Source organism: Rhinolophus hipposideros, assembly GCF_964194185.1.
Source record: "Rhinolophus hipposideros genome assembly, chromosome: 25".
NCBI classification, from domain to species: domain Eukaryota; kingdom Metazoa; phylum Chordata; class Mammalia; order Chiroptera; family Rhinolophidae; genus Rhinolophus; species Rhinolophus hipposideros.
The window spans coordinates 22829203-22970623 of record NC_138071.1 but is presented as its reverse complement, the minus strand read 5'-3'; the positions used below and the strand labels follow the sequence as shown (position 1 = coordinate 22970623).

The 141421-nt window shown below is 47.0% G+C and overlaps 6 protein-coding genes across 14 annotated transcripts; 4 read left to right on the top strand and 2 right to left on the bottom strand.

Moving 5' to 3' along the window:
- Nucleotides 1–8238: 8238 nt before the first annotated feature.
- OR9A2 (olfactory receptor family 9 subfamily A member 2) lies at nt 8239–9183 on the top strand (the record flags this gene model as incomplete). The annotated part of the gene is made up of 1 exon (XM_081038386.1): nt 8239–9183. The coding sequence occupies one exon, from the start codon at nt 8239–8241 to the stop codon at nt 9181–9183; it is 945 nt and encodes a 314-aa protein (XP_080894512.1).
- Nucleotides 9184–40427: 31244 nt separating this feature from the next.
- KEL (Kell metallo-endopeptidase (Kell blood group)) lies at nt 40428–57687 on the top strand (the record flags this gene model as incomplete). Its single annotated transcript, XM_081038377.1, has 18 exons — nt 40428–40451; nt 40713–40854; nt 41149–41307; nt 42973–43097; nt 43399–43545; nt 46427–46489; nt 46584–46772; nt 46998–47146; nt 48248–48377; nt 53200–53310; nt 54409–54507; nt 54752–54829; nt 55282–55382; nt 55536–55646; nt 55788–55855; nt 56058–56218; nt 56579–56674; nt 57410–57687. 18 exons carry the CDS (start codon nt 40428–40430, stop codon nt 57569–57571), a joined length of 2115 nt encoding a protein of 704 aa, XP_080894503.1. The 3' UTR covers nt 57572–57687.
- A 693-nt stretch (nt 57688–58380) lies between these two features.
- On the bottom strand, nt 58381–59227 carry LLCFC1 (LLLL and CFNLAS motif containing 1; the record flags this gene model as incomplete). The annotated part of the gene is made up of 2 exons (XM_081038513.1): nt 58381–58556; nt 59086–59227. The coding sequence occupies 2 exons, from the start codon at nt 59225–59227 to the stop codon at nt 58381–58383; spliced, it is 318 nt and encodes a 105-aa protein (XP_080894639.1).
- A 3962-nt stretch (nt 59228–63189) lies between these two features.
- LOC308492809 (transient receptor potential cation channel subfamily V member 5-like) lies at nt 63190–88740 on the top strand. 2 transcript variants are annotated; one of them, XM_081038258.1, is made up of 16 exons: nt 63247–63564; nt 65792–65889; nt 66018–66140; nt 66574–66711; nt 66996–67094; nt 67214–67389; nt 67767–67913; nt 69819–70031; nt 76763–76840; nt 79125–79211; nt 79310–79386; nt 79644–79809; nt 80004–80070; nt 82899–83167; nt 86075–86181; nt 86905–88740. In XM_081038258.1, the coding sequence occupies exons 1-16, from the start codon at nt 63437–63439 to the stop codon at nt 87200–87202; spliced, it is 2271 nt and encodes a 756-aa protein (XP_080894384.1). In that variant the 5' UTR covers nt 63247–63436; the 3' UTR covers nt 87203–88740. The 2 variants fall into 2 exon arrangements, with proteins under 2 accessions (XP_080894385.1, XP_080894384.1); XM_081038259.1 differs by lacking the exon at nt 76763–76840 and having other exon boundaries at nt 63190–63564.
- Nucleotides 88741–94993: 6253 nt separating this feature from the next.
- Nucleotides 94994–118227, top strand: LOC308493026 (transient receptor potential cation channel subfamily V member 6-like). Of its 6 annotated transcripts, XR_013992599.1 has the most exons (18): nt 102389–102497; nt 102598–102752; nt 110631–110728; nt 110892–111014; nt 111368–111505; nt 111790–111888; nt 112008–112183; nt 112643–112789; nt 112874–113086; nt 113397–113483; nt 113570–113646; nt 113894–114059; nt 114393–114459; nt 114775–115043; nt 116145–116251; nt 116406–116936; nt 117609–117703; nt 117862–118227. XR_013992599.1 is itself a non-coding variant. In XM_081038647.1 (16 exons), exons 2-16 carry the CDS (start codon nt 97085–97087, stop codon nt 116680–116682), a joined length of 2049 nt encoding a protein of 682 aa, XP_080894773.1. In that variant the 5' UTR covers nt 94994–95207; nt 96974–97084; the 3' UTR covers nt 116683–117153. The 6 variants fall into 6 exon arrangements, 4 of the variants coding, with proteins under 4 accessions (XP_080894773.1, XP_080894770.1, XP_080894771.1 ...); XR_013992598.1 differs by having other exon boundaries at nt 102352–102752; XM_081038647.1 differs by lacking the exons at nt 102389–102497; nt 102598–102752; nt 117609–117703; nt 117862–118227 and adding exons at nt 94994–95207; nt 96974–97089 and having other exon boundaries at nt 116406–117153.
- EPHB6 (EPH receptor B6) lies at nt 117204–131704 on the bottom strand. 3 transcript variants are annotated; one of them, XM_081038641.1, is made up of 18 exons: nt 131526–131704; nt 131071–131259; nt 124098–124295; nt 123750–123814; nt 122724–123480; nt 121877–122032; nt 121273–121623; nt 121044–121168; nt 120701–120863; nt 120368–120482; nt 120067–120119; nt 119751–119870; nt 119387–119634; nt 118976–119149; nt 118339–118488; nt 117884–118077; nt 117604–117759; nt 117204–117524 (listed from the first exon to the last, which is right to left on the bottom strand). In XM_081038641.1, exons 3-18 carry the CDS (start codon nt 124195–124197, stop codon nt 117416–117418), a joined length of 3036 nt encoding a protein of 1011 aa, XP_080894767.1. In that variant the 5' UTR covers nt 124198–124295; nt 131071–131259; nt 131526–131704; the 3' UTR covers nt 117204–117415. The 3 variants fall into 3 exon arrangements, with proteins under 3 accessions (XP_080894767.1, XP_080894768.1, XP_080894769.1); XM_081038642.1 differs by lacking the exon at nt 131071–131259 and having other exon boundaries at nt 131526–131648; XM_081038643.1 differs by lacking the exons at nt 131071–131259; nt 131526–131704 and adding an exon at nt 126050–126150.
- Nucleotides 131705–141421: the final 9717 nt, after the last annotated feature.

The following is a 141421-nucleotide window of genomic DNA, read 5'->3' as shown; positions in this document are numbered from 1 at the left end:
GCACAGCGTCTCGTCTTCTGGAGCTGCTCACATTAGGAAATTTATGTCTAGAGATACCTGCCTAACGGTTCCACTCTGTGACACGAATGACATCAGATAGGTGGTCCATTGCCCCTGGTTTATGTACAACAGCTGGCAGAGGTGGACAGGGGCTTCTGCAAGCTGGAGTGGGGTGGCTCTGCTGGGGGAGTGGCTGCACAAGCCACAGCGTCTTCAAGCCTTACGCTGACATCTTAAAGGTTTACCCGGGGTCACCCCAAAGCCCAGGACAGCAACGCTAATGTGGGGCTGGAATGTGGGAAAGAGGCCCTTCTAGAGACGAGAGGGGGAGACCAGCGGTGTCTGTCTGTTGTCTCCCAAGGATGAGCGTTCTTGGTTCTCTCTGTCACCAGGTCTCCAAGCCCTCAGTTTCTTGATGTGGTTTAGAGCTGAGCTTATGCTGCAGGCGAAACTTAGATTGCAGCAGAGTGATCTCTGTGGGAATGATGGGAAAGCAAAGGGCCCCTCAAGGCAGTGTGACACTAGTGTTACTCCTTAGATTAATGAGAAGTCACCTTTCTGAGGAAGTAACATTTGAGGAAAAGATCTGAATGAAGGAAGGGATAGCGACCTAGGTACACAGGCAACCGATGGCTTCTGATCGGTTCCATGGCAGTACCTGCCTCCTGGCCCTTTCTTTCCTCCTAAGATTGTTGAAGAAAAATGAGATGAACAAAGCACAGAGGAGTTTCCCAACTGGACTAAGATTACGGCAGCCTGGATACATGGCCAGGGTTACATGTAGAGTTTCCTAATTAAAACACAGGCTGGGTATTTGCCCTTCTGCACCAACAGGCCATTGGGTTTGACTGAGGGCAGTTTCTGTGGCCAACCTCAGAATTAGGCCTGGGGAAGGAAGGCTTGGATCTGAAGGCTGTCTGGGCAGTGCAGACAGCAACTAGTACAAGGGAGTGTGGAGAGCACCTGGCAGGGAGCCTGAATATGTCTGCACAGGTTAAGGAAAGCCTCTCCGTGAGAGTGACCTATAACTGACACCTGGCACTCACTGGATAGAGTCGGGAGGGAAATGGCATGAGCACTCTAAGAAGTGGAGCAGCATGCACGAACGCCCCTGAAAACACTGGAAAGACAGCAGTGTTTCTGGACAGCTTGGTGTGAAGCATGAGTAACACAAGGTGATGTTACGGAAAAGCATTTGTATTATAGAAGTCATGCAGACCTTCCAGGACGTGGGGCTTCATTCAAAGGGCAGTGAGAAGCTTTCATCAGGGAAGAGACCTGACGTCATCCGTGTTTGAAGATCACTCAGGCTGCGATGGGGAGAACAGAGTAGGAAGAGGGAAGAAGGGCAGACATAAGCGTCAGTCAGGAGGCTTGGTGGCAGGCAAGCTCGGATTATTCCCTCGCTTGTGGATAGGGACTCAAAACTTGAGGTAGTAACCCTACTGTCTACTAGGTCATCAAAATGGCTGCGTCTTTCTCTGGGCCATGATGACTTTTCCTCTCACCTGTGTCCCCAGTGTGCTTATATGGGAACGTCAGACATAGACATGAAATGGATTCTAACTACTCACGATGTGATCTGGAAAGAGTTGATGCTGACAAAAAAGTTGGCTTTGCAGAGGGGTTCCATGACAAAGTAAGGAGCGGAGAGCCTCAGCGAGAGGCTCAGAGGCTCACTGCCCCATTAAGACTTAAGGCCTAGCTGCATTTCCGCTCCTTTCTCCCTCATGCTGGGCGAGGTAGAGATGAAAACAAATGAGACAGCGTGCACATCAGTGCCCCAATACTGCAGATGAGAAAAGCAAAGGCAGAGGGTGAAATCTCACACTGAATATCACACGGCTAAGAAGAAGGAAAAGGACTGAGCCTTCAGGTTCCCAATTCCAGTGTCGATGGCTCGTCTTACACTCTCTTGAGTTCCTTTCACTTTCCCCCAAGATGGACACTTTAAAACTACTCTCTAACGTTATAAGCTCTACTGGTCGGTGGTATGTGTCTTCCTTTTTAAAAGAAAAGTTTCTAGTTCCTTAAGAGGTGTTCGCAGAAAATTACTCAAACAATTGATAAGACTTGGCCAAAGAGACATCTGGGGAAAGGTCTGGGAGTTACTTGTCGCAATCTGACACCCTTTAGGGTACTTAAGCCCTCTTCTCCTGTGTTCTTTTTAGTTCCCTATCCCTATAACCATCCCAAGCCAGATTCTGCTTATCTCACTTTGTCTACTTCTTCTAATACCTTCTGATCCAGTTCACAGGACTTGACCTCACTTCCCTTTTTATCTAGCCCCCAATGATGGACTATATTCTGTTACATATTTAGAATTTATATTTTTTTAATTTTTAACTTTATTAAGATTAATTTACATATAATAAATGCAGTCATTTTAAGTATAAGTTGCAATGTGTTTTAACAAATTTATACACACACCTAATCACTACTACAACCAAATTATAAAACATGTTCATCCCCCAAAAGGTTTGTTTGTGTTCCTTCAGGTCAATCTCCATCCCCAACTCCAGCCCTGGGCTACTTTCTGTTCCAGTAGAATAGATTTTTCATTTCTTGAGTTTATTAATGGAATTAACAAAGTATTGACCTCATGTCTGGGTTCTTTTGCTTAATATAGCCCTGTAGAGACCTATTCATGGTGATGCTTTCATCAATACTTCATTTCTTTTTCATGGCTGAGTAGTATTCCACTCTATGGCTATTCTACCATTTATTTATCCATTCACCTATTGATTGTTATTTGGGTTGTTGTAGTTTATTGTGAATAAAACTGCATCAACATTCATAAACATGTCTTTGTGTGGATATATGTTTTCATTTATCTTGGGAAAATACCTAACAGTGGAATTAAATTGCAGGTTTGTAAGTTAAGTGTATGTATAACTATTGTTTATACCATTGTATATTCCTACCAGCAATGTATGAGGATTCCAGTTACTCCACATCTTTACCAAACTTAATGTGGTTAAAATCAATTGAAGATATACGTTTGGGTCTGTATTTGAATTTTCTGTTCTATTTCATTGGTCTATAGGTGCATTGATCTGCATGATAATACATCAATAACTGTATCTGTTGTGATTACTGTATCTGTCATGCAGGGTGTCAGGTGGGGTCTCTGGTCCCGCTCCCCACATAAGAACACAGGACACGGTAAGGCCAAACAGGAACACCCACGGAGCCATACATAGGGGAGTCAAACCAATATATTCTCGCTGGCGGCTGGGCTGGAGACACAGGAAGCAGGATCTACATAATCTGCAACCCGCCGTCCTAACAGCAGTCCACGCTTGCCAGCCACCCATCTTCTTGCCAGCCCCCATTTTTTGCTAGTGTAGCCACGGCAGTTTTATTAGTGGCCAATGGCTCACTGGTTACAGCTGCTGGCCATCCAATCACAGTTGATGGCCATTGACTACCTGAGCCAGCACCTTTCTATGTGAGGCCGCGAGCCTGAAAACTGCTTTTTGGGGCTTTGTCCCCACAATATCTTTATAGTAAGTCTTTAAATGGGTATTGTGAGTTTCCCAGCTTTGTTCTTTTTAAAAATTATTTTGGCTATTCTCAGTTTTTCGCATTTGCATAGAAATCTTAGAGTCCGCTTTTAAAGTTAACAAAAACTTCCAGGGATTTTGATTGAATTCGTATTGAATCTATAGGATAATTTGGAAAGAATTGACATTCTAACAAAATTGAGTCATGATTAATGAAAATATAATATTTCTTCATCTATGTAGGTCTTTAGATTCTCTCGGCAATGTTTTGTAGTTTCAAGCGTATAAGCCTTGCACATAGTTTGTTAAATATATCCCTTAGCTTTTCGTGTTTTTGAATTTTATTATAAATTATTTATTTTATTTCTATTTCCAATGTTCATTGCTAGCATATAGCAATACAATACATTTTTGTATATTGAGGTTTTGTCCTGTGACCTTGAAAATCACTTAGTTCTGGTAGCTTTTTATGTGGACTTCTTAGTATTTTCTATACGTCGGATTGTGTATCTGCAAAGGAATATTGTAGTTTTTATTTCCTGACTGGATGCTTTTAATTTTATTTCCTTTATTGCATTAGCTAGGACAATGTTGAATAGAAGTGGTGAGAACTGCTATCCTTGCCTTGTTCCCTGTCTTAGAGGGAAAGATTGCATCTTTCAGATTAGATTTTTAGCACTAGGATTTTTGGTAGATGTTATTTATCAGTTTGAGGAAGGTCACTTTAGTTCCTGGTTTGATCAGAGGTTTGAATCAACAGATGTTGATTTTTGTCAAATGCGTTTTCTTCCTTTGTTGGAGTGATGATGTGATTTTTCTCTTTAAATCTGTTAACATAGTGGATTGTATTGATTCATCTCCTGATGTTAAACCAACTTTGCACTTCTGGAATAAAATTCTTACTTGTAATGGCATATTATTCTCTTTATATACTGCTGGATTTGATTATTACTTGATCAAAGATTTCTGGGTCTATGTTCATGAGGAATATTCGTTCTTAGGTTTATTTTCTAGTGATATCTTTGGTCTTAAAATAATTCTGAACTTTTAACGTCAATTAGACACTGTTCCAATGTTCTAGAAGATTTTGGGTAGGATTGATACTATTTCTTCCTTATATATTTGATAGAATGCCCCAGTAAAGCCATCTGAACCTGTAGTTTCCTGCGTGGGAAGGTTTTTAATTATGGATCAATTTATTTGACATATTTAGGATTTCAGTTCAATTTTTTTTAAAGTTAGTTTTGGTAATTTTTATTTTTAAAAAGATTTTCCATTTTGTCAGGTGTTTCGATTGATTTTTAAGGTATCTTATTTTTGTTCTCTTCAATTTAAAATTAAAATACAATATTGATTATATCTTTGGTGGTGGATCAGGAAATCAATGGTGCTCTAGTCATATAGTTTTACAGGTTGTGTAGATCAATCCAAAATCTTTGGAGTATAAAATAGTTCCAATAAAAAGTTATAGCTACAATATATCTACCTTTCGACCTAGAAATTCTAACTCTAAGGATTTATTTCAGAAATATATATGTGTATGGACGTATAAATTTCTAAGAATCTTTATAGCGTTATTTTTCACAACAAAAATGGAAACAACAAAAATTGATCAATAGAGGACTGGCTAATAAAAAGTGGGGCATCCACTATACAACGAAAGAAGTAGGGCAATATGTATTGACACGGGACTATCTTTTATATATTGTTAAGTGAGAGAGAAAAGTTTGTAAAACTGATTTTCACAGTATTTTACCGAAAAAAAAATTGCAGATACATGCTTAGGAAATTCCTCTATGATTTTATGGCAATCTGATTGGGTTTAGGTAATTTGAGGAAGAGGAAGGAAGACTATTCCTAATTTATACCCTTCAACACCAATTGACAGTCAGATTTAACAGGTCTACTTGAAATCCAAAATCCAGGTCAATGTTTCGCAACACACCTTTTCTGTTTCCATCCAAGTACCAAGCCGATTTCCAGTGTACATTTTGTCAGTTGTTCCAGGTTGTGAATATAACTGCCTACGTTAGGCTGTCCTTACGCATTCCCCACTTTGAAGCGCCCAGCTGCTAATCAGGGAGACGCCATAGAAATAAATGGTGGGAAGAATCTTGCTTGAATGCATGCAAATGCACGTATGTTCAGAAGAGTGAGCATACCAGCAAGTGGAGTTGGATTTCGGGGTAGAACCGCTCCACAGGGTTAGGAGCAGGAGGAACCTCTGTAAAATGAAGGAAGGACAAATCAGGCTTTGCAGGGGTTTTTGGTGAAGTTAAAGCTTTGACAGAGACCAATATGCAGGCTTTTTGGATATCAGTGTATTCTAGAGGTCAACTGTGGTGTCTTTTATTGGGAGGAGGGGCTGATTTTTGACTCGGAATAACTAAGTGAATCCAGGGAGCGCCTTGGATGAAGGGGAGGAGGGCTGATCTGCTTAGCGTTTGAGACACCTTCCAGAAACTTAGACTTGGGGCCTTTGGAGAAGGCAACCCTGTCAAGGAGAAGCCTCTGATTGGTGAAGTTTCGTGTTTTCCCATTAAACAAAAACTTGAAGAAGTTCTGAAACTTAATTGGTCAAAAATAGGAACAACTAAATATTTGTTCTGCTCTCCCCAGACTGATTGCTTGGGGATGCCATTAACCTGGGCTAATTAAGAACAGGTATCTCAGTGACGAAGTCCCCTTGGGAAGGAGGGAAGCAAGAGGGAAGGAGAGAGAGAGAGAGAGAGAGACAGACCCTCGGCTCTCCACAACACTGTTATTTTGGGGCTTTTCCCTCCGCTCTCCCTGAGGACAGTTTCCTGTTTCCTCCTGAGTGGAGACAGCAGCAAGTTGCACGGGCTTCTGTGCATGGCTCAGCAGGAGCCAGACATGAGTTAGCTTTGGCCGTGCCCCGGAGAGCATTGGAAGGGTGGTGAAACGCTTCCGTAGGGTGAGTGTCTTCTCAGATTTCTCCTCTATGAAGGGAAGAGTAAAGAGAGCATGAGGATGGGAGGTTCTGGGCCTGGCTGCCGTCTAGAAAAAGGCTACCTGGAGCCTGAAGAGTGGGCCAGGGGAGCTGCAGAGCAGACGGGTTCATCTCCACGTCCCTCCTGCTCAGCACAGAGCAGATCCAGTTCTTCTCGGACCCGATGCCTGGGACAGACATAGCTCCTGACGTCAGTCACGCTCCTTCTCTCTCGCTTTTCTTCATCTGATGCTGGTTATGCAGACATTGTGCAAAAGCAGACCACTGAGCTCACCTAGGAGTTCTGTTCTTGAAGCCTGTTTGCCCAATCAGTAAAGGAGCCACCGAGATACGAGGGAGCTTGCATCAGGAAGGGACGGGAGGAATGGAAAATGGTAATGTGAGGCAGGACGGGACACCAAGAAGGGAGGGACTAAGGAGATATGGCCTCGTTAGCCCTGGCCAGGACCAAGTACTATTTAGTCATATGTCTTTTGTCCAGATGCTCATCATCTACAAAAAATTTTCAGCATTACTTATTTGGCTCAAGAATAGCTATCTGTCTATCTCACATATTGTGATGTATTTGGCTCAAGAATATCACATATGTATATACTATATATAACATATAGCATTATACTATATATATAGGACTTGCTCTTGCCCTCATGGAATTGTATTCTAATGTCATAGATGAACAATGAATAAATTAAATTTTCTGTCCCTCTTCCTTGCCTTATTTTTTCTATGGCATGATTAATAAACTAACATCTTATGTATTTTACTTACTTGTTTTGTTCTCGTGTAGCCTCTACTCCCTACATGTATGTAAGTTCCACAGGGCAAAGACTTTTTATTTCTCTGTTCACTGCTGCATTTGTTTCATGTTAAATGAAAGAATGAAACAAACAATTAAATATATAATGTCATATCAGGTAATAACAATTGCTACGAAGAAAACTGGAGTCCGAGATTGATCACGTCCTTCCTATTTTGGGGAGGGGAATTGGAAAGAGTCCTCTGAGGAGGTGACGTTTGAGGAATGGGATGGATGAAGCGAGGGATACAGATCCTGGCATCCTAAGAAGCTGACGCCTTTGGATCTATTTTTGTCAGTGCCAGGTGCCATCTTTCATTCCTCCCAAGACTTTGGAAAGAAAATGGAACTAGAGAAGAATGAATCAGCTCTGGGAAGTTATCCCAAGTTCCAGAGTTCCCATTTGGAAATCTTGATGCTCTGTAATATGGAAGTTTTAAGATCTGGGGAAAAGCACAGATATTGCTCTGAGACGCACTGCCTCTTTTCTGCTGGCCCCAAGGTGGATCCATGCGGTACCAGTAGGGATGAGGGCTGGGGTTCAAAGTTCTGTGCTTTGAACATCATCTGGAATGATGCCATTAGGTCATCTGATACAGTTAACCTAAGAGGAAGTAGGACAGTCCCAGCACCCTTAGGGGCTGATTGACTCAGCTTCAAAACTAAGCAGTTTAAAACATCTAGCCTCTGTCCCCTGGGAGAAGGCACATCCAGTGGGGGAAAATAGACAAGGAAGGATTTCTTCCCTCCAATAGAGAAGAAGGTGTGTTCACCCATTGTAGCCAGGTAGCTTTGAGGTTTGGCTTTGTAGGCGCATTATAGTAGGGCCTCTCACCTGATCGTCAGGTAGAAAATCATTTCTCATCCTAATCTGTCTTCCTTCTGTCTTGAGAGCAGGACCACGTGGAGCAGTGTGGCCTCTTTTTTGATATCTATGTTGCACAAGGAGCAGAAACGAGGACTAAATGATGAGCAATCACTCGAGTGCCACTGAGTTCTGCCTTTTAGGCTTTGCTGGGTCCCAAGAACTACATCATATTCTTTTTGCAATCTTCTTCTTCTTCTACTCGGTGACATTAATGGGAAACTCGGTCATCATTGTGATTGTCTGTGTCGATAAACAGCTACAGTCGCCCATGTATTTCTTCCTCGGTCATCTCTCTGCCTTGGAGATCCTGGTCACATCCATTATCATCCCCGTCATGCTTGGGGGCTTGCTGCTCCCAGGGATACAGACAATATCTCTGGCGGCATGTGTCATCCAGCTCTTCCTGTACCTCGCTGTGGGGACCACAGAGTTTGCATTACTAGGAGTGATGGCCGTGGACCGTTATGTGGCAGTCTGTAACCCTCTGAGGTACAATGTCATTATGAACAGCCGCACCTGCAACGTTGTGGTAATTGTGTCCTGGGTGTTTGGGTTCCTTTCTGAAATCTGGCCAGTCTACGCCACATTTCAGCTTACCTTCTGCAAATCAAATGTGTTAGACCATTTTTATTGTGACCGAGGGCAACTGTTGAAACTATCCTGTGATGACACTCTTTTCACAGAGTTTGTTCTTTTTCTAATGGCCATTTTCATAATCTTGGGTTCTCTGGCACCAACAGTGGTCTCCTACACCTACATCATCTCCACCATCCTCAAGATTCCCTCAGCCTCTGGCCGGAGGAAAGCCTTCTCTACCTGCGCTTCCCACTTCACCTTTGTCGTGATTGGCTATGGTACCTGCTTGTTCCTCTATGTGAAACCCAAGCAAACGCAGGCAGCTGAGTACAATAAGGTAGTTTCCCTGCTGATTTCCGTGTTAACCCCTTTGCTGAACCCTTTCATCTTCACTCTCCGGAATGACAAAGTCAAAGAGGCCCTCCGAGATAGTGTGAATCGCTGCTGTCAATTCCTGGGGGATTAACTCTTCTCTGGGTCAGTTTTAGGTGGTATGACCCCTACTGCGGATTATTCAGTTACCTAGGAAACCCTAACTACTCTGTCACGATTATCATCCTTACAAAAGTCACATCGTGGGTACCACGCTGGGTCATGCCACAGAAGTAGACAAGGCAGGTAAAATGAAACCCACCCTCTGCCCGCTAGCATCTCATACCCTCAGTTGCTGCTTACTTCCACCGATGAGCTCAAGGAAGCATATTGTTGGGGTGTGGGGGGAGCTGGAGAAAGGAGATGCAGCCTTTTTTGTAAAGTTCTATTAGCGCAATGAAGTCGCTTAGAATCCATTTCTGAAAATGTATTTTCTGGGGGAGGTAGGAAGTGGGGGTGGAGGTGAGGTGAGCTAGTTGGCATAATCAGATTGCAAAGGGAGAGATGCTCACTTTGTTTCTTCAGCAACTGTTGCTAGGTCTTTTTCTCTAGTTTTGTGCGATTTCTTGACAAGACGGCTATGTACATTTTAAATATCCCAGGGTTCTCTTTTCCTCTGGTTGTGTATCATGTTAGGGTGGCCCCACTGCTATTGCAAAGTAAAAATAGTGTTTATACTTTGCCACAGAACCAATCTACAGTAGTGATATGGAGATTGGAATGCTTCCCATTCTGCAAATGTCGGTGACATAAAAAAGACGACAATATTTGGGAATAGTAATGGGAAAAAAGTTATTTTGCTAAACTTCAGGGTATTTCTTAAACCTCTTCCTTTGGTGGCATGTATGGGCAAGAGAAAATAAATGACTAATTCTAGAGAGAGCATTCTGTGTTTTACAGCTGTTTAAAGCAACTGTTTCTGTTCAGACTGCTCCCAGACCCAGACTTCAGCCTTCGTGTTGCCTTTGGATTCTTCATCTCCCAAATCCAAGTGTCTCAGTACCTTTCCTTAGATCTACTCTGTGAGGAGAATTAAAAAAACCAGAGGCTGTCTATCCTCTCAACTCCCAAGTCCATGGCCATTGGGCAGTGCACTTGTAGGAATCTCACATAATGTGTGAGGGAAGGCTTTGAAGAAAGGTGTCTACTTAAATGATAGCACTCAGTACAGCCTGCCAGCGTGGAAATGGGTATGTAATTGAGCTGCCCAGCAGGGGGTCGATGGGGCCACTTAGGGTTCCAAAGAGGACTGTGTGAGGATGGCTTCCCATCTGGTGAGGAGAGGCAAGACCACCACATATGATTGAGTGGCTTGCACCACGTACAGGCACCAGATGAGGGGGGTAAGTCCTGCCTAGGGCCTTAAGTCCCACCCAGGCTCTGCTAGCTGACCAACAAGCCTTCGCGGGACTCTGTTGGCCTGAGAAAGGGTCCAGGACTGACCAAAAGGACCCCCTGCTCCCAAAGCTCATTCCACGAGGTCTTTTCTCACTAGAGGAATACCATTTTTGTAATCCTAACCCAGAGAGGATGCCTTTTTTGAATTTTCACAAAGGCTGTGTAGGACCCAAGTTGTCACTGGGCAGGTGAAGGTAAATTAGGAGGACGGAGGAGAGAGGCCCACTGGCTTCATGGACAGTTTCTTCAGTTCTTCAGCCTGTTGTCACCCAGGCCTCTTGCTCCCTGCCTGCCTTGCCCTTTGTTCATCTACCAATTTTCTTGTTTCGCTTTCCTCTCTCCCATTGTTCTCCGGTTCTCATGTGTTTCTCTTTTTCTTCCCCTTCACCCCACTTGACCATGAATCGAGGCTGTGGTCTCCCACTGCTAATGCATCCCTGTTCCTCCTCTTTTCCATTTTCCTCCCATACCTCCAGGGATGCAGTATTCCAGACTGCCTCTCTGAAGGTCCTAGTCATTTTGCTTATTTCCTCAGATGAGTCGAAAGAGAGAGTAGGAAGTTCCTTTACGCTGAGACTAGGATATGAGAGGAAAAGGAGAGTTCCTGGTCAAGGGACTAGTGATGGGACATCACACATCGTTTGTGTTTCAAAGCCCAGGTTTTTCTGTTTGGCCTTTGATTCTGAATGAAGGAAGGTTACTGTATTAGTAACCTGTATTCGTCTGCTTGGGCTGCCATAACAAAACACAGTAGACTGGAGGGTTTAAACAACAGAAATTTACTTCTCACAGTTACGAGAAGTTCAAGATCAAGAGAAGTTACGAGAAGTCACGGGCAGTTCAAGATCAAGTTTATGGTCAACTGAGTTTCTGATGAGGGTTCTCTTTGTGGCTTGTAGGGGGCCACCTTCTCTCTGTTATCTCACATGGCCTGTCCTTGGTCTGTGTATATTGAGAGAGAGAGAGAGAGAGAGAGAGAGAGAGAGAGAGAGAGAGAGACAGCTCTGGTGTCTCTTCTAACAAGGACACCAATCTTATCCAACCAGGGCCCCACCTGTATGACCTCATTTAAACTTAATTACTTCCATAGGGACCCCATCTCCAAATATAGCTGCAATGGGGTTCAGGGCTCAACATCTGAATTTTAAGGGGATAGAAACATTCAGTCCATAACACTGTCCATCTGCCCCCGCCCTGCAACTAGAACGCCCACTTTGTCTTCACACGGGGAGCTGGAAGACAGACTGGGGGCTCTAATTTCCCAGGCTGCAGGTGTCTCCCACACAACTGAAGTGAGATTCTTACACACACACCCTGTAATATACAGTACCGTAAAGCCTCGTAGCTTCTTGCTCTCTCTTTCTCTCTGCTCCTCAAAACTGAGCGTAGAAATAACCAATACAGATATCTAAAAAAACCAACTAATTATAGACCTTTATTTGAACTTCTTATTCACATGTAATTACCACACTGAAAGATAAGTCTTATGTATACTTTTAGATATGCCGATTGAATGTGTTGCAGTTTTTACTTAAACATTGGCCTCTGTTAACATATGCTTTGTATTCTTAGTCATATGCTCATAGTAAAAACAAAAACAAAACGAGAGAGAATACTACTTCCAAGCAGGAAAGTTTTTAGTGGTCTTTTTCTGGAAAAGTTCCCTGGTAAAAGTAAAAGGCTTACCCAGATAGTATCTGTTACATATCCCCGACAAGACATCCACTTTTTCTGTGTATTTTCTACTGGGGAGGAAGGGCGTTGAAGAAAGGAGGTTACTTTTTTCCTCTATATCCATACTTAATGACACATAAATATGGAGGTATATGGTGCAAATTAAAATGTTAAATGTTGTTTTATGCTGTGTTTTATTAGGAGATAAGGAATAAGAAGGGAGTGGTATATAATTAAAACTCCGATGCCTTCTGGATATCACCATATATATTTATTTCTTTGTGCCTAATTGAAGTATTACAATGTATTATTAATATGGATAATAATTCTCAAAAACGGAACAGAAATATAATGTGAGAGAGCGCACAGTGGAGGGGCGGGTAGGTGAGCAGTGTGTTGTCATTGGGTGCCCCACAGCGTGACCTGGCAGCCCAGAGGGGAGCCTCCGACTCAGCCAGGAGAGGGTGAAATAAAGGAAAGCGTCTCAGAATCAATTGTGTTTGATTTCGTGTTCAAAAGAAGTGAGCATGGTCAGCTGGAAAGTAGGGGATCCCCTGAGTTCTTCAGCTCATTTATAGCTGGGACCTGGCTTCCTTCAAGGTTAATCTCTTGGCATGTATTACTCGTCATGTTAAATAGACATTTCATAGAAGATGCAGCTTCTGTGAAACTTAACCAACCATGAGAACATTCAGGAAGCTGTCTTATAAGCAGGAACTTCCCCCTCAGGACTTTGGGTTCTAGAAATAACTGGCTTCTGCCAGATTATTTTATTTCTTTCTCACAGATGAAACACCTTCCTGAAGGTTCTCAGAATACTCAAAGATTTGAACAGAAAACTACTCTGGTTAGAGGAGCTGCAAGTACAGAAGAATAGCTTTCTCAGCAGCCCAGTTCTTTCCCCTGAATTCCATCTTACCTTTGCAAGATGATTAGTGGGAAAACGTGAGATATATAACCAGACTTAGGCTCAAGTCTCTGCTGTACAGCTCTGAGTTGTGACCCAAGGCCCGATATCCAAAATTTCTGAGTATTTTAGGGTTGACCTTTTAGGAAGCTGGAGAAAATTAAAGGTACAGTCTTTAAAGGAGCAGGTAGACACCAGATTCTCAATAAATGTCAGAGGTAGAACCGCTGTCTGAGATCATTTACACTTTCCTTTGACCTAAATCTTCATCTAAATTCACGTGGTTCCTCAGTGTCCATGCTAAAAATTAAACTTGGGTGTGTTGAATTAAAGCAAAGGTGAACTGGGGAGCAAAAAGTACAAGGGAAAGAACATATATACTTACTAGGCAAGTTCCTGGAAATAAACGCTGTAAAGAGATTAGGTTGCTTAGGGGACCAGTAGAAATTGGGAAAGATTTATGGTCAAATTCTGGAAAGAATATTCCAGGGAGCAGAAGTGTAGCTATTATAAAAATGGAAGAGAGGAAAACACCGATGAATGATCATAGATGGAGGGGTCTGTTGATTAGTCTGTGGACAGGACTGTAGACTCATAGTAAGATGGGCGTACTCTTGGTGCAGGCCAGACACGATGGGCGCAAGGGGCTGGGGAAGGATGGGGCCCGCAGCTCAGAGACAGGTCTGCCTGACAAGTGTGGTGATAGTTGTTCTGTTTCTTCATGAGCAGGAAGCTCAAAGGCCATGTTAAGAGAACAGAGAACCAGGTGAAAGGAGTTGCTGCCGTGATTTGGGGCCTCTTAAGGGAAGGAAGTGGTTTGATGGTGGGTGATGCTTCCAGAATATTGCGTGTGAGAGAGGGAGACAAAGGGTAAGCTGTCTGGATAGACCTCGTTGACTTATAGTATAAATTATCCAAGTAAATACATTGGAAGAAGTTGACATGCAAGAGTAAGGTGTTAGAAGTTCAGAAAGATCAAACGAAAATTAGAAAAAAATGTGGCTGTGTCTAGTGATACGATACATTGGCCAATCTCCTATTTCTACGTGGATTGTAATTATCATTCTTTCCCTTGAGTTAAAATGCAACTATTAAGTGTTGGTGTAAAATTTGAATAGGAAACTGGAGAAAGGAGACCAATGGAGAGAGACTAGGGGACACATACCAACATAACTTAACGACCGTGAAATGCATACAGGCAGAGAGAGAAGAACTTGATGGACAAGTAAAGAGGAAGTACTTAATATTAGAAGAGATGATTCTGGTTAGAACAGAACTAGAGTACAGTTGAAGAAGCCAAGGGAAAACTCATGGAGGCAGGCTTGGGAGAGAGGAGCAAAGGCTGGAGCTCATGAAGATGTAGAGTCTGTGCAGACACAGTCCAGGGATGAGTAGCTCAGCTGCCTGACAATAAGACAGAAAACCCGAGGTCCAGTAGGAAATAATAAAGATGTCTCTAACTATCAGATACAGCAAACCTTCTTAAGAGTGAAACTTGCCTTTGAACAATAAATACCACCCTTACTCACCGCATACCTCCAGCCTTCACGCTGCTGACACGGCATACATTCTTTCTCAGCTCACGATCACCTTGCTAACACCTCTCCATTTGACAGAAGACGGGTAGGAGGCCCACAGAGGTTAAGAAACACAGATTGGAAAGGACAGAGTTATATGTGAACTTGCGTCTGTCTGATGCCAAAGCACCACCCGGTACCCCCGCCCCATTGCGATGGCGAGGGACTCAACCAGTGCATGGGCCTACCAAGCATTGCCATTCACTGCGTGGACAAAGGCCTGTGTTGAAATGTGTATGGTTGATAAATGAAATGCCCATCCACGGAAAAACATTGCTGGCGTTGCATTGCATGAATTTTCTCAACCAAAATGATCCATTTTATAACTTTTAGTGTCAGTAGGGGGTTTTCATAATTTGTTCCCATTTCATGGGAATCCTGCCACTGAAGGCTGGTAGCCACCGCACGCCGCCTCTCCCAAGCCAGCCATGTCCCGTGTCATAGTTGCCCAGGTTGTGTGTAACCTGCAGACCAAGGACACACACACAGCGTGCACCCCCAATCCCTCCCTCACGCGGTGTGTCTTATACATGTGTGTGAACATGAGGTGCAATGAATGAGACAAGGGCAGGCAAATGGCCTGAGCCTGGAGCCCTTAGCTAGAATCTGACTGCTGGTAACCCCTGCGAGTGGAGGCGAGATTAGAAAGCTTTTCCTTGAGCTAGTTCCTGCTTGATTATAAGCATTCTCATTATGTGTATCTCATTTTCCCAACATAATTAATAAACAGTTGTTGTTACCGCCTAGCCTCGAAGGTTAAGAACCAGAACCATCAGAGACCACGATTTCCAAGTCCCGCAGGTGTGTGACCTTCTCAGAAGTGTGTATGTACCCCCACCTAGTGGCGGTTCTGAATAAGGTAGCTGTGATAGCTGGGGGCACTCACGCAGCAAACTGCAAGGCATGATCCAGGGATGTCACCCGGAAAAGGGAAGCAGAGCATCTGCTCATTTGCAGGAGTGGGGAAGGGAGTTTAAAAACATCAGAAAATTTAGGGGTCCGTTTTTGTTTTTTGAAAACTTGAGAATAGTAGACATTCTGAAGCACATTGGATTTTCAAAAGTAGTTTGAGGGAGATCCACAGAAAGACTCAGTACCTGAGCATAACAGAGTTTATTTCCATGAATAGGAAATCAGTTGAATAGCTTGTTAAAAGCTGGATTGAACTATGGCCTGAAGAAAGTAGACTAACAGAAAGGAATTCAGTCCCATATTGATTCCCTTTGGAAGAGCTGAGGAACTGGAGCAAAGGTTGGTGAAATGGTTAGAACTGTAACACACAGATTAGATTGTCATGTTTGGGGAGAATCAAGTTCTCATATGCATATTTAACTGGGTTTATTACAAACATGTTTATTGTCTCTGTGGGGATCATGGGTGGTCTACATTAAACTGTTCTTACTAAATATATTGAATGCTATTAATAATATAACCAGAGTCGGTGGAGTCCAGGCCATGGACCAGGTCTGTCATAGGGATTTATTTTTACTGCCTTGTCTTCAACACAACCAGGTACATGAAGTATTCTGACCCACATTAAAGATAAGGAAAATGGAGATACAGAGATTCTGAGAAAACTTGCCCACACTCTCATAAGTACTCAAAGGCCAAAATGGGATTTCAATTCAGGATTTCAAAATGGATCTATAATTCCAGATCTTTTCTTTCCACTACATCGTGTTGCTTTGCTTTGCACCACATGCATTTCAAATTTAATTTTCACATTTCTTTTAAATTATATTTCTTTGTTGAGTTGTTAATAAATTCACATGGCACAATGTTCAAAAAGTACAAAAGGGTAAGAGCGAGTGAAAATCAAATGGAAACAAAAAGAGCAAGTGAAAAGCAGTCTGCCTCCTACCGTAGCCACCCGTTTCCCTTCCTTAAGCCATCCCTGTCATGCACGTATCTTGTATATCTTCCCAGAGTATATTATCCGTGTGTGATTCAGAAACGTCAACATCAAACTGGTGGAGTCTCCAACATTATAAGAAATTTTACTTTTATGACTAATGCAGAAAGTCACAAGAGGTTAATTAATTTAAACATCAATATCAAAACTACCTTCCTTGCTCCAATACAATTTTACATTCAACCAAATGTTAAGTACAGAGGATGTTCAAAATAAAATATGCATTAATTCACCATTCAGTCATCTGAATAGTTTTCAATGACTACTAATGTAAGGCTTTAAAACGGTTGCTTAAATTTTCTCCAAAGCTTACATGCATTCCCAAAACCCTCTTGAAAAGCTCCCAAATTACCCAGAGTCTGTCTCCCTTCCCTTTCTTTTATTAAAAATATTGTTCTTATTCCCAGGTCCTTTTTTTGGTTATTAGATTGACCCTAAGCCCATCAAATTAATGTTGGCTACAGTCTCATCAAAAGAGTCTGAGCCAAAAAGACCAGTCTGAATTCATTTGTGGATAGATTGTGGGCAAGCTGGTTGGTCATTTCTCTAACCAAATGCCTTAAAGTTTCCAAAATGCTCTATAACTCTCTTCCCACACGTTGTTTTGTCAGTATGAGTCCACCTTTCCCATGCAAAATGAATGAGATCCACCACTCTCAGTTTTGCAGTAATTTTTTACAAGAGATCCCATTTTTAGCTATGTCACAGCTGAGCTTTCCTTTCAGCTAATTAGTACTTGTTCTCAAATTGGGCAGTTTTAACCCAAACTAGGAGACGAGATGCAATTTACTTCCTCTCTACTCTCCTAAAATTAACTAAGCTGTAAATTGTGTGTTCCCATGTTTTTCCCTTAGTTGACCCCAGGGTTTGGTTCCATCATAAAGAATTCAACAGAACTCAGAATGCTTCAACAGATCTTGCTGTTCTGATTGGAACAGTACTGGAGTGATTCCTTTCAAAATCGCAGCTCTTTGGTTGCCAAGCAACCATCAATTTATTGTGACTCTCTAATATTTAAAATTATACGTGATGATTAAATAGAACAGTATGCATTGCCTATTCCTGAATGTACACAGCATTGGCCACACCAGAATGAGTATGGTTGGTCTTGCAGTACCAACAACAAATGACAAAGAACGCTTCTTGAGATTAAGAGGGACTTGGCCTGCTCCCTGTATGAGCCCCAGAAGAGTGGGTGTAGAAAATACAGTGGTCTGTGGGGGTCATACAAGCTCATTGCAGGAGGCCCAGGTACTGGAAGACCCTTGTTCCTAAGGGACAATGATGTGAACGAGGAATGAGATATAGGGCTCCCTTGAAGTGCCCTAAGAACACTCTCATTAACTTGGTTAGGCTGGGCCTTTGAATTAATGCCTTTTTATGGAAAGACATTCTAAATTGTCTGTAGCCAATTAATTAAATGAGCTACATTTAATGGAATAGAAATAGGAAATGACTGTATTTTTCTATCAAACTATGCTTCTAACGTGCTTCATCAGCTCTCCTCTTCCCTTCCTCTGTGTGACATTTAGGGCAGATCCTGTCATGTTCTAGCCACTTTGCGGATAAAAACAGCTTCACATTGTTCATGAAGACCTGTGATCAGGTGTTTAAAACTGTACATACCAGTCTGTATTAGAACTTCAGTGCTGCATCTCATTTGAAGGGTTTCTTCTCCTCTGGTCACGTCTGACCTGTAATGTGGAGCCCTGCAGGTGGAATACGGGAATGTTTGCTCTTTCAGTCCTCTTTGCTGGTCTGCTCTAATCCTCAATCTCAGTCAGAGTCTTCCAGTGTCAGGACAGGGAAGAGGACGTTTGGGGGGAAAGGAGCTGACATCTTTTTACTTGTCTAGAGCTGTTTATCCTTTCCTTAGCTCCTGATGTCCTTTGCGGGGGAGAGGTCAGATGGTATCTTTCACGTTGGGCCCATTTGTGGATTCTTTAGATACCCTGACAGGACATCTGCATTTCACATTGCTTAGTACTCATCGTCCAGTTTCTGCTCTGCTTATTCACCTTACAGCCTCTGAAAGTGCAGGATCTCTTCATCTGAGAAGAAGATGGTCCTCTTCAACCAGGAACCTTCAAATGGCTCATACCATCCATGGTATCCACTTAGCCCCTTTTGCCTTATCAGAGATAGGAGTTCAGGCTTACTCTCATCCCTGGCTTTGATGAGGCAAGAGCTCTCCCTGCTCTCTCAAATTCTGAGGATAGCTGGTGTTCATTTCTTCCTAGAACTCTGTCACCATGCTGCTCCTCTGCTGGCACCAGGGTGGATCCCTGGGGTTTTGCATGCAACCAGGGAGTGGGATAAGTAACCGACCACTCCTGCATCTCTGATGTGTGTGGAGGTTTTATCTTGGAGATGCCTTTTCTTGCTTTGTTGGAGAGGGGACCACAGAACTCTGAATTTCTTCTCTCTGGTAACTATAGTCTTTTATCTTTATAGCCTGGATGGGTGGTGAAATTCAGGTCAACGGACTATCTTTCCATTTTTAAGAAGCCTTGCAGAGTTGTGTCCTTTAGAATTTGTGGTAGTTAACACCTATTTCCTGAGCTTTTGCCTTTGAAATTCTACGACAGTGAAAATGTCTATTTCAATATGTCATTATATAGGCAATCAGAAAGTGAGCAAATTTTCCACAATGGAAACAAAACCATAGAAAGGTATGCTAGCTTGGAGTCCACTGATTTTGCCTTTGGTTTACTTAGGTTGACAAGCTACATGGGAAGGTCAGAGTTGGGACGAAGTCAGGGATAACATCAGGAGAATGAAGAAAATGAGAGGAAAGCTGTGATGAGACAACAGGACATGTGGCTGGCAGACAGATAAAAATGAGACAGTTTGGAAAGGAATCTATAAGAGAGAAGATGGGAAATAACGTATTCTCCTTCCACTCCTGCTCTTACCCTTCAAACATGCTCAAGGCTCTTCCACTCTGTTACACTGGGTCCTTCAAGACATAACGCGTAGATACCTAGTGGGATCAGAATTCCAGGAAATTTCTTAGGGAAAATGCTTATTAGGTAGAAAGAGGAGGAACCCTGGGGTCAGGAGGTAATGTTGCCATGCCAGTGTTAAGTGCTGTGAAGGAGGAAGAGAGAGCAGATGAGAAGTTTGGGGATGGAGTCTTACACTGCAACTCAGTTCTAACAGAGGGCAGCACGGCCATCGAGTTGCTCTTGAGCCTAAGTTGCCATCTGAACTGTCTCGAATCTCCAGAGAACAGGTCTGCTATTGTGTCCCTGCCACCCACAGTCATCAAGCTGGGGCCGCCGAAGGGAAGCATGGCCCCCAATGAAGACAAGGGTAGGATTTCAGAGCACAGCAGTGGGGACTGCCCATCAATGACTCTCTGCCATTAGAGAATGAGAGGTGTAGTTGCTTGATCACTGCACACCCTAAACGATGAATGAGTGAATGAATGAATAAATTTTTCTTATTCTTACTTAACCATTAAGTTACTATCCAATCTTCTCTTTCCTTCCTTGCCAAGTTTCCTGAAATAGAAGTACACACCTACTATTATTATTCCCATACTTTCCATTCATTTCTTCACCCTCAGAAAGGTGGGTTCTCTTCCCCATTGGCCATGGAAACTGTTCCAGCCAGGGCAATCACTGACTTCCCAATTGCCATATTCCAAGGAATTACACGAGTTTGGAGCTTAGTCAGGGATGACAGTTGTGGATACAGGGATGTGGCAACAGCCAAAACTCTGAGAAAGGAAAGGGTGGTAGGGATAAAGATTTGGAAGTTTTATAAAAGAGAAGGAAGAAAAGAAAGGCAGAGAGGTTAAAGAAAACTATGGAACTTAAAGAGTAACTTTCACAATATTGAAAAATCTTTTCAGGCAGGCAGCCCAGGAAGATCCAGAGGCTTCTTTGGAAATAAAAAAAATCAAAGGTGCCATGTTCTGGCTGATTTTAGATTTGCCAGAAGAGGTCAGTAAAGACATTCATATCAGTCTTTACCCTCCCTAACGGCAAAGTGGTTGGTTAGGAAGGGATTTTTTGCCTCTGCTTAGAGCTTATTACAGGGTTTCCATTTTCCAGACTTCTGTCTTTCTCAGGCCTTCTTCCCAGAGTTTTGCAGCTGCCTGTGCTCCTGATGAAGGGGTGGATCACAGATTATGTGTCTCATGAAATGGTAGACCTTCGGTTTAAATATATATACTTCCCCTCTAAGTCTGAGTAAATTAATCAAAACTTCTGAGGTGTTAGCCAATGCAATTAGACAAGAGAAAAAATGCAGGTGCAAACGATTAGAAAGGAGAAGACAAAATTAACCTTAATTTCAAATAATTTGATCATATATCTGGGAAACTCAAGAAGATAAACTAAAAAACAGTAAAATAATATGGCCGAGTACAAAATTTATATTCAGAAATCAAAAGTCTTCACATATATGAAAAAATCCATAGAGGGCATAATGGAGGAAAAGGATCCTGTTTACAAAAGTAACAACAAAGAAGTAAAACGTTGCTGGGGATAGACTTAAGAAGTGAAGTTCAAGATTTACATAAAGAAAACTTCAAAATGCTCCTGAAACACACCAAAGAAATTGTGAACAAATGGAGAGGTGAACTCAACAATACGAAGATATCAATTCTCCCCTAAGTTTACCCATTTGAAATTATACAATCGCAATTAGAAATATCAAGGTTTTTTTTTTTTCAAGCCGGACAAACTGATTAAAATTTTTGTATGAAAATATAAGCAAGTGAAAAATAGCCTAAAAATATGAAATAAAAGAGTAATGAGCAGGAACTATACCTCTAAAACAAATTATAGAGCTATAATTAAAACACTCTAATGCTATCATTTGGGGCAAAAATGAGTTATTCCATAAATGGTGAGACAACTTGGCAGCAATCTAAAGGAAAAAATCATATTAAGAATTAAAAAAAAAAATCTGTCTGGTTAATGCCACCTAACACAGAGTAAATAGACAAATGGCAAACTGAGAAACATATTTGCAACCCATATCCTAAAACATTGATTTGCCCAATATATCAAGAGCTCCTAAAAAATCAATAAGAAAAAGGGTAACAACCCAGTAGAAAAGATGGGCAAAAAGATAAGAATATATGAGAATGTCCTCAGCTTCACTCATAAGGAGATCAATGCAAATTAAAACTACACTGTGATACCATTTCCACTTAGTGACAAATATAAAAAGTTTTATAACATACTGTGGGAAAATTAGTAGTGTAAAATAAAATAACCTGCATTACAGGCAATTTCATAAAATCTTTCAAAGTTACAAATGCTTATACTCTTTGACCTAGCAATTCCTCTTCTAAGGAATTGTCATTCAGATATTCTGGCACAGGGACATTGATGTATGTATTTGATTATTAAATGAATCACTGGCTGTAAAAGCAACAGATTGAAAACAACTTAAATACTGATCAGTGAGGAAACAGTAAAATAAACAATCTCACATCCATATGGTAAGATAATCTGTAACCATTGAAGAAGAAAAAGGGAAAGAAGGGACCCTTATGTATGGATGTGATCTGCAAGGTATTTTGCCAGGTGTAGGATGTGTACTGCCAATTGTGCAAAAAAGAAAAATGTGTTTGTGTGCATTTGCTCATATATGCTTAAAATACCTCCAAAAACATACACTGGAACATCGATAACATTGCTTTCCTGTGGCGGAGGGGATTCAGATGTTGGGGGACAGATGGAGAGAAAAATGTTTCAAAGCATTGTTTGAATTTTGAACCATGTAAATATTTTATACTTCGACACTAATATTTGAGTATGGCTGTATCTTCCTTTGATAGTCTGTATTTGGAGTACTCTATAGTCCCAATTCTCTAAGTATGCTCATTAATGTTTAGAGTAAGATCTCATCCATCTGAAATTCAATGACAGAACTCCCTGCTGCACAGACACACATACACACACACACACACACACACACACACACCCTTTTCTAGAAACTGGATAAGTTAAGGAAATGGCAAAATAGATTTCCAAAGTCCACGTACAAAATAAAGCTTAGGTAGCTCACAGACAGGAAGTCTATTGGACTTCATTTGATCTATTTATTGGAGACAATTATATCAAGCTTGATAAAATGATTTACTCACAGACAGTTGGTAAGAAGGGGCAGGGCTGACTGAAAGCACTGAGCAGTGTGTTAGCTGAGATGCTGGAGAAAAAACAAAGCCAGACGAAGGGCTCACGAGAGCAGCATGTGAGTTTGTGCAGAGCAGGAGTGAACCTTCTCAGAGATCAGATCTGTAAGACTGTGATCCTACTTTAGTCTTGAAGGACTCAGACCACGTTCAGGTACGCTCAGTAGGATCTGTGTAGGTTGATTTTCATCCCTACTGGTTAAATGGCATAAAAAAAAAAACTTTTGATAATAAACAATATAAAACTTGGGCTCTCTGGAAAATAGAACAATATGTTTCAGATAGGTGGTGTTTTGAAATATGGTTTTAAAAAAGCTTAACTGGAGATATCATCAAAAACGGCAGAATCATTGGTCAGCGATTCCTTTCTCTAGGGAACACAGTATAATTTCAATATTAAGACTCAACAAATAAAAACATCAATATCTAAATTTGACAGGAGATGGGCAAAAATGAGGCAAGTAAAAATTCTAACACAATAAAGCAATTTTATAATGCATAAGAGCCCACGAGCAATTTTTAACTTTTCTGTAACTCCAAAACACGATCAAAGTATAAATAATGAGAAATATCTATTAGAAAAGAAATGAGAGGAATCATAACAGCCATTAATCTAAGGCAGATTAGAATAAAAGAGACTAACATAAAGATTAACTGCATTAGCCTGCATCTGTGAAAACCTGTGGGCAGCACTGCTTTCTCTTGGGAAATACTTCTTTCCCCTTTGCAAACCTTTGGTTTTAAGTGCATGCAGTTTTCCTTCCCAGTCTATGGTCCTGACAACAAATGACAGGCTAAAGGCAAGCACGTAGCCCATACTGAGCTGCCCATCTAATCACTACCGCTTCACTACAGTTGCAGCAGAAGATGTATCTACCTGACGTGGGCAAGATGAGTCACAGCTCTTTCTTGGCGTTTTTGAAACTGGACTTGGAGGAGGAGAGTCATTCCTTCTTTAGTGGCAGGAATTAAGGAACCTGCACCCCTGGAGCTCTCACCACCCACGTGGAGGAAGCCAGGTTGCAGAAGAGGGCGGAGCCAGTATTAGGAAGAGGCTGGGATGAGACAGGGGAGAGCAAAACAGCCACGCTACTGCCTGCTTCCCATCTTGGGGTTCCATGGGGATGCAGTGCTCCCTTTGGCCTAAATTAGTTCAGGTTGGGTTTCTGTCCTTCACAACGCGAAACATACTGTCTAATAACAGAGAAAGAAAGAGAGACAGAGCAAGCTAACACATTTATTTGCTTCCATCTTCATTTCAATGGCTGTGTAATGATGACACATGATTCTAAAGAGGAACTGATAATATTCTAAAGATGACAAAGTAGAATGACGACAGCTTTTAGAACATAAATCATAAAATCCTGGAATAGGGAAGTATTTTTAAGTCCTTAAGAATCTATTCCCCCAAAGACCATTTTTCTGGTTGAGTGATCAATTACTTGGAAGAAAAAATAGAATGATTTTTCACAGGTTCAAAGGCCAGAGAGAGATTTGCTGACCACATATTTCATCTGTAAATAACATTTAAAATTATTTTTAGGTGCTTACTATGTAGAAAAATCATGTTGAAAAGATTTCATTAAACACTCTGAAAGCTACTAGGTGGATATCATGATTAGTACAATGCTGGACTCAAAACCATGTACGAGACTCAAAAAGAGAATGACTGAAACACACGCACATTTAGATGTGGAACAATTAGTACAAAACTTCATGTCAGAGAAAGGCGTTCAAAATTTTTCAGTGTTTAATGTAAATTGAGATAAGAATGTTTTTGTTAGTTACCTTTGTAGAATTGATTTAAATAAAGCTGTTTAAACTCATTTTAGAAAATAGTCTGTGTAAATGCAGTCTACGTATGGAAAAGCATTAATTGTTAAAACAAAACAGAAAAACGAGTACAGGAGGGAGAACAATTCAGTACAGTGAATTTCAGCCATACCTATTTCTCAGAAGATAAAATTCACCTCTCTAGAGAAGTCTCATTCTATACGGAAAAGCAGAGCCAAAATATAAAGGTTTAAAATAGAAGATAACTAGGACACTACTACCAAATTACAGGGAAAGTGTAGATGATATTCCCTGTACTAGGTGTCAATGCATAAACTGTTAATCGTAGTAGCCACTATATAAGATAAGGAAAAGGCACAATACAAAGAATATGTCAACAATTTTATATTCAGTCAAGCAACTTAGCACTAAAACAATTAATGAAAGCGTGTTTAAAATGGAGGAGAGTATGGCAGCCATCAGAACTCTCCTTATAGACCTCCAAATTCATGGACTCAGTGAGGAGAGTGCCAGCTGCTGGGCTGTGAAATCCATCACCGTGGGCGGCTGTGCCACCACAGGCTGCACCCATGGGATCTAAGGCACGCCCATTCCTGGAGACAAGGGATTCCTGTGACCAGAATGTCAGCTTGAGGACTCCCGATGGCTTCCCAAGGCTCCTGGACTATATGGTAGTGCAAAATGCCTCCACCCACCTTCTCTCCCTCTTTCCTTCCCTCCAGGTCAGGCGTGCATTGTGCTTGATGACTCTCCCAGCCTCCGCTGGCTCCCTCTCCATATTCTCTCCCAGGTGTTAATCTCGTCTGGTTCTCTGATAACCCAGACCACCCTGGAGAGAGTGACAAAATAGTGCATTTGTGGTGAGAGCTGCACAATATCAGGATGTGAGCTACCTTGGCAAGTTCAGGTAGCAGGCACGCTAGAGCCTTAACGTTTCAGATGTGGCAGGAGAAGGAAGTCAGAATTAGACTTAACAGTATAGTGACTTCCCAAGGTGGGTGGGTAGAGCCCAGGGGCAAACATGGATATCTTTTTGGCAGAATTTAGCACTTTGAAAAGACCCCAAATATGGCCTCAAATGCAGGAAGCATTAGGCCCCAGGTCGTAACTGTGGTTGGCTCATCTCTTCATCTAGTGGGAAGGGTTGGAGAGTAGAATCAAGCTTCCGAGGAACAGCGATGGGTGAGGTTGAGCAGAGATCCAATCCTAGCGGGATTACAGCCAGAAAGGACACAGAAGCTCTATGGCGTGGGGAGGTCACGGTAGGAAAGCGATGACCCAGGAGGCTATCTCAGCCTCCACAAACAATCTTTAAGAAGCAACCATATTCATCACAAACTCCTCATGCAATACTGAGACCCATAGTGGAATTCTTGTTGGTCAGAATTATCTCAAAACGAGTGGTGGCAGAGACTGACATCAACAAGCTTAACTAATTAATGGAAAATATCAAAGACTTGGACAACTCAATTATCCAGGCAATTTTAACACATTGTTATGAAATTAGATGAGAAAGCTTCCTAATAGCAGAAATTCTTCCCAACACATTCTCTAAACATAATTCATTTGAAGAAGAAATTAATAAGAATATTAACAAATTCCTTCATTTCTTGGGATATTAAAATACATTTTTTATAAGTTAAAAATTGGCTTTGGAAAGAACTTAAGATTCCATAAAAACCTATTTTAAAGGATTATAAACACAGCTCTGCATATCAAAATGTGTTGGGATGTGGCCAAAACAGTGTTTAGAAGAAAATGTACTCACTTAAAGATCTTTAATAAAAAGCAATTTAAAAAAGAGACATTAATGAAAAAACAATTATCTGAAAATTATCTGTAAATTTCTAGAATAGAACGAAATATTAGTCTAAAGCAAAATAGGAGAATAATCTAAAAGCATAAATTAATAACATGGAAAATAATTGGTATAAATTATACATAAAGTTAAGAGCTAGTGATCTGAAGAGAAGGAAATTGATAAGCCTCTGATTAATATAATTTAAAAGACATAATAATAATAATAATGCATAAAGAGATTTCTATGGCTACTCATACATCTTCCATTATATCATATGGATAGCTATAGCATCTATCAACGTAGAAAAATATCAACGTACACACACGAAAAATCCTAACGTTCCCTACATTAATCTCCTTTGCTGGCCTCTTCTCTTTCTGGCCATCAAATGTTGGATGGGCCCATACTCCAACCTCTTAGATTCATCCCTAGGTGATCTCCTCTGGTCCCTTGACTTTAAAGATAATCTACTTAAATTCAAACTTCCGATTTGTTATCTCTATTCTTGACCTTTCCCTTGAGCTCTAAATGTTTATATTTAACTTCCTACTCAACATCTCTACTTCACTGTCTAGTAAGTGTCCTTTAAACACCTAAAATAAAGCCCTTTACAGGCACCCCCTCACAGCTCATTCCTCCCCCAGTTTTCTTTCCTTTAGGAAATGGTACCATGGTTCCTTCAGCAATTCAGGTATCAACCCTAGACATTATGCTCTCTCATCTCATCTCACATGGAGTCCACCAACTAGTCCTACTGACACTATCTCTGAACACATCTACATTTCAGCTGCTGTTTACCACCTCCATTGCCCACTTTAAATATCTTCATCTTCTCTTGCCTGGACTTTGCGTTGACTCTAATGGCATCCTAACCAGGCCTCCTGCTTCTACTCAACACTCACTCCCTCTGGAGACTGGGTGATCCCACAGAAACTGCCCCACCACACAGAAAGGAAAGTTCAGTCTTCCTCAGATCACATGGCTAACTCCTTTTCTCCTGCTTACATGCCAGATCACATTATCCAAAATGGTACTTCATTGCCACCACCCTCCATCTCTCCCCTTTCCTACTTTGTTTTTCCTCACCGCAATTTTCACTACCTCAGATTGCAGTATTTATATGTATGCGTGTTTCTTGTGTATTTAGCTCTCCCTCTGGGGGCCAGAACAGTGCCCCCTGCCCGTATTCACCTCTATTTCCTATTACCTTTAAAAAGAAAATCTACTCAGTATCAGCAATTCCTAAAAATATCTAGGCAAGAAGGTGGAATGGAGGCCTGGAAAAGGTAATGAATTGTTTGAGGCTATGGGAGACCCCCATATGTCACGGTCAGAGGCAGGTCCAATGAGCACGATAGTTTCAATACATGGTAGGGATTCAAGTTGTCACACAGGACTGAGAACTTATGACCTCCGCAGGAAAAGCTGTACTAATTACGACCCACTAGAAATATAGGCAAGGCCTGGCAGAGCTAGCTGTCCTTCATAAATATGCGAATGGAAGGTTACTTGACTTGGACTATCTATCTTGTTCTTGTGTGGAGCTAGAATGGAGTCTTTATTTCTCAAAGTGAATCTCAAAGTATAAACAAAGCATGTTAGCTCTAATCCAGCTCTAGTCACAGGGGAGAAATTTAAATCAAAGACAGGATTACAGAGTTAGATTACAGCTTCTCACTACTCCAGGCACAGTGTATGGGAAAGTGTTGAGAGAGAAGTTGGGGAGTCATGCTCTCAGTCCACAAAGGCTCAAGGAAACTGGCTATACTCACTTTTGGTCAGCAGAGGAACAACCCTTTTCAGTGGGTTCTAGTATGTTCAGGAGTAGTAGCCTGGACAGGGGTGCATGTCCTGAAGCTTTGGACATTCACAGCCAGCCAGCTTCTGGATGATGTCTTTTCTGGAGAACCACAAGGTGGAGTTCTGACCCTTTTCAAGAGTGTTTAGGCATTCCAGGCTCCAGTAACCCACCAGGATTTTAAATATAGATAGCACAAACCCAATAACAACACTCTTCCATTTCAAACATAGCATTGGCACCAAAACTCAAACTGCTGTACTAAATTCAAGTTACATCCTCCAGTTCTATATTTACAGACCACAGGCTTTAGAAAATTTAGAGGACAATCTGGAAAGCAAAGGAAGAAAATTTCATTCCAAAATAGGATTTGCTTGGGAGATTCCAAGTGCCCATAAGAGAATTGTCCTGGAGACCCCTACCATGACAGCCACACAAGTACACCGAGAGCAGGGATAGAGGCAAAAGACACATCTTCTTCTTGTCATATGATAAATCTAGAAATCTTATTTTGTTCCATTAAGAAGTGAAAACTTGGGAATAGATTTATGAGAAACTCGAGTTAGGTGATTTGTCCTCTTTCTATCCTCTTTGGAGAAATGTCTCTCCATGGCTATTGTACATTTACCAATTGGATTGTTTGTTTGATGTTGAATTTTGAGAGGTTTTCTTAAATATGTGTTTTAGATACTAGTTCTTTGTTCGATATGTGGTTTGCATATATTTTTCCCAGTCAGTGGCCTGTCTTTCCATCCTCTTAACATGGCTTGTGACACAGCAAAAACTTTTTAATTTTGATGAAGGTCCCATTTATTAAGTCTTTCTTTTATGGACTGTGCTTTTGGTCTGCAGGTCTAAGAACCAGCAGCACCAGTATCCAGGGCAGGAGAAGATGGATGTCCCAGTTCAAGCTGAGACAGAAAACTTGCCCTCGCCCAGCTCTTTGTTCTCGTCGGGCCTGCAACCAGATTGGTGAGGCTGATCTTGGTTTTCCCAGCTTTCCTGAGATAGAACATTGGGTAAGTTTAAGGTGTGCAATGTGAGTCTTTGATACACATACAAAAAAGCAAAATGATTACCTCAATAAGGTTAGTTAATACACCTGTTACCTCATATAACTAGTATTTGTTTTGTCGTGAGAACATTTAAGATTTACCCACTCAGCAACTTTCAAGTATATACCATGGTATTGTTAACTGCAATTACTAGCATACTAGCTCCCCCAAATTTATTCATCTTACAGCTGGAAGTTTGTAGCCTTTGACTAATATCTCCCCATTTCTCCCAAATCCACCCCTGGCAACAACCATTCTACTCTGTTTCTATGAGTTCAGCTTTTAGTAAGAATCCACATGTAAGTGATATCATACAGCATTTGTATTTTTTCTGTATGACTTATTTCACTTAGCATATCATCATTTTTATGGTGGAATAATATTGTGTGTGTGTGTGTGTGTGTGTGTATATAGAGCATATTTTCTTCATTCATCCATTGTTTCCATATTGGCTATTGTGAATGCTGCCACAGTGAACACTGGGTGTAGGTATCTCTTCCATATCCTGATTTCCTTTCGATAAATACCCAGAAGTGGGATTGCTGGGTCATATGATAGTTCTATTTTTAATTTTTTTGAGGAACCTCCATATTGTTTTCCATAGTGATTGTACCAATTTACATTCCCACTAACAGTGAACAAGGGTTCCCTTTTCTCCACATCCTCACCAGCACTTGTCTCTTGTCTTTTTGATAACAGCCATTCTAACAGTATCTCACTGTGGTTTTGGTTTGCATTTCCCTGATGATTAGTGCTGTAGAACATGTTTTCCTGTAACTGGTGCCCTTTTGTATGTTTTTGGAAAATTGTCTATTGAGTTCCTCTGCCCGTTTTTTAATCAGATTGTTTTATAATATTTATTTATTTATTTATGGTATTGAGTTGTAGGAGTTCCTTATATATTTTGGATTTAACCCCTTATCTGATGTATTGTGTGCAAATGTTTTCTCCCATGCTACTGGTTTTCTTTTCACTTTGTTGACTGTTTGCTGTGCAGAAGCATTTTAGTTTGATGTCGTCCTACTTTATTTTGGCTTTTGTTGCCTGTGCTTTTGGTGAAACATCCAAGAAATTATTGCCAATACCGATGTCAGGAAGCTTTTCCCCTATGTTTTCTTCTGGGATTTTCACAGTTTCAGGTCTTACATTGAAGTTTTTAATCCATTGTGAGTTGATTTTTGTGTATGGTATAAGATAAAGGCCCAATTTTTTCTTTCCCCTGTGGAGATCCAATTTTCCAACACCATTTGTTGAAGAGACTATTCTTGCCCCATTGTGTGTTCTTGGCTCCCTTGTCTATGATAAGTTCACTATGTATGTGTGTGTTTTTTTCTGAGCTCTCTGTTCTGTTCCATCGGTCTCTATGTCTGTCTTTATGCCAGTACCATAGGTTGTTGTGGTTTTTTTTAAGACTTTTTGTTTTTAGAATAGTTTTAGGTTCACAGCACAATTAAATGACGGTACAGAGATTTCTCGTATACTCGCCCCCACACATGTATATATAGCCTCCTCCATTTTCAACATCCCTTACCAGAGGGGTACATTTGTTACAACAGATGAGCCTACATTGACATATCACAATCACCTAAAATAGTAGTTTACGTTAGGATTCACTCTTGGTGTTGTACATTGTATGGAATTGAACAAATGTATAATGACCTATATCCATTATTCTAGTATCATGCAGAGTAGTTTCATTGCCCTAAAAGTCCTTTGTGCTCCACTTATTAATCTATCTCCCCACCCCCACAGCCCCTGGCAACCACTGGTCTTTTTACTGTCTCCATAGTTTTGCCCTTTCCAAGATGTCATGTGGTTGGAATCATACAGTATGTAGCCATTTTAGATTAGCTTCTTTTACTTAGTAATATTTATTTAAGATTCCTGTATGTCTTTTCAGGCTTGATAGCCCACTTCTTTATGGCATTGGATAATACTCCTTTGTCTGGATGTACCATAGTTTATCCATTCTCCTACTGAAGGACATCTTGGTTGCGTCCATGTTTTGGCAGTTATGAATACAGCTGTTATAAACATCTGTGTGCAGATTTTTGTGTGGGCATAAGTTTTCAACTCCTTTGGGTAAATACTAAGGTGCGTGATTGCTGGATCCTATGGTAAGAGTATGTTTAGTTTTGTAAGAAACCACCAAACTGTCTTCCAAGATGGCTGCACCATTTTGCATTCCCACCAAGCAATGAATGAGACTTCCTGTTATTTCACATCCTCATCAGCATTTGGCCATTCGAATAGGTGTATAGTGGTATCTTCTGGTTGTTTTCGTTTGCATTTCCCTGATGACATAAGATGTGGAACATCTTTTAATATGCTTATTTGTCTTCTGTATGTCTTCTTTGGTGAGGTATCTGTTAAGATCTTGGCGCCATTTTTTAATTAAGTTGTTTGTTTTCTTGTTATTGAGTTTTAAGGGGCTTTTTTTTGGTGTTTTTTCATATTTTTTGGATAACAGTCTTTTATCAGATATGTCTTTTGGAAATATTTTCTCCCAGTCTCTGGTTTTTCGCCTCATTCTTTTGACATTGTATTTCACAGAGTACAAGTTTTAATTTTAATGAAGTCCAGATTATCAATTATTTCTTTCATGGGTTGTGCCTTTGGTGTTTTAGCCAAAGAATCATCACCATACCCGAGGTCATCTAGGTTTTCTCCTATGTTACATTTTAGTTTTATGGTTTTGAGTTTTGTATTTACAGCTATGATCCAGTTTGGATTAACTTTTGTTAAGGGTATAAAGGTCTGTGTCTAGATTCTTTTTGTTTGCATGTGGCTATCCAGTTGTTCCAACACCATTTGTTGAAGGGACTAACTTTGCTCCATTATATTGCCTTTGTTTTTTTGTCAAAGATCAGTTGACCATATTTATGGGAGGCCATTTCTGGCCTCTCTGTTCTGTTCCATTCATCTTTTTATCTATGCTTTAACCAATACCACATTATTAATATATCTTTATAGTAAGTAGAGTAGTGTCAGTCCTTTGCGTTGTTCTCCTTCAATATTGTATTGGCTATTCTGAATTTTTTGCCTCCCCATGTAAAATTCAAAATCAGGTTGTCAATAGCCACAAAATAACTTGCTGGGAGGACTCTCACTGTTAAAAACTCTTATGAAAATAATGCCAAGTTGAACAGTTTGAACAAGGACATCCAGGTCTCTGGGTGAACCAGCTGGCGTTATTGGAACAGCATAGCAGTGTGACATCTACAGCATGCAGCATGTTAGGAGTAGGGTTGTCCTATGGTACAGCTTAAGATAATCATTCCAATCCTGGTCCATGTCATTGGCAATCCTTCGAGTTGTGCAGCTCACAACACGGTCCTCTGTACGGAACAGCCCTGGGTGGGTAGACATTAACCTAATTTTCCTTGGATCGTGATATCTGTTCATTAGTGAGACCAGCGTCAACCCTGAGAGGTAGAAACAAAAACTTCAGTAGCCTAATGAAAACAGTAATTTCATCACAGAAAAAATATCTGTAGGGATGCAGTTCAGAGCTGGTCTGGCCACTCATCTCCATAAAGTCCACAGCCACACAGACACTGGATTTCTTCCAGCTCTCCAGTTTGTCGGCCCTCAAGTGTGAACCTCATTTTTCATCCATGAAGCATATGTCTTCCAGGCAGCAGAATAGAGGCAGGGACAAAAAAAAAAAAAAAAAAAAAAAAAAGAGAGAGAGAGAGATAGAGAGGCGATGGGAAAATACCAAAAATCTCCTAAGAGATTTCAAATAGCTACTGCATGACATTTCTGTTTCCATCCCTTTGGCTAGAACTTTCAGGAGAAGGGATGCGAAAGCTTACGTTGTTCCTTCTCTGGTCTATGATTATTGTTAAGGGGCAAAGAGAAGCAGTTCCCATAAGTTGGTGCTGATGCTTTGGCCTTAATCTTATAGAAACTTCTGAGGTCCCCACAGAAGAAAACAATAGAGACTAAATCGGAAACCTAGAATCATAGGCTTTGATGACTAGATTTTAAAGACATGGACAATTAGGTAAAAATCATGCAGCTAGTTTATTTAAAATGTAGGATTGAAAATCATGTTTCCCAATTCCTAGGATCTCTTCGTGATATGTTGCCTCAGAGGGAAGGTAGTCCTTCTGCCTTGGCATACTAAACGTGGCTGCAAATTCTTTGCAGTTCCTCTCCTCAAATGGTGGAGTTTATATTTCTAGTCCTTGAATCTGAGCTGGACTTGAGACTTGCACTGACCAATAGAATATGGCAGGAGTGATGCACATATCTCAAGCTTAGGTCTCCAGAGCCTTGCAGCTTCCACTCTTGCTGTCTTGGAATGCAGTTGCCATGGGAACAAGTCTGAGTTAGCCTCTTGAGGGGCTCTGGGGAGGAGATCTGAGGCACCTTGGCTGACAGTTGCAGCCATGTGAGACCATCCTGGATTAGGCAGCCCTTGGCTGGCCTGCCACTTGAAACCAGACACATAAATGAGCACAGTTGACACTCCAGCTATACTTAATGTGCCAAACCATAGAATGGAGAGCCAGAAAATTATTTTTTAAGTCACAAATTTGGGGGTTGTTTATCATGGAGCAATAAATAACTGGTACACTTCCAAACACATCAGTCATATTTCTTGTGTTTTTTTTCAAAGCCTCAGAGGAAGACCACGCAATTTGTCCTGTTCTTTGGTGTCCTATTGTTCCAAGAGGGAAAGCTGTGGTTCATCAATCCTTCCTACACCACAGAATCCCTGCTGAACATTAAACAGAATCATCCAGGGCTAAATGTTTGATCACATTTGTACTAATAAGCTTGATTTAATTGAAATAATGCCTAAGTGTTATTCTCTCGTTTTCCACATGATGAAACAAGTGAAGTTCCTTGTTTCTTGGTCACGAAGTTAATATGACTGGTTTAATAATGGAGTTAGACTAGTAATGTGCAAGCAGAATTGTCTTTATTCTTTCTTACACCTATTCCTGTAAAACCTGCTCTATCAGCTGATCCACCACCTCTGAGTGAGCTCTTCGGCAAGCCCAGGGGCTTTTCCAAGTACATTCGATGATAGGTCTTCCAGGCATTCCCAGGTAAGAAAGGGCAATCTACCACCAAAACTTTGGGGCATCGACTCTTTCAATACTTCTTTCCTTCCTCAGTTGGCACTTGTCTCAGGTTTGAAAACTGCAATTGGAAATGCAGGTCATGCTCAGAATCTTCTCTCATTCTTCATATATATCATATCTCCTTTGTAACTTGCAACTGCAGCTTTGGTTCCTTCCAGGTTGATGCTTGGGAAAGGAGAAATAAGGGATGAGAAAGGTTTAATTTAGTCTGGTATTGGAGCCCTCTGGATGAGACTGGTATCCAAAGTTGTCCTTGTCTATGGGACACTTTTGTGGGTTCTTCACAGTATTCTCACTGGGACCATCTGAGTTCAAATTCGATTGTGCTTCCCCTGGCTTACCATTCTTAATTTTGCCTTAATTTTTTCTCCCAAGGGTGTGTGCCTTTTCCTTCTGGGTAGTCTCTCCTCTGGCAGGAAGCTCTGGCCAGCTCCCTCCGTGGGATCCACAGAGTGCACAGAAGGGGACATCTGTAGAAAGGTGTCCCTTGTGTCCCCCGTGTGCCCTCTTAGGGCAGGCATCCAGCCAGAGCCTCTTGTCCTTGTAACTTTCAGACATAAGGCATGTGCTACTTCCTGATATGTCAAATTCTCCAAATTATTCTCTTGAATCTCTTCAGTTGGCTCAAAGTGGGTGGTAAACACCATTCACAAGGAGGGAAAGGAAAACCACAGTAGACCCAAAGTCTCTCTAAAGAAGTTCCTGTTCTCCAGCATCTTCAACCTCTTAGCAAATTCTTAGCCTTTTCTTGTATCCCACTGAGATGTGAGACAAACCTAAAGTGGAAAAACCAGGTTCCCAGTCTCTTATCCTTCACTGTCTAGATGGTCTGATACTATTGTATTGCTCTTGGAAACTGTGAAACAGCATAAACAAACACATGCAAGTGATGATAGCTATCATTTGTTGTTGGCCTACAATATGCATTACCTTATTTAGTCCTTACACTCATCTATCAAAGAAGGTATTTTGTTTTACGCAAGAGGAAATTAAGGGTACCGATTGATGAAGAGACTTTCCCAGGATCACATGACTAGTAACTTGTGGGAACCCAGATTCAAATCAACTCTAGACTGTCTAGATCTAAAATTCCCGCTCTGCAGTAGACCACACAATTTCTGTCTGTGAAGTACACTGAGTATATTTACAGAGGCTATCTATCAGGTGAAGAATGGTATAACCAAGGCTGACACAGAGGGCTGGCGGGGGTTAGAGCGCAGGGAAGGTGTGACCCACTGAGATGTGAGTGACTCTGATTGACGTGCTGCTGGAAAGGGGAAAGGGAGCCAAGACCAGAACAATCTGTCTTAGTCTCAGGAAAAGGTAAACATTTGAAAATAAAGGGGACAGAAAATTACAATCCAGGAAGCAATATTTTCTAGGTGAGGCTGTGTGTGTGTGTGTGTGTGTGTGTGTGTGTGTGTGTGTATTTGTGTTTAAATAAGGGTAAGGGAATTAAAGAACTGAATTTGATGGCGGGGAAGGAAGAGAAGAAGTAAAGGGAATAGCTTCCCAAGTTGGAGATACGACTATGATTCTCAATTTTAATTTAGAGTAAGCTTGCCCTGTTGTGTGACAACACAATCAATCAGCAGCTAATAAATGCTATTGGTAGCAGATGTTTTAACTGAAGAATCAGAGCATCAGACCAGGCAAAGGTATAAATCTTTGGACTCCAAAGAGACCAGACACAGCTGCTATTTATGAAAATTTCTCCATGCTCTATAATTAGGTAGCTTATTTGAACCTAGTTTTTTTGCCAACCCGTGATAGCTTCATTTCACTTCTAGTTCTTGAACTCAACACATCTTGCTGATGACCTAGAATCTAAACTCAGCATTGATTTTTGAGTTTTTCTATTTATGGTGCCAAAAGGATATCCACCTCCTGTAATCCCCACTGATGGTCCATCTGGGTTATTAGCTAGCTGGTGTTGGAGGTTGAGAATAAAGGTCTGTGGGTTTGGAGCTGGATTGTAAGGCCTTACCTGAGTCTGCCAGGAATTGAAGATCCAAGGCGTGGATTTAAGCCCAAATCCTTAGAATGTATATGACGCTAAATCTGTGCGAGCAAACTCAGGCACCAACTCTGAAGGAAAAGCACTAGGCCGAAAGGAGGGGCCAGAGCCAAGAGTCAGAAGCATAACCAGAAAGAAATTAAGGGGTCGAGGTAAATGTTAAAATTATTCGTTTTGGAATTTTTTTTCTGCAAATGTCGGGTGGCGTTTCAACCATTCATAGGAGTGAAAATGCTGGTTTGAAGTTCATAGATAAGGGAGTGCCACATTACCACGTGGCCTGAGATGCCAGCAGTGCTTGAGGGCACATGAACCAAGGGCCATCATTTATGTGATGGAAGTATATGTGGGTGTTCCTCACATAGAAAGCTGAGCTAGTTGGGTGCCTGCCATTTCTTTTTTATGTAGATTTCTGCTGGTCTCACATAGGGTGCCAGTATTTCTGCTGCCACACCCCATAGGGTGGGCCAAACCCCTCACCCTAGCTAGAAAGTGTGATAGGTTTGGGTTTATTATTTAGCAACTATTCACAACCCTTCCCCTCCCACTATGAGCAAAACACTTCTGATTCATTGATGTTGGGTTTGGCCATGTGACTTACTTTGGCCAATGGAACATCACTAAATATGATGAAAATGAAACTGAGTCTTAAAATTACTTTCATGGTTTGGCTTGAATCTGGCACTCAGGTGATCCTTTGTGGGAAAAAGTGATTTGCTTAGCCTCTGCTCCTTCATTTCAGCCTGGGTCGCTGAACAAGCTCACACACCACAGACCTGCATAAATCTGTGCCCTAGATTCAAGCCCATCCAAATGCACCCTGAAGCACAAATGAACACAGCCTCTTTCAGCTGGACAGCAGTCAACACACAGATCTTTGGACACGAGAATAAGTGAGAACCACTGAGTTTTGAGCAGTTTGTTACAAAGCATTATTATGGCAGTAGTTGACTAAACCAGTGGGCTTAGCAAGACCTTATAGAAATCCTCAAAAATAGCCGTCCCCATGGCAGTCATATAACATGGTCAAGAAGCAGTGAAGGATAATTTACAGAGTTTAGATGAAAGAAGATTCTGACTAGGAAGAGACTTCCAAAAACAGAATCTTAATGACTGAGAGGCTCAATGGTTAAGGCTTTGGTTTGATTCCCAGCTCTGATAATTATTGACTCTGTATAATAATTTTGGGCAAGTCTATTGTACTTCTGTGTTTTCTCATCTGTCAAATGGGGGAAATACTAGCTCTTAGAATGACTGCGAAGACTGAATAGAGATACGAGTATATCCCGGGGGTGGCAAAAGCATGTATACAAGTGGACAGTTTGGTCAACGTTGCTCAGGCAGTAGTTCGCCATAATCAGAAGTGTCTGGACGCTGATGGGAACCACTTGGAGCACCTCTTGTTTTTGCAGAAGTCAAAGATGTCTTGTATTCAACTTTTGTTATCGGTGTATGTTGAGTATTACAATTTTAATACAGTTTTCCTTTCTTAAAATGTGTATACATTTTTTGGCACTCTCTATGTAAGCAAAGCATTTATCATAGTCCCTGGCTTATAGGAAATGCTCAGTAAAAAGGAGATACTATTGTTATTATGATTATTTTTATATTATTATGGTTTCAAACAAAAATCCTAGAATTGGAATAGCCTGGAAAGAACAATTAAAGCCACCAGGAGACAAATGTCTGCAAAAATAAATGTGTGCCTGCTGCATGAGCCAGTGGTTGGTAACTGGAGCTCTCTTTGCTGAATGATGGCTGCTCCACTGGAGGTGATGGTATGACTGGGCCTGGCTGTGGTGGTGATGAGTCACTGCAGAGTAGGACTTGGGAGATAAGGGGAGTTACGCTCCTGAGACAGCTCCCAGAACAGAGGTTACTTTGCCATCGGGAGGCAGCAGGGAAGGGAGGGGTGGACTGGCAGCCATGTTGCCATAGCTCTATGGTTGGCTCAGCTTCTCCAATAGGGAGAGAACCTAAGCTGAGGCCACAGTGGCTGTAAAGGGCTAATGTCACACAGCACAGTGCTTTACCTCACTCCCAGCTAATCAGAATTGTCCCTATTATTATTTTCCTAGAGACACATCAGCCCAGAAGATCTGACTGGTAGAAAAGGAGTGGGGAAGGGATTAGGTGTGAAGGAAACTGGAAGTTCATGGGTAGAGTATTGCACTTTCTGGAAGAGACCCCAAACCTCTAAAATCTTGAATCATTTTGCTCTCAAGATGATCCCAATTCCAACCCTTAACCAAAATTCCACTTTTTCTGTCACTGGCATCACTGCTCTCCTGGGCACCCAGAAATAAAGCCTACAGCTCACCTGTAACTCTGTTATACCGACCTTCTAATTCCGTCAGTTTCCTTGACTTTATTTTCTTCCATACAATTTTTCTTTCCAAGTGTTTTCTTCCCCTCTGCTCTCACCCTGGGCCAGGCCCTCCCTTCATTTCTGAACCCACAAACTAGCTACTGGGTCTCTTGTCTGTTACCTAATCAATCCAGATTCCATACCCTAGCCGCCTTTTGTAGATATTATTTTCATCATTTCAGAATTTTCCTCAAAAGTCTTCAACCCCTTCTTCTCTAATGTGTGAAGTCTGGACTTTTCTTCATGACTTTCTTGATTGTCTGTAATGTGGCCTCTGTCACCATAGTACCTTTATTCCATTTCTCCAGCCATCGAGCCGTTCTTCATTCTATCCCAACACATGCACCATAGCCCAGTGCTGATGTGATCAGAAAATGTTGCCAGGGCACATTAGTGTGATTATCCTGATAAATGCCATTTTGCCTGGGATGGGAAACAAGCAATATCTTCTCTCAGAGACGTGCTCACTGAGAGCCCAAGGGAGGGCTCAGTATGATGGGAAAGGGAAAGGAATTTTCTGGCTTGGCACACACTTCATCCCACCTAATATTTATGAAGCATCTTAGGTGGGTGTGAAGGAAAAAGGGACATGATCCCTGCCACTAAAGAGTTTGCAGGTGATAGGGAAGTGACAGTGCAGGCCCCTGTATAACAGGGCACAGAACAAAGGAATGAGAGGCTCAGTGATGCTTCTGTCCTCTGGAGAAGGTAGGAGACCCTGTGAGGTAGGCAGAGGCAAATATTATCCTCATTTTCATGATGACAAAACTTGTTCACCTGCCTGAGGGTTTCAGTGGCTTGTTTATTACCACAGAGCGAGTAGTGAGCAGATTAGGTTTCCTAGTTTGGTGGCCATTTTCATGCACGGTTCTACCTGCAACCAGCAGGACAGGGACACTCCCTGAGCAGCCACCAATCGTGCTTTAGAGAAATCCCGGCTAAGATGGCATTTGACCCAAGAATCAAAGAATCCAAGAGATTTCAATCATAGGTGAAAGGAGAGGAGACAGAATATTCTAAAAATAAAGAAACTCCGTCAGCAAAGGCACGGAGCCGGGCAAGCGGAGCCGCCCGAAGGCAAGATTGCTTGGGGAGCAAAGACGTTCCCTTTTGCCTCCCCTGAGAAGCTGAGATAAAGGAGGAGAGGCCTGGGTGCCTCCTGACTGATAAACAGGCCCCACCCAGAGGCCAATAGTGTGTGTTGGGGGACAGGGCACGTCCAGCGGCAGATGTTCCCCTTTTCTAGGAGGAAGGAACTGGGGTGGGGTTGGAGGGGGCCATTTCCTGAATCCTTGTTCTCAGGCCAGGTGCCTAGACCAGAACCAGGGAGAATTTGGGGAGCCAGAGCGAAGGACAGACGGACGGATAGACAGACGGCAAGTCCCCTGGAGAAAACCATTTCGTTTTGGAGTCAGATGTCTTGGGTGGAGAGTCGGGGTGGTTACTCTGTGAGAAGGCCCTGTCCCCCACTCGAGAGGAGGTTGTGAGAGGCTTGGAGAGTAGAAATGAGAGAGGAAAGAGAGGTGATGGGAGAGTGGAGAAGCAGTGGGACATCCAGCGGACAGGTTCATTCTGAAGCCCTCTGGGAACACTGCCTTAGGATGAAAATAGGTGTGTGTGGGGAGGGTGGGCAGGCGGAGGTATCACAATAAGCTGATATAACTAACTCTCTTTCATGCACCCCCCTGCCTGAACCAGCTTCTCTCTCCCTTCTGCTCACTTGGTTCAGGAGGGTAGAGGCAAGAGTGGGGAGAACCACGGGGACCGACCCGGCCAGGGCAATGGGGGCTCTCTGGAGCCAGGAGGTGAGTGACATCCTCAACCTGCCCTGGACAGACTTCTGAGAACCTCGCTGCTCTAACGTCCCACCCCTCACGCCTGCTTGGTCCTTCCCAGGACAGGCCCAGCCTCTTGTCTGCGCAGGGGTCCAAACAGGGCTGGGTTTAGGGAGAATGGCCTCTGTACAAGGGGGCCCCGGCACTAACTTACGTATTCTCTCTCCTCACCTCTCCTCTTCCCTTTCCCACCCCTCTCCCCAATCCTCTCCTCGTTCCCCCGGTACACAGAGACCTCCAGAAGAGGGGCAGCCCACTGAGCGGAGCAGATGGCAGGCCATGGCCAGGCAGCTGTTCACCACTGTCCTGTTTTTAAGCGTGCTCCTTGGTTCTTGTGTGCTTTTTATCTACATCTTCTGGAGCTGTAGACCTCGTAAGCAGGATCCTGGAACCCAGTCAGCACCCCCTCAGTCACAGGCCCCTGTCTGTCCATCATCCTGAGGCTCCATGCCCACTGCCTTCATTCATCATTCATCCTGACCGCCCCTCCCATCTACCACCTTCCCGAGTTCTTCCTCCCTGAATCCCACTCCCATGCACCAGTCAGATCATTTCCTTCTCACCAGGGTCTCTCCTTCCTCCTCGCCAGGTGTTCCCTTGCCTAGCCCCTTGGGGGAGCCCTCATCTCCCTGTCTCTTCGTTCCCAGCTCTGAGCTTTTCCCCACAGGCCCTTGTGACACTCCTGTGTGTCGGCGTCTCCTGGAACATTACCTGAAATCTGGGAACATTAGTGTGCCCCCCTGCACCGACTTCTTCAGCTTTGCCTGCGGAAAGGCCAAAGGTACTCTTGCTGAGGAGATCAAGAGACAACTTCAGAGAATACTGGGTAAGGAAAACAGGGCAAAGATTGTCTGTGCAAATGGGTGACTGAGCCTAGAAACATCATAACTATCCCAAAGCATTGGTTGATGGAACTGGTCTGCACTGCCCCCAATGGGCTCTCAGAGCACTGCCTACCTAGATTTGTTTCTCTCTCAGGTCCCTCCTCTCATCCATCTCTTTTGGTCCCTCTCTTCATCTTTTCTTTACGTACTTCCTATCCTCTTTCATTTCCTGTTTATCCACGACCGACCGCTCCATTCTCCCCAGTTAACCCTTTTACCAAGCTCAATCTTCCTTGCCATCTCCCCTAAGTTCTCAGTTTCTATCCTCTACCTGGTATCTTCCCCCACCAGCATCTTCTCAAGACCTCTTGTGCTTCAACTCTTCTCTCTATTACTCAGTCTCTAGCCTTCAAACGCTTCTTGTCTTCTGATGCCCCCTAGCCACTGTTCTCCTCTCCCTCACAATAAGTCCCCCTCTCTCACAATTACCTCCTGTTCTCCACTAAATCCTTGGACCATGGCATGCAAGTTGAACTGGAAGAAGTGGGATAATGGGGATGAATGATTGGAGATGATGGAGACAGGAAAGAAGTGGGATAGTGAAGTGAGAAGTGATAGAAAGGACTTCATATCGCTGTGTGTAAGGGAGTGGAGGTAGATAAGCACAGAAGCTATGCTGGAAGAAGAGGAGAACCAAGTTAGAAACCCCAGGGATAAAGAAAATTCCTGTAGATGGAGGCATGGAGAAAAGAACGGAGAGGACATCTATGAGGAAGGAACTGAGGCCATCTAGGAGGTTGGAAGTGGATCCCAGGAAGTTGGTGGGTTGTGGTATGGATTTGGGAATAGGAACATATGAGATAGGAATGTACTTTCAGTGTAAGGGAACCTAGAGAACATGTTGACAGTAACAGTTGGAATTTGGGAGAAATAAATGTATCCCTCTGCCCTTCTTGTGATGCAGAAATTGTAGAAGCAGGCTCTCCCTTGGTGGGGGCCATGCTTCAGTTAAGGCACAGAGATGAAAAGAAACAACAGGCTTAGGATAAATGTTGTTGCCCACAATGGAATGAAGGACTATCAGGGGGACTGAGGGAGAAGTGTTAGGTATTAGAGGGTGAGTGATTTAAATGGATATGTTTTTGGGTTATTGTCACGTGTTTGTTTGTTTCCTGTGATCAAAGAGTGAGGAAAGTCTAGACTAGGGAAGCCCGCCCTGTTTCTTCTCTTTGCTAAACCTTTATGAGTTTTCCTCTCTCCAATCCATTAAAGTTCTCTGATTTCCTGAATTTTTCTAATTCCTTCATTCATGTCCCTCCTGCCTTCCATTTTTACTCTTTCACCTTTATCCATATTCTACTTATTCCTATCCCTTCCTTTTCTTCCCTGTCTTTTCTTCCTTATTTCTTTCTCACCTTGCTGTTATTTTCTACATTGTCTTTATCACACTCACTTCCCTGCTCTTATTCTTCCATCCAGTTGATCCAGTCCAAATTGGACAGTCCTCCCATATTCCCAATTTTTCTCACCCCTCCATTTCTACCCTTCCTTCGTTTTTTTTCCCAAGAACTTTTCCTTTTTTTTCCTATAAGTGCCCTGTCTCATACCTTCTCTGCTTGTCTCTACGCTGGCATCCCTCCTTTAATTCAGCCATGCTTCTTTTCTAGAATCCTCAGGGACCTGGCACCCAGGATCTGAGGAGGAGAAAGCCTTCCAATTCTACAGCTCCTGCATGGACACAGATGCCATTGAAGCTGCAGGGGCAGGTCCCCTCAGACAAATTATTGAGGAGGTGAGGCATGGGGCATAACTTTTCTGGATACATATTGCATGGACCAATGTATGCTCAAGGCTGCCATTTTTTTTTTGAGCGGGGTCTCTTTCCTAGGGATCCCCAAGTTCTAAGAGGGAGATAGAAATGACAATGCTGTACTAGGACCTCGGGTACAGCTGGAGAAAGAAGGATAGACGTGGAGCCTTAGAGGGATCAACAAGCTCAGAGCAGAAGTCAACAAGCAGCAGCTCTCTGAGAAATGGGGTAGAGGTGTCAGAGATGACATCCCTTGTGCTGAGCCTTGTCTCTCTTCTTCCAGCTTGGAGGTTGGCAAATATCCGGTAATTGGACTTCCTTAGATTTTAACCGAACTCTGAGACTTCTGATGAGTCAATATGGTCACTTCCCATTCTTCAGAGCTTACCTGAGCCCTCATCCCAGCCCTCCACACCAGCTAGTCATCCAGGTGAGAGATGTACTGGCAAAAATGTAGTGCGACCTGGGCCTCCCTCAAATTCTAGCTTTAGAGGCAGGTCACCAGTTGGGGAGATAGGATGAATATGCAATGTAGGGGAAAGACCTATCTTTAGGGCAAATTATTGATGTGAGAGTCAGACACACTAGGTGAGATTCAGGAAAGGAGCAGCAAGGCCAGTTCTGGAAAGGCAGAAGTAATTTTGATCTTCCTTACTTGATTTGATTATTGTAGAGCCTCTTAACTAGCCCTCTATCTCCAGTATTGCCCTCCTATTATTCACTCTTCATTTTCTCCAGAGGGACCTTTCTAATTCAAGAGCTAACTATGCTATGATCTCTGCTTATGTGCCTTCGAGGACTCACCAGGGATCAGGATCTAGTTCTTAATTGTTAGCAATACCTTGCAAGTCCTCTTACAATCTGACCCCTACAAACTTCTCCAGTCTTGTATCCTGCTGCAGCCTTCTTCCCCTTAAACTCCAAGCCATGCTTACTCACTTTTAGCTCCAAGAACATTCCTTCGTTCTTTGCATATATGGCTCCCTTTGCCTGCAACATTAATTCCCAACCCCACATACTCAGCCCAGAAAACTTACATAGTATTTTTCAAATTTCGGCTTTCATCATTATCTCTTACAGGAAGTCTCCACCGACATCCTGGCTAAGAGTTAGGGAACTGCTCCATCCTCCCATTTCCCATGCTCTGGGCATCATTTAATACTGAATGCTGAAGACGCTAACCCTCTTAAAAGCAGGGCCATACCTTTTCACCTTTGTTTCTTGGGACCTAGCACAAGGCCAGGCATCTAGAGGCCCACACCAGGTGTTTGTTGAGCAAGTAAATATATAAAAACATTGGAAGCATCAGTATTGTGGTGGGCAATATGATGCTATGTATTTGGCCCCATTCTCAAAAATTTCACAAATTTGTAAGAGGATGAATATACAAGAAGAACTGATAGTCAGTATGAACTTCGTTTTTAAAGGAAACTGGTGTGGCCTTTGAGGATTCGTTATGATCTGAAATGGTTAAGGAAAGGCTCAGAGAAGGGAGACTGTGAGCTGAGCCTCGAAGCTGTTGATTCACACAGATAAAGGTGAAGCTAAAGAGTATTAAAAGGCTATGGGGAAAATCCTGAGCTAAGGGAAAGCCTGGAATGGTGTGACTTCTCAGTGGGGTCAGTGAGAAGGCGGGTCTGTTGAACAGAGAATATGGGGGTGCCAGTGGGGTACAGTCAGAGGTAAAAGTAAGGCTGAAAATATGAGGTTGGGCCTGGTTATTCCTGGCCTAAGAAGCTAGACCGGGTGATAACTTTTGATATACTAGAAGAAAAAAAATCTACTGAGGTCTTTCAAATACGACGGTTGTTCATTGAGCTTAAGTAGAGTCAGCAGTTTGCGAGGTAAGCCTGTTGGTGTTGAGGAATCCAGATGAGCAATTTTGGAGGTCTGAATGAAGATGATTATGGTAGAAATGGAAAGGACTTTATCCTTGGTCATGGTCCATGGTGGTTCCAGAAGACTTGGTAATTGACTGAATATACATAAAGAAATGGAGAAATTGGAAAATGACCCCACCATTTTGATGTGATGTGAATGGGGGACGGTGGTTACCATTATCTTGAGACTGGATGGACTCTGAGGGGAAGAATAGATAGAGAGAATGGACTGCAGAGGTAGCACCCCAACGAGTGGTGTGGGGGCAGAGAAGAGCAATACAGACAGGGAAGGGCAGTCAGACCAGCACCGAGGAGCCACAAAGGACAGGGCATGGGCCAGTTTCCTGTCTGGAGGGAGGAGTCATCTTTGTCCTAAGACTTCTGAGCTCAGAGAATAAGGAATGAGAAGACACCATTGCAAACCTCCTAGAGATAATATCAAAAACGATTATGGAAATGGCCACAGATTGTACAGGGTTTAGGAGGAAGGTAAGGAAATTGGAGCTCAAGGGTATAGATGACTTTTAGTTCTTTCAAGTTAGGATGTAAAATGTGACAAAGGAATCAAGTGAAAGTATTTTTTACAAGATGGGGGAAAGTGTATGGTTCAAAGTGGGAGTGGGAAATTGAAGTTGAAAACGAAAAAGGAAAAGTGTGGGAGAAACAATCTTCAGAATAGAATCAAGGGCACAGTGCCCGCATGAAGGTGAGTGAGGGAAGTCAGCGAGCCACTTGCCTGGGGTTGAAAATTGAAGAGGGTCCCCACAACTTAGGAATCAAGGTAAGTCCTATTTTAATGAATATTTTTGAAAACCAAAGTCAATGCAATAATCCACGATGATCCATCAAGTTTTTGTTCATTGTGTATATTTTTTTGGGGAAAAAAAGGACGATATTTTTTTTTTTTCCAAATGGCTCAAAACTCTATTATAGACTTTTTTTGAAGACATTTACAATTTAAAAAATGGATCAAAAATACACTGTGAATTTTGGGGGGAAATACCGAGCTTTATAATTTTATTCAGCATGGATTTTTAAAAATATCCATTAAGATACTGTTTATCTTGATTACTGAGTTTTCGATACCTCTAAATTGTGCACCTGAGATGGGTATCTTACTCCCTTCACCCTAGACTTGGCCCTAGCCCAGGAAATGATTCCCTTCATAACATGGATTATTATGCTTCTCTCCCTGAGCACCCCGTATACTGGTTGAAATACCCACCTTCTCTTCACAATTCCATATCTGAACTCTGTTCCCCCTTGCCCCTAACCACCAACCCCTTCCTTGCTTTGTACCCTTGTGCCCTCCCTGTGCCTGAATTATTCCATCACCCAAAGCCATCTTCCCAGGTACAGTCCCCATCTCCCCACACCTGTCCCCTCCTTCCTCCACACTACTCAGTTCTCTTCAGTCTCTCTTGTGTCCAGATAGACCAGCCAGAGTTTGACATTCCCCTCGGGCAAGAGCTGGAACAGAAGAACTATGCCCAGGTAAGGTGGTGCAGTGGACAAAAGTCCTGACCTCTGACAGTAGGAGAAAGGCAGGGGTCATTCGTGCCTGTGACTGAGGATTTTCCTCCCCCAGATCCTACGGGAATACCTGACTTACCTGAATCGCCTGGGACAGTTGCTGGGAGGAAATCTAAGCAAGGTGCAAGAACATGCCTACTTGTCCATTTCCATTACCTCGCAGCTGTCCCGGTTTCTGAGGCCCCCAGGCCAGCAGCGGACCCAGGGAAAGCTCTTCCAGATGGTCACTATTGACCAACTGCAGGTGCCTTTGACCGGGGCCTGGAGGAAGATGGGCATGAGGATCTCTCTCCCAAACTTGCTTGACTTCCTTGTATTCTTTCTCCTCATTCCCTTAATTCCTTTCCATCCCTAACATTTTTGGCTCCATCCTTTGCCCCAACCATCCCCCTCAAACCCTGAAGGAGGGGACGCTCTTCCCCTCCCGCCTCTTTTCCGTTCCCCTTAGTTTTTGTGTCCCTCTTCTAAGGAAATGGCCCCTGCCATCGACTGGTTGTCCTGCCTACAAGCGACATTCACACCGATGTCCCTGAGCCCCTCCCAGCTAGTTGTGGTCCATGACCTGGACTATTTGCAAAACATGTCGAAAGTGTTGGAAAAACAGCTGTTGGAACACAGGTTTGCCCCACATGGGATCGGGGAAGTACAGGGTGATGGAAAGAGTCTGAGGGCCCACAGTTCTCAGGGACACAGGTGGCTTTGGAGAATGCAGGCTGTAAGGGCCTCCCAGGAGTGTGGGAGGGATCCATGGATACATGGGGCGGAGATGGGGTGGCTTATCCAAGAGGAACTGGAGGAAACAGGAAGTATGAGAAGCTTGGGGGGCAAGGGGAAGGGAAGACACACATGAAATGAGGGGAGACAGGTGTCTGTCAATACACAGTGTTTTCTGGGAGTATAACCCAGCCTGCGAAGACCCACTGAGCTCTAGGAGATGCTGAAGGCCAGTCACTGGGGACAGCTGGGACACAGCTGAGGGCTGTGGATGGGAGGGGAAGGCACATGAGATGGGGGAGATGAAGGCTGGGGTGTTCTGGGGGCCAAGCTGAGGGAGAGGCCATTTCTCAGCTGTGATGGGAGGATCCCAGGGGCCCTTGTGATAAAGATCAGGAAGTCGAGGAAGGTGGGGGGACATGAGGGTGAGGCTCTGTGTTGGGCTCTCTGCTATCCCTGATACCTGTGTGGCCACCACCTGAGGGCAGTGACTTCCTTCCAGGGGCTTGGGCCCTTCTTTATAGTAACTCAGTGGCAGCAACACCTAGAGATGTTTTTTGACAGAAGCAAACCACCATTTCTGTGGGCGTGAGCAGGTTTACGTCAGGGCACAAATCAAACATGGTAAGAGAGTGGTCGGCAGAGCAGAGAAAGGGCCCGGATCCCAGCTTTGTTGTTCTTAGAAGATACATCTTCAGATGAGCTGAGATTTCTTGGTTGTGGGAGTAGATGAATCAGTTTTGTTAAATCTAAGTCCAGATCCTTCTCTCCCTGTGACTTAAGAAGCCTGCCTCTTCATCAGTTCTTTCTTCTGTTGTTCTCCAACCCCACTCCAACCCACACCGAGGAAAGCTCTTCTTCACTTGTTCACAGTCAGTTATTCTCTATAAATACGGAGGAAAAGGGGTTTCTCCCAGGAGTCAGGGGGACCTACACAGGGGAGGCGTTACTTGAGGGGACCTCAGAGCCCTGGGGTGTATGTGTGGGCCTCTTTTCTCTCCACAGGGACTATCTGCAGAGTCACATGATCTTTGGGCTGGTGGAGGCCCTTTCTCCAGCCCTGGACAGTAAATTCCAGGAAGCACGCAGGTTGCTGAACAAGAAAGTGCGGGAACTGACAGAACAACCACCCACGGTAAGGAGAGGAGGGGGTGCAGGGCCCACACTGGGGCTAAAGAAGCATCTGTCATTTTGAGGGATAAATGTTGGCATGTCTGTCTCAGGGAGGGGACATGAAGGTAGATGACTTTCAGTGTCTGGACTCTTCATGGAAGCAGACAGGTTGGGTCCACAATGCTTTCCTTGAGATCTGAGGTACCAGGTACCAGACCTTTTAGGCATACGTCTGGCTACATCTATGGCCTTTCGCTGAGTATTCAAGTTTAAATATAAACTGTAAATTACCAAGAACTTCTCTTCCTTTGTCATGACCCTTAAACTATTTGCCTTGCTATCCTGTGCTCTGTGATTTGAGGATGTGGACCTAAAGCTTAGGATTCCTGGGAGGAGAGACAGATGTAGCCAGCAGTGGTCTTCCCGTCTTGGGGATTCCAGTCTTTGATGCTCAAATATACTTGACAGAGAATCCATCTCTGACATCCAGTGGAGTGTCAGTTTTTTACTTTCTTAAAATGTGTGTACACTTTTTTGGCACCCTGTGTGAGCGTGTGTGTGTGTGTGTGAGTGTGTGTGTGTGTGTACACACATATATGTGCATATACTATTATATATATGTATATTCTTATATATCCATTAAGATATGTAATTGTCCTTGGACTTAAAAGCTGAATCCAGTTCTACCAACAAATGGTTGTGTGGCTTTGGGGAAGCCACCTTACCTCTCTGGAACAACAATACCGAATATGGCCCATAATAATAATAGCTGATATGCACTGAGTAGTTACTGTATGTCGGGCGTTGCACAGAACATTTTAGCATAAATGATTTTATTTAATCCTCCCAGAAACACTCTGAGGTCCTCAGAAAGGACAAGTAACTTTTGCAAGACCACACAGTTCATAAGTGAAGGAACAGACACCAAAACAGCCGGCTCAAGAGGCCATGTTTTTAACTACATACTCTGCAGGATTGAGAAATAAGTGGGTGGTACAGAAAATGGGTTGGTGAATTCTTTCTATAAAGGTCAAGATAATAAATTTTTTGACTTTGTGGTCCATATGGTCTGTGTTGTAACTACTCCACTCTGTCCTTGGAGCACAAAAGCAGATGTACACCAAATAAATGAAAGGGCATAGCTGCATTCCAAGAAATCTCTGGTTAAGACAACACGTTCTCTTGGAATTCCCAAGAGGGAGTGAAATCTGGGTGTGTTTGACTGACCGGTGGGATCTCTGTGCAGGAAGTAGAATGGAATTCATGTCGAAAGAGTTGAAGGAGTTTTCTGGTGAAGAAAGGGCCATCGTTTCACTGGGAGCAGGCTGGCTAAAGCTTGGTGTAATAGGAGGGGTCTTGCTGGTGGCCCTGGTTGAGAAGAGTAGACTAGGCATGCAGGAAGCTAGGCCTGCTGCTGGAGGAGCATGCCCCAGGAGTCTGGGAATCAGCAAGGAGCCAGGGCAACTGGAACAGAAAGAGCAAATGGGAGAAGAGCAGGGAGGAGATCGGAGAGGAAGTGGTGGGCGCACACAGGGCCTGGTAGGTTACTGTCAGGCTTTTGGCTTTTCTCAGCATGAAATGGGAGCCTATAGCATCGGTCTGTTTTATACTCTACAAGAATGTATTTTGAAGGTAAGTGACAGGATTTCCTGACAGATGTGTGGTGTGAGAAGGGAGAGTGGAGGCGAAGACACTGTCAAGGTTTTGCCTTGATTTGACCAAAATTTACGGTTCTATCCAGTGGTCATTAATTGTAAATCTCTAACCATATTCTTCTAAATGAATTCTACTTTATAGTGTCCTTATTCAGAAAGACTGCTCAGTCTCCTTATTTGACCATATTCTGTTCATTCATTTTGAATATACAGAAAATAAAAATGGCTATTCAGCCATTCAAATTTGAAGAGCCGAGTTTTGGGAAGTAAAAGCAGGGCTTCACATTTGTACCTGTTAAATGTGAGCTAGTTACAGTCAGTCCAGTGTCCCAATTTATCCAGGCAATCTCAACATTTGTTTCAATTATTCATTATATTACCTTTTCTTTTCTACTTTTGGTCATTTGGAGTTTTATTTAATGCATCTTCATCCAGACTACCATTAAGATGTTGAAGAAAAAAAAAAAAAAAAAAAAAAAGATGTTGAAGAAAGAAGAGTGTCAGGTCAGGTTATTGAAGACCTAGCTATAGATTCATCCATTCATTTATGCAACAAATATTTACTGAGCACCTGCTACTTACCAGATGCTTTTTTAGGCACTACAGATCGCCATGAACAAAACAGACAAAATCTCTGCCCTCAGACACTTATATGCTAACGGAGGGAGAAAGACAAGAAGTGCCGTGGGATACGTGTTATGGAGAAATAAAACAGGAAAGGGGCTAGAGAAGGTGGGCTGGCGGGTGGTGGGGGTGGGGTGGAGGCGGTCAGGGACACTCATACTAAGTTGGAATCATTAATCTTTTATGTTTCGTTATGGTTCAGCCTGCTGCGAATCTACTCAGTCTACTATCATCTACCAGTTTTCTCCTTCTAATTCACAAGGAATTCATTTGCGGTTTTAACAACGCCTTCTTGAAATCACAATAATGCCAACAGGATGGGGTAATACTTCAGAATTTACAGAGTAGTAGTTTGAGTGTATTATGTCACCTCATCTTCGAACTCTGAGGAAGTTGGAACTAGTGTACCTGAAGGCCCGAGGTTTAGGTTAATAATCGGTGCAGTAAATGCTGAATTCTCTGTGCAGATGTAGTGCTCAGATGGTTCTTGAGGATGAATCTGACCTATCCATGGGTTTTGTTGGCCTTTAACGCCTTTTATCAACTTTTATTTAATTGCCAACATTCTAAAATTACGAGATGGCATGCCAATAATCAGATTTCGAGCCTTTTGTCATCGTAAAGGTGAAGCTTGGGCATCGCTGGGTGAGCCTTCTCCAGGGCAACAACTGATGAGTTAAGTGATGCCGCTTGGCTCAGACCGGGTGTGCTGTCTGCAGTTCGTCATTATCCCTCCGTGGCCGTGGTTCTCAGGTTGGAGTTATGCCATGCCATGGCCCCTGTTTGAATTTGTGACTCCTGGTCTGTGGTCTGTCCTAGTGTGCTGAACGTATTAACCAGAGAAATTGCTGTTATTTGTAATTGCTGTTTATCCTCAGTGATCCTACATTGGCCGTTAGTCATTGCATATAATTTTCCAAGTGTTAAACAACAGTCAGTTTAATGATTCCCAGAGTTGCACAGGGGTGAGCAATGGGTAGTCCAAGGTGGCATCCATACTTTCCACTAACCAGGTTGGGGCCTGCTGTGGCCCAGGCTATGGGGACAGGCATGGAACAGGCAAAGTCTGTTGGAGAAGGCGGCAGGCACCAGCAAAAGGGATCAGGAAGCAACTCAAGAACCAGGAGGTGTGTTTTCACACTGCAGGCACATCCCCACTGTCAAGCTCAAGGCAGATGCTGCCGCGGGTGTAGCCCTGAAACCAACTTGCTGTTGGGAGACCTGTGGGGGTGGCCCGCAGACCCTGCAGTTGACCCAGTCATTGCTGTCAGACCCAGGTTTCCTTTCAGTTTGTGTTGGCTTTTCACATTGTGTTTCAGAACTCCAACTGATACCCTATAGAGTCCCTTCTCCCCACGGGGTCCTTAACAGGCCTCATGATGAGGGGACAGGAACATACAATGTGGGAGACCAGGTCTGGAGCAACCTCCAAAATGATAAACGTCCTCACAGGCAGACCCAGGAGTTTCTTCTTCAACAATACAGACCTTCCCTTTCTGGTTCCTCTTTTGTGGGAAGCCCCATAAACTCTCTCTCCACTCTTAGGACCAGAGAGCATAATGGCAGTCTAACTACCTTCCCTGAGAGCAGATCTGTGGGGAGAGTAAATAAGTTACAGGAATGGAGTCTTGTGACTTCCCCCAAATTTGCATATTAGCTGGTTTTCCTAAGTCCCAGCTCAGCTTTCCCTTAGGCCAGCTCCCTTATTCCTTATCCCTGCCCCTTGAACATGTTTCTCGGTCTGCCTTGGTTAGCTCGTCAAAGCCATCCAAACCCACCACTGAAACCTCCCAGCATCTCTCTTTTTGTTATTCCTTCTGTCCTGCTGTTAGAAACACCGCAATTGCCAAGGCCCCCTTGAGTTGTGCCTAAACGGCTCTCCACCTCTGAAGTTGCAAATGTCCACCATCTCATCCTATTTTTGTCTCATCCTGCTTTGGCTGAAAGTTTTTTTAGCTCTCTGAACTCATACACTTAGTCTTTTCTCTTGTTTTCTTCTCCTACCAATAATATGGCGTCTGAAACCCAATTTCACTCTGATAATTTTCTTCCTTATAAGACAAGATCCTACCATATGACCCATGATAACCATTTAGGGAGTGTGGGGGGTGGGAGGGGTGGTGGAAAGGAAGAAGGAATGTCCTTCTCCAGTTTGCATTTTAAGCAAAGAATCATGAGAGGGTGGGAGTCTGGGATGGGGCAACCACGAGACCCACAAAGTTGAGAGGTTCAGCTTCTAGTCCTCTCCGTCCCAGGAGCCTTTCAGGTCTCCAAAAGGTTGCCTCCCAGAAGCCTCACTTTCAAATTCAATAGGCAACAAACATGGATGATTTTTCCAACCCAGGTTCAGGAGACTAATCCTAGAGGACAACTCAGCCCCTTTCTGCTGAGAAGCAACGAACCCATGTGTGCCACCAAAAGGGATAACAGTAAAGTGAGACAAACCCAGAATGTCCAGAACGGTGTCCACTGGGGGAAAGGCCTAAACAAGATTAGCCTGGGAAAATGGATGAGGAAGACCCTTGACCTTGATGAGAGCCACTCATTCCAGTTTTGTCTCCATAGCCCACCCGCCCTCGATGGATGGAGTGCGTGGAGGAGACAGACGCTGCCTTCAAGCCTACCGTGGCAGCCATGTTTGTTCGTGAGACCTTCAGCCCGAGCACCCGGAGTGCTGTATGTGAGAGCTCTTCCCCAGCCCATGTCTCTCCAGCCTACCCACCCAACCCATCCTCTCCTAATTCTGTTGACTTTGCCCTTCTCGATGGTATATGTATTTAAAGAGTCAGGGAGTCACAGAGAGAGCCAAAAGAAGGACATGCTATGTTTCCAGGTCTGCACAGTTTAGCTATTGGACATACCGTGGACACAGCATGCACCAGCTTGGACAAGTCACCCAACTTTCCTGCTCTTGTGTTTCCTCAACCATAAAATGAGAAAATTGTACTCCATGACCTCTAAGGCTACTCCCTATTTATGATTTTTTTAAACAACACATGAAACAACGTGAGAATGGAATGATATAGTCATTCCATTGTGCAAATAAATAACTACTGAATACTTTCTGCGTGCCTACCACGTGCCTGGTACTCTTCTAAGCACTTTGCATGAACTCCTTTAATTCCTAGTATCATTCTAATTTTGTAGAAGGGAGAGAACTGAAGCACAGAGAGATGAAGTAAATTGCCCAAGCTGTCAAATAGCAGTTAGGATTTGAACTTAGGCTTCTGATATTGTCATCCATTTCCCCCATCAAGAAAAGATATACACAAGATGGTGGATGGCTGGGAAAGCAATAACTATACAGTTAGGTTGTGAAGCTGGAGAGACTTCAGCTTGTAGGGAAGCTAAAGAGCCCAGGAAGATGGAGAGAGGAAATACATGCCTTAAGAAAGAGGATGAGAGGACAAGAGCCCCTGAGAGCCTCTTCCTCTCCCAGTTTTCTGAGTGGATTGCCTGGCCAAGTGTAAGGATGAGTCTCCCTCCCCCAGCGAGTTGAGATCTCCCCACAGACTCTCTTGCCTGTCGACCCATGGAGGGACCAGCTCCTACCTTTACTTTCTGTGCTTGGCACCTTTCTGTCTCCACAGATCTTTGTACCCTTGGTTTTTGGTCACCTAGGAAATACCACTTTCTTTCCTCTCTTTCTGAGACCTTACCCCTTCTCTGGCAGCATCTCAGGGCCAGGGCCCCTTCCTAGAGGCCTGGCAGGCAGGACCTAAGACTAAGGCTGTGACTCACTGTTTGTCTGTTCCCATACCCTCACCCCCACAGGCCATGGAATTATTCACTGCTATCAAGGATGCCCTCATCACTCACCTCAGAAGGCTTCCCTGGATGGATGAGGAGACCCGGAGAAAGGCCCAAGACAAAGTAAGGCCAGGAGAAACTGACAGGTGGGGACGTGCAGGGGTGGAATTGAGGTTTGGGTCAAGAGATCCCAGTGGCAGGAGGAGAGAGCAAAAGGTGCAAGGGCACACAGCAAGTATAATCACCAATATGTGGCACACACACCCTGGTGACAATATAAAAGATGGAGACAAAGGCAGTGAGCAGAAGAAATTCCTTTTGATAGACTCAGGGTAACTAAGTTCTTTCTACCTGTGTCTCTCCCCAGGTCACCCAAGTGCAAGTGATGATGGGGGCCCCAGAATGGGCCCTGGAGCCAGTGCTGACCAGACAGGAATACAATGACGTGGGTCCCCTTCTCTGCCAGCTCCTCCTTAGACCTCAACTTCCTCACACCCTGACCCACCTGAGTGGCAAACCGTCCATTTTCCCTGGGTGATCCTAGCCAACCCCTTCCTTTCCTGGTGCTGGCTGGGCTTCAGGGGTGAATATCCTCACTGTGGGTTTTGCCAAGAGAAGAACGGAACTTTTTCAGGTCATGGTGTGTGTGTGTGCGTGTGCGTGTGTGTGTGTGTGTGTGTGTGTGTACACATGCATTCCTGTGATTCACCTGAGTGTGTTGAGCTGTGTGCTGACACACGTGAAGCCTGTCTGGCTCCCAGGATGGGTGGTGGTGTCGTGTTCCTTTCCACTATACAGGGGACGTCTGTGTGTCAGGGCTTATCTGTTTGGGTTCAAATGTACCCATCAGGGTATGTCAGTGAGCACAGACATTTGTCCCCTTTTGCGTCCTCCCAGACTCGCCTCAGACCCAGCTACCTGCAGTCTTTTCTGAGCAGTGTCCGATCCCGGCAAGCTAGAATTATCCAGAGCTCCTTCCAGCCTTCCCCTCACCACAGGTATGAGAGCAGCCCAGAGACGTCCATCCAAGATGAGCAGGAAAGCAGGCCAGGGGCTCAGAGAAGCAGAACGGTGACAGTTGGAAGGGACTGCATGTGTCTAGGGGGGGCAATAAATGATGGAGTTAGTGTTCATATGTGCTCTTCCCACAGGTGGAAAGTATCCCCCTGGGAAGTCAACGCCCACTATTCGTCATCTGACCATATGGTGGTCTTCCCAGCCGGACTCCTCCAACCCCCATTCTTCCACCCCGGCTACCCCAGGTATGGGCCATTCTCGAGGTTGGGCAGGAAGTTTCCCAAGAGTGATGGACAGATGTTATGATGGATGGGACCTGTAGTTGGAGAATTGGGGTTAAACATGTTGAAGGATTCTGGGGGTAAGACAAGCTCTTGTTCCCCCAGGGCTGTGAACTTCGGCGCTGCTGGCAGCATCATGGCCCACGAGCTGTTGCGCATCTTCTCCCAGCTCTGTGGGTAACAGTGGGCCCTTGGGAGGTGGGGCCATTGGGACCCCAGTTTAGGCTGCAAAGGAGGCCTAGAGAAGGACAAAGGGAGGTGACATGAGGGCACTCTTGGGCAATGCTCCCGGGAGCCAGCCCAGTATGTGGTACCCCATGTCCTCACCCCTGCGCTATGCCTCCCCATTTCATTCCCTTGCCCCATTTTCAACAGTACTCCCTGGGTGCTGCCTGGCCTGTGACAACCGTGCTCTACTGCAGTGCCTTGAGAATCACTACGCTGCCTTCCCGTTACCTAACGGAACCTCCTTCAATGGCTCCCGCACCCTCCAGGAGAATGCCGCAGACATGGGGAGTCTGGCCATCGCACTGCAGGTGACTCACGTTCCCAAGGCCAGGATCTATTCTCACCAGCAGAATAGACAACCCGTCCCGTGTTTCCTCTCCTATCCCCCAGGCTAACAGAGTTGCAAAGCTCTCTGCCCTTCACATCCCCACTGCACAGACGGCAGCTGGGAGACCCCTCTCTTACGCCATAGATCTCTCTTTTTCTAGGATATCCACAGATCTTTGCTGACCAATGCATTTTTTTTTCTGACTGAGGCCAGTGTTTTAGTGCAGAACTTGGAAAAGGGGCCATGAACTGGTTTTGAGTATTGTGTGCAGGGCATGAGGCTTCCAAATGGCCACAGGTCTGGAGCCTAAGGGGTCCTCTCCATCATTCCCCATATCCAGGCATACAACAACAGGCTCTTATGGCACCATGGCGAGACTACCCTGCCCCGCCTGGATCTCAGCCCCCACCAACTCTTCTTCTTAAGCTATGCCCAGGTAGGCAGCTGCCATCTCCCACCACGCCTGCTCCATGTCAGATGAACCCCCTATGGTTAATGCTTAAACCATCTCTCCTCTCTGAAACTCCTTCCCCGAAATGCCCCCAACCATCTGCCACAGATGTCCCCACTGTTGTCCTTTCACATGTGTCCCCTTGGGACCATCCTTTCATGTGGCTACAAATTCTTCTACCAAATTCAGCACCCTCTTCAAAAAAAAAAAAAAAAGCAATAAAAGAAAAAACTCTCCTCCCAAATCCCTCCCTGACAGGCGTTCAAATTTTTTCCCCTCTCCTGCCTTCTCTTAGAAATCCAAACCCCTTAAAAATGAGCCTTAATGGACTGTCTATAGACCACAGTTCTGTTCGAAGACCTAACCCCCAGGTGTGCTTCCCACCTGCCATGACCCTCTAGGTACCGTGTGCGCCTTCACCAGACACTGCCCCCAATTCCGCAGTCCACTTCAAGATCCCCGCACAGAGTTCGCCTAATACACCCCACCTCTTGGTCCCTTGCAAATGGTCTGATGGCACAGCCCAGGCCATGCCCCAGACGCCGACTGCTAGAATAAATGACCTACCAATGGCAAGACGCTTCCTCTCTCCACATGGCCCTTGGTGCATTCCTATCGCTGCGGTTATCCTTGTCTGCTGTCCCTACTCACCAGGTCTGCCTACTGCCCCTTAACCACTCTGCTCCTCTCCTCACCCCATGTGGACCTCTTTCTCCCCAGGTGATGTGTAGGGAGCCCAGCACACAGGATTCTCAAGACACTCACAGCCCCCCCTCCCTTCGAGTCCATGGGCCCCTCAGCAACACCCCAGCCTTCGCCAGATATTTCTCCTGTCCATATGGTACCCTCCTGAATCCCTCCCGCCGCTGCCAGCTCTGGTAACCTGGCCACCAAAGAGACCTCAATGCAGACGTATCACCATCTCCCTGCCCCTTCCATGGAATCAGGGCCCTGTCTCCTCTCCCCTTCTTTTCCAAAAAATAAAATCTGGCACTTGGCTTCTGTCTGTGTCTTAGTGACTCTTTCGTGCTGTATTCTATGCCTACAAGTCAGAACAGGTAAGAGGAGAAAATTCCAAACAGAGTTCCGTGGACTCGAGAAAAGGAAAGAACTATATGGAGGCCACAAAGCGCTCTTTGAACTGCTCTGGATCCTGGTCTGGAATGGGGGAGAGGGGACGGCAAGAAACATGTCACCTGCCTGCCCCCGCCGCTGTCCGGCACCAGAAAAGGGGGGAGGGAGTCTAAAGGTCAGTGGGCCAGAGGCTGAGCAATTAGAGATAAGGGGGCTTTGCTTAAGTCTCAGAGAGCTGCCCCCAGTTGTTTTCAGGATTTTATTGATATTACTTTTATTGTAGCGGCCTCCTCCCCTAATCTGCTGTCCTGAACAAAGCCAGGAGAGGCGTGGAGAGAGACGGCATGGGCCTGCTTTCTCTGGCCCTGAGAGTTGGAGCTCAGAGTGTGGGGAGGCAATCGGCAGTGGCGATGGCATTTAAAAGGCCAGTTCCAGAAGCCCTCCGCTGCATCCTGCGGGAAAACGGTGCTGGCAAGGGGGCAAGAAGCCCTGTGTGCATCTTCCCTGGGAGCCGTGACCGGCATCCCAAGGGGAGAGTCAGGAGGCTAGCATGAAGCGGAGGTAGGCGTCCAGATCCTCACCCAGGAACCAGGCCACCACGTCAGCCTCAATGGTCCTCATAAAAAAACCGTGACGCCGGCCAGATTCAAGCAGAAGGCGAGATCAAATAGGTGGTTACGAACGGCTGCGTTCTCCAATGTCTTGTCCTCCTGCTGGGCCATGTCCACCAGCTGCCACATCTCACCCACTGAGGAAGCCACGAAGTGCTCTTCAAACTGCTCTGCATCCTGGTCTGGAACGCGGGAGAGTGGAAGGCCTGAAACACCTCCGGCCTGCACCAGAAAGAGGAAGGAGTTGGAGGATGGGGAGAGTTAGGGCCTGGGGCTTTGCCTCCATCCTTGTCTTTGATCAGGGAAGCGAGGCTCCATCGGGTGGTCACTTTTGATCTATGTGCAACCACAACTCCAACTCAAGAGCACGTACACCCCATTTCTAGGCCTCCTCCTCCATGTGGTACACCACTTGGAGAGTGAGGGATGACCTTAGAGAAGGATGAAAACCAGACTCATCCCAGCAAATGCACCTGTGCTCATATGCGTGACAGCCGCATGCAGTTTCTGCTGACCCGTGGTATAGCCCCAATCAATGCCCTGCACCAGGCCTTTTCACATGACACTCTCACACTACAATAATAGGGGGTTGGCGTATTCTCCCATAACCTGACCCTGCTCAGATTTCACTCTGGCCCCATAAGTCATCTGGGACTGTCTCCAAACAGATCTGGTCCTTAGCCTGCAGAATTATCCTCTTTCTTGACCTACCTATAGAGGGTGTTTTCTCTTTCTGACTCCTCTCACTAGGGCCTGGGTTCCCTTCCTGGGGCTTCACCCCCTTCACCTGCAGCAGTGTTAGGATGGCTGCCAGGAAAGCTGCCCTGTAGAGCTGGGAGCCCAGGGATGTCATGGGCCTGCGCATCTCCTGTCCATATGGCCTATCCCACTCCTGAGTGCCCTGCAGGTGCCCCACTACCACCCTCCCCTTTCCCTGCCCCAGCTCCCTTCCCACCACCATTTTCTTCCCCTCCCTTCCATAGGACCTCTGACATCTGTCATGAGCTCTATGACATCACAACCATGGGTTGACCATTCTAGCTCACTAGAGAGTTCCATTGCTGGGCTAGAGAGTTGAGAGTAGCCAGCGGGGGACAATAGAGCCTTCTTAGATGACCATACTGGGTCATCCTGCGGAGAGCAACACATCCGTTACGTCCTTAGATCTACATAACAACTAGGTCTCAAAGTAATAGTGTTATCATACCCATTATATAGATGAGGAAAATGAGGTTCACAAAAGAAATGATTCACCCACTCAAGATCACACAGATGATAAGGGGCAGAACACGACTATTGATTAACTCTTTTGATTCTAAATGTCATATCTTCCCACTCCTCCATGCAGCTTTTCTTGAAGAAAAGTGGCTTGCACAGGATGAGGCCCAGACCAGATACAGAAATGAGAATCGTCAAGTCCTGGGCTGTGCATGAAACTCAGGTCCATTGAAAACAAGGGATCGGGAGGGGCATAGGAGGAGGGTGGGCAAAGGGTCCATGCTGTATGTGTGTGACCGACAGAAACAGAGACAGAGGGTGACAGGACAGAGAAACAGAGCAGGGTGTCCTGGGCCCAAGTCGAAGCCACTCTGTCCTTCTTCATCTTCCTATAGACTGTCCTTGGCCCTAGCCTTTGTCCTCTTATACGGATAGACTGGAATAGCCTCTTATCTCCTTTTATTTACATCCTCTTGTACTCAGACATAGAGAGAACATCGTTAAGAGGCTCATTCACTGAACTACGTGCTTGGTGGAAAGGAGCCTTCAGAGAAGAACCCATGTGGCAGAGGCGAGGACCTTAAATAACGGATCTCAGGCAACCTGCCGCAGTAGCCCCATGCCCGCCCTACCCAGAACCTGGTGAGCACAGCCCCCTTGTCTGGAACTGGCCGTGGATAATGGTCATTTGCTTCTCGGAGCAGAGATGGTGGTTAAGGGTGAGGTGGGGGAGGGCTGGGGAGACAGGATGAAGACCTGATCTGAAAACCAGAAATAAACATAGGCCGTGAGATGCAGGAGGGGTGCTAGGATGTATGGGAAGAGATTTTAGACACACCCCAACTATCACAACCAGCTCACACCACTCGTGGTGTCCATGCCTTTCACACCTGAATAACCCACCCAGTGCAAGGACAAAGGACGCGTGCGGAAGCATGAACCCTCTCTGAAAGAGGGGATTGCAGAAATGGGGGTGCACGTGGAGATTCCTTCCCACAGCTGTTACCCACACTCCAGATATGCTCTCCTGCAGGCTGGCTCACAGACAGCAGCTGCTACCTCTTATACTTCCTGGTGATCCAAGCCAGGTGGGAATGGTACAAGAGGTCACTTGACCGTGAGGGAGGAAAGATTCTAGTAAGCAGATGACCCTGCTCACCCTACCTTGAACTCACTGACCTGCAGGTCCCGGGAATGATGCTTGGGTAGAAAAACATCGCTAATCTGCTCATGGTTATTTTGGGGGAGGAGCCTCTTGGTTCCTGGCCAAAAGAGAAACCATCTCCAGCTCTGTGAGTATAAGTGGGGAGGGCAGCTGGGGGTGGGAATGTCTCGGGGCGGGGGGTGGGGGGGCTGGAGTGGAAGAAACCGGGCTGTACTGACCACTGGTACTTCCATTTCCTCACCACCTACCTGCCCTAGTCCCGTTTTGAAAAAGATACATCCCGGCAGGAAACCAAAAAAATGTTTTTTCTTGTTACAACAGTATTTTTAAAAGTATGAAAAACAAAAAGGGCGAATAATTACACCATCCAGTGATCAATATTTTCGAGTAGAGTATTCAAACCCTTTCCCTATATGGCTGCGGGTGTGTGGGGTGAGGGTGTATTTCCTACCAATTGATACCTGGGTGTCATGTGTGCTCCTCTCCTCCTCACATCAGAATAAGAGGTCTGGCTGCTTTGGTACCATGCTTCTGACTGGCTCGTCCTGGGCACCTGGGAGGCATGACCGAGTCACGCTGGACTTTCAGGCATCACCATGGGGGGGAGGGGGCAAAGCTGCTGCCTGAGGGAGAGAAGTTGCAGGTGTCCTTAACTGCAAAAGGCTGAGGGAGCATTGAGAAGAGAGAGGAGAGAAGGATGAATAGGGTGGCGATGCAAAACAGGGCAGAGGAAAGCCAGAGGAGAGAAGTCCTTAAAGAAGAGGAAGCAGTTTCTAAATGGCCAGTCTACTCCTGGGACAGGTGGGACAGCCTGGTGCCCTCAGGCTGCTGTACCTGCCCTCCCACTGAGGGGACAATGCAGGCAGAGAAGGGCAAGCTAGAGGGTGAAGACACTGCACCCCGTTTTCCTCCTCCGTGGCCCAGGGACGCTGCCCTTGGTGAGAGCCCCTGCACACCTGCTTTGTGCGGCTCTGACCGGGCCAGCGCCTCCCCTGCCCCCCTCCAGGATTAGTTTTATGGGCTGGGTGCTCCTTTTCTGTGCCTGCCCCCGCTTATCAGCTCATCTACAACCCCCACCTCAACCTTATCGCTCCCTCCATCTCCTTAGACTGGAAGTCCCAAGGCTTGAAAGGCTATTACCACCTCACATTGCCCCAACCCCCAGCAAAGCAGAAAAATGTCCCCCAAGGTGACCCCCATCCAGGGGGTCTGCACCTCGGCAGCCTGCATCTCCCCCTCCCTGGGTGAGAACACACTTCCTTCTTGTCTCGGGTGGGCACCTACGCTCCCTGGTCTTATTTATTTTCCTTTCAATTCTTGTCCTTCTGTAAAGGTTATTTTGTCCATCCTTCAAGAGCTAGAAAAAGAACTCTCATTCTTATAGCAAAAGAAGGGGGCATTCCCCTGCTCCTGGAGAGCCCCAAGGGGGAGAGCCCCCAGCCCAACTCCACCCAAGTCTCTCACATCTTTATAGGCAGAAAGTTCCCAAGAAGCAACAGGGTCCTGCCTGTGGTTTGGAGCTAAGGTTTCAACTCTAAAGCCAGTTCCAGTTTTGCCACTCGTCATGGACTCAATCACACTTTCTGGCTAGGGTCAGTCTTCTTATTTAGAAAATAACGAGAACCCGCCCCTCTTCCCACCTACCTCTTAGGGCAATTAAATGACTACAGTTCAGACATATGTATGGACCTCCTTGAAAACAATCAGGGGGAGAAACAGAAATTATCATATCATGAAACAACAAAATGTGGTCTTGGCTGTACTCATCCCTCCCCCTGTCTCACTCCTGGACAGAGATTCAAACATAATCCAAACGTGGAACCAAGATGGCTTCCTCCTCCACCTCCCTTCAGTTCCTGCTGTTCAACCTCTGTGGAAAGGCAGGGCCCTCTGGGGGGTCTCCTCTGACCAGGGGCTCTAAGAAGCTGGAAGGGAAGAGGAGTCACTGGTGGGCTTCTCAGGAGTGGTGGCCTGGACCCCTTCTGTGAGGTGGAGCTGCAGGGTTGAGAACAGAGATGACAACAACTTCGAGCAGCAGCCCCAGGGGCTTCTGAGCCCATCTATGGAAGGAGAATCAACAGTCCTTGAACTCCTAGGACCATGCTTTACAGATGCTTCCAGCAGTGAGTAGAGGCATTATGCCCATTTTATAGATTAGCAGACTGAGCCACAGGAAGCTCACCTAACCAGTTTGTAAGGGCTGAGAACCAGGCGCATTGCCCAGCTGCAGGACTTTACTTCCTGCTCTCCTGCATCCCACTGACTCCTCGCCTTGCTTGTGGGACCCACCTTTCAGATTTCTCTCCTTGCTCCTAGGAGATTGCTCTGCCTCACCCCTCACCTGTCTAGGTCTCCACCCCGCCCACTGCCAGGAACAAAGTTCCCTCCCCTCTTCCCTCCTGGCTCTAGGGCAGGCTCTGCCCCAGAGGTTCGCTCTAGAAAGAGCTCCTCCCCTCCAGGTAAAGTTGCACTCTCCTGGCAGGGCCGTCACTCCCCTCGGTGCACGTGTACACATACACTCCCCACAGCCGCACGCTGGCCACACGGGTGCCACGGGAGATACACTCACTCCCACTCCCATCCCCAAACAATCCCACCTCTTCCTCAGCAGCTGCTGAGTCCTAGACCTGCTGTTTTTACCACATTCCCGTAACCTGCCAGTGCCTGAAAAGAGAAGACATGGGGGCTCCTCCACCCAAGGCGAAAGGGACCTTGGCCCAGCTCCAGAAACTTCTGACCTCCTGGCTGTTCAGAGAGAAAGACTGGGATCAGCGTCTGGATGAGGCCCATATGCTGCAACAGAAGAGGTAGGCTGCCCCCAGATGCCGCATCCTACCTCTCGCTGATCCAGAAACCCGCCCACGCATTCGGGTCTGTCCCCAGAATTCAGTGCCAGGCACCTGGACGTACCCTTCCTGCTGAGCCCACCCATTGCAGTCACAAAACCTCAGCTGCCCCTCGTGGTGGTGGTGGTGGCTGCGGCGGGGGTTGGAGGGGTGCCGAGTGGCGTTGGGTCACACAATGGGAATTCCGTAAGTTCAGAGGCAGGACTCTCACCTGCCTGCCTGGTGGGAGAGAGAGGTGGGGGACCCGCGGGACCAGCTAGAAGAAGCCAGGGTGTATGGGTGGCATGCAGGCCCGTGCGGGCTGGTGGGGAGCAGGTTACTGGGCGAGGGTTGAGATACTGTGGGTTTTAGAAGACTTGCTGGTTGAAGAAAGAGGGAAGAACTCCCATTAGTCAGAATGGAGTTGAGTGTCTGGAAACGGGGAGGAGAACTCTGTTCGGTGTAACACCTGGGGCTGACCAGCTGAGGAGGGAACCCGGTGACACTGGGACGTCCTCAGTGCAGTTCATCTGCCTTTTATCGAGTCCACTGTGTACGTCGCGGTGCGATGGGAGCTGGGGATCCAGATTGCATAAGGTCTGTGTCTGGTCCTGGGACACTCAGTTCAGGTGGGGTGGTACACCTGGGGGCGGCCAGCCCCGAGGACTAGAGCCTGGAAGGGCATGCAGGGCAGGGGCCCATCCTGCAGGAGCAGCTCTGCTTCCGGGTGGTCAGGGGACTTGTCTCCCATCACAAAGCAGGGATGTGAGGTGAGCAGACATTAGCAGATCTGGGGTTCAGCCAGGGCTCGTTTCCCGGGCAGGTGGCCTCTACGTTTGCACAGGACCCCTTCAGGAGAGCCCTGCACTCTGTTTAAAGCACTTCTGTCATCATCTTGAAATTCTTAATTTTTAAACAAGGGGTTCTGAATTTTCCTTTTGCTCTGGGCCTCACAAATGGTGTCGTGGGCCCTGGGTGCCGTCTGAGTCCTCATTCCAGAAAGGCTCTCTGCTTGCTCACCAACCCCCACCCTAGGCCCTGTGATGGAACCTTTGGCCTCCCCACCTCCATCCCTGCTGCCGAATCGGATTAGGTCAGTATCTGAGAGGGAGCTGGGTTCCAGACCTTCCCTCTGCAGGAGGAGTGGACTAGAGACTCAGGGCGATAAGGCCGTGTGCAGTGTCCTCAGCACAGGGCTGAGCTCTGGAAGCCTAGGCCTGGCCAGCCTGCGCTGGGCGACTCGGACTGAGGGTCTAGGTGAGATGGGGCAGGGGGCTGGTCCTCACTCGGGGGGGTCCCTCCCAAGAGCGCTTTCCTAAAGGGAAGACCTGAGCTCTGCCTTGACGTAAAAGGCTTCTTCTTTAAATAACACACTTTTTCCCGGGGCTCCTGGGGCCACTGGAAGAGAGGACTTTGGAGCTGGGGGACATCGTGGTCACCGGTCAGTCTCTCTGTCTGCCTTTCATCTCCCTCATGACCTCCAAGCTGCCAGATCCCATGGTCACCTCCACAGCCAACAAATACGTGCCCAGCAGGATCGGCTTCAGCTTATTGTTGTGTTTGGTTCATTCAGGAAGGGGAGAAGCAAAGAGTAACTAATAGGGGTGCATAGGACGTGCCCCTCCACAGGGCTTCGCCATCTCAGAGAAGCCCCAGGCTGCCCTCCTCCTCAGGTATAAGCTACACATGGAGGGCCTCGAATGAGGACAAAACACGGAAGGAATAGACCCACCATTTCCCACCCCAAACTGCCCCTGCCTCCCAGCAGGGGTGTGTGTCTGAACAGCCTGGAGGGGTGATCAGAACACCTCAGCAACTCACAACCCTGCAAAGCTCTAACGGCTGGCCCTTCTCTCCCTCTCATCCCAGTTCTGATTCTCCCCTTGGTGAAAGAGAGCTGGTTGAGCAGGTCAGGGTGTCAACCAGGGGCAGAAATTCCATCTCTCTCACCTGCTCCAGTCCCTAGGTGCCTGAAACATGTAGTCAGCTTAGATTGATTCAGCCAGGCCTGAGGGCCTCCTCTCTGAGCCCCAGGACCACCCATTCCATAGCCCAGGCCCTCTTCCCCCGGGTACTACACCCCTATGCTGAGTTTCCCAGTCAGCTGAGCCCTGAGGTTCCTGCATGGGGAGATCTAGTGGGATGGACCCACTCTGTTCTTGGTCTCTGCGACTCTGTCCCTACCTGACTCAGGTTCATCTTCTCCCAGGATTCGGGAGTCTCCACTGTTTTGGGCAGCCAAGGAGAATGATCTGTGTCTCCTGAAGAAACTCCTGCTAGACCGAACCTGCGACTTCCGACAAAGAGGTGGGTTCTGAGTTTAATGGGATGGAGATGGCGGCCATCCGGCCCAGGACTCTGAGGGTTTCTGCAGAGGGGCCTCTTCCTAAAAGGGCTCTGGGAAGTGTTTGACAGCCTGTCTTTCTCTGCTTCAGGAGCCCTGGGGGAGACAGCGCTGCACGTAGCGGCCCTCTATGACAACCTCGAGGCGGCCATGGTGCTGATGGAAGCAGCCCCGGAGCTGGTGAAGGAGCCCACCCTGTGCGAACCATTTGTAGGTGAGCCGCCTACACCGTGTCTCAAGGTGGAAACAGGGAGGGGAGGATCGGTCTGATGCAATCTCTTACAATGGGCCTCCGAGTGGGGAGGACTACAGAAGTCCTGCCTGGTCTTGGCTTTGAGCATCCATGACGTCTGAGCCATTTTTTATTTCCCTTTAGCTCCTTTCATGCTCCCAGAAGGACAGGACTCTATTGCTCTCACAGCCAACACGAGCGTGGTTACAATGACGGCCCACCCCAGTGGTGTAGCAGTAGGAACAATGCAGTGAACAGCCTGAGGGGCTGCGGGCCTCACCCCAGGCCACTCTGCTGAGCCAAGGGCAGAAATCTATTCATGGATTTGTCAGGCACCTACTGCAAGCCGGGTGGGATGGTGTGTCTCCAAAAGAACTGGGGACAGACCCATGACTGAGGGCTCCCCCTGAACCAGGTCAGACAGCACTGCACGTCGCCATTGTGAACCAGAACGTGACCTTGGTGCGAGCCCTGCTTGCCCACGGGGCCAGCGTCTCTGCGAGAGCTACAGGCACAGCTTTCCACCTCAGCCCCCACAATCACCTCTACTTTGGTGAGAGCCAGGGCCAGGACCAGGGCCGGGAGGAAGGGGAGGTGGGCGGTGGGCAAGAGCCAAGGGAGGGTGGGCTGAGGCGGGCTCCGTGCTGGGGACACTGGTGTGAGGGGTCAGCCCTAACAGGGCTCGAGGCCAGAGCGGCCCTCTGCACCCTCCCTGCCTGTGCTTCTGCTACCAAGTGTCCCCAGGCCCAGAGCTGAGATGCGGGGAGGAGGAGGCGGTCACTCGGGGAGACTGCCGGCCCTGCCTGCACTCATGCCATGGAGCCTCTGCGTCCCCAGGAGAGCACCCTTTGTCCTTTGCCGCCTGCGTGGGCAGTGAGGAGATGGTGCGGCTGCTCCTTGAACACGGAGCTGACCTCCGGGCCCAGGACTCCCTGGGTAGGTGCTGGGGGTGGGAGACGAGGGGCCGGGACAACCGGCAGGCCTAGCCTGGGCTGGGTGTGGGGAGCGTCAGGGCCTTGGGTCCAGCGGCCACGTGACCCCCGTGTCGCCCCCAGGAAACACAGTGCTGCATATCCTGATCCTCCAGCCCAACAAAACCTTTGCCTGCCAGATGTACAACCTGCTGCTGTCGTACGATGGGCGGGGGGCCCACCGGCAGTCCCTGGACCTGGTGCCCAACCACCAGGGCCTCACCCCCTTCAAGCTGGCCGGAGTGGAGGGCAACACTGTGGTGAGAGACACCCCCAACTCCATGTCGTTCTCATGACCCTTATGCCCAAACTCCCCAACTGGATGGTGGCCCCGTACTTTTTACCTTGTCAGTAGAATCCTCAGTCAGAAGTCCCTGAGTCAGGGGGAACCTTAGAATATCTGCAGGGAACCCAAAGTTCTGCTCCCTTTGCTTGCTCTCTGTTTTCAGATCTTTATAGGGTTTGAGGGGAGGAAAGATAACCAAAAAATAACAAGGCGGTCCATGTAATCAAAGGCTTACCCATTCCCAACTGTCGGTCAGTCCCGAGGATGGGGCACCAGCCCTCTTCAGTGGTGGTGTCCCCTTGACCGACTTTTCACACATTAACCCTCCGATTCACCGCTGTGTTCTCGAAGATGTTCCAGCACCTGATGCAGAGACGGAAACACATACAGTGGAGTTACGGACCGCTGACCTCCACTCTCTATGACCTCACGGAGATCGACTCCTGGGGAGAGAAGGTGTCCTTTCTAGAGCTCGTGGTCTCCTCCAAGAAGCGGGAGGTATGGATGCCGGGGGTGTCTGGGACTGTCAGGTGTCTGTGAAGAGTCTCTTTGCTTAGGTCTCAGCTCCAGACACTTCCCTGCCTTATTATAGATGGAGCTGAGACCCCTGGGACCTTTGGGAGAAAAGTCCTATCAATACCCCTTTCCTGATTGCGTTCTCCCTCTGCTTAGCTCTAGTCCCTTCCCCTTACCTTTTTCATATTAGCTTTTCGGATGAGGAACTTTCCAAATGGAAGTTGCTTCCTATCATTCATTCATTCACTCATTCATTCAGTTTTTCATTCATTCATTGGTTCATTTATTCAGCATACGTTCTGTGTCCCAGATGCTGTACAAGGAACTGAGAAGCAGAACCAAATAAAATACAGTTCCTGTCAGTCAACTTTCTCAATTGCCAGTTCCCTCCTCTCAATAATTGCAATAGAGTTCAACGTATACCATCACAGGGGTTTGTACTGTGTGGCAGCAACATTGAGGTTGGACAAACCAGAGAAGATGTCACAGAAGTGCTTGAGCTGGGTCTTCAAGGAGGAGCTGGGAATCACCAGGAAGATGAGAAAAAAGAGAGCTTCCCAGAGAGGGAAAAACACAATAATCATTCAGACAGGACTAAATTGAGTGACACGAGGGAAAAGAATTTTGTTGAAGACTGGTAGAAAGGAGAAAATGCTTCGAGCATGCAGGAAACTCCCAGATAGTGGCACAATATGGTTTCTGTTTCTTATCTGCCGCTTGACGATTTCTTGGGAACCCTTCTAGAGCCACAAAACTCAGGTGATTGTTAGAAGTAATAAATACAGGAAAAGCTGAGTGGCCTGTTTGTATGAACTTTCTCAGAGACTATTCCTGGCAACAGAAAAGCTTCGAGCAGCATTTCTTAGGAATTAGTGCTCAGTCCCTCCCGTGACTTGTGCCACCACAAATCCTTGGTCTCTGATTGCAGCTGGCTGGCCATGTTCTCCTATAGGTTTTATTGTTGTCTTGGCCACCTGGTGTTCTGTTCGCTCAAAATTCCTTTCTAGCTCCTTTTCTATCCCTCACTGCCTTCCTCCTCAGTGCCATCGGGAGACCCAGACTCCTACCTTATGACTGGAGCCCTGCCAAGCTTATCTGGGAACTGCTCACGCTGTCTCTCCTGTCCTATAGGTTGAGTGGAGAAGATGTTCTTTCTGCCAATGGTTAATCCCTCCAGCTGTGCTTTCAATTTGCTTTTTCCTACTTCAGATGCCTCATGTCGTCCATGACTCTCTCTCATTTGTATCTTTAACTGTTCACTGTCTACTTAAATCAGAGCACCAGCCCCCTGGCTTAGGTTATTGCCACATCCTGCTACCCTCCCTGTGTCCTCTGTTACTCTTCTCCAGTCCACAGGACTTCTAGAGCAAATCTGACTGTTTCCTTGCTTGGATTCCCAGCTGCTTCCCATTGCATTCAGAAAAAAGCATTCAAACTCCCTACCTTCGCATTCATGACACAGGATGAAGTGGTCATGGTCTACTCCACCCATTACAACTCCTGCCTGCCACTCCCAACGGGTTCGCTCTTATCCCCAAGCACACCTATCTGTAAACGGCTCCTCATACCGTCCTGCCTTGGCAACTGCTGCTACTTCACGGAATCATCTTGCCAACTCTCCCTTCACTCACCTGTCTGCTGCTCATTCTTCAAGTTCCAATGACGCTATAGTGTCTTGTGTTTACTTCTGTAATAGTTTATCTGCAGCAGTAGCACAGGGCCTAGCATAGAGGAAAAATTTCCTAGATGTCTGTAAAAACAACAATGACTGAGTCACTGAATGAATGATACTAGTGTTGATTGCTGCCCTGCCCATCGGGGCCCAGTGGGAAGCCCAGCATGCCTCACTACGTTGGTCACCCCAAGCTACATTCTCCTCTATGGCAGGCTCGCCAGATCCTGGAACAGACCCCAGTGAAGCAGCTGGTGAGCTTCAAGTGGAGGAAATATGGGCGGCCCTACTTCTGCCTGCTGGGCGCCTTGTACGTGCTTTATATCATCTGCTTCACCATGTGCTGCGTCTACCGCCCCCTCAAGTTCCGTAGTGGCAATCGCACAGATGCCCGTGATATCACCCTCCTGGAACAGAAGCCACTGCAGGTGACTCTTCTCCCAGGGGGCTGAAAGGGAATATAAACATGGGGTGATGGTACCAGAGATCAGAGTGATACTACCCAGGAGAGACACCCCTCACTGGGCTCCAACAGCCGCAGGCTCCTATCCCTCTACCCCCCACCCCGCAGACAGAGATCAGTCATGAGACAAAGGGCCAGCAAGGAGGCCTAATGAGTAAAAGTGCACTTGTCCAGGGAGCTATGGCTTCTCTTGTTAAGTCTGAAAGAATGCTTGCTATTATGAGCACTGTGCATTTGTAAAATTCCTCTCAGTTTGTAGAGGGGACCAGTCTTCTGTACTGTGAGCCTCAGCGGAAACCCTGTTGTTCTAAAGGGAGGGGAATTGTGCTCCAAGTCCATTTCTGAGTTTGTTTCTGGTCTGTTCGGGCAACATAACCCCGCTGGCTTGCGTTCTCTCGTGTGTACTGTCGATGTGAGCGTGTTGGCCGTGATATGTCAGCTATCTGACCACCTGTCCCACACACTGCAGAGGAATGCCTGGCTCGTAGCAGGTTGAAGCAAATAATCTCCGAGGTCCCTTTTACTCTTGTGGGCTTGCCATTCTGTGGTGTCCTTCAGAGACCTGGGTGGTGGTGTGGAGGAAATGTAAGAGGCTGCTCTTGAAGGGAGCAAACCCTCCTTCGTTTGTAACAGAATGAGTAGATTCCAATGAGTAGTTCTGAGCATAGACATTCAACAAGCATAGCTACGTTTGGGTTGGTGTATTGCTCATAGGACGATTGTTTTGTCCTGGTGACCTGAAAATAGCTGAAGGGGGGTGCAGGCATGTGGCAGAAAGTGAAAGACAGAGGCAAGTATGCCAGTCAAGTATGAGTAAGAGCTAGGTGACTGGATGTATGCTCCATGCAGGACGGGCCAGCCGTCGGTAAAGCTCAGCCTGGACTAGGATCAGAAAGGGAGCATAAACTGCCTGCCTCATCAAGGAGCAAAGTCAGACCAAAGACTGGTATACAATGAGGAAGAACAGGGTGAAGTGCCTCACTAAACCGAAAGTAGGTCAAAACCCTCCATCTCTCCTGCTTCTATAACTGTCTCTCCACCTATAGACAGGTGCGCACGTATCCAGGGCCACCGTCTCTCACCAAGTAGGATCCCCTTATTAGAGGCGGGCACAGGGCACTCAAGGAGGGTGTATCCCATGCATCTCAAAATGAGCATAAAGACCCCACAAGGGGAAATCGAGACATTTCAGAGATGGCCATGTTGGATGGGCGAGTGAGTAGAAATGGGAAAAGGTGTAAACTTGAACGAGTTGGGAATGGCTGGACTTTTCCAACACCTCTGGTCCTATTTCCTCAGGTGTGTTCTTCCCCAACATTTCATCGTCTCAAACGTACTTGGGGGGTGTGGGTTTCTGGATCTAGAATGTACATAGCGTTCTGGCCCAAATGTTGGGTGATGCTGAACCATTGATCACCACTCCTTCCTGTGTGTCTCTCTCTCTTTAGGGCATGACTAACATGACAAACATGTTGCTTTGACCCAGACAGTCTAAATTATATTTTAAAAACCCTCCCCTTGCCTCAGGACTAGGTGAAGCATAATTATAGCTGATTGCACCTATCCATCCTCCCCCCCATTCCTTCCTTTTCCCCTTTAGCATGTTTACCCTCTGCCTTCCACTTAGGTAATAGCTACTTTCGCCCCAAAAGAAGACTCTTGACTTTCAAATAGTCTTTTCTTGGTGGGGGAGGGGACTAAGAAGGTTAAGAATGTGGCTGTAAGGGGTTTGGATAGCAAAACACAGCAATGCCAGGTTCCTTATGCTTTGGCACTGTCCTTTGAGTCTTGTTCCTGAGTTTATGGACTATTTGTGTTCCTTTTATTCAGTAGTAAGTCAATTTGGATTATATCAGGGGCTCCCACACTTATCACCATGATTTGAAAGATTCGGCTTTCGTGATGCACCAGATTTGTTCAATAATAGGAAATTCCCTTTTTCCCTACTCTTATTACTTGCAAGTCGCAGACCAATGAAACTGCACTTACACAGTGTCTTGACCGGATTTCTGCCATTGTTGACATATCAACTGGCCAATGGAGCTTTTTCTTCAATAAATGAATACTTTACTGTGCAATTATATTGCTCACTCTGGACGCACGGGGCTCTTAGTCACTGTCAGATTTCTTCTGTGCCTCTCATGGGACCTGAATAAGTCACTGGGCTCCATGCGCACAGCCTGGAGAACCATCCCAAGCCTGCTCAAATGAAAGAAAAAGCTCATTTATTTATTTCAGCTCATCTAAAGCAGACGTATGTGAGGATGGAGTTAGTTTATCTCTATCCACTTTTGGAGATATCTTAACAGGTGGGGTGTCTTCACTCTAAGTTGCCTCATTTTACAGTCATAAAAGTTTTGCTGCTTTTTTAGTGTTTCCCAAGAATTCTATTAATTAAGTAGAGTTAATTTCCTATCTGTATTTAATGTCGATCTGGTTTAGGCAGAACAATACTCACGATAGTACTAGTTCTTTAGGTTTCCAGGAGAGTAGAAAGTTCAAAGTCTAGGAATTAGGCAGCTTGAGTATTAGTCCTAACTCTGAAACCAAATGTAGCTGTTTGGCCTTGGGCGACCCTACCTTCTGCTAGATAAGTAGTTTTTAACCAAGACTGAAACATGGGAAGCTACTAAAAATACTAGTTCTAAGCTACGTCACACCTAATAAATCAGAGTGACTGAAACTGAGGTTCTGGTATTATTATTTAGAAAGTCTTTGAGTGACCCTAATACTTAGCAGGGGCTGAGAACTACTGGCTTCCGTCTTTGAGATCAACTCAGCTCTAACTTCCCATTCTTAAGTTGATCACTCTGATCATTTAGATTCCTGATGTGCTGTCCAGCAAGAGGGTGCCAATCTCTCACCATCAGATTTCCTTTTTTTGTCTCTGAAGATTTCCTTGATCTCTCCCCTGCCCTTTTCCCAAAACCATTTCACGAATTCGTTCATTAAACAAATAACATCAAGAGCCTCCGAGAGCCTAAATATTATTCTCAGTGTCAGAAATTCAACACAGTCTGTGCAAAAGACATGCAGTCTCTGCCCTTTGAGAGTTTACAGACTGGTTTACGTTAATTAAATGAAAGGATATTTCATTACAACCTATGCTTGTTACAATTCACATTATTTTTTCATATGAAAAGGAAAAGAACAAGGCACTAAGATAGCTTATAACAGGGGCCTGGGGAACCGTGGAAGGCCAGAGAAGGCTTCCTGAGGAACATAACTGAGATCTGGGTAAGAGTTGAAGGTGAAAACTGAGTTCTGGGCAGAAAGAATGCCACTTCAAAGAACCTCAACAACATCTAGGAACTAAAAGAAGACTCACTAGGGACCAGGGAGCTGGGGCAGAGGCTCTAGGCAAGGTTGTCCAGACAGATCCTTCCCAAATCACCCAGGACCTTGAAGGTCAATTGAGGAATTTATTCTTTATCCCAATGAGAATGGGAAACTCTGAAGAATTTTAAATAAGGGAGGACCTTGACAAGACTTTTAGAAAAATGTCTCTGTTTATGGGATAGAGAACAGGTTTGAGGGGGGCCAGGGAGGACGTGGGGAGACCAATTAAGAGGTTATTACAGGTCAGCAAACAAGAGACGGTGGTGGATTGGCTGTGGGGAGACCGAGACAGGGGCTCGGCATCAGGAGACTTATTGAAGGTCAAACCATGGCTACTGTGTGATGGATTCTACTGTGTGATGGATTGGATCAGAGAGCAAGGGAGAGGATCTTGGCAAGAATGACTGGTAGGTTTCCATCCATTTTAAATCAGCCTCCACCTGTTACGGTCAGTGGGATTGATTTGTCTATACATCATTATTACCCGTAAGGTCTCCGTGGCCCAAAGCACCACAGCTATTGGAAAACTAACTTATCTCCAACTCTACACTACTTTGCTCAGGGCTACTAACCACCTCACTGTGGAGGAAGCACAACAAATTAAAGGTAGGGAAAGAGATGAGGAAAAGCAGGGAGCTGGGGAGGTAAAAATAACATGTACTGAGTGCGTGGCACACTCTATCCTCATTTCTCAGGGCCCCGAGATCCTGGGAAAGAGCAGATCCTGGCAGCGAGCCTGGAGTGGAACCTGTATTTCTGACTCACTGCTGGGTGATGCTGAAGGGATTCTGTAGATCATGTTTTGGATGACAAAGCACTTTTATATTATTTGATTCTCGGGGATAAATAAAATTATCACCCACTTTTAAAGTTGGTGAATCTGAGGTCAAGAAAGGTTAAGTTCTTTGGCAAAGACACTCAGCTAGTAAGGGCAGTGCTGGGACTGGGGGCTGGTCTGCTTCACTTTGGAAGCTTCGCCTTTAATATCAAGTCAGGCCATTTCTCCTTCCAGAGTGATGTGCTCGATTCCATTTCAGAAGGGACCCCTTGCATGGAAATGTGTCTCCACGTTTTGCCCTGAGCCAGTGCCTTCCCTTTATCTGGCCACATGTAATCTTTCCCTGTCAGGATGTGGGACAGTGGAATGCAAGGAGTCCCATATGGAAGTCCCCCCCTGCCCCAGCTTCCAGAGCTACTGTCTGTTTTTCTAGATTTTATCACAGGCATCGTTTTTGATGCGGTTTACCTATTGGTACACAGGGTAAGTCATACTGCTGTGGTAAGGACTCCTCTGTGGAGACTAGAAATTTTCTAGATTCATCCTTCTGTGAAAATGTAAAGACTAGGACATGAAACAAATCTTTAAGGTAGCCTTAGATTGGAACTAGGAGATTTTTCTCTCTCTTTAGCCCAGTGGTTCTCAACTCAGGGTCCGTATGGGGTCTGACAATTAAGTTCGCGAACTCATCCTAGAAAAAGTGCTACACACCTCATTGCTGAATATCATTACAGTCACCTTCGAAGTCCTCCCCTTGGGAAGCTATGCAACTGACGCCAGTGCCTAGTCCACCCTTCAAAGCAGTTTTGGAACTCTTTTTCTGGAATGGCCATTAGAGCTGTCATCTTATTACCTTTGATGTCCTGAATGTCATCAAAATGTCTTCCTTCCAATATTTCTGTTATCTTCGAGTAAAGAAAGAAATAATTGGGGGCTGATATCAAAAAAAAGTTAGCAACGTCATTTTGACTCTAGATTTGGACTGATGGAACATTTTTCGTCATGGAGAATTGGCTGACTTCCATTGTGCACTTTGACGCTTTGTTTCAGGGTCGTATTGGTACACCCATGTTTCATCACCAGTGATAACATGGCCAAAAACATCATCTTGCCTCTCCAAAAGGTCTTGGCAAACTTCGACCCTTCTTTGCTTTTGTTCATTGGTGAGCTCCTTCAGGACCATTTTTGCACACACCCTTCTCATGTCAAAATTTTCAATTAAGATTTTCCTACCTGTTTCTCTATCAATATTTACTTGGTCTGATATGCTTCTTACAGTCATCCGACAATTTTGAAGTACAATTCGAAGAATTTCTGCAATGTTTTTGTGAGTTCTGCTCGTTACTGGCCTTCCTGACCTCTCTGCATCAGTGACGTGTTCTCTCCCCTCAGAAAAACGTTTAATCCATTTGTACACCGCCGTTTTCTTCATGGCATTATCCCCAAAACTTCGACTAACATGTCTTCGATTTAATTTCCACTCTTGTCAAGTTTAACAAGAAATTTAATGTTTGTTCATTGCTCTATTTCCAGCCCAGACATTCTCATGACGGCACACTAAAACACGCAACAACAATAATGAACGCCACTCAGCAAGACACCGCCACACGTCAACACAAACTCAGTTGTGAGACACTGATATACCCAGGTTATGAAACCTTACCGAGCTGTGGGTACAGAGCTGCCAATGTACTCGCACAGTGGCAAGTTTGTGAACTTAATTGTCAGACCTCATAACAGGAATGCCTACATCTAAAAATTACACGCGAGCTCCCTGTTCCAAACGAATTGAATGAGAGTCCCCAGGTTTGCCTGGGCATAGGTGTTGTGACGAAAACTTCCCAATTGTTTCTGATGGGCAGCCTGCTTAAAAACCCCTGCACAGTTCAGAGGACTGAATCAGAGTAACTCTTCTTTACCGCCAGCAGGATTCTTTCTGAGACCTTCATTTCTTTGCAAGCCTGGGATCTTGGGGAGGAAATGCGGGCTTATGACTGCGGTTTGACAACTTTTTCTGGTTTTCTCCCAGCTTCCTCCTGTGCTCTCTACCCTTCCACACAGTGGTACATGGTTCTGTACACACCCCCTCTGGGCATTTCCTTCAAGACAGTGAGCTCGGCCAGCTGATACGAGACAGCTACCTCAATGGGCCAATTCTCAATGAAGTCAGCCTCTGCAGGGGATTTGGCTGTTGACAACTCCTTAAATTCCATGTGATGATGTAAAGACATCTAGTCATTGCTGGAAGACATTTGTTTTTAAAGGGGTGGGGTGGAATATTTTCTCAGTGCATTATTAGCCAGGCATGTTTAGGTGACTCTGAGCTAGGAATCTGAAAATCCCAGAAAAGCCCAATAAGTTGTCACCCTTTTCCCCATTCCCACTTCCTTTTCTCCCTAGACCATCCTTCTGCATCTACCTCTCAGATCAGACTGGCTTGTACTTGCCTGCTCACCCTCTCCTTTCCCTCCTTCCTCCCTTCTTTTCTTATTAATGGAGCACCTACTATGCTGTGTGTTGTGGGTAAAAAGCAGGAGTTAGAGGTCACAGCTCTCAGGGAGCTTTCACATGACTTATAGGACTGGAGGACCCAGATGGTTGCAGTGTGCTGGGTGACATCCATAAGCAGAGAGTGGCACCATGGACCCACAGGAGAGGTAGGTGGACCAGGAAGCTTGCTGTGACCTGAGTCCTAATGATTACATAAAGGCAAGCCAGAAAAAGGTGGTGGAGGAAGGAGACCGTAGCACTCTGCCACCTGGTTTAAAGGAGGGGACCTTTCGGGACAGACTGGTGGAGGAAAGTACTCTAGGGTATTCAGATCCGAGGTGAAGCTGATGCAAAAGCTTGGGGTCACTGGACGTCTGTTACTCACAGCTGAACTTGTGCAGGGAAACTCCTACTAGTAAAGGAATTTTGTTGAACAAGCAAAGGGGTACTGATGAGGGGAAACCCCAGAAGGAAGCGGGGGTGACCAAAACTGTCCCCAGTGTTCTCCATTAGTTGGGGTTTCACTTTTTCATTTCCTGAGGGAATAGCTGGTGCTACTCTCCCGCTGTCCCCTTGGGGCACTCTGGTTCCCCACAACCTTCCCTGCCAACTCTCGCAGTTTTTTTTTTTTTCTCTTCCTAGTGAGCTAAAGAAAGGTTGGTAGCAGTTATCCTACTGATTACGACCTGATTCTCAAAAGGCGTTAGTATGTTTTACAATCGAAGGCAGCTGCCATAGGGACAGTAAGATAAAGAAATGAAGCAGGCCCGTAAACTGATAGAGGAGAGGTGTATTCGAAGCTGTTGCTAGAGCTGAAGATAAAAAATAAAAATAAATAAATAATAATTAAAAAAATAAAATAATTCTAAGCTTCCTTGGAAGCAAAGCAAAAGGGAAATTTCCCATTATATGATAAAATAAAATTGACCATTTTCTCAAGAGAGGTAACCATCAGAGAAGTTTACAGAACATCAGTTCTTTAAACAACAAAAAAGTAACTGAAGTCTAGTCACAGGTTCTTAGATCACATTGATCACCAGGCACACAGACACCAACTCTTTTCTGGGCCCCGTGTGATGACACGAAACATTTCTACCATCTGCGGGTAAGTCTGGCCCTACTCTTAAAGGCTATCTCCTTGGTTTCTTCTGAGCTGACCCCCACATCTTGAGCCCCCATGTGGCACTTAGTAGGTGCTTCCTTTATACCAAAGATCACCTCTTACCATATGGCATCTCCTTCTGTTTCAAAAGCTGTGCCTCTCACTGGACCAGCCCAGGAACCTCTAATCAGAGGTTCCGATTTCTTAGAAGTACAGAGATGTAACGTGCGATCACATCCTCCCAGTTTTGATCCACTTTCCCACTGGCCACGAGGACTTTCAGCTCCTTTGTTGGGTGCACTGTGCAGAGGTCTGACCTTGGAGAATAGAGCTTCCAGAAGACCAAAGGGTATTTGAATGTGTTAAAATTATTGGTACAATTTTATATGGGAATTATATTATATACGAAACACAGTTTTTTTGGAAAGAGGGTCTTTCCAAAACCCTCTTTCTGATATTTCAGATGGGCTTATACCTTCAAAAAAGTTACTATATATATAGGATCGTTACTATAGAATTCTATCCCTATGCCTGTGTGACATTGCAAGCCTTCTATTGGGAAGTAACTTGCATGGGAGGAGGGTGGTCTTCTTTCCATCTTGACCTTAGAACTATTCCTTCTACACCTACTGCTCAGGCGAAGGCAGGGGCCCTTCCTCAGAGCTAAAATCTCTAGCACCTTGTCTACCTTTTCTCTATTGCCAAATCATAACAAAACCACAATGAATATATCTATAGTGCTTTATGATTTATAAAGTGCATCCAGATACATCATCGAATTTGATCTTCCAATAACCATGGGAGGCCTTTCCATTTTCCAAATGAGGACCCTCAAGCTCAGGGAGGTCTAGTGATTGATTCAAGTTCTCACCAGAGCTCGTAGGTTCTGGGTCCGTACTGGAAACTGAATTCTGCGATGTGTATGGTCTATTCTTCCTGCCAGGAACCACAGTGAGATTGGGAAAGCTGGACTTTCTGCACAGCTGAAACTGTTCCAAGCCACTAATACCTCTTCCTGTTTCTGTAACTTTCTTAACTTGATGCTCTAAACTGTGAGCTCAGCCCCTCAGTACATACGTCATAAACGACTGCTCACAACATGTATATAAAAGGTGATAGCTCAAGTTATCAGCATAAGCAACATTCATATATTAAGTCTTAGATACGCAGACTAATGTCCTGGTCACAGTTAGACACAATGACAGATACAGTGGAGGGGTGGCTGGTGGTGGTAAGGGGAGCTTTTCTTCATCTTGGATAGACTTCAGTTGCTTTAAATCACTTGCTCCAAAGGATTTGACTCTCAGTACATCAGAAAGCACTTCTTATCCCAAGTTTCCCCCCCACAGGAGGCCTATGTGACCGAACAGGATAAAATCCGGCTGGTGGGGGAGCTGGTGACCATCGCTGGGGCTGTGATCATGCTGTTCCTTGAGGTGAGGTGCAGAAGGGGTCCAGACTGAGGCCATCCCACCGAGTCCCCAGACTGAAGTGCAGTCTCCATGGTCTTTTTGTTTACTTGGCCTCTTCCCAGATCCCGGATATCTTCAGGGTTGGCGCCTCTCGCTATTTTGGACAGACCGTCCTTGGCGGGCCGTTCCATATCATCATGTGAGTGTCTCTTCCTTCTAGCCCCCTGCCTTCCCTCACCAGAATTGTTCCAGGTCTCTCTGGGACTTAGACCTCAGCGGACCATCCCCTCCAGGGATTTCTGTCTCTGGTGGGCTTGTATGTGTGAGCGTATGTGTGTTTTAGATGTAAGGACTAAGCCTGAGGGTGTGGGTACCATCCAAGTCATGGGTGTGCTGGAGAGGACCTGGAATATTGCCAGCCCTCCTCTCACTCGCGCCTCCCTGCTCTCCCCCCAGCATCACTTATGCCTTCCTGGTGCTGGTGACCATGCTGATGCGGCTCACCAACACCACCGGGGAGGTGGTGCCCATGTCCCTTGCCCTGGTGCTCGGCTGGTGCAGTGTTATGTACTTCGCCCGAGGATTCCAGATGCTGGGCCCCTTCACCATCATGATCCAGAAGGTCAGTTCTTTCCCCAAAGTTTCCCCTGGATTCAGCCATAGGACCTCCCCAGACTGAGGGTGGGAGAGGGAAAATGCTGTTCAGAGTGGATCTGGTTGAAGTATAGGGACCTCCTGCTCTGTTAGCGATAGCTGCTGAAAGGCAGTCCGCAAAAGGATCGGCTCACCCTCCCTTTCCTCTTCTGTTTGCTGTAGATGATTTTTGGAGACCTAATGCGTTTCTGTTGGCTGATGGCTGTGGTTATTCTGGGATTTGCCTCAGGTGAGAGCACTACTCCCTCCCCCAATACATCATTGGATCCAATTCTCCAGAAAGTTCGCTCGAGCTCCTGCTCTTAGTTCTCATTTGCATTTCTCCCCTTTTATCCCCCCTGGTGGAAAGTGAGTCCAAAAGCACACTCCACATCCATAGAATCAGGGTCACAGAATGGCCTAGAAGGGAGACCCAGGTGCTCTGAATTTCTGGGCCAATACATTTATGTTGACTCACTGCCTTGCAAGATCTTTAAAGGAGAGGTAGAAAAAGGGCTTTGGAGAGAGAGGGACATTAAACAGGAAAGTCTGGGCAGTTGTGGATCTCAGAAAACCATGTAGGCAAACAGAAAAAGGGCATGATTTAGCTCTTCCATGTTTACACTTCAGAAAAAGAAACAAAGCACATCACATGCTTTGCTCTGTATGTGTGGTCTGAGTTGAGAGAAAGGGAAAGAATTCTAAGAAGATGGTACAGAAGAAGGCATTTAGAGAGTTTAAGGAATGAGGGAGGAAAACAGAAGAGTTGTGAAGAGAGACTGGGAAAAGAGAGGAAAGCAGGGACTCACTTAAGGCCCAAGGTGCAGTGGGAGAGTGCAAGGAGGAGAGAAAGGAACCCAGCAAGAAAGTAGAGCCAGAGAGAGGGAGAGGGAAAGTGAATGAGTAGAAGACGAAGGAAGAGTGAAAGGCAACAGTTCCAGTCCAGTGTTCAATGTCTGCAACTGAACATTCATAATGAGAGGATGTACTGGATGATATTTAGAGACCCCCCAACTCTGAAAGACCGGGGCTCAGTACAAAGGGCCTTATCTCTGTCTTAGGAATTCCCCTACTTAATGGGGGTTTCCACAAGACAGTAGACCAAAAATTTACACCAAGAGCTGAACAATATATAAAAGCATAAAATTGTGGAGCCTGCCTGTTTGGACTATTCCTTACATACCCTTTCTCCTTTCTCCCCACCCTTTACCCCACCTGCATCTACACATGTATAAAATGAGGTAATGGAAAGAGAGTGATTTTTGTTACCTAAACCCAGAATCTCTTAAACTACCTCTTCTGGGTTGTTGACCTTGCTTTTTTCTACGTAAATAAAAAGCAATGCTGTGTCATAGACCCTCTTTCTGCTCTTGGGGTCACCTTGTTTATGCTTCAGTTCCCCATACAGAGAAGAGTCCTTTAAAAGTTCTAGTGTATAATAAGTTTCCACCTTGCCCAGTACCATCCAGGAAGCTACACATAGAGCAGAGGAAACTTTCCCACGATGGTCCAGGGGATCTCAGAGTGATGTATGGTTATCTAGAGGCCATTGAGAAATTTTTAAAAGGTGTTTTCTTTTAACCTTTTCATGTGCTCAGTTCTTTAAACATTTTGAAGATTCTATGCATTCTTGTAACAACCTGCCTTTTAAGTATTTGTTTTTCTAAAATATAAAAAACAGTTATGTGCCTTATTTTATATACAGTAGTCCCCCCTTATCTGTGGTTTTGCTTTCCGTGGTTTCATTTACCTGCAGGCAGCCATGGTCTAAAAACATTAAATGGAATGTTTCAGAAATAAACAATTCATAAGTTTTAAATTGCACACTGTTCTGAGTCTCGTGATGAAATTTCATGGGCTCCCACTCTGTCCATCCGGGATGTGAACCATCTCTTTGTCCAGCATCTCCATGCTATAGACTCCCCGCACCCATTAGTCACTTAGTAGCTACCTAATTTGTCAGATTGACTGTTGCGGTATTGTAGAGCTTGTGTTCACGTAACCCTTATTTTACTTAATAATGGCTCCAAAGCACAAGACTAGCGATGCTGGCAATTCGGATATGCCAAAGAGAAGCCGTGAAGTGCTTCCTTTAAGTGAAAATGTGAGTACAGTACAATAAGATATTTAGAGAAAGAGACCACATGCACAGAACTTTTATTATAGTGTATTGTTAAAATTGTTCTATTTTATTATTAGCTATTGTTGTTGATCTCTTACTATACCTAATTTATAAATTAAACTTTATCATGAGTATGTATGTATAGGAAAAACATGGTATATATAGGGTTCAGGACTATCAGTGGTTTCAGGCATCCACTGTGGGTCTTACAACAAATCCTCCGTGGGTCCGGGGGGACTGTATGTGTGTGTGTGTACACATACACAGAGGGTAACAAAAAGATATAGACACATTTTAAGAAAGGAAAACTGTATTAAAATTGTAATACTCAACATATACCGATAACAAAAGATGAATAAAAGGCACATTTGACTTCTGCAATGACAAGAGGTGCTCAAAGAGGTTACCATCAGCATCCAGACACTTCTGATTATGGTGAACTACTGCTTGAGCATAGATAACATCTCTTAAAATGTGTATACAGTTTTTTGGCTCCCCCAGTATACAGAGGGTATCAAAAAACTGTACACACATTTTAAGAAAGGAAAAACTGTATTTAAATGATAATACTCAATATATATCGATAACAAAAGGTGAATACAAAGTCATGTGTATATACCCCCGACATATATATAGAGAGATGTGTATATATATATATATATATATATATATATATATATATATATATGTATATATAATTTTTTGCTAAATGGCTGAGTATTACCATTATCCAGAGTGATGAACTCTGTCATAGGTCATCTCAGGATTAGCCAGGTCCACAGGTAAAATGTGACTCACATGTGTGTACATTCACACATCTACATTTATGTGTGTATAAGTCTGGGTAAGTGTACGGAGATATATGTTGGAGGTGGAATGAATGCCCACCAGACCCATGCTTATTGCAATAACTCTCTTTTTCCCCCATCTCCATGCCGTTTTCCTGGGCGGAGCAGCGTTCTTTATCATTTTCCAGACAGAGGACCCAAGGAAGCTGGGGGAATTCTATGACTACCCCACGGCACTGTTCAGCACCTTCGAGCTTTTCCTCACCATCATCGATGGCCCTGCCAACTATGACGTGGACCTGCCCTTCATATACGCCATCACCTATGCTGTCTTCGCCATCATCGCCACGCTGCTCATGCTCAACCTGTTCATTGCCATGATGGGTGACACTCACTGGCGGGTGGCCCAAGAGCGGGATGAGCTCTGGAGGGCCCAGGTGAGTTTATGAGTGTTCGTTTTACTAAGGGGCAGGCGATGGAGAGAAAAACTAATATGGGTTTTGTTGTCGTGAATGACTCTTTGGAGAGTCACAGAAGACCCAGCGGGACCGTCACCTCAACAGAAGTACATTTGGATAGATGGAGGGGACAAAAGGAGAGCCGAATGGTAGGGTAGTGCTGGGATCAACACCCAAGATCTAAGAGTGTTGGTCACAGGGGAAAAGGAGATTCAGGAGTCATCTTTGAGTCCAGTGGGAACTAGAAACTGCCTTGTTCTTATCTCTCCTCCTTTTTCACTTGGACCTTATCTTCCATTGGCTTCTATAAATCCCTGTTTCTCTATGATCTTTTCTTTATAGTATCATAGGCTATCAAAATTTTAGAGTTCAAAATTTTAGAGTTGGAAGGGTCTTTAGTGGTCCTCTAGTTGAGTTTCTCTCCAATGTATAATCATGTATTGATCAGAGAGTCTTTCAATATCTTTTTAAATGCTGATTATCATGTGGATTTGGACAGTGCTTGGGAGGTGAGCTTATTTCACATTTGAAACTTTTTGTGTTATTAGAAAAGTCCATGTTACATTGAGCAAAAAGCTATCTTTCTCTAATTCCATTCTTTGGTCCCAGTCTTCTCCTCTTGTATAATGCAGAACACTCTTCCTTATGAGTACCATTCAAATATTTGAATACAGCCATTATTTATCCCCTCAGACTTTTCATTCATGTAACAATAATTATTTACGATCTGCTATGTGTTGGGAGTACAAGCATGAACACACCGATGCAATCTGTGCCCTCTTAGGGCTCAGTCTGGTCGGGAAGACAGACATGAAACAAGTGACTTCACAGAAAGCAGTACCTTTGCAGTACAAGTGTCACAGTGAAGTAGAAGCTGCTCAGAACAGGATACAACAGAGGAGTCCGACTGGAAAGTTAGGAAATGCTGTTCTGATGGAGTGACATTTAAGATGAGCCCTACACATGGGTTAGGCATTAAGAAGAATGAGAGAGAAGGATGGAGGTTAGGGTTTGTATCAATCAGGACTCTTGGCTACAGGGACAGAAACCAACTGAAATAGACTTAAAAAAAAAAAAAGACTGTGGAAGGAGGATGTGTTGATCCTCATAAATGGGAAGGTTAAAGAATTAAACTAGCTTTAGGCATATCTGGCCAGAGCCTAGATGTCCATTTCACACATTATATCAGTTTTTCTGTTCTGCTCTCTTTTTGCCCAGCATGTTGGCGAGATAGCTTAGAGAAGCACTAAACACCCAAAGGAAAGAACAGGTATACCACATAGCACAATTCCAAGGGCCCCGTTCATTTTGTATTCTACGTGCCTCTTGATGCTGTGGAGTGTGGAGCCTTTAGAAGAACATCTTTCCCCCAGTGAACCCAGTCGAAGTTCCATCTCAGTTACAAGTTTGAGTCATTGGCACCTCCTTAAATTGAAGGTTAAGGCTAAGGACTGCATAGTGGTGGGGGTAGGGGTGGAGTTTCAGGGAGAATAGGTAAATTAACCAGAACTGGGTGCAGTCCAGTCTACTCTAATCGATAACTGAGGGTAGTGATGGAGCAGTTCTCTAAATGCAAGGTGGGCTCTGTTACCAGAGAAGGTAGGGGGGCTGAAAGATGGCGCAGCAGAAACAATGAGGGTCCCTTTCAAGACAAAGAGTGAGAAGAGCTATCCAGGGAAATGGCATAGAAAGGTTGGAAGTCCTGAAGTTGGAGGGAACTTGGTGCAACTAAGAAACCGAGAGAAGATCAAGAGAAGCATGGAGTACCGAGAAAGACAGACAGGAAGTGGTAGAACACAATGGAGGAGATTGTGCTTTTTAAAGGATTGGTAGTTCCTTCAGTTAATTCAGTTAATAAACCTTCCTGGCCCCAGTCCATCCTGACTGCACCCTTCTGTTCATGCCCTAATAATAGATGATGGTCTTTTCGAAACTAGAATGCTCCTGATATGATTAGAGGAATGCAGCATGAAGAGCGCTCGTACCTTTCTTTGCTTTAGCTACTACACCATAAATTGCACCTAGAAAGGAGTCACGTGTTTTAGTAAATGTACAGTTGGTCCTTGTTAAGCTTATGATCAACTAGAACCCCACTTTGTTACACAACTTACTTAGCTAAGCTCCTTCGCCGTTTTCCTGTACTTGCACAGACACTTGAGTCTTAAACAGAAATGGAGAACCTTCTGCTTAGTTGCCTTCAATTTTATGTTATTGGTTTTTGACCAGCATGCCAGTCTGGTGAGATCATTTTTATATTGCTTTTGTCACCTTGCAAATTACATATCCCTCCCAGTTTTGTGTCACACGCATATTTGGTAAGTTTTGCTTCTATGTTTTATCTACATTTATCTACATATCTTCTATGTTTTATCTACAATTAATGAGCACTGGGCAAAGCGCATGTGACACGCCAGAAGATTCTTCCCTGCCAAGTTTGTTGTCATTAACTCACCCTTTTCCTTCTTAGGATGTGGGTATTTAATTTGTTATAAATTCCCTGAACACTGGCAGCATCACGTCATCCCCAATATCACAGAGATTCTATTTAATCATTTATTTAAATCAAGATACTTGGTCTATGGTTTTCCTATGAGAAAGCAAATGAGATTAGTTTGGAGTGACACAATTTCTCTGAACCTGAATAGTACTGTAGAGGTCATTATTTTATTCAAAACACTCATAAAATATCCTCTCTCCTTTTACGATGAGTGGTGAGTAAAGCTGGTAGCACAGGCCAGGGGATGGGGAAATGGCTGTTATCTCCACTGATCTCTGGTGTTCTTATCCCACATGTTCCTTTGGTTACTCTCTGTCGGTGGCCTCCCGTGTTCTCTGAACCTCATGGCTCTTTCCTGAGTTCTTTCTTTACCCCTTTCCTCCTTCCAGGTCGTGGCCACCACAGTGATGCTGGAGAGAAAGATGCCTCGCTTCCTGTGGCCTCGCTCCGGGATCTGTGGGTGCAAGTATGGACTGGGGGACCGCTGGTTCCTGCGGTGAGTGACACTGTGTATAAGTGAACTGAAAACGTGTGGTGCCATGAAAACGAGGGTGCCCAGTTCCGCATTTATCACCTTCCTCTCCGTGCTTGAGAGTCCAAATTGGACCCAAAGGAGAAGTCATCACTTTATAAAGTGAGACTGCACTAGCCAGCGTGGAGGAGGAGGCTGGAGCTGAGGAGGGGTGAAAAGAATGATGATAGCTGATGCCGAGCTGGGTGTACATCGGGGTAGTAACGTGTGAAAGGCTACATGTGTGTATCCATGCTTGGATGTGGCCATGGGTTACCCAACTTGTTCTAGTCTTGTTCCCACCTGACCCCCATTTCTAGTATATTCTTGCCTTGCAGCTAACTTCCTTCAGAGTTTACTCTTAGCTCCTCAACTTCCTTTCCTCTCTTATTTATTTCCTGAATCGCATCTTCACACCTTTGTGACATATTTCTCTCTTAATTGGCTCTGCTTTCTCTTTCATATTCATCCATATTGCCCCAACCCTCATACCCTCACACAAGCCCTACTGCCCTCCAAATCCTGAATGCAGGTCTCTGCCTCCGTTTACCTGCACTTGCCTTCCCTTGATCCTAGATGATCTTACTTCAGTTCTGCTGCCTTCCTTCCCCTCTTGATCCAGTTTCCTGCATGTGCCCCCATTTGCCTCTATTTCTCCCTGTGGCCCATCCCTCCCCCACCTCGACTGACTCCTTCTCCCCTCCTCAGAATTGAGAGCCACCACGATCAGAACCCTTTGCGCATGCTTCGCTATGTGGAAGCTTTCAAGTCCCCAGACAAGGAGGATGGACAAGAGCATCTTTCTGAGAAGCAGCCCTCCGTGGTTGACAGCGGGACTCTAGCCAGAGACTCCCTGACCCTTGCCACTCCGTCCCTGTCCCGGACCACATCCCGCAGCAGCGGCAGCCACTGGGGCTGGGAGGTCCTTCGTCGCAACACCCTGGGACACATGAATCTTGGACTGGAGCTTGGCGATGGTGATGGAGAGGAAAATATCTATTTATGATTCGAAGCCCTGTTATTCTTGATGTAACTTCAGGTGGCCTGGCGGGGAGTAGAGAGAGAGACACTTTCCCATGCAAGTAACTACCTTCCATGCCTGTTAATCATGTGAGGAGGTGAACAGAGCAATTCTTAAAGGCCGCGTCTCACCCTTCACCTAAGTGTGTCTGGAGATGGGCAATGGGCACCTGTTGTCCCACTTTTCTTCTGTGTTCTTGGAAGTCGCACATCTTAGAAAAAGAAGGTATCTTTTCAAGCAAAGCTGGACCTAGGCCTCAAAGACATGAGCTAGGGGTGCTGGGCTGATGTCTGGATCCTCTCTCTGTCTGCCCACAGCAGGCACTAGAAAGTAGTCTGCTGTGCAGCCTGCCTGCTGCCCCGTGCTGAATATGGCAAGAGCCAGGCGTGGCACTGAGATCAAGGCCACTTTTTCCTGTGTCCCTGTAGGACTGACTCACCACCTAGCAACCAAACCCCAACTGGAAGACTGCAAGAAGAAAGGTTCTTTACCCCTGTTTTAGTAAAACAAATATATTGTGGCAAGATACACGTAACATAAAATTTACCATTTTAACCATTTTTAGGTGTTACGATTCAGTGGCATTAATTCCGTTCACGTTGTTGTACAGCTATCACCAGGATTCTTCTATAGAACTTTTGCATTATCCCACGCTGAAACTCTTGTACCCATTAAACACGAACTGACCACTATCCCTTCCCCGCTGCCCCTGATGACCAATATTCTACTTCCTGTTATAAATTTAACTATTCTAGGTACCTCATAAAAGTGGAATCATACAATATTAGTTCTATGATGTCTGATGTATTTCACTTAGCATAATGTTTTCAAGATTCATCTGTGTTGTAGCATGTATCAGGATTTCATTCATTTTAAAGGCCAAACAATAATTTAATTGTATACATCTACAAATTTTGTTTATCCATTCATCCATTGATGGACATTTGGGTTGTTTCCACCTTTTGGCTGTTGTGAGTAATACTGCTGTGGGCATTGGTGTATAATTCTCTAAGCTCTTGCCTTCAATTCCTTTGGGTATAGACCTAGACGTGGAATCGCTGCGTCTTATGGCCATCCATGTTTAATTTTTTTTGAAGAACTGTCACACTGTTTTCCACAGTGGCTGTGCTATGTTACATTTCCTCCAGCAATCGACAAGGGTTCCGATTTCTCCACATCCTCACCAGTATTTGTTACTTTCTGGTGTTTTGATAGTAGCTTTCCTAATGGGTATGAAGTGGTATCTTACTGTGGTTTTGATATGTGTTTCCCCGACGGCTAATGATGTTGAGCACCTTTTCACGTGTTTATTGGCCATGTGTAAATGTTTTCCCCCCCTTTTTTTTTAATTTTAGAAATATCTATTCAAGTCCTTGGCCCATGTTTGAATTGTATGGAGTTTTTGTTGTTTCTGAGTTGTCTTATCCTTGCCTTGTGATATTCAGAGTCTGCAGTGTTTGTGTGTCCTTTGTATCCTTGTGTGTTTTTAAGTATGTGTGGTAAATTATGCCTTTCTATGCTTGAATGGCCCAATCATTTCTTTTATGGGGCTGTCCCTCAGGTGGCTCATTACAGCTAATCATCCTTGTGCTTGGAGGTAGCTCCTGGCTATGTCACCTGCCACCTCCATTTCCCTTTGCCATATATATCTGACTTGTTGGATGGACAGACAGTAATAGAAGCTGGGCCATCCCTCTTCAGGAAGGAAGTTGGGAACTGGGTGTCCTGTCCAGGGCGGCCATTACATGGGTATAGCCTCCTTCCATCTTGTCTCCAGCCCTTCACTTCTCATCCCCATCCTATCATTACCCTCAGCAAAAAGCCACAACAGCTTTTTAGAGGACTGTGGTCTAGAATAGCAAAGAGATAAGTGGGCATGTGAAACCACAGACAGGCTCATCCTGGGGACTCACGCAAAGCACAGACGAGTGTGGAACTGAGGGATCACACGAACGTGCCTGCACACACATAGGTACACGGGTGGCGTGGTTTCTAAAAGTGCTCAGGCACTGTGATCCCTCTTTTTCTCTTTCACAACGGAAGCACTTCCTCTCCTGTGGAAACCTAACCTCCATCTGTGTTCCAGGTCCAGTTTCCTTTCTGTCTCTTCGGTCATCTGTGTCCATCAGTGTCTCCTCTACTCTTCTCAAGTGTGTATCTTCATCCTCTCCCTCTCCACTAGCTTTAGTCACGTTCTGTTCATTTCCATCTTCAAACAAACCGCAAACATCCTGCAATTCACCCCCACCTCTCCTTTCAGCGACAACTGCCCCATCCTTTTTTTGCTCCCTCTTCAGGGCCAAATTTCTTAAAAGGGACTCCGTGATCCAATGACCTCACACTGAGTCCTCAAGGCATCTGACCTTACCTGTCCATGCTACTGCTATGACTCTCACCAAGGTTATCCACCTACCTGGAGCTGAGTCCTCTAAACACTCACCGTCTTGCTTGAGCTCTCTGTAGCTTTCGAATGAGAGTCAATCACTCCCCACCTCTCTACTTGCCTCCCGCCACACACTCCCACCACTCTCTCTGCTTCTCTCCTACCAATCCCTTAAATATTTCTCGTCTACAGGCTCTCTGCTTTTCTAACCCTCAACTACCGTACATGGCATTACAATTCACATACTTGTGCTTCCCAACACCCTATCTTCAGTTTAGATCTGTCTCCTGAGCTCCAGGTATGAACAGCTTGGACGCCTATCTATTTGTTGGACAGCTGCACCTGGATATTCTACAGACACCTCACACTCAACGTGTCCCAAACTGAACAGCTTTTCGTCCTCACCAAACCTGCTTCTCCACCAGTGTTCTCAAGCCAGTAATAGGCAAAGTTGCCTAAGCCAGAATCCTATAGGCTTCATCTACACGTCTGTCTCAACTCTCTTAGCCAATAACTCTCGAGTCTTGGGGATTCTATTGCCGAAAATGTCTCCTTTGGAAAAGAACTTATTTTGATTAAGAATATATCACATGATTAAAAATGTATGGGGAATAAAAGCTTTCCTACCTCTGTCCCAGCCCTTCAGGGATATTCACGTATGCAAGTTTGTTACTTATCCTTCCAAAAATACTCTATGCATATCTAAGCATATGTATGTATATATTCCTTTTTAAAACCCCTATAATAGTACAGTGTACTAGAAAAACAGTTCTTGCGTGTTTCGCTTAATATGTTTGGAAGATGGTTCCATGCTAATATAACATAAAAAAACACAAAACAAAAAACCAAAACCACCCTTTCCTTTGTCTCCGCCTCTTTGAACCCTGTTGCTGTTCTAAAATGGGCCACCGTCATCTCCTGCCTGAATTACCGAGGCAGGTTCCTACCTGCTCTTTGCCTGCAGTCTTGGTGTTCTCCAGTCCATAGGCCACACAACAGCCGAAACCATCTGCTTAAGGTGCAACTCCTGCCACAAACTGTGGTCGTCTGAAAGCCCTTCCGTGGGCCGACCCCTGGCAGCCCCCAGCCTCTTACACTCTGTGTCACTCAGCTGGATTAGTATTAGTTGTTCAACACTGCCATAGTCTTCTTCTTGGCCTTCACAATTTCCAGGCCTTTCTACCTTTTTGCACCCCTCCCCCCTCCCATTCATTCTATTGTTCTCAACTTAGCCATCATACATTGGGTTGTGTGGGTGGGGGGGAGGTGTCCCTGACCCATAGGCCAGGTGAGAAGCCACCTGCTCTGTTTCCAGCCCACCTGTATTTTCTTTTTGTTGCACACCCTGCACTTTATTGTACTGACTTGTTGAAATGTCCATCGTCTTTAGTAGACTATGAGCTCCAGAAAGACAAAGATGCCGTCCATGTCATTCACCATTGTGTTCCCAGTGGGTGGCATAATTCCTGGTACAATGTAGTACGTAATAAATATCCATTCATGGAATCCATGAATGATTGACCTGTCTTTATTCTAAGTTTTCCCAGGGGCCACACTTTGGTTTGTCCCCACCTATCAAAGTGGTTTTAAAAAAAAAAAAAAAAGCCTGTCTTTGAATGGGGTTGTAATAATTAAAAATGGGCAGAGAGTATGGGTGGAAACTTTTTGGATAGGAATAACACCAACAAATGTAATTATTGAGAAAATTTCTCATCATACATATATATCTGTGTATATATATATATATACATATATATATATATATATATATGTATATGTATATGTATATCTGTGTATGTGAGAGAGACAGACAGAGAGAAAAGGAGGAGGAGGAGGAGGAAGAGAAGATGAGGGATATTATCAGGAAGAAGAAAAGAAGGGAAGAACCCCAGCAGCAGAGCTCTGAGCCAGATCTTACCAAACCGTCTGGTGTGTGTTATCTTCTGAAAGAAGCATTCGAGGCAATCTACAAGAATCTACGTCTGCCCTCAGGAACCTGAATGAGAAAGGAGAAGAAACAAGCACAGCCACTCTGCACCACACGCAGACAGGGTAAGGGGAACCCCGTGCCAACGGGTTCAAGTGGCTGGCAGATGTCCTGGTCCTGACAGGTTTACTGATGGGACTCCAGAGACGGGGGTGGGGAATAGAGAAGACTGCTGTTTCTGCCTCAGGGATCCCCCAAACGGTTGCCAGCAGCTTTGGGAAGGAATGGCAGGGGACAGTATCCCTCTGCACTGAAGGAATGCCAGAAAAGGTCTGGGTCCTGAGGCTGAGGGAAGCGAGAGGAGAGGCTGGTGAACAAAGGACTAACGTTGTAGGTCCCTGGGTGGAAAAATGGAGCTGGAGGGAGAGTAAACCGTGGCATGCTCAACGTGCCTTTGCACACCTGAGTTCACACAATGGAAATCGGAGAAAACACCTTGACATGGGCTCAAGAGTTTGACCCCACTTCTCCAGGTCAGGCCTACCTGTTTCTTAAAAGCTAATGGGGAAAAAAATTGAGAAATGTGCAAGGAAAGAAATACTTTGACAGTAACACTGAGTGGGTTGTGTAACGTGGAGGGCAGCCAGGCAGGAGCCACCTGGGGTAGGGCTGGACACACCTGCTTCCTTTGCTTGTACCATTTCTTTGTTATCCTGGTACTGAGGAGGCGGTGGTTATAGGCATGGGGCCCCAGGGAGCGGGGGCTTGTGCAAGGCCAGGCTGCAGCTGGAGGGACGCAGGGTGCCTGTCCCCACTTACCTGTGCAGTGCTGGGCATCTGTGAGAGTGGGTCTGCTTGTATGTGCATACGTGCATGCAAATGGCTCTTAAAGGGCTGCTCCCTTTTCAACAGTGCTTTCACTCCTTCCTGCCTTCTGCTCGAGTGAGTTCCTTGCTTAAGTACTTCCTGATGAAGCTGTGGAATCAACTGAGGGGGCTGGCCCAAGGTTCCTCTGAGGACACCATTAGTGCCACCCCCCTCCCCCACTGACTTTCTTGGCCACTGGCTCTCTTGGGTTCCGGGCTAACCTGAGGACCACTCAGTTTGCCTCTGCCAACTCTCAGTCCATCAGCAGCCCCCTCGGACAGCCAGGGCCCTTTAGGGCTGAGATGTACAGGTGAAAATCCAGTTTCAGTTTGCTGCTCTGCTGTGCTATTAGCTGATGATTTCTGATTTATCTACCCACCATGGTTATGAAAAACTAGTAGCAGCATGCACCTGGGTCACTAACATTTTACCGATGGAGGGAGTTGTTATCACAGTATCTCTGCCTTCCCCTAGTTCACCTATGCTATGATTTCACTTCCTCTGCTTTCCCTCATCCCTCTCCAGGCACTGCATCCCTTTGGCATGAAGGTGACTTCTGACACAGTCCTTTGAGATGCTCCCTTGCCCTGGGTCAGAGGGAGTGACCCCCAAATGCATGGCCGGTCTCTTTCCCCAGAACAGTCAGACCCAATCCCTCCTCTCCCCATATAAACCAGGTCTGGAGAAAACAGTGGCCAATTGTTCTGTCTTTTCCTGGGCAAAAGGCTCGGTCTGCCTCTTCATCTTCTCTATCACTCCATGTGTGAACCTGGTGAGCAAGAAGGAGACAGCGCCCAGACCCTCCAGGCCTTAGGTCAGTGATCACATCCTGGCCCGGGGTCCCAGATCAGTCAGGAGGGGGGCTCAGGATACAAGGGCGGGATGGAGGGCGTGGGTGCAGCCACAGGTGCCTTTCTGCACACACACACCACACCCTCCCCTTCACTCCAGCTGCTGCTCACCTCCCACCTTTAACAGGCCAATTAGTCTTTCAGGGCAGAAGTCAGTGTCTCTGTGTGTGGGCTGGGGATTGGCAAATACCCTCCCCTCTCCCAGGACACACACATGCACACTTCCCTGCCACCTCCCGTTGTTCCCCTGTCACCTTCTGGGCCTCTCTCTTGTACACCGACCCCCTTTGCCTTTGTGTCTTAGGCAAGGAAATGCACCCACGAAGCAGCATGCAGTTTCCTTGGCACAGATCATTCTCCATAGAACACCATTTAACATACACTTCACGCCAGGGACTCCGAGAGGGAGAAAGAGGAACTCCAAGGGGTTTAGCCTCTGCCTCTCAGGGTCTGCCAGCGGGGGAGATGGGCAGGGACAGGAACATGTTGAGGCAATTCTATTCTTTACACGAAGTGCATGGAGAAAGGGAGGTGGGAGCACAGAGGAGGCTGACACAAGCCCCGGCTGGGTGAGGAGGTTGCAGAGGGAAAAGAGAGCATGCCATTTGCGCTGAGCTTCCAGGGACAAGCTGTATCGAAGTTTATACACCACATACTTCCTGTGAGGTACCTTCTTGAACCAGGCTGGGACGACATGGTTACCGAGCCTGATGTGGGGAAATGCCATAGAGTCAATTTCCTGCTCGCTTCAACAGTGAACAAGGGAGCTGGAACTCAACAGCCTCTTTGGGAAGGAAAGAGGGTAAGGGCCGTGGGAGGAATGATACAGAAACCCACCCTGGGTAGGTGGTAACAGTCTGAGGTTGGATCTGCTCTGGGCCCATGGGAGGATTTGCCCACAGGAGGGTAAGCTGGTCATTGAAAGGGCTCCAAGACCCCCAAATCACAGCCAACAGCAGGACCAAGGGAATAAGAACACAGGCTACTCCTGTGCCCCTGCCTCCCACACCTGTCTCATCTAGTTCTCACCACCAGCCTGAGCAGAAGCCGTCGTTATGCTCCTTTTCCAGACTGGCACCAAAGGCGTGGAGAGGGTGAGGGCCCGGCACAAGGTCAAGTAACTATGACTTGTGCTCATTCTGTAGACAGGAAACTGAGGCGCAGAGAGGTGGGCTAATTTGTCCAAGGTTTCTTGAGTAGTAATTACCAGTTTGACTTTGAACCCCAATTGATCTGGCCTCAAGGCCAGTGCTCCTTCCACTACAAGACTCGGGGCCCTGAGACAAGACAGCTCCAACGTCCCTACCAGAAAGTTATTTCCAGGATGTGTTCAATTTCAGATGCTCCCACCCAAGCAGAGATAATAAAGCAAATGACTTGCCTTCATGCTGTACGGCATATAAAGTTTTTTCATGTCCCTTATCTTTAACCCTAACAACAACCTGTGGAGTAAATAGGGCAAGATGACTGTTCTCAGTTTACAGACAAGGAAGCTGATTCTCGGAGAGATTGTATGATGGAAGTCATGGATCTCCTCTTTGCAGAGCAGGACAATAACCCAGAGCCTCTGGGCACCTGGAGAGACCTGTCACCACAATAGCTCCCTCACCTGCCTGTATGGACAGATGGACAAATCCCACATAGCTGGGGCTCTACCCTGTCCACCAAGTTGGCAGCGAGGGCCAACACAGAGGGTGGAACTCAGAGATCCCTGTGCCCTGCTAGCTCCCAGGCACCTGCATACCTCTGACAGTAAACGCGTTAGTACACCCATCAGCCAGCCTCAGTGAGGGCTCACACCACAGCCACACAATCACAGGCTGGCACGTTCGGTGTAGACGGCGGTGGGTGGCCCTCTGCCCTGCAGTTTCCGTCTGCCCTCTGGTCTGCGGAGCGCAGGGGTTTGAAGCCCAGCCCTGACTGCCTAATGGTTCCTGACTTCCCTGTAGCTTGGGGACACAGGTAAGTCAGCTCTTGTTTTTGGGAACTTCAGCCAGGCCAGAAGAAGGGGGGAGGAGTCAGGGAGGGGAGCCAGGACACAGCATGTGGGTAACGGGCTGATTGCTCCTGGTCAGCGAGCAGATCCCTATCAGGAGATCACAGCGTGCGCCATCAAATGCTCCCGCGCAGGGCTCAGCGATGTGCTGAAATACGCCTGACATTTACCCTCTGACCTGCACGGGGTCCCACTCAGAGGGCACTGAGTGCAGACAGCCTGTGCAGCGGGGGAGGTAAGGTGGGGGAGGTGCAGGGTAGTGTCTCCTACTTTCTTCCTTTCCTAATACGTGTTATTGTAGTGGCTGGCCAGGGACCTCCTGCTCTTGCTGCCTAGGTCGGTCCAGAATTGCCCAATAGCTATCTGGAGGACATATTGTTTGGCTCCAGCCCCTCCCTGTACCCAGCTGGGGCACCACCTCTTGGCCCCCTGCTTCCCGGCCTCTCCACCCTCCTCTCAGCTCCCACCACGCCCTGCTTAGGCATCTACCACAGACTCTGCCCAGCCCCTTGTGCCCCAGCCTGGCTCTGCCTGCAGTCCTGGGGTGGCCCACCCCTTCCCGCAGGCCGCTCTGTCCCTGGGCAGGCTACATATAAGCCTGGCTGTGGGGCTAGCTGCCCCAGGTCTGCCTCTTGGGTGTCAGGCCCCAGGCCCCAGGCCCCCCGTGGTTGCTCCTTCTCAGTCCTGCCCCTTCCCTGCTCCTGAATGCCTTCCCCTTCCTCTCAGACCCTGCCATCAGGAGGAAGCCGCTGCCTGCTCCCCCACCCCCACCCCACCCCACAACCCGAGCTGGCTGCAGTCAACAATTGCCCCGACTTTTAGAACAAGTCTGGCATTTTCCTTGGTTTTTGTGAGAGCAGTAGTGGGGTGTCTGGGTGAGTTCTTGTGCTAAACAGATAGAATTTGAAAGTTCTTCTCACCACCCCGTTGCCCTTTCATTGAGTTTGTTGGAGTGGGGAGAGGAAAAGAATAAGAAGTGCAGGAGGGTACAAAGTGAGGAAAGATGGCCGATGAAACGCTGCCATTGCAATGCTCCTGCTGGAGGAAGCTGTGGTTTCCAGTTTGAACACATGTTTTTGGAATAGGGCTTTGCTTTTGGTTTGGGGTTTGAATAGCAATGATCTGATTTGGGATTATAATGGCTAAATCCTGTCTCCTCAGCCACAAACCAATCTGTTTACTGTAGGCTTAGTGGCCTCACCTGCCTTGAACCCAGCGTCCCAGTACACAGAGCAGAATCAGACTGGAGAGCCAGCCTGCTAAGGGCCACACACCTGGTCCTCAGCCCTGTCTCTGGGGAGGTCCCCATAGTGGAGGGCTGTGCCCTCTCTTTACCCAGAACGACTGGGGTCACAGGCTAGAGCATGATCAGAAGCCTTGTGTCCCCATGTTCTGCCTGCCTGGCTTCTCGCTGTCCTCTCTGCTTGATGGAGATTTGTCCTTGTGATGCAGAGACCAAAAAAGATAGAATTCATCTGAGAGATCAAAGCCCTTTCTGATATGAGGTGCCCTGAGCTCCAGCCTTTCCTCAGGTAGAAGCAGAGGGAGGCGCTTGGGGGAGCAGAGCGTGTGCAAAGGAACAGGGACACGTAAGAGTTCTTATTTTTGCAGATCGGGAAACTAAAAGGTAAATGACTTGGGCAAGGCCAAACAGTGATTTCTGGTCGCACTGGGGTTGGAATGTAGCCGTCCTGATCACACACCGTTGCTCTGTTTGTTTTGCCTCTTCCAGAAGCCAGCCGCATGGTTTATTCACCATATTTGGAAAGCTCTTTGGTGTCTGGGCACAGTCAGGCTTAGTTCCTGGTAGGCTTCTTTGGTGCCTGAAATAAAGGAGTTTGGGATGAGGTAAGTTGGGATGGAAGAGACTGGGGGAGGCAGCAGAGCAGAGGGGTCCAGAAGAAGGCCTCAGGGTCTGGGAGGAAGAGAGAGAAAGGGAGGAAGGGAAAAGAGGTTTGGGAAGCATGGCTGTGGTCTTTCACAACCACCTGCACACTGTCCTATCTCCAGAGGGGCCAGGCTGGGACTACGAGCACGACTCCAGCCTACGGAGACCTTGAGAGAGAGTCAGAGCCAGGTCAGAGCTCGATGGGGCTCTCTCCAGCACTCAGTCCCTTTTCTGTCACCTCCTAGATGGGAAGATATTGGAAACAAGATGCCCAAAATAATTGAGGGGGTGAGAAAGAGACTGCAAATCGAGGGAGACCTCTCAAGGCCGGATCAGATCATCTTCCCTGCAGAGGTGGGGTGGGAAGAGAGGGGTCCTGGCTGATAGGGGAAGATGCTCTCTTACCTCCTACATCCCACACAGCTTACACCCATATGCCCATCTATGTCCTTGGGCACATTCTGCAAAGGGGTAAGCGTCCAGAAGGACCAATGCCTGTGAATTTTAAAGTCTACAGACTCTTAGGACAATGCCAGAACACAGACACATGTGCATACATCCCTATTTGGAAACATTGCTGTGATGCACTGATTCATTTCACATAAAACATGCCATGCATACACATGTGTTAAGTAATGTGCACACGCATAGGTGAGAATGTGCACCTGGCTGCATTCCCTTTGTCATGGTCTCTGCTCTCCCCCACTCCTCACCCCCCATGCCCCAACCCCATGCCCCATTTCTACCACCAACTCAGCTTCTCCACCATCTTCCTCTTGGCTTTCCCCAGATCTTTTCAAGAAAGCATGGAGAACCTGAGTTCCCCCATGATGTGAGCGCTTAGGCGGGTTTAAGGATGAGGATGAAGGGGCTGGAGGAAATGAGGGCAGAGGGATGGAGCTACAATTAGGAACTGGGGAAAAGTGCACGATCATTCTGCAACAACCTAGACCTGACCTGTGAAAGCTGAAGGGTCTGTGTGTGCACCTGTGGCTCGTAGACCTTGGAGTAATGGGTTTCAGTTGCAAAGGACCTCGGAGAATTTCTCGGACCAACTGTTCACCAAATAGCCAGCAGCTGGGGCTCCCAGTCAGACATCTTAGCAGTCTACCCTCCTCCCCGAGCTCCCAGGCGGTGCCGTAACGTGTGCTTGCTCCCTTCTGATCTGTCAGCCGCTCCTGTGTAGGCTGTATGAGCTGGCACACAGGGCTCGTGAACCCAGTGACTGGAACAAACTCCAAGCTGAGTGAGCAGTGGTTTTGACCTCGCTGCCCCGTGCCAGCCCTGTCATCACAGCCCCTTGGCCTGCCTAGCCAGCCCTGCTCAGACAACAGAGCTAAGGAGACACCCTCCAAGAGGGGGTAGGGAGTAGGGATGGGGTGATGCAGTAAGCTGAGCAAGGAAACAAAGAGACAGAGACAAGGGAAAGAAGAAAAAGAAAGCTAGGCTTCTACAGAGAGACCACTGAGAGCCATGGACACAGATACACACACACCCCATATCGTACCCACACCACAACCACATACACACGTGCACACACACACTTCACAGACATATACCACAACCACACACACGTACATACACACACATACCTCACACACATATACCACAACCACACACACGTACGTGCACACACATACCTGACACACATACCACAACCACACACACGTACGTGCACACACATACCTCACACACATATACCACAACCACACACACATATGTGCACACACACATACCTCACACACATATACCACAACCACACACACATGTGCACACACACATACCTCACACACATATACCACAACCACACACATGTACGTGCACACACATACCTCACACACATATACCACAACCACACACATATGTGCACACACATACCTCACACACATACCACAACCACACACACACGTACGTGCACACACACATACCTCACACACATGCACTAGCACACAGACTAAGACCAAGTGAGCAGATACAATTGCAGAGAGGTGGTGAGAGGAAAACCACAGGGAAACATAGAAAGACATGGAACAAACAAAAAGAGGGAAAAGACCAGCAAAAAAAAAAATTAAAAAGAAATATATACATATACATATACATATACATATATACGCAATTTTTTGCCCTAAATCAGTGGTTCTCATGGAGAGTAGGTTTTGCTGACCCTCCCGCACCCCCAAAGGAAATCAGGCAATGTTTAAAGACATTATTGATTGTCACAACTGAGCCCAGGGGGATGCCATTGTCACCCAGTGAGTGGAGGCTAAACATCCTACAATGCATAGGAACAGCCCTCACACTAAAGAATTATTTGTTCCAACATATCAGCAGTGCCCAGGTTGAGAAACGGTGCACAAAATGCAGAATCAGCATGAGGCAGCTCCTACACCGCGAAGCCAGGCTGTGCCCGGTCCTGCAGAGACTGACACACACCTACGTGGCATCTCCCTGATGACCTTCAGCCCCCGCCAGTGTGGCCCTCACAAGAGTCCAGTCCTAATCTGGCTGACCCGCCGCCCCCAGCCCCTGCGTTGAATCCTGAGGACCTAACTTTTGCTTCAAGTTCAAGCTCAGCCCAAGGCAGGAAGAGCTGGTCAGCGGTCTTCTGTCATTCTTGACCTCTTCCAGACCCACTCCAGGCCAACCCTCCAGGCCTTCTTCCCCCATGGACGCTGACCTCTTCATTCCCCCAGGGCTGGGTCAGAGACCAACTGCCATGGGGTCAGGGACAGACTGGACGTCAGTCACCTCAAGTCCATATGCTCGTTGTTAAGAGATGGGACCATTGTGAGGGCGAATGACTTGCCCAGAGTCATAAAAGTCGCCTTAAATTTGGAATCTGGGCAGGGGCCTTGGAGAGGGTGTGATGGCAGGTCTGACGGCAGGTCTGACCAGATGAGGTGAGCAACTGTGACCATCATCCCATGGGTTCCAGTCTTGCTCTCACTCCCCTAGTCCCCTGCACCTACAGCCTCCTGTATTTGAACACTCGAGTCTGGGACTCTGGGTTGCAGAACCAACCGAGTCCTCCCCTGTTGGGAGGTGCTGCCCAGCACAGCCTTGGAGTGGGCGAGGGAGCCATGCCGAGCTCTTCAAGAGAGGAGGAGTTCCAGGGCAGCCAGGACCGCTCCTATCCCCTCAGAGCCAGCAATCCTGGAGGTCTAGGGAATGTGACTATAAGGTGTGATGGGAGCTGTGGGAGCAGTGTGACCCAGCACATGGCCCATCTTCCCCACTGTCCAAGCACACGCTATTGGAGCCAAGAGTTGAGAGGTCACTGTTGGCAGAAGCTTGTGTCTGGCAAACTGCCCCCCGCCCCCCAGCCCTTCACACCCATTTTGAGTCTGTTCTAAATTTCCCATTTGTCCTGGTGACCTATGCCTATGCAGGGCCACAGCAGGTGGCAGAAGCTGGGGGAAAAAAAGGAGGTTTGGAATGACTGGCTCCACCTGTAGCCTTCCTCCTCCACGCGCAAATACCTCATTGCCTTGTCCTCGCGCCCATCAGGGACTGAACTGGGGTCTTTGGCTGAAGCCCAACAACACAGAGAAGGTGGGTGGGTCAGCAGGCAGACAAACACTGGCTTAATGGTCGCAAAGGTCCTGGGTTCAAGGTTTGGGTTCTAGCACCTTCCCGTCAACCAGCCTGAACCCAGTGACCCCAGGGTGGGTGGGGAAAGCAGTGAATCGAACTGCACTGTTTGCTCAGGGTGCTATGGCCTGGCCTTGGGCCCAACAGCTGGAACAGGTGGCCTGCTTTCCCTTCAGATTTGAGGGAGGCCCTCCTACACCCCACCCACAGAGACGCCCCACCCTGCCCCTAAGCTTCTTTCCCCCTACACACAGTCACACTCTCACACACATATACACACACATGCTCACACATGCACATATCACACACACATACACACTCTACTCACTGGGTCCGTCAGCCCTCTGAATCAGGGACACGTAGGACAAAAACAGACTGGTGCTAGTGGGTGACCCACGTGTACCTGAGACTCTAAATGCCCACTCAGGCCCCAGGCCACCGGCCCCTGGTTGCCATGGGACTTTGCATAAGCCAGGGCCTCTGTTTCTTTCCAGTGTACCTTGTTTCCCTGAAAATAAGACCTAAGTGATCTTCACACAGCCTCCCAGCTCACTCATATCGGGATTGTATGTCGTCAGACCAGGACGGGCTGTGCTTTCTGCCATCCTCCTTCACCGTGACTGAGCAGGTCCCTTCCCCTCCCTGGAACTCTATTTGCCAGTTGCAATGAGGGAGTGAGTCTGAATCGGGCCTCTGCCACTAAATGGCTGTATGACCCTGCGTGATTCACTTTGCCATTTTGAGTTTTGTTTTCTTCCCTTATCAGTAAAATGCAGATAATAATACCTGCCTCACAGGTATGACGTGAGCTTACCTGGGAATACTTAGTAGTTAAGGGCCCAGCAGACTATAGAGAGCAGGCAAAGAAGTGTTGCTTCCACTAAGTATTTGCAATTTTGTATAACTTAGCAGAGTTCCTTGTTCATCTGAAATTCAAATTGAACTAGGCGCCCTGTATTTTATTTGGCAAGCCACTACATGTATGTCATGCTAGGGAGGGTCTTTAGAGGTTCATAGGGTCTGCAACGTGTCCAGGGGCCAAATCCTGCCCACAACTCCATATTACGCACTAGCCCATGAGCTAAGAATGAATTGTACTTGAAAGGGCTGTAAAACAGAAGAAGAAAAAGAATGTGTGTCAGAAACTGTATGCCTGGGCTTGCAAAGCTTAAAATATTTACCTTTACTATCTTGGCCGTTTACAGAAGTTTTGCTAACCCACCGTTGATGAGGGAACTGAGAGTTTTCCATGTTTGTATACGTGTTCTGGGCCAGGTGAGAGATTAAGCTGGAAGAGTCAAGAGAAGCTGGTTCCCCAGAGGAGGTGCAGGAAAGGGGGGAGGGCCGGGTGAGAAAGGTGGGCCCACTCACTGCTCAATCCCCTCAGACTGACTCCTCTCTCCCCACTCACTGCCATGCGTCTCTCAGCCTCGTCTGATCTGTCCAGGTCTTTCTATAAATGTCACCAGTCCCAAAGTCCAGGGGAGGTCTCTCCAGTCTCTTTGAAGGCCTCCCCTCCCTGGACTGGCCTGGGGGCAGGGAGAGACCTCAGGAAGGAGCTTACGCAAGGCCCAGATGGCAGGCAGCTCTGCTGGCCTGTCTCTTTAAATCTCAGGTAATTTGGGAGGAGGGAGGGGAGTTTGTCTGCACAGCTCCCCAGGAGCTCCTGCAGGAGGAGCCCAGAGAGGGAGTCCCAGCTCTTCCAAGTGTAACAAATTCAGAGTCCTCTGCAGTCTGATTGGGGCGCCTCCCAAAGACTCCTGCGGGGGCCAGGGAGGTAGGAGATGGGACCGCTACAGGGAGAGGGCAGGCCAGCCCTTGGGGAGGGCACTGTGGCCCCCAGGCTGAGTCCAGTCCAGGTGTGGCCTTGTCCTCAGCCCCACAAGGAGCCCGCTCTACACGACATGGGGTTGCCGCTGCCCAAGAAGAAGGGGTTCGTTCTCTGCCTGTGGAGCAAGTTCTGTAGATGGTTCCAGAGACAGGAATCATGGGCTCAGAGTCGAGATGAGCAGAACCTGTTGCAGCAGAAGAGGTAAGCCTCAATCTGCTGCCTCTGCCCGCCCCCAGGAGTGTCCCTCACCCCCTTCCCTTCCTTACCCTCCCGCCTCCCCCCTCATCCCTCTCATCTTTGTTTGGCACCTCTGTCTGGACAGACTGTGCTTCCAGGCCTGGCTCCTTGGGAGCATTTTGTCTCAAGAGTCTTGGCCTGTGGGGCCCCAGGATACCAGGTGGAAGAGGAGGGGCTGGTCTGGACACAGGTGTTTGCTATCTTTAAGACCCAGTGCAATTATGCAGGCTTCTTGTGAGTATGGTTGACCCTTGAACAATGGGGGGGGGCGGGTTAGGGGCGCTGAGCGTGTGCAGCGGAAAACCCACGTATCACTAGGGTCAGCCCTGTGCATACGCAGATGCCCAACGGCCAGCTGCCCCGGGACAGTGCAGGTTTCAGCTGTGAGGGTTGACGGGATGGGGGTCAATTGAACTGAGCGGGGCAACTGAAAAAAAAACTCCAGTTGTAAGTGGTCCCACGCAGTTCAAACTCAAGTTGTTTAAGGGTCGACTACTCCCCTAAGGCCGGGCTCCCTGCTGGGCCTTGGAAGCACTGTGGCATCATGGAACCTCCACCAGAGAGGTGCTGGTGGGTCAGAAGAATGCTTTATATCTCTACTCCCTGCCCTTGGAGCAATCTCTCCGGCAGAAACATGTAGCACATATACAGACACGCATGGGAATGAATGAATGATTGAATTAAGCAGAGAGGATCTGCAGACTCTAGAAACCCCCAAAGAAGACAAAAGGTAATCATGGTGATCATTCCCATGCATTTATTGCATCTGCCATTGACCATGGTCCTGCGATAGGCCAGACCCTGGGGATGAAGACTAACAAAGCTGAGTGAGACTTTTTTATTGTTTAGAATTTATTATTTTCTATTGGGGGAGAGGGGCATGGGCAACTGGCCAAAATATGCTTAGGACAGAGGCTCATCCACTCCTGCATCCAGATTATAAACTTTGAGAGGCTGTAGAGTTTGAGCCCTAAGGAAATCTCACGTGTTGCTTCCAGCCCCTAAAAACTTCCCTGAACTCATGTGATGCTCTCCCTGCCTCCACCCTCACCAGCACCCCCGTGACAGCTTGGAGAGGACGGGAGATGAAGGAAGCTTGAAGCCCTCCCTGTGTGTGGTGTCCTCTCCAGAGTCTCTGTGGATTACCCCACCCACGTGGGGGTGAGCCTGAAGGGAGTCCTCCTCTTGGGGTTTTCCCTGGGCCCCTAAGAGGGCAGACACTATGTTTATTCATAGGGGAAAGCCTAAGGTTTTGTGTCTGAGGGACTTTCTCCACCTGCAAATGCAGGGGCTTGCTTGAGCTCGACCAGGAGGGAGACTAAGAAGCCACCTGCAGCTCCTGTGGTTTTTCATTTCTCAAGGATTCTGGGCTGGGGATGTGCTCCTTTTCTCAGTTTTGGCTTCCTGTCTCTCACACCAGCCGCCCACCTCTGTCCCCCGGGCCTGGGAGAGTGGGGGCTGAGCACATGTTTGGCTGATGACATCTTGAGGCAACAGAATGGTATTGTTGTTGCAGACTAGGCCCTCACTGGCCCCACGCATCCCCTCCCACTCCTAGGACCCCAGGGCTGGGGAGCCAGGCATAGAGCACAGAAAGGCCTGGGGGCTTGGAAGGGGTGGTAGAGGTTCCCTGTGTGCCCAAGTGAGGCGCAGACAGAGTGAGGGCCCACAGGGAGTGGGCGGCTTTCACGTGCCTTTTCTGCCGTTTCTTCTTAAGACCAGCTGGTGGGCCTCCTCTTGTGCCTTGGGCTAGAAAGGCCTGATGTCACCACTTTGTTCCCTGAGCTCTCCCCTGACTCCATAGCTCCTCGGTCCTTTTCTTCCCAAACACCAGGAGCCTGGAGTATTGTCTACGCTCTGGGCTGGCAGTCCCAGGAAGGACCCTGAAATGGCCAGGGAGGGGAGTGGCCTAGGCTGTGCAGTCACCCAGCCTAAGGGGAGATGCGGGCAATTAGATAAATATGAGGTAACCATGTAGTATGAGGACAGTATGGTCAGGTCAGGAGGTGAGCTGATGGAAGAGAGCAGGAAGCCATGTAAGCACCAATCTTATATAATCCCCAACCCAGCTGGGGGAGGGAGGGCCTTTATCCCCTGTGAAGGAGGCAGGCCCAGAGTGAGCAAGTGGTGAAGTCAGGATTTGTGCCCAGGGCTCAGAGGGGGATTCTGGGTGGGGCTGGGGGGATGGCAGGGCCATGGGGCATGGTCCAGGGAGAAGGGAAGACTTTATGGTCTCTCCAGGACGGCATTCCACTTTCTCGCTGGTAGGCTTTGCCCGGGTCTCAGTCACGCAGCCCCCTCTGCACAAATCAGCATCATTGCCATCCAAGCTGAAATCTCTCCCCTTTCTCTGGCATCAGCTCTCCCTGGGTTCTGAAATGTCTTCTTTCCTGATGTTCAGTGCACTAAACGTTTATTGTGCACTAAACGTTTATTGAGCAGAAAGCTCTCTGCTAGGTTTGCAGGACATGAACAGGCCACCTTCCCCACTGTCTCAGAGCTCACGTTCTCATGGGCGAAATACGCCAATACACACCTACTTGGGGATGCTTGGCGAGTGTCCTAAGCTGGGAGTCAGCTGTGTCATAGTTGCACAGAGGGGGACGCTGCGGTATCTGATTGCGGCTGGTGAAGGGTGTGCTGGACAGTTTCCAGCCACTGGCTCACCTGACCCCCTTGCTGGCACCTTCTCCCTCCCACTAGTGAACACTGGAGGTTCTCCTCTGTGTACATGTAAATGCTTGTGAAGTAACATGTCTGTGAAAAGGAAGCCCTGGGACTCTCCAGCATATCAGGACTCCCTGGCTTAGTAAATGCACACACTTGCGTACTTGCAGGCACAAGTGTCTACCTACGCACGTGACAGAGTTGTGGCAGGTAGAACGGCAGCCCTGCTCCAAGTCTGGAAATAGCCACTTTCCTGGAAGCGTTGAATCTCATCTCATTGCCAAGAACCTGACCTGGAGGGGGGGCGGCCACAGGTAACCAGTATGTTCCTCCTCCCCACGCATGGCTGCTGCTTCCTTCATCTGTGGTCACTGCTCCGGGCTGGCCCCCTCCCCCGAGAAAAACTGGGAAGAGTCATAGAACTAGAAGAACCACATAATTTAGTGGTGAAAGCCTGAGGCTAGGTTCTTGGCTAAGCATTCTGCCTGTAACTCTATGTGATCTTCGGGCAAGGATTTGGCGATTCTGCCTCAGTTTCCTTTGCTGAAAAATGAGAGAATTATTCAGCCTGTGTGGCAGGGCTGTAAGGAGCAAAAGGGATAGAAAGCAAGATGCTGATTTAGAAGCTGAAAAGCACATTTAACCAATAGGATTACTGTGATGAAAAAACGCACAGTAGCTAAAAGGCAACTTCCATGATGGCAGGAGCTAGAGGAGTTGTGAACTACCTCCTGTGAGAACCGTATCCATCCCAGAACCGTACTCTGAGCTGCCATGTTGTCTGTGCCCTCCCCATCCCAAACGGCACCCTCCTCGGAGAGGGTGCCTATGGAGAAACCAGGAGGACCCACACATGTCTATCCAGTCTCCTAAGCCTCTTTTAACGCCATTTCCAATCTTGATTAACACAAGAATGGGGACAGAGAAATGACAAATGAGGCACTAGTCCCAGCTCTGCCTGTGACTTGTTAGGACAAGTCATTTCAGGACTCCAGGCCTCTTTCTCCATCTGTCACATGAACAGATTAGACTAATTTTCTAGGGACTTCCCTGCTCTAAAATTCTGGTTTGATTTCTCCTGAAGACACTCTTGATCCTGCCTAGTTTCCCAGTGACCCAATGCAAGACTTCACTCGTGTACCCTGCACACACATGTGCGTGCGCACACACAGGCATGTACACATGCTCAGGGATGGAGGAAACGAGGATGGGTGGCGGGAAGTATGAGAAGAAAGTGAGAGATCCTCATTTGGTGGCTAGAGGGAACCCTGAAGGGAAGATAAATGATTTGTTTATGCCATACAAAAAGAAGAAAAAAAGAAAAGTACCAGGTTTTATGCCAGGAATCCTGTAGTAGGGTTTCCACCAGTCTAATATGGAACTAGACCGTGCTATTTGATTAATAATTGCCCAGCAAAATGAAACAGTCCAAATCCTGCAAACGTCTTTCGTGTTATTATAATTTCAGGTTTGCTCTATAATTTCTTGTTGCTACTTAATGAGTGGGTGCTTAAAAGTCTTCACCATTTTGTTTCATGATTTTTAAAAAAATAATTAAAAAAAATTTATTGGGGAGTATTGGGGAACAGTGTGTTTCTCCAGGGCCCATCAGCTCCAAGTCGTTGTCCTTCAATCTAGTTGTGGAGGGCGCAGCTCAGCTCCAAGTCCAGTTGCCATTTTTAATCTTTAGTTGCAGGGGGCGCAGCCCACCATCCCATGCGGGAATTGAACCGATGACCTTGTTCTTAAGAGCTCGAGCTCCAACCGACTGAGCCATCCGGCCACCCCCTTGTTTTGTAAGAAAACATGTATAGGGCATTTCTCACTGTTTTTAATATGAAGTATCCTTTTTTTAAAAAAAGTGGATAATGAATAATTATATCTCTGAGTCAATATACCTTGGCACGATTGACATGTTGGGCAGGAAAATTCTTTGTTATGGGAGGCTGCCTGTGTGAGATGCTTAACAGCACACACCCCCCCCCCCACCCGCTACCCACCAGAAGCCAGTAGCACCCCTTCCCCCAGCTGTAACAATGGGAAATCTCTCCAGACATTGCCAAATGTCTTGGAGAGGGGGCCAGGGATCACCCCTGGTTGAGAACCACTACTCTAATCCACTTTTGTAAATAGGGGTTCCTGGTAGTAATGTGAAGTGTTCTATTAAGTAAAGTGAAATTTTCCCCTGGAAAGGAGAGAGTATAATCTCACCATTCAAACAGGAAGATACTTCTTCAGTATCTCCCCTTCTTCCTGCCCTAGGGAGGTGTCTGGCGGAGATGTGGTGAAGATGTGTAGATTTTGCTCCAGATCTAAACTTCTGTGCTGAGTTGCTATGGAAGAAACTACCCGTGCCTCAGGCACAAGAATCGTTGGATGGGTCTGTTCTTGCACCTTTTGTTATGAGGGCCAAGAGTAGTCAGAGTTCTGGGGTCCCCCTTACCACCCAGAATGTGAGCAAGGGCTTCCTCTGCTGTCCCCTTGTGGCCTATGATGCTATTGCAAGTAATGACTCAGCCTAATCCCCTCAGAACCACCCAAGTGCCGTCCCCCTTTTTGCTGAATTCTGGAGTTTGCCAACCAGAGGAGGTTTTGCAGCTCTCTACAGACCTTGCTGGGTCGGGTCCTAAGCTGGTTCTTCACCCAGAGTGTGGTCTGACTTGGGTTGCCAGATAAAATACAGGACACTGTGTTAAATTTGAATTTCAGATAAACAATAAGTTATTAGTATAAGTATGTCACAAATATTGCACGGGACAGACTTACACTAAAAACAGTATTTGCTTCGTATCTAAAATTCAAATCTAACTGAGCATCCCGTATTTTATTTGGTAGATCTGGCAAGCCTGGGTTGGACTGTAAGTAGCACCTTGACCCTCCTAAATGCACTAGGGTCATCAACAGAGGCAAGAAAAGAAGCACAGAGAACGTCTGTGGGGGACATTTACTGGCTTTCGTGATGTGTGGGGACCAAAAGGGATATCTATCTATCTATCTATCTATCTATCTATCTATCTATCTATCTATGTATCTATGTATCTATATACCTTATGGTATATATATGTATATACCATATATATATGTGTGTGTGTGTGTGTGTGTGAGTGTGTATGTGTGTATATATATATATATATATATATATATATATATATATATATATATCTTGGTCTGCCACCAACTAACCTCCCCACTCATACCCTAGGAGGCAGGGAGCTATTGACAAAGCTAGAAATTGGACAAGGATCCATCTTTAGCTTTGCCATTCCGTTTCACACATTTAGTCCAAGTGGGGCACAAAACTAGAAGCTAATTGGAGGAGGGCAGGGAAAGGATACAGTGATGAGAAAATGGCCGATCTCTGCCTTCTAGTAGCCCTGGTATAGAGGAAGAGGCAGACACCAATCCTTCCTGGGGAGGGCTGTGTGTGTGCTTGCGTGTGTGTGAATAGTGCTGGCTCTAGAATATGTACAGAGGAGAGTTTGGGCCAAAATGTGAAGCTACTGCTGCTGGTGGTGCTGGTGGTGAAGGGGGGTTGGGAGGAAGGTATAACAAACTTGTTTTGCAGCTATGTTTGCATACCAAGCATACTATTTTTTACTTAGATTATATGTTTGCTTAAGGTTGGCTTAGGGGGTGGCCAATGAAAATAATAAGGAGAGACGGTAAAGCCAAACCACCTTTTGGCACTGCTACTAATTCATTCATTTTACAGAGGTTGGGAATGTCTACCATATGCTGCGCACAGATCCCAGGAACACAGAGGAGACAATGAATGGGGTGGGGGTAGGGGTTAAATTTCAGCCGGGAGGAGCGTTAGGGCGCAGGCACAGAATGGCATGCTCTGGGGCAGTGAGGCCACAATGCTGCGTGGGAGGAAGAGAGCGCGGGAAAGTAATTGTACAAAGACTGTGAAGGACCTCTGGGTTCCTTCTCCTTGACCATTTAAGGACCCATTGGACCTTCGTAAGCTGTGATTGCATTGGCCAGCTTTGGGAAGAATGGACTGGGGAAACTAGTTACGAGAGTATTTTGCTAACTTTGGGCTAGAGAATGAAGACATTGATTAACGAGGGGCAGACAGGATGAGGAGGTAGGGATTGAACAGAGAGAGAATTAGATGATGAATTGGCAGGGCCGATATGGAATGAGGGACGCCAGTATTCCGGGACATGGGAGTCTGCAGCTCATTCCTACCTGTCCGATCACCCTCCTACCCCCAGTGCTGGAATTGATTTCCTGTCACCGTATGGCAGTGCATGAGCTCCTATCTGGGTCTTTTTATTTGTCACATAATTGGCCATCTCTGAATAAGTAGGGTTATTTCATTCGCTCCTCTCGAAAGACCAAATGGCTCTGGGCCGAGAGAGAAAATTGAATGAAAGGGGTCTTATGTGTCTTGGTTGGAGTCAGTTCTGATTTTAAAAAAGGTTTTTATGTTCATCGTAGGAATAAAACTCGAGAGAGGATTTGGGGAGGCAACAGAAGAACATTTTTGCTGAAAGCAAGTGAGAAGCAGCTAGGAAGCAGGAAGAGACTAAGGGGCCAGGAAAACAAAAAAGATGTTCTGTTGCTTCTGGATTGAGGCCTGGAGCTGGTGCTAGAGGGAGGAAAGTGCCAGGATCAAAGAGTTTTGTTGAGGTCTAGGAAGGAGAGCATCACAAAACAGGGAGACAATCTGCTAACGTCTACAAGTTGACTTCCTCTACAAATAAGCCAGAGGAATTCCTTGTACTACTAGTCCTTGAAAACAAGGCTTATCATGGAGGGTAATCTCAGGACACTTGGTGAAGCTGATTCAGGGCTGTCCAGAAGTCAGTAGGTCAGGAGGTGAATGGGTGTTTGAGTAAGACTTCTCCCGCCCATACCTGATATGTACTGATAACACATTCACACACATTCTAGGGCCCGTACGTGGGGGTAGGGAACCACTCACTGACATTCTCCCACACAAGGGAAAAGGGGGAAAGTTGCTTTGGATCGAACGGAATGGTCAGGAAAAAAGAGATCAGGCAACCCATTTGCACCCCAATGGCCTCACTTCCCTGGACCAGGGACCTTGGGGTTCATTGTCACCGAGGTACATGTGTTTGTATATGACGGAGCAAAGCCATCACCCCTCGTTCCACTACTGGGCATGCTCACTGTCACCCCCTTTCTGATCCCATTCCCTTGTAGGATCTTGGGGTGTCCCCTCCTTCTAGCAGCCAAAGAGAACGATGTCCAGGCTCTCAACAAGCTGCTCATGTACCAGCCCTGTGAGGCACACCAAAGAGGTAAGGAAGGAGCAGAGCCTGCAGTGCTGCCCTCCTCCTGGGCCAGCCCATGCCTGTGGCTCCCCAGCATAGCCCAGAACCTTCTGCTGTGGGCCCCCAATCACTACTGTCCCTATTCCCCTGCTCAGAGGCGCCCCATGCCTCTTCTTTCTGTCAATGCCAGGAGCCCTGGGGGAGACAGCGCTGCACGTAGCGGTCCTTTATGACAGCCTCGAGGCGGCCATGGTGCTGATGGAAGCAGCCCCGGAGCTGGTCAAGGAGCCCATGACGTCTGAGCTGTATGAGGGTGAGGAGCCAATGGGCTGGTGAGGGAGGGAAGGGGAGGCCTGTTGGGTATTTCAAGCCTACCTCTGTGGTGGGTAATTTGGGGAAAACAAAGGGGGCATCTGAGCCCCCCTACTCTTTATATCCCTTTTCCATCTCCTTTGTCCTCCTTACTGTACATCATTCGGGCACCAACCCCCTGAAGTGGAGAGGCCAGGAGAGTGGGCAGCAGCTGGGGCCCCTGGGCACCCTGCCCATCCCAGGGCTTTCTGTCCCCACCCCTCAGGCTGCCCTGGTGTAGGACCCTGTGTAGATGTGGGGGCCCCTGCAGGATCTTGGGAACAGACCCATGACTGAGAGCTCCCCCTGAACCAGGTCAGACAGCACTGCACGTTGCCATTGTGAAACAGAACATGACCTTGGTGCAAGCCCTGCTCGCCCACGGGGCCAGCGTCTCTGCGAGAGCTACAGGCACAGCTTTCCACCTCAGCCCCCACAATCACCTCTACTTTGGTGAGAGCCCGGGCCAGGACCAGGGCCGGGAGGAAGGGGAGGTGGGCGGTGGGCAAGAGCCAAGGGAGGGTGGGCTGAGGCGGGCTCCGTGCTGGGGACACTGGTGTGAGGGGTCAGCCCTAACAGGGCTCGAGGCCAGAGCGGCCCTCTGCACCCTCCCTGCCTGTGCTTCTGCTACCAAGTGTCCCCAGGCCCAGAGCTGAGATGCGGGGAGGAGGAGGCGGTCACTCGGGGAGACTGCCGGCCCTGCCTGCACTCATGCCATGGAGCCTCTGCGTCCCCAGGAGAGCACCCTTTGTCCTTTGCCGCCTGCGTGGGCAGTGAGGAGATGGTGCGGCTGCTCCTTGAACACGGAGCTGACCTCCGGGCCCAGGACTCCCTGGGTAGGTGCTGGGGGTGGGAGACGAGGGGCCGGGACAACCGGCAGGCCTAGCCTGGGCTGGGCGTGGGGAGCGTCAGGGCCTTGGGTCCAGCGGCCACGTGACCCCCGTGTCGCCCCCAGGAAACACAGTGCTGCATATCCTGATCCTCCAGCCCAACAAAACCTTTGCCTGCCAGATGTACAACCTGCTGCTGTCGTACGATGGGCGGGGGGCCCACCGGCAGTCCCTGGACCTGGTGCCCAACCACCAGGGCCTCACCCCCTTCAAGCTGGCCGGAGTGGAGGGCAACACTGTGGTGAGGGACCCCAAGCCCCACGCTGTCCTAATGACCCGCATCCTATACTTCTAGCCCTTCGAGGAACCAGATGTGAACGCTCATCCCATTTGCAGATTGGAATTTCTGTCTCAGCCTGTCTCTCTTGACCAGTCTTGCCCCTGTTCTCTCCCCTGAGGTGTTGGGGGCTAAGAGTCTAGGTCCTGCCCTGGGTGGTTTATAACGGCCATGTCCACCTGCCCTGCCAACCTACAGAGCCGAAGCCCTCCAGCCTCTCATCTCCTCCTTCCAAGCTCTGGAGGGAGTTATGGGGGGACAGAGAGGACCAAGGCAACAGCGTGTATAGGGTTCTTCTGCCCAAAGGCTGGCTGTTGAGTGAAGAGCAACTATGCTCTTCAGGGGTGCCGTCCTCCCGGACACACTGGCATTCTGCGGCCCCTCCCTTCGCTTGCCCCTCCTGACTCAGCCCCCCTCCCTTAGATGTTCCAGCACCTGCTGCAGAAGTGGAAGCACAGCCAGGGGACATTCGGGCTGGTGACCTACACCCTCTACGACCTCACGGAGATCGACTCCTCAGGGGATGAGCCATCGCTGCTGGAACTTATTGTCACCACCAAGAAGCGGGAGGTATGGGGGTCTTCAGTTTAGAAAGCACCTGGGCAGGGACGTCAGTGTTTCTGAGCCGCTTGTCCTGTTCTCCTCCGGCCACAGGCTCGCCAGATCCTGGACCAGACGCCCCTGAAGGAGCTGGTGAGCCTCAAGTGGAAGAGATACGGGCGGCCCTACTTCTGCCTGCTGGGCGCCTTGTACGTGCTTTATATCATCTGCTTCACCATGTGCTGCATCTACCGCCCGCTCAAGCCCAGGACGGATAACCGCACCCAGCCCCGGGACAACACTCTCCTGCAGCAGAAGCTACTTCAGGTGAACCCCCAGGAGCAGCAGAGCTTTGGGGCAGGGCCAGCTCTCTGCCCTTTGTCAGACTTGTATCATTTTCCTGTCCTACAACCCACATCTCTCCCCTCACCCAGGTCTCAAATACATAGGCACAAACTACACGCACACAGAAACACATGTGAACTCAAAGGGCAGAGGTTGAGATGGCCAAACCTAATGGGTTAAAAACAATCGGACAGGGCTGGTGACCCTCCAGAAGGGACAATGCCTTCCATCCAGGGGCAGGTGGGGCAGATGCATGGAAGCCCAGAGTGCTCTGACCACGTTTCTCCCCCAGGAGGCCTATGTGACCAGACAGGATGGCGTCCGACTGGTGGGGGAGCTGGTGACTGTCATTGGAGCTATGATCATCCTGATCTTAGAGGTGTGGTGTGCACAGGGTCTGGGATGGGGCTGTCGGCCCCACGGGCCCAGCCTGAGCCCCAGCTACAAGTGCCTTTGTCTCTCCAGCTCCCAGACATCTTCAGGGTGGGGGTCACTCGCTTCTTCGGACACACCATCCTAGGAGGGCCATTCCATGTCCTCATGTGAGTCTCCTTCCTCTCGCCCCCATCCTGTTCCTCACTGGGGCTCCAGTCTCACTCCCTGGCTTCCTGACCCCTGAAGAACCTTAACCCCAGAGGTCCTGTGATGTGTGTGTGAGTGTGACCCTGTGTATTGAGCTTGCGAAGGTTGAAGCTGACTGTGTGGGTACTATCTCCATCCCACGCTTGCTCTTGGGTGCCCAGGAAGATCCCAGACCCACTCACTCGCCCCTCCCTGCTCTCCCCCCAGTGTCACCTATGCTCTCATGGTGCTGGTGACCATGGTAATGCGGCTCACCAACACCACCGGGGAAGTGGTGCCCATGTCCTTCGCCCTGGTGCTGGGCTGGTGCAATGTCATGTACTTCGCCCGAGGATTCCAGATGCTGGGCCCCTTCACCATCATGATCCAGAAGGTCCGTGCCTCACCCCAAGCTTCCTGGAGAAAGGTCCTAGAGAAGGGGCTGCGAACATTTCTGTAAAGGGCCTGATCTAGGCATCTCGGGCTTTGTGAGCCACACTTAGTCTCCATTGTACTCTTCTTTTCCTCCTTCTCCTCTTCTTTTTTTTAATCCTTTAAAAATGTAAAACCATTCTCAGTTCAAGGGCCATACCAAAATAGGCCTTAGTTGGCCAACCTTGTCCTAGAGGGTGGAGCTGTGAGTTCTCATGGTTTAGACCTGTTAGAGGCGTGAAGGGGCCGTGACTCAAGTGACAGCTGTGTTCTCCCTCCCCTCTCCCCCTTCTAGATGATTTTTGGTGACCTGCTGCGATTCTGCTGGCTGATGGCTGTGGTCATCCTGGGCTTTACCTCAGGTAAATCATCTATTCAGGATGGGGGCCGTGAGAGGGAGAGGGTGGAGGAGCCTAGAGCACTGAATGGCTCAGATAAGCTTGGGGAAGGCAGGAGGGAAGGGAAACCTCGGAATGTCAGGGACAGGTGGCTCTTGGGATCAGGAGGATGAACCATGTAGAAAACAAGGCAACATGAGAGCCCAAAGTTATTGAGCGACGAGGGGCTGGGATGGTGCTCTCGGAGGCGAGGGAAACAGGCAGCAGAGAGCTGGCCTGGTTCAGCCATGTCCATGGTTACCCTCAACACGGTAACCCTCACCCCCTTGGGTGGAGCAGCCTTCTATATCATCTTCCAGACGGAGAACCCCGATGAGCTGGGCCATTTCTACAACTACCCCATGGCACTGTTCAGCACCTTCGAGATGTTCCTCACCATCATCGATGGCCCTGCCAACTATGACGTGGACCTGCCCTTCATGTACAGCATCACCTATGCTGCCTTCGCCATCATCGCCACGCTGCTCATGCTCAACCTCCTCATAGCCATGATGGGTGACACTCACTGGCGGGTGGCCCACGAGCGGGATGAGCTCTGGCGGGCTCAGGTGCGCCCCCTGGTGGCTGGGAGACTTAGTGCAAGTCATTCCCTTCCTGCTGAGGACAGGGACACATTCGGGTAGAAGCAGGATATTTTGACCCTACATCTGTTTGGATGGTTATTGCACAGTACACAGAATAAGGCAAAGTGTACAGAAGAACTGGATTAGCAATACCACCAAGCAATACTGGAATAGCTGAAAACAATCCCTCAGTTTGCTCAAAAATTAAAAAACCCTCAGTCTTTTCCAGAATAATCTAGAAGACATAAATCAAGAAATAAGGCTAATAGGTATGAAAGTGGCATTCAGTAAATTTTGTTGCTGCATAAAAAGCTGGAGTACCACATCTTTTTGGCAATATTTAAGTCTTCAAAATTTGACCCAGAAAAATAACACGTTAAAAATAATGCCACAAAAACTCCCTATGGCAGCAGAAATCATGTTCAGCCAGAGCATCATGATGGGCACAAAAGACCATTAAATGCATCACATCATCATTTAAAAATATACGTAGAAAATAATCTGTCTCAGCAAAATAATTTCAGCAAAATAAAAATGGAAATGGCACAAACTGGATGGCACTTAAGGGTGCTTTGTAGAAAATGGAGTTTAAAAAACCCAAACTGGCTAAATGGGATTTGCTCAGGAAAATATTTTTTTTTCCATGCAAATGTACTATTAGATTTCTCAGTAGGATGCTTGCATTTATAAACAGTCAGTATGTCTGTAGGGTCGAAATATGCTGTAGCCCTGAGGACCTCTCTCTGTTTGCTTGGCTCACCTTCCTGTTCTCCTTGGAGTGAGGTCACTCAACCTCTTGCAGGACCAGCCCAGCATCAGCATGGGTGTTGGGTCACTGGGCAAAGAACTGCGGGGCTCATGTCCCATGGACTCTCCCACAGAAGGGGGTCGACATAGCTGACACCACCGGCACCACCATCAGCTTAGCGGTGCGGTTTGTCACCCCTGGGAAACCATGAGCTCCTGTGTCTCCCAGCTGTTGCTTAAACTGTCATCCCTCTGCCTGGCACCCTCACTTTTCCCAGCCCTTCCTCTCCGTCCGTCCCCAGCCTGGTCTCTGACTTCCTCTTCTGTTCCCCAACGCAGGTTGTGGCCACCACGGTGATGCTGGAGCGGAAGCTACCTCGCTGCTTGTGGCCTCGCTCGGGGATCTTCGGGCGAGACTATGGGCTGGGGGACCGCTGGTTCCTGCGGTGAGTGACGGTGCAGGGCTGGCCTCTGCTCAGACCCCCTCCGGCTCCCAGGGCCCAGCGTATGAGGAAAAGGCCCGCTGGGCTGGGGATGGCAGGACAGGCAGCAGACAGCCCCCTGGCCTTGGCTGCCTCTCAAGTCCTCTGCTCTCCACAGGGTGCAGGACAAACAGGATGTCAACCAGGAGCGAGCCCGGCGCTACGTACAGGCTTTCCACAAACGGGGCTGGGACAGCTCAGACAAAGATTCGGAGAAACTGCAGCCCCGCCGCCCCTCCGGCCCCCACCTGCCCCTTCCTGCCCCCTCAGTGTCACAGAGCATGTCCCGCAGCAACACCCACTGGGGGAAACTCCGGCAAGGGACCCTGAAGACAGAACTGAGGGGGGTGGTCAACAAGGGCCTGGAAGAGGAGGGCTGGGAATATCAGATCTGAGCCTGTGTTCTTGCTTTGGTTCCCAGCAGGCGCTCTCCTTGTCGTGGGAATGTTACAAAAGCGAAACCCAAAATACCTAGACATCTCACCCTCCCAGGTCGAGGGGGAAAGGAGGAGAATAGTTGGGAAGACCTGTGCTCCAGGTCTCCTCTACTCCTTCAGCTCCGGAGCAAAGGGAAAGCCAGGGGGTGGCCGGCGCCCCCTCTTTGGCCCTAATGAAGGCTCCCTGCACTGTCAGAGCAAGCACTTTAAGGGTAGGCTTGCCACGTCTGGCATCCAGTCTCTACCCCAGTGTCAGAGTGGGAAGGGGGAGAGCCCTGCCCCGTGGGGGGGCTCCAGAGAGTTGTGGGGGAGGTTTGTGGAGGACGTGTGTGAGTGAGGGGACAGGTACTACTCCGGGGGTGGGGTGAAGCTGGTGGAGTCTTGTCACCTTCTACCTTCCAATAAACGTGTTCCCTGCTCTGTGGTGTCACCTTCCTAGCCTTTCATTGCAGACTGAGGCCTCACCACACCACCAACTTGCAAAATCCCTTCTTTCCCTTTAATATGGAGAGGGAGGGAGGGCAGGAAAGGGGCAGAGGGCAGGGGAAGGAAGCTTCCAGAGGGTCGCGTTGAGTGTGCAGAGCACGAGGGGCCAAGATGGAGACTGGCTCCCGTCTCCCATGTCCCTCCTTGGACCTGTGTGCGGGGCTGGGTCCTAAGCTTTGTCAGTTCACAGCTTCCTGCCAGGGCCTTAGACCTCCACTGAGCCTGGCTGCCTCAGGTGCCGCTGAAGGAGCTGGATGTTGTGCAGTAGCTTCTTCTGGTGGCCAGCGAGAGTGATGCCCAGGGCAGGCAGGTCTCTGGGGGGAAGGAGTGGATTAAAGCTGGGCCAGCATCTCCAACATCCCAGGCTCCCCCGGCCCGTCTCTCCCTGCTTACTCCAGGCTGAGCTGAGCCACGTCACTGAAGGTGCAGAGACCAAACCTGGAGAAGTTGTCCTGGTAGCACTCCAGTCCGATGGCTGAAAGCCAGGCTTGCGGTGAGTCCAGAGAAGGAAAGTCCAGGGCCACAGGGTTCAGAAGGGCCTGAGATGGTCTAAGGGGGGAGGGGCCGGCAGGTCAAAGTCCCCTCTTCCTTCTAGCCCCCCATTCCTCCATTTTCTTTTTAATTTGCATCTACCCTCCCTGGCTTTCCCAGGTTCCTGCCCCAAGCTCCAGACCTGTCCTCGGGGCTCCCGCCAGCCTGCAGAGTGTCTGGCTTGCGGATCATCTTGTCAAATGCAGCCACCAGCTGGTCAAAGTGAGGCCGCTGGATACGGTCCTTCTGCCAAGTGTCCAGCATAAGCAGATGTAGCCCAGGAGGACAGCCTGGAGGCGGGGGCAGCCGGAAATCCTGCTCTATTGCATTTAGCACCTGGGAGTTGGAGGAAGAATATGGTGAGGGGAAGCTATTGCAAGTGGAAGAGAGAATATTGTTAGGTAAGAGAGTGGGCTGGGATCAGGGGGAGCATGAGGTTACAGTGCGGAAAGAGCTTAAAAATAAAAGATACAGCCATGAGATCTTAGGATGGGAATGGATTAGTGAATGGAGGTCTCAGAATGTGTGAGTCCATGAAGCTGGAGGGTTGGAGGGATCGCGGATGGGGAATCACCAACGTCTAGGTCAAGAGCTCACCTCCTGGTCACTCATGTCCCAGTAGGGCCGTTCTCCATAACTCATCACTTCCCACATCACAATCCCAAAGCTCCAGACATCACTGGATGTTGTATGTTTTCCGTGGGCAATGACCTCTGGGGCTGCCCAGCGAAGCATACAACCTGGGCCCTGAGGAGTAGGGTCAAAAGTAATAACAGCGTGAATCCCAGCAATAGTCACATTTATTGAGCAACTACTTTGTGCTCAGACGTGAGGCAAGGGTTTCACATCAAGCACCTCTCTGAATCCTCATAACAACCCTGTAGAGTAGATATTATCTCCAATATTAGATGCAGAAGCTGAGGCACAGGGAAATGTGAATGTGGGCAAAGTCAGAGTTTAGGGGGCATGGTCAGGATTTGTACTCAGCTTCTCTGACTGGAGTCTATGGCCATGAGGGGAATGGCAGGAGATGTCTCTAGGTTTTTGGGGTCCTCCTGCCTTCCCCAGTTCCTGAAATCCTTCCATGTCCCCCTGGCTTCTATCCTGGATGGAGCACAGGTGAGCTCCAGTCCTTCAGACACAATGATAAGCCACCTGAGGTCCCCACCCCAGGTTCTGGTTCACCTTCCAGCACCTGATGAAGGATACAGAGCCCCTGGGGTTGTGTTCTCACCTGAGGGCTGTGGCCAAGACGGGCTACTTTGCATACCAGGTGGCTGTTCACCAGCACGCTGTGGGCAGAGAGTGCGCGGTGGACGAAGGTGAAGCTAGACAGGTACTGCATGGCAGCAGCCACTCCCCGCTGCATGGCCACCAGCTGTAGGCTGCTGAACTGGCCCTCCCGCTGCTGAGGGGCAGGGGTCAGAGGTCAGCAACGGGGTGGGGAACCTGGACGCATGTACAGCAGACATTAGCATGAAAGGGCGAGGGGATCTGGGACTCAGAAAATGGTCTGGGAATGAAGGCTGAAGACCACAGAGGGTGGGCGGGAGGGAGCGAAGATACAGGGCCATGCCTCTAGAACACCTGAGAACCACGCTTTGCCAGACCCCAGGGCCGCCTCCTTTCCCCAGGTGGGACTGACCCTGAGAAAGCTGTCCAGGGGGCCCAGCTCCATGAGCTCCGTCAGCACCATCAGGGGCCGGCTCTTGGTGACCACGCCCTCCAGCCGCAGGATGTTGGGATGCTGGAACTGACCCAGCAATGCGGCCTGGCCTAGAAAGGTCATCTGTAGGCTCTCGGCACCTCCGGTCCACAGGGCCTGGATGGCCACAGCCTGCTCCCGCCGTCCCCGGGGCTGCAGCCGGCCCCTGCGCACTTCTCCAAAAGAGCCTGGGAGGACAGGTGTAGGCTGGGGGTGGGTGGTGGTCAAGGAAGGACCGTGGGCTCACGGTATCCGGCCATGTTTACAAGAATGCTGCTCGGCCCTCCCTTTGCCCCCACAATACCTGCCCCAATGACCTCCTCGATCTTGATATATGCAGGGTCTACCTCCCGGGCAAATTCTCGGATGGCCTGGCAGGGGTCCTCGTATGTGGATGGGTCGATGTAATACTTCACCCCAAGCCCTGTAGGTGTATGGTGTGCGTTAGGAGGGTGTGGCACAAGGCTGGACTGCCCACACACCACAGGCATGCCCTCGTACTTGCGAAGACGGTGCCAAGGAGCTCCCCTCAACCTTGGGGGATCCCAGCCTTGCCTGGGGTGCTCTTGGCCCAAGCCCCCAGCTTTTGTCTGTGCACCCCGACACCCCAACCGCCTCACCTGGGCTGCTGTACTGTTGCAGTTGCTCTGTGTAGCCTGTCCGACGCCGCTTCCTGAGGGACAAACCAGCATCCTGGAATGACACTCCCATTTCCTCCCACTTCTGCCCCCCACACAGGCTGCTGTCTAGCCAGGGATCTGTGCCGTGAGGGATACCGGGCCGGGTCCCTCCTTCCCACCTCCACATGGGCCCGGGGAAGGGGCTGGTTGGTGGGGGTTTCTCCAGCAGCCTTGGAGCTGCCAGGACTGGAGGTCATGAGACAGAGTGCGACGGGTGGGGGCATGGCGGGAAGGGGCTCACCTCTGGAAGACAACAGCTAGCACAGTGATGGCCGCCAGCAGGAGGAAGGCCAAAGCCCCCAGGATGGACCCAATCACCAAGGAGAGGCGCTCCGGAAGCTGGGCAGATAGCTCACCTGAGGAATCAGCCACCCAGGATCACAGGTGGGCAAGGCCTTGCATAAGCACCCACCCACCCACGCATCCACAGAGCCGACAGTCAGAGCTCAGCCACTCGTTCTCTCTGCACAGTCTCTACTCTGGAGGGTTCTGGGAGAGGGTGCAAGGCCTGGAAGGCCCCTGGGCCTCTCCTCTCCACCCCAGTGTCTCCCTGTCCATCCAGGCTTCCTCTCACCTTGAGGCAGCGTCTGGAAATAGACCTTGCCCCCGTAAGGGCCGTGGCCTGACGCGGTCCTCGCCCGCACCTGGAAGCCATAGATGTGGCCAGGGCTTAGCTGCGTCACAGTAGCCGTGTTGGTCTCGCTGGTCAGGGTGAAGGAGTGCGATTCATCTTCTGCCTGGGGGTGACAGCCACTCAACTCCCTGCCAGCAGGTCCCAGCCCTTCACCCCTGCTCCTACCCCCAACTGCTTCCGGGACCTCCCACCTTGCGCAGGGCTACCGGGCACCTCTCCTGATCCCACTGTACGGCACTGCAAGCTCCCCCCAGCCCCGCTGGGCTGTCCCACCCCTCCCCACCTGGTCATAGTAGCGCAGCTGATAGTCCAGGATATTCCCGTTGGTCTGGTCTGGCTGCGGCCAGGACACCGTGATGCTGTTGGGTGCCCGGCTGACCTGGTGCACCGCGGGGACTGCAGAGGGAACTGGAGTTGGGGGTTAGTAGGGGGTTTCCGGGGGCCAGGAGGCAGGAGTGGGGGAGGGGTCCTAAGGAGGCGAGGTGAGGCCTCAGGCGGAGGAAAAGGCTCACCCGCGTGGCTGGTGCTGACATTAATGGCTGCAGCCTGGGGAGGGTCGGGGCTGAGCTCTGACACCCCGTTGACAGCCTGCACCTCCAAGATGTAGGGTACGTGTGCCCGAAGTCCCCCGACTAACACCCGGCTCTCAGTCAGGCCCCTCTGGCGGGGGTCGAAGTGCACCTCATCCCTGCAGCGGCGGCAAGCGGCCCCGCTCCGGGGCTCCTGGGGGCTCCCGCACTCCTTGCACACGACGTTGAAGAGCAGGTCCCCTCGGCCCCCCAGCTCCTGGGGCAGGCGCCAGTGCAGCATGAGTGCTGAGCCTTGCACCTCGAACCAAAGCTCCCGGGGAGCCGAAGGCGGGCCTGGGGAGGCGGGCGGGTGCGAGGAGAAAGGGTCACGAAAACGGGAGTTAACAGAGAAGGAGTGATTGCGGAAAAAGGAGGCAGGGGAGGAGCCAGAAAGAAAGGGGTGGGGCCAGAACGAAAGGGGTGGAGCCAGGAAGCCGCGGAGCGGAGGCGCCAGGCAGGTGGGTCGGGGAGGATGGGGGAGGACGCCAAGAACACGAGGCCCCACTCCCAGCCTTGTTTCTACCTCTCGGGCAGGTGGGGGACTCACCAGTGCAGGGGGCCTCTGGGGGGTCGGAACTGGCCCGGTAGAAGCCCCCAAGGCAGGGGCACTTGGGGGCCGCAGGGTCGGAGGCGTGGCTGCGGGCAGGGCACGGTGAGCAGGGGGCATTCCCGGGCAAGGCCTTGTAGGAACCCTCAGGGCAAGCTGAGGAGCAGAGTGGAGGCTTGGCTCACTTCCCCCCACCCTCCCCAAGCCCCACACATCTGACAAAGGGTGAGTTCCTCATTTCTTCCCTGGATGGAATCCTCACCTCTCTCTTCCGTCTTCCCCTCCCTGGGGCAGAGATTAGTCTGCCATTTCACTGGGGGTGGAATTGCATTTCCACGGATGGAAACAGTGCGGTGGGCGGGGGCTACGGGCAGGCCAAGCACCAGATGTAGGTGTCTGTAGGCTTCATTGCATAACCTCCCTCTGCAGAAGCTGTCTCCTTAGCCCAAAGCCCGGACCCAGTGCCTTCTGCCTGCCTCCCAGTCTCACCTGCCCTGGGACGACCCCCACCCCACAGACAGGGCAAGTGCGGACAAAGGACCGAATCCCAAGATAACCCAGGAGTTCAGCTCCTTTTGATGCCCTTTGCTTCTCCTGCCTGCAGCCCTAAGAGCGTCAGCAATGGCTGTGGAAGTCTGCAGAAGGTTTTAGAAACTTCAGATGAGTGGATGAGAGCAACTTTGTGTGCTTTAGGAAATCAATCTGGAAAGAACAGGAGTCCATTCCTAAAATCACTCATTCCTGACCTTTCGGGGATAAAACTGAGGCTTGGGCTGTGCAGGAAAGGAGCCCTAAGGTGGAGGCAGGTGGGCAGATTCAGACCAAGAGCAAGGAGATGGGATCTCACCTTGGCAGGCCTTGTCTCCACGCGCAGGCTGGTGCCCGGGCTGGCAGCGGCAGCCCCCGACAGCTACCATCCACTTGCCCTCCCCATTGCAGTGCAGCCTGGGGGGGCTGCTCCCTGCCTGGGCCCCACCTCCATCGTCCTCTGGCTCTGCATGAGCCACACAGGTGCCCACGGCTGCCACCAGGGAGGCACCCCCGGCACCACTGGCCTGTGTCTCAGGGAAGGAGGCGAAAGTGCGGAGCACAGAGGGGCAGGCGTAGGAGAAGAGCTTGACGGCCACGAGAGCCAAACAGGCCCCGGTATCCTGGAAGGCCACATAGAAGCCCCGCTGGGTCAGGGGGCCGAAGCTTCGCTCTTTGACGTTCAGCTGCAGCCCAGCCCGAGGTCCAGGCTCCCCACGGGGCCCCACGGCCCAGGCCGAGGCGGCAGGGAAGCTCTCATCTGCTGCAATGGTGTCCACCTTGGTCCAGCGTTTGAGATGCCAGGCTGAAAGGCTGTCGGGGCTGTCGGGCTCCTCGGCTTGCCGGTAGTAAAGCGTGAAGGTCTCCCGGCAGGTGCCCCCTGCCACACCCAGGCTGGAGCATGCCCGCACGGAGAAGTGGAGTCGGATGTGTGCCCTCTGTGTACCTCGCCGCTCCACAAAGTGGGTCTGCAGCCAGTTGTCCTGCCCGGTGCCTGGTGGGGCCCCTGCCACGTGGCAGGCCTCAAAGGTCCGCGTCAGGCGTCTCTGGTCATCCAGGACGCTCACTTCATCCCACTGCAGGGAGGGCAGGGCCAGGAGACCACGTTAGCTGCTCAGGGCTTGGAGGGTGCAGGAAGTTGGGGGGGGGCATATCTCTTCCACTGAGATTGAAAATTAATGATGGGCAGAGCAGGGTGAGGATACCCCCCAAAGTCCTGTTCCTCTGGAGAGAAGGAGTGTCATTCCATTAGTCCCTACCCAGGGTTTCCTTCCTGAATTCTACAGTGTAGGGAGCCAGGGTGAGGGAGGGGCGATGAGTTCAGAAATGCAAGAGTGGCACTCACCCCCCCTGGTGGGTAGGTGAGCCAGCCAATCTCAGATGTCTCTCCAGTGGTGTCCAGCAATACCTCTGCCCAGAGATAAGAAGGGGAATGAAGTGGCCAAGGTGCCCGCCAGCTCTGCTAACCCCCACCCCGTTCCCATGAAGAAGAAAGAATTTCCCTCCCTGGTCTATGTAATTCACGAGCAGGAGCACAGCTGTCCATGGAGAGCCTTGCTCTGAAACCGTCCCCACTCCTTTTCCCCTTTTGATGTCTTCACTCTTTTCTGCCTTTTCTGAATTGTTCCCATTTCCCACCCACATTGGGTCTCTCCTGGCAGATGGTGGTTCTCTGGTGCCCTCTCCCTCTTACCTTCCAGTGCCAGAACGGACGACACCAGGATGAGTACCCAGAGACTGCACACCATGCCCACCACTCTGCTCCCTGACCGGGCAGCACCCTCAGCAGCCATGGGGCATCTTCAGCGCTCCCACCATTGCTCTGGCCACCACCCTGCTCCCAGGCAGGGCGGCTGCTTCACAAGATTGGGGCCTACACCAAGCTTGCTTCCTGGGGAGACACAGGACCAGAAGATGCTGGCGGAAGGTAAATGCATTGCTTCATAGATGGACCAGGCTCCAAAACCTGACCCTGTGACTCCTGTCATAGCTCTCAAACTGTCTCAGCACCAACCGTGGGGTGACAGCCAAGAGGGCCCTGACTCTCTCCTGGCCTGTGCCAAGTCCACCATCTTGGAGGGCCATGTGCCGGGTTGCTCCCTCCCTACATTTGTTCCTCATGACCCTTTCTCTAGAGCACAGGGCAGTTAGTTCTGGGCCAGTCTTACCCTTTTCTTCTGTAAGGAGCTATTCTCATTCTTTCTCTGTATTTACTCACTTCTCTTCCTCCTACAGCCACCCTGTATTGAACGTCGGGAGCTTTTCTCATTAAAAGAAAGTGGGTTAAAAGCTACTCCTTCCCCAGGGACACATGATTCCTCTCTCGCCAACACCCCTGGACACTCTATAGACATTTCAGAGAGGCAGTGAAGCAAGAGGGGCTGCAGGAGGAGAGCTGTGGGTTATGACGAAAGGGTGGGTGCAAGAACAGATGTAAAGAACATAGGTGTAAAGATTCCATCTGAGAAAGAGTCAGTATTGAGAAGGGAGAGAGCTATGTAGGTCTGGCACACCTACATTTCACGAACAAAGGTCCTCGCTCCACAAGGGGCGCATTTTTTTTCCTGGGGCTTACAGAAAAATAAATGTATGTCTTAAATAGATGCAAAGATGCTTCTCGACTGCTCACCAGGAAAGGAAGTCACGTTGCAACAAACAGTGACATGGTATTTTGTCCTATGAGATTAATAATGCAGTGGGTTAGAGAAGGTGTGGAAAAATAGGCTCTCTTATATTCACTGTGCTTACAAGTTCAAACTGGTATGTCTTTTTGGAAGGACAACTGGTGATGTCTGTCTAGCAGCTTCATTTCTAAGAATGTGTCCTTCGGGTACCGTGTACTTGGATCTGTTTGCACAGATATTCAAACAAGGATATTCACTGTAAAATTGTTTGTAAAGGAAAAGACTGTAAAGTAACTATTCATCATTAGGAAGATAGTTTATAGGGATAGTTTATAGAGTACAGCCTAGGGACTTTGGTCAATAATATCATAATAACTATGGATGACATCAGATAGGTACTGAACTCATGGGGACATCACTTCGTAAGGTTTATAAATGTCTCACCACCATGTTGTACACCTGGAACTAATATGATATTGTATGTCAAGTGTAATTGAAAAATATTTTTAAATTATAAAAAAAATTGAAGATTGTGCCTTCAAAAGGAATAGGGCTACTGTTTATGCACTGAAAATAATTTCCAAATGAAAGTCCGGTGCAGAACAGTGTAAGGCATGTTCCCGATTGGTCGTTTAAGGACAGACATATCCATATTCATGTGTGGGTCATTATGATGGGTAGACAAAACCTGGGAAGAAAGGGGAAGGGACAGGACGGGAGCTGGTGCAAAGAAGGCTCACTGTCACTGTATTCCCTTTAATTTTTGTATTTTAAAAATCTTGGATATTCAATTGAAACCTCTAAAAAAATTGCTTTAAATCTGTAGATAATTAATTGTTTAGTAAAATGCATTGAAATCATATTCATGCTCCCAAAATGATTTTTCCAACTATGTAATAAACTACCCTTTTATATAAAATGCCCCCGAGCCTTTAGAAGTAAGTACACCCTGCAGGCCTCAAGCACGTGATGGGGAGGCATGGCTACCTCAGGGTCACGGGGACAACAAACAGGCTCAGACCTCCTTTTGCTCCTTGGTCTAGAGATTAGTGGTGACCTGTCTCTTTCCTGGTGACTAAGCCTCAAAAGTCCGTTGCATGGTCAAGAGCAGGAGATCGCATTTATTTCTGTTGAGAAGAAAACAAGAGGCATGTTGCTCAAAAGGCATAGGACTGAGAGTAAAAAAGAAAGAAAAAAAAGAAAGAAAGAAAGCCAGTTGAAAGTTGGAACACTTTTTCTTCTGGATACAGTTGAAAACGACACATTTCACAGTGAAGCTAAAATCAACCTATTAAACTATATTTAACTTCGATGAATATGAAAATCATGATTTGATTTCTACTAATCTATTTTTTCCTGGTAATGCTGGCTATACTGTAAGATGAAGCCTTCAGTGTTACCTCCACGTGATTACCATGAAAAGATACCGTTTCTACATCTGTATGGGCTGACGTGAGGTGGTTCTCTGCCTACTAGCCACTGACATTTACCTTTCATGCTTCTAGAACCCTATTTGGGAAACAGAGGGTTCAACTTAGGGCATATGGAGGCAAGAAAAAAACATTTCCAAATCATCACGTGGTACACCTTAAACTCACACAATGTGATATGTCAACTATATCTCAATAAAGCTGGAGAGGGGGGAAAAAAGCATTTCCATAGGGCAAATTATTCTTAAGAAACATAGGTTCTTTGCCAATACTGTCCCAAATGCTACTAGAATTATTCACAGATTAAATACATGCTTCCAAGAAGCACAGGGAAATCATGAGGTGAAAAGCACAGCCCCATCACCAAGGACTGTTTAATAAATATCCCGATGTAATTCACATTGTAGGTACACCCCCAAAGTCTCAATGGCTTAACTTAGAGACATGCCTGATACACCAAAGCTGACCAGCTTCTGTCCAGAGCTAGAGTCTTTAGGAACGTGCTTATCAAGAACTGAAAATGCCAGCACAGTCTTGAAACAATGAAGCCTATTATACCATTGGCCCAGCAGATATTCTTTAAAATAGCCTCTTTCAGTCAAAGCATAGATGGATTCCGGAATCTGTACAAAGGAGAAACTATTAAGCACTGTGTTTTCCTAAAGTGACAACTAGATAAATGATCATGGAGAAGGAATAATAAACATTTTAGATACCTGTCAATGAATTGTTGGAAGGGAAGCAAAATATGAGAGAAAAGGTGCACTGCAGATAATATCAGCGGTGCAGTAATGGAACATTCTAGAAGATGAGGATTGGCAAAGCATTAGCTTTGATGACCCACAATACAAGTAACACCATGGCTGGTGGCTGTTATAGGGCGTGCATGCATAGCTTTAGCAGACATCTTAATGACAACATGAAGCTGGCCTCTCTCCAGAAATTCCAGAAAAGAGCAATTATGAAAGTTAAAGCCACTCGGCTTCTGTTGTCAAGAGGCATCAGAAAGAAAAGAATAAAATGGAGACATTGCCTGTGGATTGCCACTTCAGCAATTTTCAAAAAATTTACTAAGAACAAAGATATTCATTAAAAAGAAATGGTTGAGGACCATAAAGAACCCAGAAATGTACTTTTGCTGTTTGATGAGGACATATTTTAGTTTCGGATCCAGAAGACTCAAGGTTATAAACAGGTTTCTTCAGAAAAAAAAATTGTGGCTGAGTAAGAGGAGGCAGTTAGGTCAGTTCTCATTTATCAAACGAACCAGATACATTCAAATCTTTCTGTCATAGAAAGAATCTGAGTGTATCTCTACGGCTAAAATAAAAATATGGAAAGAAGAAACTTTATTAAGCTATGAAAGACATTTCTGTCAACTAATTCCTACCACTACAGATTCTTTTGACATAAGTTTCAAAGGTAGAAATATAAGTGACAAGAACAGGGCTACTCCACACACATGTCTGAAACACTAAACAAACAGGACTTAGAAGTTGTTTTCAAAGGTGCCTTCAGTGGCTGAGGACTAGGGACATCTTCCGGCATTTGGTCCAAGAGTGCACTCTGGGAGTAGCCAAACCCATCCCTACGGCCACATCCACATCGAGGGAGAAAGGCCTCTGCAAAGCAGGGTCCCTTGCTCTTCCTTGTGGCCTGCTTGAGATTCCTCTCTCTTTTCCAACTCGTGAAAGGAACTGGCAAGTGTTTAGAAATCCTCCAACCCGTGAAAGAGCAGAAAACTTATCTCAATCAGGAAAACCGTCAAATTTCAGATGTGTACATGCTTTTAAAATATAAAACACCAGAAGCAGCAGAAATGTGGATGTAAAAGGATAGCTCAGAAAATGAGACTGATTAGACAAACTTTCCGACGACAAAAATTGCATTCTATGACTTCCCTTTTTTTTTTCCTCTGCTCTTTTTCTGGATGTATCATTTTATATCTTCTTCATACAGTTGAGACACTTACATCTACAAGCCTGCTACATTTCTTTGGTTTACAAAAATATGACAGTTTCTTAGGCATCAGGATTGTATTTTGTTTTCAGAAACTGGCAGAGATTAAAGATGTGTGGAATCTCAGCTTACAAATCACAGCTTATGAGTTTAGTTACCTATAAAAATGCAACATTTAAAAATGAGTAAATCTGTAAGAATTTCAAAAGTTCACTGTGCTCAAATCAAAATGCTAACTATGATCATTTTTCTGAACAAACCAAGCTGATGTAATATAGTTTATGTACCACAATCCACAGAGTGAATTTCTAAAAAGTAAATAATATAAGCCAAATAAGCTTGGAAGGAAGTATGGCAGAAGATATCTCAGGCCATTAAAATTGGTTACTATAAGAGGTAGAAATGCAGGAAGGAGGGACAAGGTATTAACTTTGTCTTACACATATTTAAATTGTTTTTCTTGTTACAGTGAGCATATTTTATTTTTATAATTACTAATCTTTATAATCTTTTATAATTACTCATCTTGAAAATCTAAACAAAAAAAGGGAAATATTTATAAAACTTCGACTAGGATAGCATGTATTTTACCCCTCCTTTTTCCCCCCTCTAGGTTTCAAAATATCTAGAAATTTTCATTTATAAGAAGAAAGCAGAGATGGAGAGGTAGTAGTTGATGGGAATCAAATGAGCAAAATAATGTCAACCGTAAAAGCAAAAGAACTTTTATCCCTGGATTTTCTTTAAGCTTCTCTCCTAAGAAGTTCAAGTTGTCTCACTGATAACATCACGTTTCTTTTACAGGATGTCAAGCACAGAAGTGTGACTTCAAAGGGAAAGAGGAGACCAGAGGGGACTGGACACCCGGAACACACCCAGGAGGGGCAGTGCTGCAAACTGAGCCCAGACAGGAACATTCAATGAGGCAAAGTAGGTGGTGGGGGACAGCGGGGCGCGGGAAGGTCCCAAGGGCAAAGGGGCTGATGGTTTTATGCCTGGTGTGGTTGCTGAGCTGTCCTCACACCTGTTAGCCACAGGGTCAGTGTGGGAGGGGTCAGGACCACAGGCCCTGCCCTCTGTCCTGTTCTGCAGCTGTTAAACGCCCAGGAAATTCCAGTATAATCCTTGCTCAGCTTAATGCTGCAGCCTCTCCCCTTTAATCTTCACCTTGGACATGGTCTCAGAAGCTGTCTCCTGGACCTCTGGCCTCCTGCCTTGAAAAAGATCCCACTGGCCTTTACAAGGGCATCCAGAGCACATAGTGAGGAGGTGGCTGTCCTCTGGCGCTTTAGCCCCTTTGCCTGGCTGGAGACGATAATTTCTGGATTTACCTAGTAGAAGACACTCCTGTATCCCGTGAGGCCTCCAGCCCCTGAGAATGTACCCCGGAGTACACAGATGCTATCAAATGTGCCTCCCTCCCACTGTAGAGCTGGGGGAGGCTCTTAAGATACAGGCAGCGTCTGGGTTTAGCCAGACAGCCACTTAGAATGAGCCATTCTGGCTGTGCACTGACTGGGGACATGCGTGGCTCTGGAAAAGAGCATAAGGGAGGGTGTTGGGGCAGTCGGTACATGTGCATAAAGGATGAGTAAGTGGAAGATGGTGGAAGAAAGCCCATGAGTGCCAGGGCCATGTCTGGGAGAGCAAGTATGAGAGTGTGAGGGAGTGTATATGAGGTGAGATGGGTGTGGAGCAGGACGGTGGGTGCTGGGAGGTGTGTGTGCGAGCATGCACCTCCGTGTAGAACACAAATGGTCCTTGTACACCCGTGAGCCCTCACCCCTGGTCTGCCTGTGAACTGCTCTCTACCCTACAAATTGCTTCTGCAGAAACACCTGGGCTGGGAGGGGGAGGCAAGCAGGGAAGTCAAGGAAGGCTGCAAAAGCCCCCAAAGCTCCCCCACCCACCCACCCAGTGAGGAATGCTGTGTGGACAGGGCCCAGGGCCTAGCTCAAGAGATGGTAATGAGCTCTGGGAGAGCAGCTGGCCTGGGGGAGGAATGGTCCTGCCCTTCCCATTCTCAGCCCATCACTGCCTGTTGTTCCCAGCATCCTGGTGACACAGCCATCATTGCCAGCCATCTTCTTGCATCCTGAATGAACCAATAGACTTCAAAGGAGTCCTCCTCCCTAGGCCACTAGGTAGGTACAGAGAAGGCCCCACCCTAATCTTCCTGGGACAAAAAGGGCCATTGCCCTGAAGGAGCCCAGTGGCCCCTCTGAACAGTACTCAGCGTGTCTCAATCCCCCAGTGCCCCATTACTTGGACAGTTTCCCTGCAGTGCCTGCAGTCCCACGGCCCCTTTCCCACTGAACGGGCTTCTCCCCTTCCAGAGCCTGAGTCAAGTTCCCCTGGCGATGGAGGACCTGGCCCAGGTTAACTGATTGGGAACAGGCCCAGCCGCTTCTCCCCACGGGCACTGCCTGGGACATTACAACATCGGCAATGCTGGGTTCTCGCCAGCTCCCCCAGGGAAGGGAGGAGAGAGGGTACCAGACAGCCAAGATCGGCGGGTGGGGGTGTGGGGCCGCCAGGGCCCAGCTCCCGGACGGAACGAGAGGGGGCGGGGCTGGGGCAGCAGCAAGCAGTAGACTTTGGTGCAACTCGGGGAGCACGAAGCAAGCCTTCCCGCCCCCCGCCCCAGGCTTACCTGTGGTGATGGGGGTGGGGAGCAGGAGAGCTATAGAAGCTGGGGGCAGGTGTGGGCTTCACCTCCTTGCTCCTCCCAGCTCCACCAGAACTGGAGAGATGCTACTGGCGGGGTGGGCAACCCTCTTCAGAAGGCTGGGAGCCCGGCCTCGGCAAGGGACCCCCAGAGCAGGACCGCCGAGGGGTGTCTCTGCAAACAGGGGGGATCCAAGCAGCAAGCGTAATGGGGTGTCAGGGAGGTTGCTCAGAGGGGACGGCGGAGCCAGGGGGGCCAGGTCCACACCCCTCGCGAACCCCGCTCTCGCCGTGGGAGGGCTACGCGGCACCACCCCAGAATGCCCGCGAGGATCTGCAGAGGCCATGTCTGGAGGGCCCCGCGACTTTTGCAAACCTTAATGCCTCTGTCCCCAGGCCCCCCCCCCCCCAACACGCCTGCCACCCCAGGGCTCCCCTTACCGTCGGCCACAGGCTCGCAGGTCTGCGCCCCCCGAGGCCCCGCCCGCGTCTCTGGTCGGCTGCGGTGACCGGCTCCCCGCTGCCCGGGTCCTCCCGCGCCGCGAGTCTCCGGGGCTCCGGGCGGTGGCCGGCGGCCGCAGGTAGCCCGGGGACCGCGTCGCGCGCTCCGTCGCCGCGCTGGGTCGCGGATCCCGCCGCCCGCGGCTCTGCTCCCGAGCGGCGGCTGGAGCGCTCGCAGCCCGGCCCGCCCCTCCGCGTCGCTCCCCGCCCGGCCCGCCCCTCGCCGGCCCCCGCGGCCGCCCTCGCTCTCCCCTCTTCCGGGGAACCGAGCCCGCCCTCCCGGCCCAGACGGCGAGCGCGCGGGGAGAGCGAGGTGGCGGCGCGGGCGGGGGACGTGGGCACGGAGGGTGGCACGCGCGAGGGGCCTGGAGAAGGCGGGGATCCGCGCGCCTGGGAGAGGCGGTTAAAGCCCCTGGGGTGGGCGCGGGCTCAGGACCCCGGGGGAGCCAGACGTGCCCGGAGCCGGGCGGGCGCGACGGCAGCCGGCCCAGACATCCGCGCCCTCGCCCCTCCTTGCTTTCCTGCTTCAACTCGAGGAACTAAACCCACTGTTTTAGTTACTCTGGTTTGAACTCAGGTGGGCGTGAGCTGAGAAAAAAAAAAGGAAAAGCAGGGGGGTGGAGGGAAAGACAAACTGAGAAATCGCGCAGGGTACCGGGGTGGGGGGGGGGAGCAGAGGCAGCAAAGGAGGGGGCGTCTGGGGATGAAAGTGTCTCTGATCTCGCCTTCAACTCTTCTCCCTGTTCGTGACCTTGGATCTTGGTCATCGTTGGGGTTTCAGACTCCACCCTCCCCAAAGGGCAGGGAAGACTGGGTACCCAGTAGGAGGGGAAGTCCTGAGGTCGGTGCCTGGCTTTGCACGGCCCGGGCAAGTCGCTGCACCCCTGGGTGCCGCCTCCCTGGCCTGCTCCCCAGAGAGAACCGCCCCCACAGGAATTAGAGGCGGAGGAAGGGACTCAGCGGGTGCCTGGAAGGAAAGATTGAGGAACGACGGGGGCGTAGCGAGGCAAGATGTTTCCGCCCACCCCTAGTCTCTGCTCAAAGCCGGGGCAGGATTGGGGGGTCTATTGTTCCCGTCCTACTGCGCTCAGCTGGAGGGTTCCCACGAGGTGTTGCTACCACCTGCTGGTTCTTTCTGGGAACACAGGCACCTGGTGGAATTCCCTCTGGCCTTTTCTTCCCACTCCCCGTATCACCCTGGACCATCTTACTCTCCAAAGTCCTTCATTTAGTCAAGACACGTTTATTAAAGGACTAGCTGCAAATGGGCTGATCCATACTGGTACTTAGGGAGCCTTCGGAAACCGAGGAAAATTGTGAAAGAGATCTGTGAGCCAACAAACACGATAAACAAAACAATGAAACTCATTAGGAGGCACCTGGGAGAAACAAACAGGCGTTAATGAATTGGCTGAATGAGTGATATAGGGGAAGATAAACGCGGCTGAACAAGTCCCCACTTGGCAAGGAGGCTGTTCGCTCCCAATATCTGGAGTTAATTAATAAACCTAATGATGTTGGATGATTCTGCCTTTGGACATCTTAATAAGTCCACTTGCACTGGTGAGTCTAATGATACTTTGTTTCTTTTATTTGCTCTGAGACTCAGTGGTAGAGAGTTGGCTTCATTTCCAAATCAGTTATCTCCAAGGCTTTCACAGACTTTTGTGAAACCTGAATTTACATTACATACGGTATTATGTAACTTGTGGTCCTAGATGTATTAGCAATAGGACTGATTGCCAGAAGGCTATGGGTATATTGAAACTATTTTTAAAGCATATATAATTAAATTATGTTAAAAATGAACGTATCGACCAAACCAAAACATAGAAGTTATTAATACTTTATAAAATCCAGAAATTCCAGTAGTGATTTGCAACACATCATGTATTGACATGATAGTAAAAATATACCTACTCCTTTCTAATGTCTGACACATCTCATTGTTTGCACTGCCCATTACGTGCCTATAATATGATATTAAGTTTTTGTTATTAGAGACTTATGTAATTAGTTATTTTTCTTTGGTTAATAAAATTTGAGAGGCATCCAGCCCTCAAAGAAAGCTGCATTGTCCTCTGGAGGGAAAGAGGTTTAAACTTGTGATTATAATTGGCTCTGTATCATAATTTCTTATGCATTATCAAACTGAATTTTAAAGGTAGGTGGATAGCACAGAATGCATTGTGATGTTATGCTGCCTGCCATCTGCAGCTGTTAAAAAGCAAAGGAATGAATTCCTTTTGAAAGGGGAACATAAATCTTTGTTATAATCAGTGCCTGGCACGTATTAGGCGCTTAAACGTGGTTTAGAATAAGTGAATAAAAATAATAGTATTTAAACTTGTTCTGTGCTGAAGGACAGGACTTAATAAAGTTGGTGGTCCACCAAATTCATTGTCTTGGGACACACCCACCTATAATGTAAATTTGGAACCAAAAGAGGCTCCATAGTGGAAAACTCCAGGTGCTTTGGGATGGCTCTGATTGGCTCTTCTCCTCCTCCTCTTTATTTTGTTTTTGTTTTTTTCCTGTTTTTTTGCCCCTTTCTTGGGCTTTTCGCTTGTCCGCATCCGTCACTCCCCAAGGGTACACCATTGTCTTCTTCCGTATTTCCCTTCGCTTTGACGTGACGTTAACCAAGCAATAGGAAAAAGACGTTTGGAAGTATTGGTGCACAGAGAGAAAGAAGAGGGCTCCTCTGTCATAACAGAATGCTTTATCAGTTAGAGATTGATGTCAGCTGCACGCAACAGAAAAGTTGTACAGCAGTGTGTTAAACAAATTGTGCAATCCAGGAATGTCATGGAAGTCCCAAGTCCACAAGACTTAGGTTTCTGTCCCTCCATCTTTAGGATGAGGCCTTGTTCTCAGGTTCTCAGCATGTCAGCCAGAGCTCCAGATGTAATGTCTGTTAGTTTCAGTCAAGAAAAAGATGGGCACAGAATGAAGGGCATAGATTCAGCTGAGTTAAGTCCTTTTAAAGAACCTTTCTGGAAGCTCCACCCAGTAACATATCCTTAGATATTTAGGCCAAGACTGTGTCACATGATACTCCCTACCTGTGAGGGACTGGAAATGCAGGTTGCACTGAACAAAATTAAAGTTCAGTTAGTAAGAGGAGAGAAAGAATATTCCAGAGGCAACCAGCAGTGTCTGCCACAAATTAGCTAACACGATCACAATTACCTACATCTTTTCCTGCAATCTATGAGGATGAAGGCTTTTCACAGGACATCCTTGCCAGTATTTCCACCTCCCCACACTATCATCTTTAATACGTGTTTTTAATGTGCAAAGATGATTCCTAGGGAGTTAGTGGAGTGCATGGAAATGCTAAAAGCCTCCTCTCACTAAAATAACTATGTCAACTCAAAAGAAAAATAACAGTCCTTCTGCAGTTACTCATATAAACAATAAGGGTTGAAAAGATTCTAGATCTTTCTAAGACTTTGGCAGGACGGGGTTGATAGTGACCCATACCACTCTACTTTTTCCCTTGACTGTGCTGGGTCTGCTCCCTTCAGATGCAGAGAGGAGATGCTATGATGTACCACTTGGAGCAGGTGGTCCCACAGCCAGCTCTTCTGTCACACGCAGCATGTGTTCTATCTCTGGTCCCAGATAGTGTTGTCTGAAAACATCTACATTCCCCCAGACAGGAAGGGTGACCTGCCTTACTCCAAGGTCTGCCTCTAGCTCTAGATGTGGCTCGATCATTTCCTGGTTCTCAGCCTGCCGGGTGTTCCCTTGTTTTATTCTCTCTCTCTCTCTCTCTCTCTCTCTCTCTCTCTCTCTCTCTCTCCATTCAGCTATAGGATTCTGGAATCTATCCCATCAGACCTTTAAGCACCAATATCAAAGGGAACAAGTCAATATCAAGAACAAGTAAGCAACAGCAACAAAACTTGAGATCTTTTAAAAATCTGAGGCAAAGTGGAAATGGAGTAAAGACACAAGAGTTTAAAGAAAAAGTTCCGCTTTATAGTCTTAGTGAGTTAAAAACAGATACGGAAACTATAAAGGTTGGGGGATAAAAGGGAGTGAAAAAAAAAAACAAGAAAAGCACAATGACCATAACAAAATCTTAGTCATGCAGAAAGAAAAAAATGACAAAACTCCAGGAAAAATAAACCGGTGAAATATATCATGAACCTGGGAAAGATATTTAAGATGTGAGACATGCAAAGATTATTTTTTTTAAATAACAAAGTAGGTAAAAGTCTGGACAATACAATAGGGAATTCTAACCTTAAAATGACAATAATTCCAGAAAGAAGACAGATCAAATACACAAAAATAAAAAATAAAAAGACAAAATTAAAGAAATTTATTTTATCATCTAGCCTATATTAAGTACTCAAAAAATACTTATTAAATGGTTGAACTAACTAAAAGAAAAGTCAGGAGACTGAAAATTTAGAGATTTTCTCATCTTCTAAGAAAAACTGATAAACAGAAATCAATGCCAAGATATAGTTTGGTAAAAGTTTTACAGTCATTGCTGTGACGTTTACAAATAACACACAGTTTTCTTTTAATAAGAGTTACCAAACACATTCATATTTCTTCTCTGGGGCACTGATTAATAAATAATGCCCTCAGGGTTTTCAGAAGAAAATGATAAAACACTATTGACCAGCTTCTGGAAAAATATCTCAACTCTTCTCAAATCTACCCCAAATGTTGAGACTGAGAAGCTGAATAATTGCCCTCCTAGCCTTTCTCACAGGTGGGAGTGGATACCAGACCTAATTTTATTGCACCAGAAGAAAATAGAATTCTGCTGGGGGAGCTGCTGGATTTCTGATAAAAAGATACAGATTTGGCTGATGTGGCCCTATCTCCTTTGTCTTGCTTTGTAATCATCCCTTGGACATTGTACTGGTTTCTTATCAATGGCACACACACACACACACACAAGGAAAACCCATCGTAGTGGCTCAAAACAACACAAATGTCAGAAGTCCGAAATGTATCTAAGTAGGCTCAAAAAATCAAGGTGTAGACAGAACTGCAGATCCTTTTGGAAGCTCCAGGGAGAACTATTTTCCTTTCTTTTCTAGTGCGACCTCTAGAGGCCACTGCATTCCTTAACTCATAGCCAGCAATATTGACTTTGGCTCCTTCTTCCCCTTTTAAGGACCCTTGTGATTATACTGGGCCCACCCAGATAATCCAGGATGATCTCTCCCTCTCAGGGTCAGTTCAGCAGCAACCTTAATTTCCCCTTACCACGTAAACTAACGCAACAGATTCCAAGGACGAGGAGGTGGATATCTTCGAGGACCATTATTCTGCCGACTACAGACTTGTTGACCATATTGGCAGCTGAGCCAAAGCCTGCAATTACACACCCTTCTTGTTACATGAGAAAAATCAACGCCTGGAACTGTGCTTTTTTTTGTTTTGTTACCTGCAGCTTCATACGTCCCTATTGGATATAGACTCAAATATTATCTCCCCAGCCAAGGGCTTATTCTTTTCAAAAGGCAAGATGAGGTGATTCTTAGATCTGCAAATTCTAAGAACATTCACCACTCAAGTCTGTTTTCCAGCAAGACACAGTACAAACGTTCTCTGAACAATTAAGAGATGAATAAGCAATTGCATTCTTTATTAGGGAAGTTGCGATTGAGGAAAATTAGTTATAATCACGGAAACTATCTAAAATTGTAGGATAAATAAAACAAAAAAAAAACAAAATGCAAGCCTGCAAATTACTAAGAAATAAAAAGAGGAAAATTAAGTAATTGAAGGTAATTATGGAAACAAAAGTAACATACTCAATGTAAATATAAAATGAAAGTCTTTTTTTTTCTATTGAAGATTTTATTTTCTTTACTTTTTTTAAAGGAAATTTTAAACTCCAGATTAGTACAATGCAAAATATGAAAGGAAAATAGCAAAGATGAGCATGTCATCAGTAGTACCTTCTTTGACTTCCATGAAAGGAAATCAATAGTTATTGTTGGCATAATTGGGTAAAAAGAATTTTAATGTTTTAAGATAATCCTGTAAGATTATCTTTAAAATAGGGTGTTAACCTTATAAATCATAGATAAAAGCAAATAGATATAGTCGATTGCTCCAAAGGCAAAATAGATAAAAGATAACAAGAAAGCATTAAAATAGAGAAAGTATAATTAAAGTGACAAATGTAAAATGGGGTAAAATGTCTTAATGAGCATAACAGTCTAGAATAATTTCTATGGTAAGTCAGTATCATAAGTATGTTGTGAAATTTCTTCATGTAGCAAGTAACAAAAAGGCTCACATTTTATAATATACTTAAATGAATTGTCTTTTGTATGTCTAGATATGCTTGTATAAATGACACAGTATTTGGGGGACAGTTGACCTTTTAATTTCTTACATAAAAATGGGACCATCAGTGACTGTACAAAATAACACTGCTAAAATTAAATATATAACTTTGAAATATTTAAACGTGGAGTTTAAATAGCTGTACACATACAGAAATACGAACACATCCACATACAATTGGAAGGAGAAAATTGCCACCTCTCTTGCTCTTCTACCCATCTTTCTCCCCGTACCTTCACAACCCAAGGAGAAATGGGAAGATGATGTTGACATATCTACAAAATTGATTAGGCTCTTACGAGCAGTACTTTCAAAGCTTCACCTGAGTCTTTGTGGAGCTAAAGCAGCAATCACGAAAAGGGATGAAACTTAGAAGTGAGCTCGCTTTTTATTTATTATTAACCCAAGGGAACGTGGTGTGAAAGTGGGAGATGATTTTAAAAAATCTTGGATTATCACATTTAAATTCAACAAAAATATAGGCTTAAAGGCTTTAATCACTTTAAATGAAAACATGAAACTGTTTATTTCCATATTGGAAATCAGAGTCAATTTCTTAACTGGATCATATTCATTCATTTCATTCAAAGTAGATTAATGAAGTAGAGACATTTGACAGATAATGTAAGATGTTAAATAAAGCTAGTATAAATTACAGAAATTTCCCATGTTAACTCTCATTACATTCTTTCTGACAACACCAATTTCCTCCTTTTCTCTCCACGAATCTTTTAATTGCCTAGAAGAAGCTTTTCTAACACTGCTCTTTATAATAGTGTAATTACTAAGTTTATTATGGGCAAGGTGGGCTTCACTAATTAAATAATTAGGTTCTTCCTCCTTATGTAATTTAGTTCTGTACTATCCATGAGAATTAATGTTTGACCTTGTGAGTTGTGCTTTTCTGAATCACTGCTACCTGTTGGATACTAGAAGAAAAACAGCCTATTTATGACTCTCACTGGTTGCAAGATGAAGAAAGAGAATGGGTTTAGTGCCACCCTATATTATTCTGCTGGAGACCCCAGAGTAAAGCAAATAATTCAGTATCTCCCGCAACAGAGATTTTAAATATCAGATGAATTTAATGCAGCATGTATAAGATAAACAGAAGAATGAGATTAATGCTACATTCTTGAAAAGAAAGTCAATACTTACTAGGGCTCAAACTCATCTTTCTACTTAGGGGGATTTCTCTCTCTTTTGTCATGTAGGTAACTTCTGTTCATTCTTAAAATCTCAGCTCACAGTCCAGAAATAGAACTTCACATATTTGGTCAGTTGATTTTTGGCAAATGTGCTTAGAACATTGAGTGGGGAAAGGACAGTCTTTTCAACAAAAGATACTGGAAAAACTGGATATCTACAAGCAAGATACTGAAGTTGGATTCTTTCCTTACATTATACACAAAAACTAACTCAAAATGGGTCAAAGACCTAACCTTACTCCTAGATAAAAGCTTTGGGGAAAATTTTCATGACCTTGGAATTGGCAATGATTTCATGGACATGTCACCAAAGCACAGGCACCAAAAGCAAAAAATAGGTATGGACTTAATCAAAATTAAGAACTTTATTTAGCAACGAATACTATCAAGAAACCAAAAAGACAACCACAGAATGGGAGAAATTATTTGTAAATTATATATCTGATGTGAATAAAATTCAGAATATGTATATTTAAACAACAACAACAACAAAAACCTTCTAAAACTCAACAACAGAAACCAAACAATCCAATTCAAAAATGGATGAGGGAATTGAATAGACGTTTCTCCAAAGAAGATATACAAATGTCCACTAAGCACATGCAAAAATGTTCAACATCTTTTTTGTCATTAGGGAAATGCAAATCAAAACCACAAAGAGATACCACATGACACTTACTAGAATGGCTATAATTTTTTAAAAATGGAAAGTAGCAAATGTTCGTGAGGATGTGGAGAAATTGGAACTCCCATGAATTGCTGGTAGGAATGCAAAATGGTGCAGCCACTGTAGAGAACAGTTTGATAGTTTTCTCAAAAGTTAACATAAAATGACCACATGACCCATCAATCTCACTCCTAGGTATGTATCCAAAAGAATTGAAAGCAGAGACTGGAACAGATGTGTGTACACCCCTGTTCATAGCAGCATTCCTCACAATAGCCAAAAGGTGGGAACAACCCAAGTGTCCATCAACAGATGAATGCATAAAAAAAATGTGGTGTATACATATAATGGAATGTTATTCAACCAGAAAAAGGAATGACATTTTGATACATGCTACAACATGGATGGACCTTGAAAACATTACGCTTAGTAAAATAAGCCAGGTGTAGAAGGGCAAATAATGCATAATTCCAGTTTTATGAGGTAGCTAGAATAAGCAAATTCACAGAAACAGGAAATAGAATAGAGGTCACCAGGTGCTGGGAGGGAGGGAGGGTTATTGTCTAATAGAAACAGAGTTTTTGTTGGGAAAGATGAAAATGTTTTGGGTATAGACAGTGGTTCACAGCATTGTGAACATATTTAATATCACTAAATTGTGGTTAAAATGATAAATATTAAGTTATGTATATTTTACCAAAAGGAAAAAAAAGTCTCAGCTCACAGATTGCTATTTCGGGGAAACCTTCTGATATACTCACAGAAGACTGTGCTTTTTCTTTCATCATATTTATCTTAGTTTGTAAATATGTATATACTTTGTGTGGTTTTTGAGGAATGTCTTTCTCTTCCCCCAGACTCTGCTCCATAATGATTTCCATGTCAGGTTTGCTTATGTATCTTCCAACAGTGTCTAGCCCATTGAAATAATTTGGTATTCAAGTTTTTATTGAATTAATTTTTCCAATATTAAGGAAAGCAAAATACAACCTTGAGCTTCACCCACATTGCAATATCTAAATTTTTCCTAGCCATGATGTTTATAGAGTTGACTAATTTTAATAGGTCATTTAAAAATATAATTTAGCAAATGTGGCATGACTAGGCCACACACAAATAGATAGAGAAACAAATCTAATTATTCTATTGTTACAGCATGTAATTATCCATGGTCAAATTATAGATTGTAGAAAGGATAATTATTTCTAATGGTCTCCAAGAGCCATCATTTTCTTTAATTTGAATCTGGTAGGAATTAAGTGAGGTAGCTGATTAGAAAGGGCACAGCAACACATTTTGATTTTAGGTAATTCATTCTGAAGACTAATAATCATGGTAAATAAACAAAGTTGTCTATGAGAATCTACATATTTTGTAGTCGGCTGCAGATAACTAGCAGAGTGGGTTAGTATTATGGACTTTTATATCTAATTGCAATAACTTTTTGTGCAATTGCTAATAAATAGTTCAAACGGTGAACAAAATAAAAAGAGTGAGATTTGCTCCTAGCTTTCTTTTTCTTATTTTTCTCATTTGACTAGAAAGTTTAAGATTTTAGGATAGCTTCTTCAGTGAATACTTTAGATTCTGAATACCCAGAAGAATATTGGCAAATTTTATTCTGTAAGCAT

What these genes read in the sequence shown, in the direction of transcription:
- LOC308492809 (XM_081038258.1), top strand. Translation starts at nt 63,437, where the DNA reads ATGGGGGCTCCTCCACCCAAGGCGAAAGGGACCTTGGCCCAGCTCCAG. An exon ending in CCTGTGCGAACCATTTGTAG is followed by an intron (nt 66,141 to 66,573) that starts GTGAGCCGCCTA and finishes CCCCTGAACCAG; the next exon opens with GTCAGACAGCACTGCACGTC. An exon ending in GGGCCGTTCCATATCATCAT is followed by an intron (nt 79,387 to 79,643) that starts GTGAGTGTCTCT and finishes CTCTCCCCCCAG; the next exon opens with CATCACTTATGCCTTCCTGG.
- LOC308493026 (XM_081038644.1), top strand. Translation starts at nt 102,505, where the DNA reads ATGGGACCGCTACAGGGAGAGGGCAGGCCAGCCCTTGGGGAGGGCACT. An exon ending in TGATCATCCTGATCTTAGAG is followed by an intron (nt 113,484 to 113,569) that starts GTGTGGTGTGCA and finishes TTGTCTCTCCAG; the next exon opens with CTCCCAGACATCTTCAGGGT. An exon ending in CATCCTGGGCTTTACCTCAG is followed by an intron (nt 114,460 to 114,774) that starts GTAAATCATCTA and finishes TGGGTGGAGCAG; the next exon opens with CCTTCTATATCATCTTCCAG.
- EPHB6 (XM_081038641.1), bottom strand. Translation starts at nt 124,197, where the DNA reads ATGGCTGCTGAGGGTGCTGCCCGGTCAGGGAGCAGAGTGGTGGGCATG. An exon ending in AGCTGCGCTACTATGACCAG is followed by an intron (nt 120,864 to 121,043) that starts GTGGGGAGGGGT and finishes TGTCACCCCCAG; the next exon opens with GCAGAAGATGAATCGCACTC. An exon ending in GTGGCTCAGCTCAGCCTGGA is followed by an intron (nt 117,525 to 117,603) that starts GTAAGCAGGGAG and finishes CCTTCCCCCCAG; the next exon opens with AGACCTGCCTGCCCTGGGCA.